Source organism: Phodopus roborovskii, unplaced genomic scaffold (genome assembly GCF_943737965.1).
Source record: "Phodopus roborovskii unplaced genomic scaffold, PHOROB, whole genome shotgun sequence".
In the NCBI taxonomy this organism is placed as follows: Eukaryota; Metazoa; Chordata; class Mammalia; order Rodentia; family Cricetidae; genus Phodopus; species Phodopus roborovskii.
In genome coordinates this window covers 1,354,614-1,498,792 of record NW_026126432.1, presented here as the reverse complement: position 1 = coordinate 1,498,792, position 144,179 = coordinate 1,354,614, and the positions used below count along the sequence as shown (strand labels likewise).

General features: G+C 36.6%; 1 protein-coding gene across 1 annotated transcript; it reads left to right on the top strand.

Annotated features, from left to right (window-relative positions):
- Positions 1–45,835: 45,835 nt before the first annotated feature.
- On the top strand, positions 45,836–98,947 carry LOC127223153 (40S ribosomal protein S2-like). Its single transcript, XM_051185659.1, has 2 exons — positions 45,836–46,192; positions 97,996–98,947. Exons 1-2 carry the CDS (start codon positions 45,836–45,838, stop codon positions 98,911–98,913), a joined length of 1,275 nt encoding a protein of 424 aa, XP_051041616.1. The 3' UTR covers positions 98,914–98,947.
- Positions 98,948–144,179: the final 45,232 nt, after the last annotated feature.

Below are 144,179 nucleotides of genomic sequence, written 5' to 3'. Positions count from 1 at the left end.
GGTGTAGTTTCCCATGATTCTGGTGGTGTCATGCTTGTCTTTCTGTTTTTAGGAGTTTTCTTGTATTGCCTTCTTTCCATAGCTTCTTCCAGTAGGTGTTGGTGGGGTCTCCCATTCTCTCTATGGTACTTCCCCGGTGGGCTTTTGTGTGTCAGAGATTCAATATCTATAGCTCTGTGTGGTCCAAGCTCTCTAGGAGGTCTCTCTGCAGACAGGAACCCAGAGATGGTGTCAAGGTTGAGGATCCAGAAGAAGATGCCAGCAAGAACTCACAGTGGTCTTGCAGAGATAGGCGGATCTCTGGGAGGGTCCCGGGACTCCAGCAGAGTACTGGAGGTCAGTTCAGAGACCAAGTAGGTAGAAATTATGGGTGGTCGTGTGAGGATAGGCAGGTCTCCTTTGTTCAGAGTTGCTCCTAGAAGTCTCCAAAGTAGGGTGGACTGTTGGTTCCACCCTCTGTCCCAATGCTCCACCAGAGCGGCAGGACTGTGTGTAGGATAGGGCACAGGGTAGGGGAGGCAGGCCCGAGGTGGGGATGGGTGGGAGTGTATCAGAGCTCCAAGGGTGCTCTCGATGGGGACAGGAGCAGCAGGATCAGGGCTCAAAGTTCTTATTGTACAGGTGTTTCACCTGTTTGGTTAGAGTTACTTCAAGATATTTTATGTTATTTTTGGTTATTATAATAGCCAATAGTTTCTCTGAATTCTTTCTTAGTCCATCTGTCCAGGAAACATGGGATACCCTGAAAAGACCAAACTTCTGAATAATAGGTATAGTTGAAATAAACCCACCTCAAAAGTGTAGAAAATATATTGTGAGTAATGTTATACACACATACCTTAGGAAGTATAATGTGCCAAATGTAAAGAAATTAATATAAATATGACATCCAAAGTCCTTGGTATCAATGTCAAAAAGACCTTTATTGTAGTTTACTTATATATAATAGCTGTGGTATTCAAAAACTATTCAAGCTGTAATCACATTGTCAAGAAGAATATTTATTGAATTACAATGTAGAATATAGTTGTGTCTTTAATGAAAATATATTATTTTAATTAGGTGGAAGTGAAAATTAAAAAGCCAATAATGAGGTCTTGTGACCCTTTTGCTAAAGATTCCTATTCTTCTGTGTATGATGTTTGGAAGATATTTAAGTTTATTTTATTTTCTTCAGTTTATTTTCTCAAATTTGTAACAAACACTATATGTAATATATAGGTAATCTGGAAATGTATTTGCTAATCAGTAAACAAATTCAGAAGCTAACATTTCATAAGTATTTACATTTTCTAAAATATTTACATTATTTACATGCAATGTAGAGTGATTTTTTTTTTTTTTTGGTTTTTTATGACACGGTTTCTCTGTGTGACTTTGGTACTTGTCCCCACATTCACTTTGTAGTAATTTACAATCAGAAATACATATTATGCTTATCTATCTCAGAATACGGGGGAAGCAGAAATTATTATAATTTTAAAATTTTTCTTACTTTATGGTAGTTTAAATAATTTTAAACTATCTAAGAAGAAGGTAGCTTCTCCATTTGGCCTGAACAAATGTAAGTTGGCTTATTATACAATGTTATATTGCTAAGCAAATTTATTGAAAATTATAGAGATATAATGTTTAATTTTTTAAATTATTGGTTTAGATTATAATATAATTACATCATTTCCCCTTCCATTTCCTACCTGTAACCCATAAACCCTCCTGTGTATGTGTGTGTGTGTATGTCTGTGAGTTTTAGGTGCATGCAGCAGTTGTCTAGTAGATACATCAGTTGTAACTGAGCTTCACAACTTTGAATTTTGATTGGTTGTGGTTTTCTGTAATGGTCTCCATCTGTGGTAATGAGAATTTTCTTTGATGAGGGGTAAGATCTATGCTATCTGTATGTACAATTTAAGTCCGTATTGCCAAAGACTCCATAGACTTAGGAAAAATAGCTCAGAAGTCTTTAGCTGGAACTGAAGTGATGTTTGGGTAGAGATTATATAGCATGTTCAAGCTACCACGCTGTTATTCCTACGAAATAAAGGAGTGATCAGCACAGCAAAATATCCAAAAAGCTGAAATTATTGCACCATGTCCTATTGGTAACAAAGAGCTATAATATTGGACTAAAGACCAAATAAACAGAAGGAGAACCAATGAGGTAACAGATCCCTGAGCAGATCTTATCACTGCACTTTCCTAAAGTAGTACAAACTCATTCTAAACACTTACTGGTATATGTGATCCTCATATATTGAACATAATCATTATTTGTTTAAGACAAAGAATTACAACAAAAAATGAAAGGCAAATTCTAATATCCCCAAAAAAATCATTCATGATACCTCAGGTGACAATGCTTTTCCTAATGCAAGTTGCTTAACTGATTTTAGACTTCAGATTGTTGCCAGCCTCAATGGGGCCCTTTGTATATCTCATTATTTGGTCAAGTTAAAATTTCCCCTACCATGTTTATGCTTCCCGTGTATACCCACTTGGTCATTGCCCTGTCTCCATTCTTCACTATTTGTGTTATGAAATGAGGATACTGCAAATGGCACCAAATATGTGGTTCTGTGATTGCAAGGCCTTTTCCTTTGCTTTCTGTGTAATTCTCCTCATCCACTGTGTCAAATTAACTTTAAAGTCTGATCCCCACTCCATTGTGAATGAGATAACTCACTTTTACTTCTGTTGAATTGATATGATGCTATTTATACTTTATTTTCCCTACAATTACCATCAAAACTCCTATTGAAGAAATGATATAATGCATTATACATAAAGGTATGCCTCTTTAAATGTGAAATACTCTGAACTTTGAAAGACAGCCACACCACATGGTTTCACAAAGTAGACCTGTACTTATTAGGTAGCATTATAGTTAGCCCTTTAGAAATAGTTTCACTTACTTAGCACACATGCTGGGTTCTCAAATGGGAATTGCATGCTGAATTCTGTTTCGCTCTTCCAAATCATATTGTATTGGTCATATGTATTATAGTCCATAGGTTTTAGGTTTGTTTTGGTTCATTATTGTTGGTCACAGAACAGGAAGGTATTATTTTAATAGCTTTCTGGGATATTCTCAGAACTGGTTTGCTGAAAGAGTTCTTTGAATAAAATATAGAGAATTTATTAGAAGGCAACAAGCCAATGTGGAGGTACTATTTAATATTTATAACAGTTGGTGAATCCAGGTGAAGGGCTAATTCTGCTTACATGTGAGACCTTCTCATTAGAAAACATTTCACTCCCTTTGTCCTACCCAAAAATAGATCAAATGCATCATCACATTACTTGTTTTCTTTCTGCATGCAATGAGAGTTTTTATCCATTGATCCAATATACAGTGTTTACATAAATGAATGTAGCAAAAAACCTAGAGCTTTCTATGAGATTTGAAATTAAATAAATATGTGAAATATTCCTAGACATAGTGTTCTACATTAAAGTAATGGTTTAAGTCTTCACTCTGTGCCTTCAAATGGCATGTTATTCTCCTTCCAAGAGATGTGAGAAACTGGATGGCAAGCTCTGTAATGACCTCAAATACAATTTTTTTTCGGTGTTTCTGAGATCTCCAGAGCCATATTTTCTTCACTCTCCTTACCCACACAGTAGTTTTGTCTCTCATTCGTTAGGAGAGACAGGAGTATTTCTTTCATCACCTATTGGAATTCTCATCTAAACAAGATGGGGATTTACACAACTACAAGTTAACTCTGGATGTTCATTAAAATACCAGGTTTGTCAGGAAAGTGAAAAGTGATCATATGCTCCCTAGTAGGCTCTGGGGAAGAATCCTTGCTTCAGAAAAGGTTGCAGTGCTCATTAACAGCATGCTTGTCTAAAACAAACAGCCAACAATGAACAAGAAGCAGTTGCTTTTCACTCACTTAAGTGTGTTTTTTTTTTTTTTCTAAGCTCTAGTTGAAAATTAAAGGTATTTGTGTTTAGTATTAGGAAATGTTGTTGTTCTCCTTTGTGCATTTACAAAGCAATTACATCAAGTTTCTTCCTGTTGGATTAATAGATTCAGGAACCCTGGAAGTCATTTGTTTTGTTTTGTTTGTTTTAAGGTAGCATCTCATTCCACAGCCCACACCATGCTGGACTCACTATGAAACACAAGCTACCAGGCTCAGCCTCTGAATGATATTCCTGTGTCAGCTCCTCTGGTCCTGGGATTGAGGCATAGCTATCATCCTTAGATCTACTGCTGATTCATGTATTTTCTAGAAGTGTGAAGTGCTATTGGTATAAACATTTTTTACATTTTTCTTCCTTGTTCAGATCTTCCATTGCAGAAACATCTAATGAAAAATCTGTAGCTATGGCAATAAAACATGAAAATAAAAGCTTGCATATCCCTACCCCTCCAACACAGTGGAATTTAGGACCATGTAGTTCAATGTGGTAATAGATGTCATGGTATACTGTATAAAAAATTGTGTCCTTAATTTTTTACCTCTAGATACCAGGATATCCATAATGGTTTGCTTGCTTGGATTTTTTTCTGTTGTTTTTCTGATTCTTGTTCTTTTTCTTTCATTCATAATTTTTATTTGTTTATTTATTTGTTTATTTATTTATTTTACCTGGGGTCTCTTATAGCCATTCTGGCTCAGTCACATGACATAGACTTACCTTATCAAACATATCTTGGCTTGCTTTTGTTGGCATGTTTGAATGAAGAACTGTTTCTTTTCTATCTACCACATCAACACAAAAAGAATAAACCCAGAGTTCTACTATAGACCAATAAGGATTTGGGTCTACTTCCAGTCTCACATATCTGCTTTTGTTCCCTTCTAGGAATTCACCATGAATGGCCATCAACATAGGTTTTTGTTGTTGTTGTTTGTTTGTTTGTTTTTGTTTTTTGTTTTTGTTTTTTGTATTGCTAATGTTGAAAGAGAAATCAACCTTGGGCAGATTAAAAGGATTGACAGACTGATCTTCCCATAAGAAGCTATGCTTATAATTCAACCTAAATAATGAAAGACATTTGCCTGACTTAGTAAACCCTTATAATCACAACCAATCCATCCAAATTACATGTGTTTCATTATGATTTCTCTGCTATATGGCACTCTGTAGTTATAAAAACATTTTGACTACCATTTCAGAGAATATTAGTTGTATCCTTTCATATTTTAACTGATATACAAATAATTGCATATTTTCTATATTTTTTGTTGTAATCCTAACACTCACATGACTCTTGAAACAGTCTTCATTATTCAGGATGGTTTTTATTATCCTGTTGTGTTTGTGTGTTTATGTGAGTGTGTATGTGTGTGTGCATTTGTGTGTGTGTGTGTGTGTGTGTGTGTGTGTGCGTATTTCTGTATAAAGTTGAAATTGTCCTTTCAAGTTCTATGCAGAACAATAAGGCATCATGGTTGAAGAAAACAACTATGTGACACACTGAACATGAGGAAGTTAAGTTTTGTCTACTTAGAACCTTCTTCCCTACAGGTAAGTGTTCTTAGTACCAGATTACTCTGTACATTACCAAAGGTGAAATGTAAACACCAACCTTACTATATACACTTAGATCTACAATGCACTAAAGCAACAATGGTAAAGCTTGTGGGAATAATGTAGCAATATCTGGTTGGATTTAAGGTCCATTCCATGAGATGGAAACCATTCCTAATATTCCTTGTATGACCAAGAAACTGAGACTAAATAGGCTGGGAACCTAGGGGAAAACATACAATGTTCTGCTAATGGAATGTCACAATAAAATTCCTCAATGACATTCTGATATTGTCATAGATCAGGGTCATTGTCAGGCATCACCAGAGAAGCTTTCTTCTTTAACAGGTGGGAACAAATAGAGACTCATAGTTGGACAATGTGAGCAACCAACAAAAGATCAAAGAATCAGATAGTTGTTCAGTCCATGTGGCTGGATCTCAATTGGTCTTGAATATGTGCTAGAATCTCAAATAAATGGGCTTTAATATCATTTAAGACACTCACTTGCAAAATAAAGAATAGAGCAAGCAGGCAAAGAATGAAGTCCTTCCTTCATCCATGTTCTTTATATAGGCTGATGCCAGAAGGTATGACACAGATTAAATATAAATCAGACCTCCTCAAGATATCTGGATTAAAGGTGTATATTACCACCTAAATCATCTGGATTGAAAGGGGCTTTCCCAAGTTCAAATGATTTAATTAAGAAACATTTTCTCACATGTGTATTCAGTCTCTTGGGTTTTATTTACTTACAGATATAGACAAGTTGACACACACACACACACAAATGCCCATCTCATGTGTCTAACATTATTTATGACATAACTACTCATTAACCAAAAAGTACTAATTATTTTGAAATAAAAAATGTGTTTATAAATTATTTTTAAAGAAATACCCACTATTCCTCTGCAAAAAAAATTGAGTTATATGCAAATATATATCTAGTTGGAATTAAAATCTGTACCTGGTATCTACCTTTGAGATCTCTGAATGCCCACAACAATTCAAAAATTCGTTCACTGTGAATCATTTTTATCCCAGCAGGAAATAACAATATAGAACACAAAATTAACCTAATGGATTTGAAGTGAATATTAGTTACTGAAATATAGGTAAGAGTTCCTTCCACAACACATGGAAATCACCGAAAAAGTGCAATTGAATTGCATGCTAGAAGACCTCATACACTCAAAACTAATGGGTAAGAAATACTTAATGTGATGTTTCTCCATATGTAGAATATTTTGCAAGGAAGTCATAATGAAGTGAGAGACTATGAGACTGTAGCTTTAAAAATCATAGATCCAACAGAATTATGCAAATTTGAAAGTTTACACTAACCTTCATAGAGCTTAAGAAATTGACCCCTGCTTCTTGAAAAGCAAGTGTAGAAATTGTGAATCTAGCTTGTATACATTTTCCTCATGTAAATTCCACACTTACCATAAGAAAAGCTAAGAAAATCAGCTCCACATATACTAATGTTTGAAAATAAACTCAGTTGATACATTGTCAGGCGTGCATAAAAATTATGTTGGTGTTACAGATTCTGTGTAAGCCTTTACATGACATAATGCACACACACAAACACACACATACGCACACACACACACACACACACACACACACACTATGTAATTCATTGTTTATTTGTAGTAAGTAAAGTCAACCATACCTAAAATGGTATTGTGTTTTAAAACTACTCAGTGATGTATTAGATTATTTGAATATTTAGTAGCATTGCATGCTTTTTTAGGTCATATTTTCAAAGTATATAAGAATATATGTGGAATGGAAAATAGGAAGTTAGGCATAAGAGCTAATATAGTAACAACATATATTCTTGTCAGAGTGCATCAAAGCCACACAAACAGACTCAGATTTTATTTCACCAAATATTAGTAATGTGGCCTTTGAAATGTCACTCTGTCCATTCAGATTTTCTTTTTCATTTACACATTCTGTTTTTGATAAAAAATATTTATTTAAATATGATACAAGCTTGGTTTACAAGTCAATCCAAGTTCCCACACACGTCCATCCTCCCATGTCCCTGTCACCCCACCAACCCATGCCTTTTTTTTTTTCTTTTTTTCGTTTTTCTTCAAATTGGAAACAAGGTTGTTTTACATGTCAATCCCTGTTCCCTCAACCTCCCATTCTCCCTTATCACCCCAACAAAACCCAACCCATCTCCTTTCTGCTCCTCATAGAGGCTGAGGCCTTCCATGGGGAGTCTTCAAAGTCTGTCATATCATATGGGGCAGAGCCTAGGCCATGCCCCATGTATCTAGGCTGAGAAAGTATCCCTCCACATGGGATGGACTACAGAAGTTCATTCCCATACTAGGGATAAAAACTGATCCATAACTAGAGGCCCCATACACTTCCCATCCTCCTAACTGAGACACACATTCAGGGAGTCTGGGTTAGTCCTATGCTGGTTTACCAGCTATAAGACTGGGATCCATGAGCTCCCCCTTGTTGAGGTAAGCTGATTCTGTGGGTTTCACTGGCCTGGTCTTGACCCTTTGCTCATCACTCCTCCCTCTCTGTAACTGGATTACTGGAGATTGGCTCAGTGTTTTGCTATGGGTGTTTGTCTGCTTCTACTTTTATCATCTAGTAGATGAAAGCTCTAGGATGGCATATAAGGTGGTCATCAATTTCATTATTGAGGAAGGGCATTAAAGGTAGCCTCTCCACTATTGCTTAGATTGTTAGTTGGAGTCATCCTTGTAGATCTCCGGGCATTTCATTAGTGCCAGATTTCTCCTTAAATCTATAATACTTCTCTCTATTATTGTATTTCTTTTCTGATTCTCTATTCTTTCCCTGTCTCAGTCTTCCTTTTCCCACCTCTCCCTTTCTCATCTCCCCTTCCCTTTTTCCTAACTCTCTCTCCCCTCCCTCCATGCTCCAAATTTGCTTTTCGCTTGGAAGATCTTTTCCCTTTCCCCTTCTCCAGAGGACCAAGTATGCCCCATCCCTTTTCTGCTTCCCAAGGATAGTGATGCCTTCCATGGGGGGTGGGTCTTCAATGTCTGTCATATCATTTGGAGAAGGGCCTAGGCCCTCCCCCATGTGTCTAGGCTGAGAGAGTATCCCCTATATGGAATGAGCTCCCAAAGTCCATTCATATACTTGGGATAAATACTGATCCAACACCAGAAGGCCCTGCTTAGTCCACCTAACTAACACCCACATTCAGGGGGGCTGGGTTGGTCCTATGCTGGCTTCCAGTTATTAGACTGGAGTCCATGAACTCTCCTTTCTTTGGGTCAGCAGTTTCTGTGGGTTGAAGGGTATATCTTTATAGAAAGTTGTGAAGGTTTCAATTTATTTCTTTAATGTGTTCTTTTTCTTTTTGAGATTTGCCATATTTATTGAATTTATCAGTTTTTCATTCATATAAATCATACTACATTGTCCAAATATACCAGTAGAAATGTAAGCATTCACATATCCCAATTGTCATAGTGATTTACTGCAGTGTGTTTGTTGATATCTTTCAGATGATGTTGGAATACTGATAAATTTTAAAGTTTTTTCACACTCAACAAATATTGTCAATGGGGACTACTAAATATATTTCATTTCTTCCCAATGTCCTAAGAGAGGTACATTGCCCCTATTTTCTAATTTCACATGGCTTGTATTTAGATAACATATATTTTTTTCTATGTTTTCTGATACAAAATAGTTCTGTGTTGATTGTCTAGCCTGGAACTCACTTTGTAGATCGGGCTCATCACAAACTTAAGGATCTACCTTGCTCTTCATCATGAATGCTGGCAATAAAGGCAACAGCAACAACTGCTGACTCAACATATGATATGCTTATTAAATTAAAGAAAAAATTAAAGGTTTCCACATAGCATTCACACACATTGACTTGCTTTTCCTCACAGACATGTGTTATAGGGATAAAAGTTTCTCCAGAACAACATTCTTGACACTCATAAACTGATCCTTTCAATATCCATAGCAAAGTCACAAATATATGACTGACTGATGCCTACTTAACTATAGACTTTTTTCTTTTTTTTCCTTTTTTTTATTATTTTATTTTATTTTATATAACAAAGTCCAATTAAATGAAAACAAACATTTATACACAATATTTGAGAATTTGGGCATTGTTCTTTCCAAACTACTTCCTGTTGATAAAGGGGCACTGTCATGGGGGATTCAAAGAAGATTCAGAAATCCTTGCTGTAGTCTGTAGGGCTGCTTTGTCCAGCTGTTTTGAATGTAGGATCACCTTGTACTCTGTTTCAGGCGGTCTGGCGTGAACAAACCACATTAGTCTGGAAGGAATCCACAACTTTTCATTTTCTGTGGAAACAAAAAAGAAATCCTTTTCCCCAGTAACTTGTCCTTGAACTTAAATTTTGGAGTCAAAGCATTTTTTTTAATTTAATTTATTATTTTACATGTCGATACCAGTTCCCTCTCCCTCCCTCCCTCCCTCCCTCCCTCCATCCCTTCCTCCCTCCTTCCCATCCTTTTACCCTCTCTGCCCTCTCACATGCACTATAACCAACCTCCCCTCCCATCCCCCCACCCCAATTCCATATGAAAATATTTCACCAATCCTATAACCAACAAAGGGCTGATCTCCAAAATATACAAAGAACTCAAGAAACTAGTCAACAAAACACTAAATAACCGTATTTAAAAATGGGGTACAGAACTGAAGAAAGAATTCTCAATGGAGGAAATCAAAAAGGCTGAAAGACACTTAAGAAAATGCTCCACATCCTTAGCTATCAGGGAAATGCAAATCAAAACAACATTGAGATACCATCTTACCCCTGCCAGAATGGCTAAAATTAAAAACACCAGTGATGACTTATGTTGGAGAGGATGTGGAGAAAGTGGAACACTCCTCCACTGCTGGTGGGAGTGCAAACTCATACAGCCATTTTGCAGATCAGTATGGCAGTTCCTCAGGAAAATGGGAATTAGTTTACCACAGGACCCGGCAATTCCCCTCTTAGGCATATACCCAAGGGATTCACGTCCATGCAACAAAGACATCTGTTCAACTATGTTCATAGCAGCACTATTTGTAATAGCAAGAACCTGGAAGCAACCTAGATGCCCCTCAATTGAAGAATGGTTAATGAAGATGTGGCACATCTACACAATGGAATACTACTCTGCAGAAAAAAATAATGGTATCTTGAAATTCGCAGGCAAGTGGATGGCACTTGAAGATACCAACCTGAATGAGGTAACTCAGTCACAAAAAGAGGAACACAGTATATACTCACTCATATATGGATTTTAGACCTAGAGCAAAGGATCACCAGCCTATAATTCAAATCACCAGAGGAACTAGGATACAAGGTGTCTTCTAAGAGATTCATATAAAGTCCCTCACAGAACTGGGAAGGGACAAGTCGCCCAGAGCTCAGGTGAAGTGGTGGGGGGCAGCGAATGGATAGAGAAGTAGGAGGAAATGAGGGAGAGGAAAGGAAAACATGTGCGACCAGGAAGATTGAGCCTGATTAGGAATAGAATATAGGAAAGAGAGAGACAGAGACAGAGACAGACAGAGAGAACATAAAAGAGGGAGCCAATATTGGTTTGAAATAAAATTGAACACAAAGAAAGGTCTAGAGAACTACAAGGTTGCTCCCAACTAACAATTTGAGCTTCCGTGGAAAGGCTATCATAAATGCCCTTCCCGGAGAGTGAGATCAACAACTAACTTCTCCATGGAGCCTTCAACTAATGCCTGTTGAAAACAGGATCAAACACCCATACATAAACACTGAGTTGAAGTAGAATTCAGATGCAGATGGAGAGGACAAGACCATGTGGCAGAAACACATCCAGACAGCTTACCTGAACAAGGAGTAGCTAATGGCTACTAGACTGATAGCTGGGAAGACAGCATGGGACTGACTCAGGCCCCCCTGAATATGGGTTTCAGACAGAAGGACTTTACTGTGTTCTTGACAAGAATATTTATTCTTTGTTTAGAAATTATACCCATAAAAATAAGGAAGTTAATGCCTACACTAATGTGCAAAACTATTTTTCACATTTTTCACTAATGGGAAATATTATAATTGAACATAAGGGTGTTTGAGGAAATATCATAACTTCAATTGTATCATAAGCAAAAGACTTGTGCTTGATATTTGTGTTTAGTATTTTCCCTGTGTTTAAAGCACACTACCAGGCTCACAAATGGTCATGGACTTTCAAGAAATTATACTGTGCCCAGTATACTACAGTGCTCTTTTCTATTCTCTGTTATGTAGTTAAGATGATTGGCCATTTTTATCCTTCTTACTGACACAAACACATTGGCCAGTATACCAGCATGTCTGTATCCTCATTGTGACAGATTCGATTTATTTCTCTTTTCATGCATAAATGTGATTAATGAACAGGGATATGTCTTTTATTTCATGATTTTATACATAAATGCATTTTTCAAAAAAATAATCACTGAGCAAAAATTTTAGAGTTAAAATTTTGATTAAAAAAAAAAATAAAATCATGGTCAAGCCTACATTCAGAACAAATGCGCCAAACACATGATCAAGTGATTTTCACATGGAGGATTTTTCTGCACACAGCTCCATCTCTCCATATGGAGTTTGTTCCTCAATGAACTACTTTCTCTTTCTACAAAGAAGGCATGTTAACACATTAGCTAATTCTTTGTCTGTCGTGCATGGTTATGTGGGCATGAATGTCATATTTTTCTTCCTAATATTTTATTCTTTACTTGTAATTTTGTTTTAATTAATTTTAGAAATATGTGGTAACATATGCTGAAAACATCATTCAGCTAATCATATTGCATCTGTTTATTTCAATAACACTAATCTTTGCTTTGTATATTAGTAATAACCAAGATACATACTCTTGAAGATATACTTTTTGTTCATTATGTTATATGTATCTGGCAGAGGAAAGCTATACATGCATGTTTGTGCATCTAGCAGTGGAGGACCTAAGAGCACATGGGTTTCACTGGATCTTGAGTTACAAGTTTGAGACCTAAGTTAAAAATAAAAAGCCAAAGAAAATCCCTCCATTTTTGAATATTTATTTTATAATATTTTTCTTTTTAACTTTTTAATTTTTTCTTTCACTTTATGTTTTTGTGTCTTGATCCCATTTATTTCCCTGCCACTTTGTATCCTTCTTTTGCTATTGCAAACTTTCTCCTGCAAATAAAATAAAATTTAAGATAAAAAAAGAAAACTATGTAAAAATGGTGTGTAACACAGTGAGTCATATGGTGAACACTTTTTTCATATAGATTTGCTTGCAAGTGTTAATTGCAAAACGTGATTGGTCTTGTTCCAGGCCTCTGTTTCTGTTATAATATTCACTCTGGCCCCTCACTGGAACTCCTCTTGTATATCCTGCTATGTCCTGTGTCATGGAGATCCTGCGATTTTGGGTCTGCAGGACTAACCCCTGCACATGCTTTAGCAGACCATAGATGGAGTCAATGTTTGGGAAAGCCAACACATAACCTTAGTAACCAGCCTGGATAGTTGCAGGGTTTGTCAGTTGGCCAATTCTTCCCCCATCCTCACTACCAGGGTTAACTCTTCACCATTTCCCTGGCCAGTTTACCCCTTACACCAACGTATAAGGGGCAGAGACAGTTATCTTGATTTTCATGTCCTCAGTGTTGGCTCTCCCACTTGTATACCATAGGAGCCAGCTCTACTGTATTGCCCAGGCAAGGAGCAGGAGCCACCATCTAGTGTGCTGCCACTGGTGAGGGGCACAAAAAGCCCTCCCACTCATAGGACCTCAGTGACAGCTTTCCCACGTGCCACACGTGACACAGGGCAGTGTGGTGAGGGCATCGCTCCTCTGCCCACAACACCATAGTGCAAATGATTGGCGGGACCAGATCTCCCAAGCTCATGTTCTCAGGGCAGGTTCACCAGCCCTGTCAGTAGGGTCAGCTCTACTGTATTGCCCAGGCAAGCTGCATGAACATCTTTCCCAAGTGGTGCCGGGCTTTGGGGGAGGATATTCCCCTCTTCCTCACCACAATACAAGGAGAGTGTGGTTAGCTATACCATTCTTACTACTTCCTCAGGTCAGCTCACCAGGAACTCCAAAAACAGGGGCAGCTCTATTGTGCTTTCCAGGGGAGAAGCATATCCTGCTTTCCAGAGTACTGCAGCTGGTAAGGGGGGGAGGGCAAGCTTCTTTGTCTGCTCCTTTGTGGGTTATTAGAGCAGGAAAGACCAGCAGGAAAGAAGTGAGGGGTTGGGGTAAAGAAATCTCTACATCATCCCTGTCATTGCCTGAAGGTGGATTAATGGAGGCAGCTGTACCATCCTCACAACTTTGAGCCTGGCTCACCATGTGCTGCAACTAGTGAGAGGCGGGGACAGCTTTCACCCTGCCATAGGCACAGAGAGACTTTGGGGAGGGCATCTCTACTGCCCACATAAGACAGGTGAGGGGCGGTTCTAAGTCTCCCACACTCACGTTGTTGGGGTCAGCTTACCTGGGCTGCATTCAACAGGGTCAGCTTTGCTGTGCTGCCTAGATGATGTGCAGGACCCACTTTGCTGTGTGTTGTAGCTAGTAAAAGGGAGGGTCAGTTCCATCATCAGCTGGAGGTGGTAGGATTGAAGGGAGAGGGCATAGCTACTTTCCTATGCCAGCAAACCACAGACAATACAGGCAGTACCAGCTATGCCCCTCTCAACTTATCAGGGCTGGCTTATCTGTGACCCTGTTATCATGGTCAGCTTTATTGTGCTGCCAAATATGGCCTAGGGTTCCTTCTCGCAGGTGCTGCAGCTGGGTGAGGGGTGGGGTCTGGTCCACCACATGGCTCAGGTGGCCAGGGGTTATAAGAACATAAAGTACCTTTCCTTCCCTTATGCCACCTCATAGCAAGTGAGAGGGTGTGACCTACTCTTCTAGTTTCTCTCACCCCCAGGGCCAGCTAACCCATGCCCCTGCAAATAGGGTCAGGTGTACTGTGCTATCCAGGTGAGGTGTCAGGCTCTCTCTCCTGAGTGCTTCAGCTTTTGAGGGGCAGGACTAGTTAGTTCTCCCTGGTGTTTCAGTCAGTGAGGGACAGAGCCAATTCTATATAGCCCTAACCTCTTGTTCTTTGGTGATAACAGGAGTCTCAGACATTAACACAGACTACAATTTCAACAGAGCAATGAACCCAGACATGGACTCCGGAAGTAGCCCTTGCCCAGACATCATCATATCCCTGGGTTGGAATCAAGCCACTCACCTCAGTTAATTCCTCATCACTTCCCCTCTTTAGATATGCCTCTGTGCACAGGACATGAACAACCCCACCCCCTCAATAGTCTGCTGAAAACCAAAGTCATGCAGGTCCATGCTTTCTCCTCAGAGCCTGAGGTGGTCCCACACTTATAATTCTTAAAGGGGTCCATGTACCAAATAAGAAGAATCCCATGATTTGATTCTCACCATTACATAAACCTGACTGTAACCCCAGGAATTTACATAGGTAGATCAAAAACTCTAGGTAATCACTGGCAATAAGAAGTCATAGGAAAACTCACTGCCAACATCTCTCTTCTGTGCTGCTCAACTATTCCCACTGGTAAGAATCACTTGTCTGAGTGGAGACCTAACACTTTGTGTATCTTTTATATGAATGAATGTTGATGCTTCAGGGACCAGAACCTGATGTTCAAAGTAAGCAGGAAATATGGGATGACATGGGAGGTGGAGGCTGGGCAACATAACATCTGGGGTTTCCTGACACTTCTCTGTGTCAAGGTGCAGATCTGCCTTTCTAGGGAATTTGAGTAGATTGGTCTGTTTAAATCTTTAGCTGTTGTGGGATTTGGCCCCTCAATGCTTAAAACACCCTCAGGTGTCATATCTTATGACTGTGTTTGGCATCAGCCTTTTGAGAAGCTGTGAAGCCAAGCGGGAACCCTCTTCTATGAATTTACACTGAGGCATGGTTTCATGGCATGGATTCCAAGTTCACTCAGCTCTGGTCACAGTTCCAGGCAGCAGATCACAGTCATATACCTATACCAAATTTTCAGTGACGCATAAGAACTGTGTTTATTTCAATTTTATATGATAGTAGGAGGAGAACATTTTCCAAAATAATTATAGAATATTCCCTAAGTTTGTATTAACTTGTTTGCTCTATGAACACTTTGTACTACAAATACATAGTACAAGCATACGAGTGTATGTACTAATGCTAATATTGTTCTATTTTCATCATAATCTAGAGATTTAACGTTACTGTTAATTTTTTTAAAGTTTTGTAATATAATTTTCAATGGCATTTTGAGATTTTCTTAAATCTAATAAAATAATGGTGGTCACTTGTCAAAATATACACACTGTGTCATTGCTTCCTTCTTATATGACAAGCTTATTTGTTGATTTTCATGTTACAATCAGAGATAGCAGATTATTAATAAATGTAATTGACCAACATGGCAATCAGATATAAATTTCTAGTACCACGCAGTCATTCCATTGATTTCTTTTTTCCAATTCATTAAAAGCTATTATTTAAAGTTTGCCTTTACCACAGCAGTGAACATTCTACAAAACCTAGTATTTTCCTTAGATAAAGGCTTATTCAACTCAGCAACAGAAATGACAACCTGTATGGTTTAGGAGTGTTTTGGAAACTTTTCTATGGATTAGTTTTCTCAATATTTTAGTATAGACAATAGGAACAAACCTCTCATCAACTTGTGTGGTAATACAGCTTTTTAAAAATTTATTCATTTGTTTTTTTACATATGTATTATGTAAATAACGTGTGTGTGTGTGTGCGTGTGTGTTTGCAAAGTCTCTCCCATGGCAAAGTAGGTGCCTGAATTTTACAGATCAATGCTCCTGGTAGTATTAAGTGATATTCAATTTATTTCCCATCCTGGTAGTATCCTATTTATTTTAAACTTCTCCTGTAAGACTGTACAAAATTTCATTTATATTCTAAGTCATGTATGACTTCAGTTTGAAACATCGAAGTATTGTTTCTGACATTGGTATGAGCAAAGTGTAACAGATAATAACATGCCTGATTACTAAAGTATAATATGTAAATTCTGCTACATTTCTATGCATTAGAAACCTTAGTACCTCTGAATTTTAATATAAAATACAATGAAGTATATCAAATAAGATTTACCTATCTCTCCTAGTAATAATGTAGTTAACTCATAACATGAACACTTTAAAAGGAAAATAAAAGTCTTAAAAAAAATCATATATGCCTTGCAAACTTTCAAGAATATCTCATTGTATCTCAAAATAGCATTAAACTTTCCTACACTTTCTTCCATGACTGACTTTACAATATCAGTGTCTTGGTTAAGCTTATAAAAGTACAAAACTAAAACCATCATTTGCCTCTGAGGGGAATTTAACATAAAACATTCTTCAGTTTCTCTAATAAATAGTGAAACTCAGACATGATTGTGCCTATGAGACCTAACTCAATTAAGACATATAATTTCATTGGATAGCTTTAAACAGTAAGGGAAGAAGGCTGTTCAGTATTATTTTTCTTTCAATGATTCAAGTCCATACCATCTATAATCCCAGTGCAGATGAAGTATAAAGAGGGTTTTATTTTATATGGCCATCGTCAAATAGCCCAGAGAAAACACAGCCCAGTGCTTCCTATCATATTCCTCAGAGAAAGGCTTCCATGTTTCAACTCACCAACAGAACTGATAACCTGTATGGTTTAGGAGTGTGTTTTGGAAACTTTTCTATGGATCAGTTTTCTCAATATTTAAGTATAGACAATAGCAACAAACCACTCATCAACTTGTTGTGGTAATTCAGCTTTATAAAAATTTATTTATTTATTTATTTACATTTCAATCCTAGTCCCTCTCTCTCATCTTTATCCCCACTTTTCCCCTTTTTACCTCTTATGTGCTCCTCAGAGAGGGTAAAGCCTCCCTTAGGAAGTCTACTAAATATGTGCCATCAACTTTTTTTTTGTAAAATTTATGAAAAACATGGGAAAATAACTGTATTGTGTAAAGCAGTGAGACCATCAAACTATTAATGAGGGGAAAGAGAAGTGTATGTTTTAAACATTGGTATTATTAATATATATGTTACATCATTGGGCTTGAAGAAAGTGTTTTCAGTAAAAGAAATGTCATAGCAAATAATCTATACTGGAAACCATATCATTTTGATTCAGGATATTGCCAGGGCATATAGGAGTTTATTCTATCAGGAGACAACCTAAACACTTTGTCAACAGTTTGGGAATCACACTGCCATTACATAGTTGAGATGACCCAGCATCATATGTGTTCTTCGATAACATCTGGATGCGCAAGGCTAAATTTGGATAATAAGGAAAACAACTTGAATAAGTAACAAATGATTAATATTATGAATTTTCGGATCTCAAATTCACTGAAATTATAAAGCACTAGAATGCCATTGTTTATTTGTTTGCTTATTGACTTTCATCTGGCTGATTATACACTCTAGCTTACCAGGATAACTAGAGATAGAAAAGATCCTGTTGGGAAATCCCACTTTAAACTATTTGGAAGTAATAACTTATCAAACAAATCTTAGCAGTTCAAAAGATATAAGTATGTATGTTCCAGTGAGAAGAGAAAGAACCTGGAGGTTTGTTGTAGGATATCCATCATACTCCCACTATTGTCCTCCATGCCCTGGTCTTGCTAGTAGCCCTTTGTGAATATAGGTTTTCAGGCCTCAATACCACTGGATATTTGAACTGGGATTTGAGTAAATAGTGAAAGAGAACACTCAAGTATTATCAGCCCTCTGGGGAGGTGAGTCTGGGAGCAGTTCAGGCCAAATCCGTCCCACTTCCTTCCATGGGAATTCTGTGGGTTAACTCACCTCTCTCTCCCCCCTATAAACTTTCCATGGATAGTAAGGTTCAGGTACACTGCTCCACACACCATGCAGAGCCTGCCTTCCCCTCATCCTTTGTCCTGTTGGGCCCACAACCTGGGGTGAGCACTGGGCCAGTATACAGGTTCACCAACCCCTCCACCTCTGAGAACTTTCTGGGTCTTCTCTGAACACACTGGTCCCACCTATCCACATAGGACCACTTTGAGGCTGCCCTTGCCTGATCTTTCGGTCCCATTGCCTGCTCTCTGCCAGAGATGGAGAGACCTCCAAAATAGCTTGGATCATCCAAAGTTACAGACTTCTAACTGTTGACACATCTACACCCACCAGGAGAGCAAGGTAGAGAAAGACTCCAACAGCACCCTCTGGAAGAAGTGATGGGAAGACAGCAATACAAGAAAACACCCAACAATAGGAAGACCAGTATGACACAACTAGGATCTAGGGACTCTACACCACTTAGACTTGAGCACACCAGAGCAGATGAATCAGAAGAGAATGACTTAAAAAATAACTACATAAAATTGATAGAGACCCTCAAAGATAATATGAGAAAAATCTCATAAAGAAATCCAAGAAAAAACAGACAAAACATTGGAAGAAACAGAAGAAAAGACCAAGAAAAAATATGCAAGAAATGAACAAATCTCTTAAAGAAAGTAAGGAAAGCCAAAAAGAAACAATCAAATAAATGAAGGAAAGAATTCAAACAGTTCAAGACCAGAAAACTAAAATAGACACAATAAACACAATAAACAAAAACACAAACTAAGAGATTGCAGGAAATAGAAAAACTGGGCAAAAAATTAGGAACTAAGGACACAAGCATAACCAACATAATACAAGAGATCAAAGACAGAATCTCAGGAGCTGAAGATAAACTAGAGGAAATAGATTTATCATGAAAAGAAAATCTTAAATTCAACAAATCCTTAGCACAAAACATCCTGAAAATATGGGATAATGTGAAAAGGCCGAACCTAAAAAAAACAAACAAGAAGGTGAAAAAGCCCAGCTCAAAGGTACAGAAGACATATTCAACAAGATCATTGAAGGAAACTTTCCCATTCTTAAATAGGATATGCCCTTGAAAGTACAAGAAGCATACTAAACATCAAATAGACTGTCCTCCCCAAAAAATAAATAAATAAAAAGAAAAAAGTGCCCTTGCCACATAATTATCAAAACACCTAACATACAGAATAAAGAAAGAATATTAACGGCAGTGAAGAAAGAGGGCCAGATAACATATAAAGGCTGACCTATCATAATTACACCTGACTTCTCCATGGAAAATCTCAAGGCCAGAATGTTGTGGATAGATGTTCTACAAACACTAAGGGTCCATGGATGCCAGCCCAGGCTACTATACCCAGTATAACTATAGATGGAGAAAACAAATTATTCAATGGCAAAGGCAGATTTCACAATACATATCCACAAATCCAGCCCTACACAAAGTTCTGGAAGGAAAACACCAATCCAAGGAGTTACAAAGACACAGGCAATAGATAATTCCACTTTACCAGAACCCAAAAGAAAAGCATGACAAATATTCTCACAATACAACCACCAACAATAAATATAAAACTAACAAGAATTAGCAATCAATGAACCTTACTTTCCCTAAATATTAATTGTCTTGACTTGCCTATAAAAGACACAGGCTAACAGAATAGATATGGATAAAGAAACAATCCTTCTGCTCCATACAAGAAACACATATAAGCTTCAAAGACAGACATTACCTCAGGATAAAGGATTGGGAAAATATCTTCCAAAAAATAAAAAATAAAAAATAAAAAAAAATAAGAGCAAGAACGGGTTGGTATTCTAATATCTAAAAGAATTAGACTTCAAAACAAAATCAATCAAAAGAGATGAAGAAGATCATTTCAGATTTATCACAGGAAATATCCATCAGTAAAATGTATCAATTCTGAACATCTATGCACCCAAATTTATAAAAGAAATGATACTAAAACTTGAAGTTTAATAAAACTTCACACACTCATAGTGGGAGATTTCAGCATCACTCTCAACACTAGACAAGTACACCAGACAGAAACTTAACAAAGAAACAAAAGAACTAACAAATTTATATCATAATTGTGTTTAACAGACATCTATAGAACATTCCATCTAAACAAAAAGAATATAAGTTCTGCTCAGGTCCACATGGAACATTCTCTAAAATCCACCATATAATAAGCAAAATAGCAAACATAAACAGGCACAAATATCTTACTTGTATCTTACCATGCCACCATGTTTTAATATTGGATTTCAATAACAATACAAATTGGAGAAACCCTACAAACTATTGGAAACTGAAAAAATGTACACTGCATCACTCCTGGGTAGAGGAAGAAATTAAAGTTTACTAGAATTCAATGAGAATAAAGTCACAACCTACTTTAACTTACAGGACACTTTGAAAGCAGTGCTAGGGGAAAATTTCATTGCTCAAAGTGCCCAAATGAAGAAAAGGGAGGATAGTCACATTAGAGAATTAACAGCACAACTGAAAGCCCTAGAACAAAAAGAAGGAAACTCACCATGGAGAAGGAGATGCCAGGAAATAATCAATTTAGGGGCTGAAAACAATTAAGTAGAAACTAGGAAAACAATAAAATAAGTCAATGTAACATAGAGTTGATTTTTTGAGAGAATCAACGAAGACAAATTTTTATTCAAACTTACCAAAAAGAAAAAATAGAATATGCAAATCAACAAAATCAGAAATTAAAACGGAGTCATAACAATGGACACTGAGAAAATCCAAAGAATTTTCAGGTCAGTCTTTGAAAACCTGTACTCAACAATATTCGAACATGCAAAGGAAATGGACAAATTTCTAGATAGCTATCACTTATCAAAATTAAATCAAGAATAGATAAGCAAGTTAAATAGATCTATAAGCCCTAATGGGAGAGAAGCAGTCATCAAAAGCCTCCCAACCAAAAAAAGCACAGGGCCAGATGGTTATAGTGCAGAATTCTACCAGAAAATCAAGGAAGATCTAATTCCAATACTCCCCAAATTGTTACACACTATACAAGCAGAATGTTCATTACCAAACTCTTTTTATGATTACCTTACTAACTAAGCCACAAAAAAAGAACTCCTATGGATGTTAATCACCTTCACCAAATTGGCAGGATACAAGATTACCTAAAATATATATATATATATATATATATGTATATATATATATATATATATGTATATATATATGTCAGTAGCCCTACTATATACAGATCATATAGGGGGTGAAATAAGTCAGAGAAATATCACATTTTATAATAGCCACAGACAACATAACATAAGTTGAGGTAACACTAAACAAGTAAAATTCTTATATAGCAAGCATTTTGTGTCTATAAGAAAGAAATTATATATAGAATGAAATAAATCATGTTGTATGTATAATTTATAAATAAATATATAGTAAATATGTTATATATTTATTGAGACAGGACACTACCATGTAGCCCTGGCTGGTCAGGAACTGACTATATATATAATAGGCTGGACTTAAACTCACTGAGATCATTCTGCCTCTGCCTCCTAGTGCTGAGATTAAAGGCATGTGCCTCCATACCCCAACTGACATGTTTTATTTTTAATCCCATGTATGTATGTGTGTCCAGAAGAGAGCATTAGAGTCCTTGGAGCTGAAGATGCAGTCAGATGTAAGCTGAGAAATGTTAGCTCTGGGAAGCAAACAAGGATCTATGCAAAAAGAGAATGCCCTCTGAAATGCTAACATATCTCTCTAGTCCCTGATGTCACACTTTTCAAGTAAGACTTATGTATTTATGCATTATTTTGTTTTTGTTTGTTTTGGGTAGCTGCTTGGTGAGATGGAGAACTTAGCATGACTTTTCTAACACTTTTGTTATCTTTTTGCTACTATAGATTGGCTGAGCCTTTGTAATTCTGCTACAATCTGCCAGAGAAAATCATGAATTGAAAGGAAAGATACAGGAGATCTGCCACATCCTGGCTGAAGTCACTCTTCCTGGGAACTCTGCAATGCATTGTTAATTCGTCATTCATCTTTTCACTTGTGTGATGTACATTCATGCATGCCTGTGATGGGATGAGTGCTGGTGACTGCCGCTGGCTGGGGACATGCTTTACATCACTTAGTCATCCCATTTTAACATCCCCCTCCAAAAAAGAAAGAAAGAAATTAAAGAAGATACCAGAAAATGCGAAGATCTCTCATGCTCTTAGATACATAGGATAAACAAAATAAAATGGTAATCTTCCCAAAAGCAATCTACAGATTCAATGCAATGCACATCAAAATCCGGGCACAATTCTTCACTGACATTGAAAAGATAATACTTAACTTTATATGTAAAAACAAAAAAACATAATAGCCAAAACAACCATGTACAAATAAGGAACTTCCAGAGGCATCACCATCCCAACTCCAAGCTCTATTATAGAACAATAGTCTTGAAAACAGCCTGGTACATGTACAAAAATAGACAGGTAGAACAATTGAATCCAATAGAAAATCCTGATATTAATCCACATACCTATGAATACCTGATTTTTGACAAAACAGCTAAAAGTATAAAATGGGAGGAGGAAAGCATCTTCAATAAATCGTACTGGCACAACTAGATGATGATGTGTAGAAGACTGCAGATAGACCCTTGTCTATTGATTGCCATGCACAAAATTTAAGTGCAAATGAATCAGAGACCTCAACATAAATCCAGCCACATTGAACCTCTTAAAAGATAAAGTGGGAGGTACCCTTGAACAAATTAGTACAGCAGACTGCTTCCTGAACATAACCCCAGTAGCACAGGCACTGAGTTCTACAATTAATAAATGGGACCTCATCAAATGGAGAAGCTTCTGTAAGGCAGAATACAGACTCAAAAAGAATGGGAAATGACCTGTACCAACCCCACGTGACAGAGGGCTGATCTCCAAAATTTACAAAGAACTTAAGAAAATAGTCACCAAACACCAAATAACCCTACTAAAAGTGGGGTACAGATCTGAGTAGAGAATTCTCAATAAAGGAATCCAAATTGGCTGAAAGACATTTAAAAAAGTGCTCAACATCCTTACCCATCATTGAAATACAAATAAAAAAACTCTAAAATACCATCTTACTCCTGTCAGATTGGCTAAAATTAGAAACTCTAATGACAGCTTATGCTGCAGATAATGTGGAGAAAGGGGGAAAATACTCTACTACTGATGTAAATCCAAACTTGTACAGCCATTTTGGAGATCGCTATGGTGGTTCCTCGGGAAAATGGGAATCAGTCTAACACAGGACCAGACAATTTCATTCTTAGACCTATACCCAAATGACCCACATCCATGCAACAAAGAAATGTTTTCAACTATGTTCATAGCAGGATTATTTGTAATAGCAAGAACCTGGAAGCACCCTAGATGTGCCTCAACTGAAGAATTGATAAAGAAAATGTGGCACATTACACAATGGAATACTAATATATGAAAAAACAAAAAACAAAAACAAACAATGATAGTTTGAAATCCACTGGCAAATGGATGGAACTTGAAAAAACCATCCTGAGTGAGGTAACCCAGTCACAAAAAGAGGAACATGGTATATATTCACCCATATATGGAATTTAAACATAGAACAAAGGATCACCAGCCTATACTTCACACTGCCAAAGAAACTAGGATACAAGGGGAACCTAAGAGTTTCATACAAGGTCTGTTGCAGAAGGGGGAAGGAATAAGATCTTCTGAGCATATTGGGAGTGGGGTGGGGCAGTGTGGGGTGAGGGAGTTATGAGAAAGAAGATGGGAAGAGAGGAGAACATGTGGGACCAGAAAGATTGAGTCTGGGGATAAAAGACAAGATCAAAAAGAGAGATACCATAATATAGGGAGCCAATATAGGTTTGAAAAGAAAATTGACTCTACATAAATGTCCAGAGACCTACAAGGATAACCCCAACTAACGATCTAACAGCTAAACACTGAGCTGAACTGGAATCCAAATGCAAAGAGGAAGGACAAGACACCAGACCTGCGGGGAAAAATAATCTTAACATATGGCTCCTCAACGTGGCTATTCAGAACTAACAGTTAAAACTAAGAAAAGCTTAAGAAATGGTTTTAGAAACAAAAGAACAAAGACAAGCAAAGTTTCTTGGTAACAGCATTTTTCTCAGTTGGACTCTGTTTTGGTAGAGACAAACAGAGATTTGCCTGGCTCCTTTAAGGTTAATTTCCTGACTCAGCATAAGCTGAAAAAAAAAAAAAAAAAAGCAAGGCATTTAAAGAGCTCTGCTAACAATTCATTGGTTTGTAAGAGAGCTGTCAATAGTACTGACCACATCTCCAAGCCAGCAACATGCTGCTGGATGGCATCATAGACTAAGGCAGTGAGCATACCTCTCAGTTCTAGCAGTAAAGTTACCTTGCACCATCTTTGATAGACTGCAACTGAAACAACTGTGGCTTTCATTTTAGCAATGTTGTTGTTTAGCAGATAAAAGACTTGTGGACAAAAAAGATAAAGATTTACAGTAAAGACAAATTCACATTAAGAAAAAGTGCTAAAGGTTTACACTATGTTCTAAAATATATGTAGGCTTTCGAGAAAAAAAGGAATAAAATGATTTTAAAAAGACAGAGAGGAGTTGGGTGTGGTGGCAAATGCCTTTAATTCCAGCACTTGGGAGACAGAGGCAAGCAGATGTCTGTGATTTCAAAGTAAACCTTGTGTGCAGAGTAGATTCCAGGACAGATAAAAGTTACACAGAGAAACTCTGTCTCAAATATGTAAAAATAGAAATAAAATGGAATAATAAAAAAGACATGTAAAGATGAAAAGCACAGAAAAACTTTGGATATTATATGCTGTTCTGTTATCTTTAAATCATTTGACTGCTGAGAAAACAGAAACAACTCTTAAAATAAATGCTGCTAAATTAACTAAATTTATATATTTTAAAAATGCTATGACTTCAAAATTTAAGTCTAAGGACAGGTTACTGGGGAAAAGGATTACTAATTTTGTTTCCACAGAAAAAAATACAGCTGTGGATTCCATCCAGACTAATGTGGATTAAGCAAGCCAGACCCCCTGAAACAGCATCCCAGGTGATACAACATTCAAAACAGTTGGGACAAGGCAGCCTTGCAGACTACAGCCAAGATTTCTTCATCTTATTTGGATCCCCCATGATAGTGTCCGCTACCAGCAGGAAGCAGTTTGGGAATTCCTAAGTATTGTATATTTGTTTTCATTTATGTGGGATTGGTTATAAATGGTTAATAACCACAACCAACTCTTTTTAAAGGTAAAAGGGGAATAATGGTATAAAAATGAATACTTTGTTTTGAAGTTGATTTTCATTTTTTGACACAAATTAAGGTCAATTTGTTATATGTATACTTCTACTCATGTTTAGTTATTATATTTATATATGTCATTTAGAAATGTAATGTATAATTTAGTACAGATTATAGATAATTAAGTATAATATACAAAACATAAAGTTTAGTTAGGTTTTCAGGAAGAAGTTGAAAAGCATAGGCATTCTTCAAACCTTTCAAAGACCTACAGAATATGACATTTAAAATGGTTTAGGGGTTTTCTTGAAAATGAGACACAATTGCTACTGGCAACACCACTTGCATCAGAAAGGAAGATGGCCATTAAATGAAACACATTATGGAGTTTACTTTCAAGATGGCAAGACTGGCCATTTGGACAAGATATTGCTCTTGTTTGGACTGTTTGACTTTATATGGTATAAACTGGACATGCAGGACCCACAGAAAAGTAACTGCTGATTCAAAATGGACATTGCTACAGAGTTCCTGCTTCATGAAAGACTGACAAATTCTACAGGACACAGAGAAAAGTGAGTAACAAACTGCCAATTTAGGCAGACAGATTAAAATTTCCTGCTTTGGTAAGAAGTCTGCCAGACACACTATGGCCTATAAGCTGAAGATGGAACATTGCAAAAAAACTTGGAGTGACTGACCAGGCAATGAGATGTCTTGTCATTTTTAGAGTTTATATACTATCCTTCTGTGGTATCCTTTGATGGAGATGAAGACAGATAGTTATGGTTATAGTTTCTTTTGTTATGATTAAAGTTACATATAGGACTTTAGACTCACAAAGATAGGATAGATGATGGAATATTTTCTTCAAATCTTGCTAAATGTTAATGGACTAAATATTGTTAACTGTGATTCTTCTTTGATAACTGTTGTGTGATATATTTTACTATGTTAAGGTTAAAACCCTTCTTTTTATTTAGACAGAAAAGAGGAGATGGTGGGAAATGTCATTCTGTAAATGTTTCTCATATTGGTTAATGAATAAAGCACTGATGGTCAATAGGAAAGCAAGATAGGCAGCACAAGGGAACAAGGAGGATTGGAAGAAGTAGTAGGGAAGAGTCAACATGGAGAGACTGCAAGAACCGAACGCTGGCCACTCTCTCTGGTAAGATGAGACAAAATGGAAATACTTAGATTAATAGAAATGAGTTAATATTTAAGACAGAGCTAGCCGATAAGAAACTATTAAATTGCCAACAGAATTATATCTAACAGAGTATAGCTATGTGTTATTTGGGGCTGGTGCAGTGGTGGTCCCAAACGAGGCCCGTGGAAAAAAAAGCTATTGATAACATAATGGTTGGTCCAGACCGGTGTGGGAAAAACATATTCTAAAAGAAACCCACAGAGACAACTGTCCTTAACAAGGAGGAGCTACTTGGCCACCAGACTGATAGCTGGGAAACTAGCATTGGACCTACTTAGACCTCCTGAATATGGGTCTCAGTTAGAAAACCTGGGCAGTCTAAGGAACACTGCTCTAAATGACTTGACAGATTTTGATGATCCCTTCTGGAAGGCTTCACCCTCCCTGTGCAGTGGGTGGGAGGATGAATGGAACATGAGGGGGTGTCAGGGGATATGGGAAGGAGGGAGGATGAGGGAACTTGGATCAGTATGTAAAATAATAATAATAATAATAATATTAATGAAACAAATAAAATAGAAGTAAGTGGGATATTATTACATTATAAAAAGAGACATCCATTTTCTGAAATGTGTAGACTGTGTGAATTTTTACTCTGTATAGCTAGTATTATTGAAATTTCTTTGTAGATATTTCTAGGGAATTTTGGTCTATATTAAAGCAAATAAAGGACAAGATCAATTGTTTATGAATACTTTAAAATCACCTTTTTTTACTAGGATATGTAGGATTAATGCACTTTTAGATCTAATGCAGAGGGTTGAATAACCAAGAGTAGTCAGTCATGAAAGACCTGTAAGAGGGACCCCTTAGGACATCAAGAAAACAACAACCAAAGCACAAATCTAATTGCTGGTTTTGACAACCACATTTTCTCCAATGTATAGGTCTCTGGGAGTGAATTTTACTAATACCCATTGCACTGACTCCTTAAACAAATAAGAAAAGCAAATAGATGGAATTAAATTATATATTAAGTATAGATACTTAAAGTATGAATATCTTCATAAATCCATCTCTCTCTTGTATGACTTAGTAAGAAGGAATTTCTATATTTATAAGAGGTTTCCTCATGAGTGCCTGAAGAAATGACCAGAACTGTAGTATGAGATGACAGAAAGTGTATTTTAAAGAAAGATTTTAAATGATCTTGCTCTTAGCTTGTTTGACTTTTGTTTATTTACCATTCCCCTCTAGGACACATATTGTACAGATTATTCCAGTGTTTTACTGATGCATACTCTAGGATAATAATCATTTCAATGAATGTCCACTTGTCAAATGTCAGAGTTATTGTAGGCTGTGAACCCATCTGTATCTGGAATGGTATACAATCCAGAAATGGAGGGCACACCTATAATATAGATCTTGAGGATGGAAGATAATCTTTTAATGTGGGCCACAATTTCTACTGGAAACATATAAGGACAATGAAAGAAGGACAGAGTCCTTTTTCTGTTTCCCCTTGCCTTGCTACCATATCTGTTCCTTCACTGGCACTGGAGCTAACTTCTATGTGATTCTAGCATATACAGATGGCAAACTGAGATACAGCATCATGGAAGCAAGCAATTACTAGATTCTTGGACGTTCCATTCACAGATAGTCACTGTTGGATTCATTGGACTATACCTTGTAAGTCATTTGAATAAATTACACACACACACAAGACACACACCGAAAATACACACACAACACACCACACACACACAAACACACACACACACACATACACACACACATTGTGTGGTGTGATATTTGTATTGTGTTCAAATAAATAAAACTTGATTCAAGTCAGAGGATAGAGCTAGCCATAGATATTTGAAGGACCGTGGAGAGGAATAGTAGGTAGTTGATGCAGGATGTCCTTATGTATATAGGTTTCTCTTATTGAATACAATACTGTGTGGCCAATGGATGCAGGAAGATAGGTGGGGAGAGGAAGGGAAAATTCGTGGAAAGGTAGACAAAGAGAGCTCATGAAAAGAGTCACCATGTAGTTGGCAAAGACGTATCAGATCCTGGCATTCTCCCTTAAGACAAGACCATGTGGAAATACATAGATTTATAAAAATGAGTTAATAATTGAGAGAGAGCTTGCCAATACAAAGCTTTAGCAATTGACCAACAGTTTTATAATTAATACAAGTTTTTATGTCTTTATTAGGGGAAGAGAATCATCACTGGGACCTTGTTGGACAAGAATAAATAACATCTACAGAAAGTGGTAAGGCAGGACTGAGACATGATCTTTTCCATTTTGGTTGGAAGAGCAAATGAGGTAGGAAGCTGAAAATGTCTTAGACAAAATTCAACACTCTTTCATGATAAAGATCTTGGAGAGATCAGGAATAACAGCAACATACATAAACATAATAAGAGCAATATACAGTAAGTAAACCAACAGCCAACATCAAACTGAATGGAGAAAAGTTTAAGGTGATTCCTCTAAAATCAGGAACAAGACAAGGCAACCTCTCTCTCCATATCTCTTTAATATTGTACTTGAAGTTCTAGCTAAAGCAATAAGACAACAATAGGAGATCAAGTGTAAAGAAACTGGAAGAGAAGAAATCAAATATTCACTATTTGCAGATGACTTAATAGTTTACACAAGCAACCCAAAAAACTATAACAGGAAACTCCTGGAGCTGATAAGCAATTTCAGCAAACTAGCAGGATACAAGATAAACTCAAAAAATTCAGTAGCCCTACTTTATTCAGACAACAATGATGCTGAGAAAGGAAACAGGAAACATCACCCTTTAAAATAGCCACAAACAACATAAAGTATCTTGAGGTAATGCTTACCAAACAAGTAAAAGAACTATATAAAAAGAACTGTGTGTCATTAAAAAAAGAAATTAAAGAAGATACCAGAAAATGGAAAGATCTCCCATGCTCTTGGATAGGTAGGATAAATATAGTAAAAAAAAATGCAATCTTGTCAATAGCAAAAGCAATCTACAGAGTCAAGGCAATCCCCGTCAAAATTCCAGCATAATTCTTCACTGACCTTGAAAGAATAATAATCAACTTTATATGGAAAAAGCAAACACCCATGATAGCCAAAACAAGCCTGTGTAATAAAAGAACTTCAGGAGGTATCACCGTCCCTAACTTAAAGCTCTTCAGTAGAGCTATACTCCTGTAAACAGCTTGGTATTGGCACAAAAATAGACAGGTAGACCAATGGAATCAAATTGAAAATCCTGATATTAACCCATGATACACCTATGAACACTTTATTTTTGACACAAAAGCTAAAAGTACACAATGGGAAGAGGAAAGTATCTTCAACAAATGGTACTTGCACAACTGGATGATGGTGTATAGTAGACTACATATAGAGCCATGTCTATTGCCATGCACAAAACTCAAGTCCAAAATAATCAAATACCTCAACATAAATCCAGCCACACTGAACCTCTTAGAAGAGAAAGTGGGAGGTACCCTTGAACAAATTGGTATAGGGGACTACTTCCTGAACATAACACCAGTAGTACAGACACTGAGATTGACAATTAATAAATGGGACCTCTTCACACTTAGAAGCTTCTCTAAGGCAAAGGGCACTGTTGACAAGACTGAAAGGCAGCCCACAGACTGGGTAAAGTCCTTCACCAATCCTACATCTGACAGATGGCTGATATCCAAAATATACAAATAACTCAAGAATCTACTCAACAAAACACAAAGCACCAAATAACCCTATTAAACAGTGGGATACAGAACTCTCAATAGAGAAAATCAAAAGGGCTGAAGGACACTTAAGAAAGTGCTCAACATCATTATTTATCAGGGAAATGCAAATCAAAACAACTATGAGATGCCACCTTACTCCTTCAGGAATGACTAAAATTAGAAACACCAATGAGAGGTTATGCTGGAGAGAATGTGGAGAAAGGGGAATGCTACTCCACTGCTGATGGGAGTGCTACTTGTACAGCCATTTTGGAGATCAGTATGGCAGTTCCTCAGGAAAATGGGAATCAGTCTACCACAGGACCTAGCAATCCCCTTCTTAGGCATATACCCAAATGATCCATATCCATGCAACAAAGACATGTGCTCATCTATGTTCATAGGAACATTATTTGTAATAGCAAGAACCTGGAAGGAACCTACATGCCCCACAACTGAAGAATGGATAAAGAAGATGTGGCACATTTACCCAATGGAATACTACTATGTGTGTGTGTGGGGGGGGAGCAATGGAATCTTGAAATTCACAGGTAAGTGGATAAAACTTGAAGAAACCATACTGCATGAGGTAATCCAGTCACAAAAGAGGAACATCATATGTACTCACTCACATATGGATTTCAGAAATTGCATAAAGGATTACCAGGGTGTAATTCCCACCCCCAGAGAAACTAGCATACAAGTAGGATTCTAGGAGATTCATATAAGGTCCCTCGTGGGAGGAAAAATGTAAAAGATTGCCTGAAAATACTGGGAGTGAGGAGATACAGTGAATGGAGTGGGAACTAGGAGAAAGAGAAGGGGAGGAGAGGAAAGCACGTGGGACAAGGCTTTCATAAATTCACTTCCTTGATAATGAGACCAATGACTAACTTATCCACCATCACAGAGCCCTCATCTAGTAGCTGATGAAAATCAAAGCAAAGACCTACAACTAAAGTCTGAAATAAACTGAAATCCAGATTCAGAGAGGGAGGAAAAGACCGGCTACATACAGACATCTGAGCTGAACAAGGAGGAGCTAATGGGCCTGCAGACTGATAGCTGGTAATCCAGCATGGGACTGAGTCAGACCCCCTCTACATGAGTCTCAGCTAAAAGGCCTATGCAGTCTATGGGACCTCTGACAGTGGAACCAGGATGTATCCCTGGTGCACAAAAGGACCTTGCAGACACATCTCCTATGGAGGGATACTGCCTTAATCTAGAGACAGAAGAAAAGATCTACTCCAAATGATTTGACAGATTTAGATGACCCCTCTTGGAAGGCAACACCCTACCTGTAGAGTGGGAGGGATAGGATGTGAGGCTGGATAGGGGGCATGAGTAGGTGGGAGAGAGGGAAAGAGGGAGAGAAGGTGGGAGGAAGAGGGAACTGGGATCAATATGTAAAAAAAAATAAAAAGGAAAAATAATAATGTAGATTTCTAAAAAAAAAAAAAGATACTGTTTATATTTGAATCACATGAAAACAATGCCTTTGTCCTTTTTGTTATTTTACCTAATTTTGCACATATCCATTAATGGCTATGAGGCTATTTGTCATGATGTAAGAAGATGTTTATTCTGTTTGTTTATACTTCGTAGTTGCTTAGTGTTAGGAAAGTGATAAAAATCAATAATCACTTTATCATTGAAATGCTCCATGAATTTCACCTTTAGATATATTTAATGTTTATTTTCTGAACATTTGTGGCCACTGGCACTGGGTTAAACACTCTTTCCTATGAAGTAACTTGTAAATGTTGTTGACCATAAAGAAGCACTTAGCTCAAAATTTGGGGTGGGTGCCATCATGATCCTTTGAATAGTGAAATTTCATTGTTGCAGACAATTTTACATCATACCTCTCCCTGGAAATATATTTACCTATCACCTAATACATACTACAGGCTTTCATACATTCTAACATGCCATGATGCTCACAATATGTTTTATTTTTTTAAAGTAGTATTGAAATTGGGCTATTCTGTCAATTAATAAAGATCATTATTACAAGATATTTTGTTTTAAATAACTAAATTAAAAGGATTGAATATTGTCACCAGAGGAGCTTCTATGTTCAGTTGATTGTGATTAACCAATAATTGACCACAATGAAGAGGATAAGAGACTATGGAGAACACAGCCCTAACTGAGACATCTGTATCAAGCCATCACTTCCCAAGAATCAGGGAGTGTTATGGAAGAGTACATAAAAGAGTGTAAAAGCCAGAGACAGAGGATGATTAGGTAAAAACTGTCTCTGGCTACAGTAGGTAAGTTGTACATTAGAACTCACAGCACATATGACAGTATATATAAGACCTGTGCAAGTCCAAACCAGCCCAAATTCCAGAATGGAGAGAGGATATTCAAGCAGTATTATATTCATAGGTATGGAGCTACTAAAGGGAAAATCAATTTTTTTCAAGGGTTTGGATTTCAGTAGATTGGCTACACTACAGTAGAAATTGTCAAAACAAAAAAATAAAAATAAAATAGGCAACAAAAACTGTTCTTGATGATTTAAAAAGTATGAAAAGATAGGTAGAGAATGGAGCCAGATCTGGTAAGCACTTTGGAAAAAGGTGAATATGATCAAAACCCATCATAGCAAATACTTTATTAATTCTTAAGTAAATGTAATTTAAATCCAACAGAGAAAAATATTGAAAGTATGGCTATGCTAATAAATGTATTTCTCTCATTTCTGATTTAGCAAGAAGGAATTTTTCTTTTTTTTAAAATAGTTTTTCTATTTTATTTTATATATCAATCCCAGGTCCCTCTTCCCCCTCCTTTCCTCACTCCCTCCCTGCCTCCCTTCCTCTTTCCCTCTCTCCCCCCCCTCACATGCACCCCGACCATTCTCCCCTTCCATCTCCCCACACTCCACATGTAGGGTGATACCTTCCAGGAGGGGTCATTAAATCTGTCAAGTCATTTGAAGTAGAGACTAGGACTTCTCTCCTGTCTCTAATTTGAGTATCCCTCCATTAGGGATGTGCCTGCAAGATCCTTTTGTGCACCAGGGATACATCCAGGTTCCACTGGCTGAGGTCCCTTAGACTGCTCAGACCTTCTAGCTGAGACGCATGTTCAGGTGGTCTGAGTCAGTCCCATGCTGGATTCCCACCTATCAGTCTGGGGTCCATTAGCTCCTACTTGTTTAGGTCAGCTGTCTCTATGTGTCTCTATGTCATCTCCCTCTGCATCTGGATTTTAGTTCGGCTCAGTGTTTAGTTTTGGGTGTTTGCTTCTGTTTCCAAGAGGTACTAGATGAGGGCTCCATGATGGTGGATAAGTTAGTCGTTGATCTAATTATTAAGGAAGGCCATTTACGGTAGCCTTTCCACTGTTGCTCAAATTGTTAGTTGGAGTCAATCTTGCAGGTTTCTAGACATTTCCTTAGGTTCAGTTTTCTCTTCAAACCTATAATGGCTCCCTCTTTTATGCTTTCTCTCTCTCTCTTTCTCTCTTCTATTCCTCCATTCTGTTAGGCTGTGTCTTTTTATATGCAAGTTAAGGCCATTAATGTTGAGGGAGATTAAGGACCATTGATTGTTAATGTTTGTTTGTGTTAGATTTGTTGTTGGCGGTGGTATTGTTAATATATTTGTCCTGTTTTACCCTTGGGTTCTGGTAAAGTGGGATTATCTTTTACCTATGTCTTTTTGAGTGAAATTCACTTCCTTGGGTTGTAGTTTTTCTTCCAGAATTTTCTGTAGGGCTGGATGGATTTGTAGATACATAATTTGAAAATCTGGCTTTGTCATTGAATATCTTGTTTTCTTACCCTATAGTGACTGAGATTTTTGCTGGTTATAGTAGCCTGGGCTGGCATCTGTGGACTCTTAGTATTTGGAGGACATCTGTCCAGGACCTTCTGGCCTTGAGAGTTTCTATGGAGAATTTAGGTGTAATTTTGATAGGTCTGCCTTTATATGTTACCTGTCATTTTTCCTTTGCTGCTCTTAATATTATTTCTTTATTCTGTATGTTGTTTCTATTATTATGTGTAGAGTGGCTTTTTTCTTTGGTCCAGTCTATTTGGTGTTTGCAAGGCTTCTTGTAATTTCATGGGTATGTCCTTCTTCAGATTGGGAAAGATTTCCTCAATAATTTTTTCGGCATTTTTGAGCTGGGCTTCTTCGTCTTCCTCCATGCCTATTATTCTTAGGTTCAGCCTTTTCATGGTGTCCCACATTTCCTGGATGTTTTGTATTAAGGATTTGTTGGATTTAGGATTTTCTTTGGTCAATGAATCTATTTCCTCTAATTTATCTTCAGCACCTGAGATTCACTCTTCTATCTCTTGTATTCTGTTGGTTATGCTTGTGTCTGTAGTTCTCAATCATTTGCCCAGTTTTTCTATTTCCAGCAGTCCTTTAGTTTGTGTTTTCTTTATTGTCTCTATTTCTGTTTTCAAGTCTTGAACTATTTCCTTCCCCTGTTTGTTTTTTCTTGGCTTTCTGTATTTTCTTTAAGAAATTTGTTCATTTCTTCCAATTTTTTGTTTGTTTGTTTGTTTGTTTTTCCATTTCTTTAAGGGATTTTCTCACATCATCTTTGAGGGCCTTTATCATTTTCATGATGATAATTTTTATGTCATTCTCTTCTGCTACATCTGCTTTGGGGTGTTCAGGTCTAGTTGGTGTAGAGTCCCTAGATTCTTGTGGTGTTATGCTTTCTATTGTTAGGTGTTTTGTTGTATTGCTATCTTCCCATCGCTTCTTCCAGTAGATACCTGTGGGGTCTCTCTCACTAGCTATGGTATTCCCCAGTTGTGCTTAGGTAGGTCATTAGTTTGATGTCTGTAGCTCTGGGTAGTCCAAGCATTCTAGGAGGTATCTCCTCAAGCAGGGGCCCGGAGATGTGGTCAATGATCCAGAAGGCTTGACTCAGGATATTCTGTGTGCCCATGGATGGATCTGTTCTGGGACTGGCACTTTCCAGTTGAGCAGATGCCTAGTGATGGGGGTCAAGGGTCCAGTCTGCAGGGACTCAGGATGGCTCGAAGGGTATAGGCAGATCTCTGGGAGGGACCTGGAACTTTAGTAGAGGACCAGTGTTGGGTGGTCAGAGACCAGGGATTTGGGGATTCCAGGTAGTCCTGCTTGTATAGAAAGGTTTAGTGTGCTCAGAACATCTCCAGGAATTTCCCTGAATGTGACAGGATTGTTGGCTCCATCCTCTGTCCCAGTGTTCAACCAGAGTGGTGGGACAGTGGGCAGGGTAGGGCACAGGGTAGGGGGAGGGGAGGCTCTTAGTGGGTGTTGCTGGGGGTGTATCAGAGCACCAGGAGTGCTCTCAATGGGGACAGGACACAAGGGGAGCCAGTTCTCACAGCCAATCCAGGGAGTTCCCAGGGAATTGTGTGTCAGGGAGCATTCAACCTGAATTGCTTGCAGACTCAACTCTTAACAGAGGTCTGGTGATGGGGGCAAAGACTACACCAGGACTCAGGATGTTTCCTTGCAGATAGGTGGATCTAGCCTGGGCCTGGCACTCTCCATCTGAGGCCTCTTTAGCAGAGGCCTGGAGATGGGGGCCAGGCATCTATCCTGCCAGAATTTTTCAATTAACCAAATTTCTAAAATGTTTTCCCATGAGTTCCTGAAGTAATTACCTGAGTTTTGAAATAAAATGTCAGAAATTGTAGTTTAGTGCAAAAGTATTTTGTTATCTTACAGATATTGATGCCTGAGGTTTGGAATACAGATAAAAATTGGTCCAGATTATTTTACTTCTCTATGTTTGGGGGCACATTGACTTTCCCTGATCATGTTCCCATATCTCTAATTTCTAATACTATGGATAAATCATATTGTTTTTATCAATCTCTGCCTCTCTCTAAGGATAACACTTATCTATAGATTTAGGTTCTATGAGTGTAATCTAGAAAAATATTCCCTTCTCAATTTGAATTCAACCATGAATCTTTCAGTATAAAGCAGTATACATAGATTCTATGAAGTAGGAAGTATACCTATTTTTCAGATAAACATAAAAATTCATTCTGAATTCATTATCTTTAAAGCAGATGCAATTTGATGAAATAAAAATTATTGATGAGGCTTGAAGAAGAATACTAGTTAATATAAATTCACTGTGAGACTAAGGAGTGGAAAGTTTTGAAAAGACTTGTCCAGAATCAAAATGAGGTAATTTATGAATCACTGTAAGTATGCTTATTAAAAAACAGGCTAAATTTTTATATTAGGATGACAAAAATGATGGCTATGACACATCACTGGGCCTCAAAGTCTTCTCTGTAATAGAAGAAAGGTGGAGAAATGCAAATGTCTTCTTCTTAGTATTGTATTATTATTATTTCTACCATTTTGAGGTTATACTATAATTATACCATTTCTCCTTTCACTTTCCTCCCTCCAATTCTCCCCCATGTATCTTACTTACTTTCTTTCATATTCATGGCATATTTTATTTTTCACTAATTCTTGTTACCCACATACCACCAGGTGGATATCCCTGTCAGAAACACCTAGGAGACCATTTTCCTGAATTTAATTTCAACATATTCAGCTGTTGACATATTCAGTGTGTATTATAAACCTTGTTTATGTGTATTTACACATGATTCATCCTGGTTCAGATGGTCCATGGTCCTCTGGCTAAGGGAAGAAAGCCAAAGCACCATGATGTCTCCAACTAGGATTTAAAATAACTGCTTGGAGGACTGAAGGTATGGACTACAGTTGGCAAGTTGGAGAGTTGGGATTTGTTCAGTGCTTGGTAGCAGTTGTACTCTAATATTCTCCAAATGCTTAGCATGAAAATGTGCACATTAGTATTTCCCTTGAAAGTTTGAGGCTGGATTTGGTCTGATCAGTCTTGGTGCCTATTTTATGCCTTTTGGAAGGATATATTTATATATTTTATTGATTTCTTAAATTTTTTATATAAATTCCTCATGAATTTTCAGAGTCTCAGTAAAGTATGAATCTTACACTTTTGAGCAATTTTGAGACAGTTTAAGTATTAGTTTTCTGAATGTGTGTGAAGGACACTTTGCTTTATAAAACAGATGGATTGCTCTAGGTTTTAACTCAAATTATTCTAAGTTCCATGTGCTAGCTTGGTTATCATAGAGGCATAGTGAATAGACTGCAGATGCTTTAAGAAGTAAGTCCTAATTTGATGTGTATCATTTGTATCTTTGAGGTATATATTTGTTGTACTTTAACCCAAACCAATAGATAAAGAGGTTTTTTTTTTTTGCACTACGTAGGACTAGATGGATGACCTACCTTGCTACACATATCAAAAACACGGGAACAATCAATAATGGACTAAAATCTATAAAACTGTGAGTATTTCCAAAATCCTTGATTTTATTGTATTATCATGTTGGAAATCTGATTTCATATGTCTTCATGTAAATATAAAATATAATTTAAGTATGAGTATTACTATAATATTACAGTAAGTTTGAAATTAATTATTATTCCAATTTGAAATATAAATGTAATTATTCATGAATGAAACCTAAACAGAACAAAATAATAAAATAAAAAATAGTCTTTTGAAGAATCAATACATAAGAAGTTGTTTCTGATTGTAGAGAGTCCACATTATCTGTATTTTCCTGATTATAACTGGAAGACAGTAAATGATGAGAAGACTCAAATTGAAAAACATTAAATATAAAGTGAAAAATATGGAAAGACTCAAAGTAATGGGATATATGGATGTTGTGGGATTTTTTTATATTGTGTGAAGATGTAATGTGATTGATTTAATAAAGAACTGAGTGACCAGTATCTAAGCAGTAGGTATATGCAGGACTTCTAGGCAGAGAGAGGAAGTAGACAGCAAGTGGGAGAGAGACTCAAGGAGACACAGAGAGGAAACCCAAGGTGCAAAGTGGAAGAGAGATAATGTCATGTGATAAATCATAGATTAATATAAATATGTTAATTTAAGTTATAAGAGCTACTTAGGAATAAACCTAACCTATAGGCCACATTTTCAAGATTAATAAAAAGTCCCCTTGTCACTATTTGGGAGCTGGCTGGCAGGGCAGGCAGAGAATTGTTACATATGAAGCATGAACCAAGCAGCCTCTGTAACCAGGCAGTGATTCCAGTAGTAGGGCTAGGACACAACATGACATAAACCTTCAACCTACAATTTGTCCTGACTGCAAGATACCCTGGAGAAATGATGACACAGACTTGTCTAACTTTGAGGTCTATGCCACACTAGGGGGCCCATTACTGACACTGCCTGGATGACCAGGAACCAGAAGCTGAATATCTCAGAGACCTAGGAATGAACTGAAATGACAAAAAAAAAAAAAAATTCAATGAAATGATTCATAATGTGATGATATTCTGCTATCATCCTAGATCAGAGCCTAGCCCAATCATCATCAGACAGGGAATGTCTCCCAGGGAACCCCACAGAAGAGGACAGGATCCAGGGGGTCAAGGAGAGGGTCAAGGATATCAGGATAACACAGCCTACAGAGTCAACTAAGTAGGACTATTAGGGAGTCACAGAGGATTTGTAGCTTTGTGCTTTGTGGGACTCCTAACAATGAGAGTGGGGGTATTTCTGATATTTTCACCTTCTCATAGGACCCTTTTCCTCCTAGTGAGCTACCAACCTTACATGAGGGTTCATGCCTAGATTCATTGTAACTTGTTATGTTCTGTTCAGGTGATATCCCTGACAGGCCTGTTCTTTTCTGAATATAGGTTAGAGAGGAGGTATGGGGGAGAGGGCACTTGGAGCAATGGTGGAAGGGGAAACTGCAGTCTGGATGTAATACATAAAAATAATAAATAACAATAAATAAAAATATAAAGAAATAGCTGATGTGAGTTAATATTTGCTATTATCAAGGACAGAATAAAACATTATCAGTGTCTTCTACATATAACAGGGATGTTGCACCCATTAATATCAGTAATGATATTATTTAGACTACCTAAAAATGATACCAATAACTGTCATGCTTATGTGGATGGGGATACCTCATAAGATCACATTTCTAAGTGAACAGCAATAAGTTGCTGAAATAGGGAGAATAGGTCTTCTTTGTATATGAGAACCTACTAGTAACAACCCAAATATATGGAGAAAGCTAAATAGATCCAAGCAGTTGTATGTTTCCTCTCTCCCCGTGTGTGTGTGTGTGTGTGTGTGTGTGTGTGTGTGTGTGTACACAAAACTACATGACTTTGAGAAGAAATGGGATTGGGGTGGGAAAGGAAGTAAAATGGGGTATCTAACAGAAATTCAATACTCAAATATGAAATTCTCAAATATAAGTAAAAAATGTGAAAATAAAAAGCTAATATACATATTGTGTGTTGAGTTTATCAAAATGCACTGTACAAGTGTATGTACAAAACCCATGTACAAAATTATTGAATAACACAACCACACATTTTGAAAAATGTATTTTATGGATAATATCTAATACCTAGTAGTTAAACCTGAAATTGTATACATACATTCAAGTGACATTTAAAAATGCATTATAGTAACCTTTGCTTCACACTTTTTTTTATTCTGCTGTCACCATGGTAGAATGAACTGAAGCTCAGAACATTGTAGATTCAGCTGCAAGTTCCAGAGCACAAAAGTGAAAGAGCCATGTGTTCAAGTCTGGTTTCACCAGCAGATCACTGACGTTCTATGCTGTCATTCAGAATTTCTACCAAATCTGAAGGGGATTTGTGTCCCATGGAGTCTATTTTTACAGTTACATCTCAGAGTAGAAACTAAGCAGAGAGTTTGCATAGCATGGATAGGGGTCCTCTAGTCATTCTAGCTCAGCATCTAAGTTTCAAATTTAACAGTGTGACAGAAGGACTAGGAGTTTAATGCAATTGTGAATAAATAAGAACCTTGCGTACTTGCAACAAAAGTTATATCATAGTATAGTCTGGACCCTGTAAGGGGTACGGTTTTTCTGGACCCTGTAAGGGGTACGGTTTTTCTGTCCGCCGCCTGTTATTGTCCTGCAGGCGCGCGCGCCAGCCCCAAATGATACACAGAGACTCTGTATTTGATACAATGCTGTTGGCCCGGTTACTTGTTTCTTATCAGCTAGCTCTGCCTTAATTATTAACCCATTTCTGCTGATCTATGTATTTCTCTTACCGGGGAGCTGGCAGCACACTGCTTTCTTCAGATTCTCCATCTTGACTCCCCTTCCTACTTCCTATTTCCTCCTTGTCTCCTAGTCCCTCCTATCTTCCTTTCCTATTGGCCAACAGTGCTTTATTATTAACCAGTATGAGAAACATATACAAAATGAAATCTCCCATCAGGACCCTCTATTGCTACACAAAAGGAGACATATACTGATTTCTATTGAGAATATTCAGAATGAGAGAGATGACTTTCAAGGAACTTGACAGCATTCGTTTAAATTATTGGATTAATCCAGGTCTTGATTCCAGTGTTTAATTTTGGTACAAAGTAGAATAGTATTTAGAAGTATCTTTAAGTAGTTTTGTATAACGGCAAAATTATAAAGTACAATACTTATAGTTATAAAAAGAACTTTTAAACTTTTAGTTAATAAATGGTATAAGACCAGATTATTATAGTGCTCTTATTAGATTTAAGAACATATTAGATCTCTATATCATCAAGGTAAAACCTCTCAAGTCTATATTCATAGGGATTATCATTTTGAAAATAAATTACAGAGATGTTCAAGCATGTGTTATTTAGGTATTTTTCTCTGTAGGGAAATCTGTACAAAATGGTTAGAACTCACTTACCCTTATCACATTCATGGAACCTAGGGCCTAAATCTGATAAATGTTGGTATTTTAAACATGTTTCTCATTTCATTTTCCATGAGAAATCAAATATTGATCAAACATATACAAAAGAAGCAGAATTGTATTCATAGCTAGGGTTTCCATTACTGCAGTGAAATATCATAGCCCAAAGGTAAGTTAGGTAGGGAAGGATTTATTTGGTTTATATTTCCACATCATAGTCCACCATTGGAGGAAGTCAAAATAAGAAGTCAAGAGGGCTGAAACACAGAGTATGCACTTGATGTATAGACCATGGATTACTGTTTACTGGCTTACCTTTCCTGACATGTTCAGGCTGTTTTCCTATAGAAACCATTACCACTGACCCATGGATGGCATTACCCACAGTGGGGTAGGCCATCCTGTTTTGATCACTAACTGAGAAAATGTCTTACATCTGGATGTCATGGAGGCGTCTCCTCAACTGAGGCACTTGCCTCTCTGAATACACTAGCTTGTGTAAAGTTGACATATAAAACCAGACACTACTGTGAGTTTTATAAATAATTTGTTTTTGTGACAGGTCAAAGATATGTGTTTACAGGAACTGTTTGGAAGACTTTATTACATATGATTACTTTTAGAAAGTTCTGGGTCTTGTTTGAATTCTATATGTTCATAGGGGTTTGAGAACATGGAGAGATTTAAAAACAAAACAAAGTGAGCTTAGTTAAAAAAAAAAAAAAAAAAAAACACCTGAGCTAACAGAATTCATGGCTATGTCCAAACTGCAGGGAACTTTCAAGAACATCCACAGGAGATAACAGAGAGAAAGTGTGTGAGTCTATTCAAGATTCACTATTATGAAAACATATATAGTAAATGGTATGTTAGCAGGGGAAGAAAGAGACTAAAGATGGTTGATGTGGATTAGAATCTTGCCAGGACCCAGAGTCACTCAAGATCAGGGAAAAGCAGAAGGAAAAAAAAAGATTTTTGTTTTTTGTTTTTTGTTTTTTTTTGTATTTTTTATTATTTGTATTTGAAGGATTGCTCCAGTTTGATATATCTAATCAAGTGAATTTTCTTAGTGAAAACAGAATTATTATAATTGTTATAATTTACTTTTATCTCACAATTCCACCAAGATGGAATATATATATATATATATATATATATATATATATATATATATATATATCGGATGTTACTTAAGCAGGAAATTGCCATATACAATGAAAATGAGAAATACTAAAGGATACTGTTGGTTTATCAATCATTTATTTATCTATCTTTGTACATCTCTATATATTATAATTTACTTATCTTTGTATAACTATCATTATCAACTATGTATGTATCATCTATCTGTTATCTAGCCATTTACATATCTATACCTATCAATGTATCATCTACTGCCATATATCTATCTATCTATCATCTTTCTATCCATCATAAAACATCTATATTATTTATGTATGTATGATTATAGCATCTATCTAGAATCTATTCATCTATCATTTTTCTATGAGCAATCATTTATCTACCATGTATCTACCTGAAAAGTCCCTAACATCCTGGTAAGCCTCCCATCAATGCAACAATTCAAATTAAGCCAAATCAAACCAAATTAGAAAAGCCCATGTTTAATGGATATAGTGCTCCCAAATGACCTTCCAGTCCCCAAGAGAGGAAGTGGGTAAGGGAGATCAGAAAAACCACAAGTCTGTTCTCTAGGAGACAGTTGAATATCTCTAGGGGAGGGGCCATTATTTGCCTAGCATTTTGAAATATAGCAGGGCTTGGAGGGAGATGAGGGAATGAGAATTGTGGAACCTCCACCATAATATTTGGGTATGTGCACAACACATCATGCCTGGCTTCTTACTGCTGACAAGAAATGATGTGTGAGAGGAGGAGAGTAGGGAGTTGGTAATTTCATCTTCAGCAGGTGAAGAAGCATTCCATTAGCTGCCATCCTGTAGATGTCAGTCACCTATTCCATGAGGAGACAACAAAGACATGTTGCTAGAAGAAAAATAAAATAGATTGTTATCATTGGCCCTATGAATAGGCTAGCCATGGGAAAAAAAAATGGAGAAATGTCCTGGTAGTACAGAAGAGGCAAGGGTGAATGAGTGAGACAGAAGAGCAGATGTGTCTTTAATTGGTACACCTTGGAACACCAGAGGGTCAAGGGTGCTAGCTATTGGATAGACCTGTCCTGAAGTATCCTGAAGACTGGATAGGTGATACTAATAGTGAAGTCCCAGGAACAGGTATAGGATTATCTGAAAGATCCTCTGTAAATTGGCCTTGGCCTGAGCAGGAGTAGACCTGAAAGATATGCGCAAAAATGGCTGGGATAAAAATAAGATCTAGAGACTGTTTTTTTTATCAGACCAGATTTCATGATATAGAAGAACTTCTTTCAGGAAATTACAGGTATCTGTAAGACAGCAGGAATATATTTACATCTTGGTGTTGTAGTAAAAGTCTATGCTTTCTGTTAAAGAGCATGAACATTTTTAGAAAACAACCAGAAGTAATTTAAAACTCTGAACCTCTGAAGTTACATCTCAAACCTGTTAGTCCCTGACTATGAAGCCTATAAAAGAGGTACACCTGTCTGTACTTTTAGTAGCAAACATAACGAATGAACTAATGAGCTACAGGTACCCCAATAATCAAACACCATCAGATCTGAGAGGGAGAAGTAGATGAGCATTAGTGAGACAGCTTTTTGAGCTAAAACAGTCCCAAGTTTTACAGAAATGGGAAGGAGGGTGTCCCATCCATCCCCATGACAGGAAATGAAGAGGGAACTGTGAGACCAAAACAGCTCCTGAGTCCAAAAGAAAAGTAATGGACTTACCTGCTATATGCAGTGTTGCCCTAAGCTGGCAGAGGGCACTGGGAGTCACCAAGTCTGGACTGCATCAGTCCTCCACCAGGCTGAGTCATGGGAAGTCTGTGACAATCTCAGCTGCTAGTGTTGGTGAGGCTAGACCTCCTTGGCTTGTCATAGAAGACAAGCTCTCATAGAGGTATTCTAATTTTCAGTATCCAGGCTGATGATAGACAGGGCAAAGTCTTGTAAATGGCTGAGAATCCAGGCAATATCTTGCCATATGACCATCTTGCCACATTTGTTGCAGACTCCTAGAGGAGTTGACTTGGGTTTGAAAGAGTTAAACTAGCAAAGAAATGAAATGAAACCCAAATAATTGGAATACCAGGCAGTCTGACCCAGAAAGATGACCAAGGCCATTGTGACTTAGTTCCTGGAATTTGCTAACCACTGGGCCTAAGATAGCAGGATACCAAGAATTTACACTGCCCCTCCTTTCAGTGTGTCAGCAAGGGTCCTTAAGAAACAAAGAGATAGCTGCAACTCCAGTTTGCCCAGACAAGATTAATTAGCACACCCGAAGGCCCTAAGGTCTGCTGATCCTAACAATGAGACCATCCCAGCCTCAAAGGGTCACATGTTCAATGGACAAAGAGTCATACCCACTCCCTAAGCTTGTGGGTTTTTCCTTTAAAAATGCCTATGCCTGGAGAATGATTCTTCTCTCCAGCCTGTGTGCTGATTGGGCCTGTTTGTGCAAACATTTCCTGTTCATTAAAGCCTCTTGCATGTTGCATCAACTGGACCAGCCATTGAGTTCTTGGGGGTACTGACCAAAACTAGGACACTCCTCCTTCTGAGGGTCTTACAGGTTGACCTCCAGGAGGATGGAACGTCATGGTGGTCAACCTCCCTTATGCCCCTTGTGGCCTCAATGCAGCTGCTAATGTTTAGTCTGGGTGTATGTCCTTGTCTTGGGAGAGGCTTATCTGGGTCTAGAAACTTTTCTGGTGAAGGTTCCACCAAGAGGGTCTGTTTATCCCCCCACTAGCCCAGGGCTACATAGTGGGAAATCACTCCTTCCCCACACCTGCTCTCCACTAGGGTTGGATCTGATTTTGAATGGGTAAATTATCCTTTCCAAGTCTTTGCCTAAGAGGCACAGGACCTGCTGTGATTTCCGGGGTGTCCTGCAAAAGACACAGCTATGCCAGTACCCTGGCCATTATTGGGATAAAGATGTACCTTGTCCATTGGGAACCCTTCTTCAGAAGACGTTCTGTTCTAGAGATTCTCTCATGCCACTTTTATTTTTTGACCCAAGGCCTATCACAGTGAACACATTGTGTTAAGCTTTAGGTTCTGACATAGACTTATGAAATGAGCACCTGCTATTTGAAACCAGATTCCCAAAAGCCCTTGAAGCCTTTTGCAAAATTTTTTAAATTGGCTATATCTGACACCATATGTCTTAAATGCCTGGCTTCTCTGTGTACTAAGGCATGGCCCCAATATGTTCTTGACAATGGGACATGATGGCCACTGGAGGGAACTTTTGATTTTACCATCCTCAGTGATCTTGAAATTTTTGCCAGCAAAATGTTGGAGGCTACAAGGGATACAATGGAAGTCGACCATCACAAGGCTTCCACCCCACTGGAGTTCAACCCAAGTCAACTCCAACAGGAGCCTGTTACAAATACAGACAAGATGGTCATTTGGCAAGATATTGTCTTGACCCTCAACCATGGAGGATGCTGGGGTCCATCTTCTGTTGTCAGCCTGAATACTGGGGATCAGAATGCCCCCATGTGGCTCATTCTCTATGCCAAGCCATGGAGGGGAGATCCAGCTTCACAAACACTGGTAGCTGAGATTGTGACAGCCTTTGAACTATGCAGTCTGCCAGAGTGTTGTGCCCAGGGCAAGAAGGTTCCCAAAGAGACCAGGGAGACAGACCCACCACAGCAAATTCACAAGGTTTATTGATTGCTATATCCTTCTGAGGGAAGGACTCTATCCACCAATCTGACACAGCAGCCTCCAGAGGAAGTGTCCTCTTTGTCTATTGCTATGATTTTAAAGGAAATACTTCAGAGTTACATCAGAGGGAGAAGGGAGAGATGGTGGGCTCCTGATTGGGGAGCAGACAAGAAATTATTCAAAGTCATATTTTTGGAAAGCAATACCTGTGTACCCATTAGTCTGTGCTGGAAAGGGACATGTAACTATGACATGTGGGCAGCCTATACCCACAATACTTTTCAGAGTTGAATTTCCTGGAGACTACATGGAAGTTTCTTTTGCAGCCAAATAGTCCTCAGGATCCAAGTATCTAGGAGGCTAGGGGGCTTGGAGTACCTTTCTGTTCAGTTTTGGCCCTGGGCCTGTTGCATCCAACATAATCTCTAAGAGCTAAACTGTGGGGCATGGGTTGAGGTGGAGTTTTCAGCCCTTCAAGAGGACTGACATGACCCTGACTTGGCGACTCCCATTGCCCTCTCTGTGCCTAGAGTAACACTGCAGGCAGCAGATTAATTTCCTTACTTTTCTTTTGGAAATGGGAGCTAGGTACTCTGTTTTGACCTCTTACTTGGTCTCACAGTTCACTCCAATTACTGTCATGGGGATAAATGGGGACCCCACCTTCCCATTTCAGTAAAACCTAGGACTACTTTAGCTCAAAAAGCTGTCTTCTTATCTACTTATCTGCTCATCTACTTATCCTTCTCAGATCTGGTGGCATTTGATGGCTGGGGTACCTGTAGTTCATTAGTTCATTAGTAAAGTTTTCTACTAAAAGTACAGACAGGTGTACCTCTTTTGCAGGCTTCATAGTCAGGGATTAACAGGTTTCAAATGTAACTTGAGAGGTTCAGAGATTTAAATTTCCTCTGATTATCTTCTATGTCCCAATGAAGGACACATTTTCTCTCCTGTCTCACTCATTCACCCTAGCTCCTTCTGTACTACCAGGATACTTCTCTATTCTCTTCCTTCTGACAATTCTTACTCTTTGAATTGCTAGCCATATTCATAGGGGCAATGATAACAATCTATTTTTTCTCTTATCGGCCTGCCTTCACCTCCTTAAGGAACAGGTGTCTGAGGTCTACAGGGTGGCATTTAATAGAATGCTTCTTCACTCATATTACCCACTGAATGTGAGCTCAACAACTCCTGACTCTCCCCCTCCCCTATATAGTTCTTTGTCAGCAGTAAGAAGTCCCACATGAACCAGCATGCATATACACAGAGTCGGGTATGTTGAGTTAGAAGCTTTACCCCAGCCCCTGTCATCCATATACTACTCAAAACGTCTTGGATGTTATGGTGAAGGTTGCACCCAAGCCCCCTCCACATCTCTCTTCAAACCCTAATGCATCTCAGATGCTGAGCAAGTGATGACCACGCCGAAAGAGTTAATAAAGACCACTGCCACAGGGTATATAAAATGTCCACAGGTGAAAAGACTGGTGGTTTTTCCAGTCTCCCTTTTCAGTGAACTCACTGGGGGGGGGCTGGAATGCTATCCAGGAGTGTTGTATCCATTAAATATGGGCTTTTTCTATTTCAGTTCAATTTGGACTGATTTTGATTGCTGCATTGGCAGAGAGGTATATTAGGATGTAGAAATATTTCACTATTATATATCTGTCTATCTATCTATCTATTTGTCATTTAACTACTCATTAGTCATTGATCTTCTTGTCTAGGTTTATCTTTTTCATGGCATATAGGAATTCTTATTGAGCTAGAGTCCGATTTTCAAATTTGCCAACTCTTGTAGCAGGACTGTTTAGACAAACTGATTGCAAATAGTCATGATATTTACTGAAAGTTTAGCTTTAGGAAATACTTATATATTTTTTATTTTATATAACCAAGTCCATTTAAATGAAAAAATTATTGACAATATTTGGAAATTTGGGCATCATTCTTTCCAAAATTAATTCCTGCTGGTAATTCCTCCTGTCATGGGAGATTCTAAGAAGATGCAAATCCTGGCTGTAGTCAGCAAGGATGCTTTGTCGAGCTGTTTTGAATGTAGGATCACCTGGTACTCTGTTTCAGCCTGTCTGGCTTGATCAAACCACATTAGTCTGGAAGGAATCCATAGCATTTCATTTTCTGTGGAAACAAAAATAGAAATCCTTTTCACCAGTAACTTGTCCTTGAACTTAAATTTTGGAGTTAAAGCATTTTTTTAAATTTAATTTAATATTTTACATGTCATTCCCAGTTCCCTCTCTCTCCCTCCCTCCCTCTCCCCTTCCTTCCCTCCTTCCCTCTCTTTTACCCTCTCTTCCCTCTCACATACATTCTAACCACTCTCCCCTCCCATCCCCCCACCGCAATACCATATATAGAGGAATGCCATCCAGTTGGGGTCATCTAAATCTGACAGGTCATGAGAAGTAGGGACTAGGGATTCTCTCCTGTTTCTAGGGTAAGGCAGTTATCCCTCCATGGGGGATGTGTTAGCAAGGTCCTTTTGTGCACCAGGGAAACATCCTAGCTCCACTATCTGAGGTCCCTTAGACTGCTCAGTCCTTCTGGCTGGGACCCATATTCAGGGGAGCCGGAGTTAGTCCCATGCTGGCTTCCCAGCTATCAGTCTGGTGGCCCCTCAGCTCCTCCTTGTTCAGCTGTCTCTATGTGTTTCTACTGCGTTGGGTTGTCCTCTCCATCTGCATCTGGATGCTAGTTTGACTCAGTAGTTATGTATGGGTATGTGCTCCTGTTTCCAACAGTCATTAGATGAGGGCTCCATGAATAAGTTAGTTGTTGATCTCACTATCCGGAAAGGGCATTTATGGTAGATTTTACACTGAAGCTCAAATTGTTAGCTGGCAGCAGTCTTGTAATTCTCTCGGCCTTTCTTTGTGTTCAATTTTATCTTCAAACCAATACTAGCTCCCTCTTTTATGCTCTCTCTCTCTCTCTCTCTCTCTCTCTCTCTCTCTCTCTCTCTCTCTCTCTCTCTCTCTGTCCCTCTCTGTCTCTCTTCTGTCTTCTATTCCTAATCAGCCTCAATCTTCCTGGTCGCATGTGTTTTCCTTTCCTCCTAATTTTCTCCTATTTCTCTCTCCATTCGCTGCCCCCACTTCCACTTTGCTCGGGGGGGGGGGGAGGGCTTGTCCCATCCCGATTCTGCGAGGGACTTTATATGAATCTCTTAGAAAACACCTTGTATCCTAGTATCTCTGGTGGTGTGAATTATAGGCTGGTGATCCTTTGATCTAGGTCTAAAATCCATATATGAGTGAGTACATACTGTGTTCCTCTTTTTGTGACTGGGTTACCTCATTCAGGATAGTTTATTCAAGTGCCATCCACTTGCCTGTGAATTTCAAGATACCATTATTTTTTCTGCAGAGTAGTATTCCATTGTGTAGATGTGCCACATCTTCATTAACCAGTCTTCAATTGAAGGGCATCTACGTTGTTTCCAGATCTTGCTATTAGAAATAGAGCTGCTATGAACATAGTTGAACACATGTCTTTGTTGCATGGATGTGAAACCTTTGGGTATATGCCTAAGAGAGGGATTGCCAGGCTGTGTGGTAAACTAATTCCCATTTTCCTGAGGAACCGCCATAATGATCTAAAAATGGGTGTATGAGTTTGCACTCCCACCAGCAGTGGAAGAGTGTTCCCCTTTCCCCACATCCTCTCCAACATGAGTCATCATTGGTGTTTCCAATTTTAGCCATTCTGGCAGGAGTAAGATGGTATCTCAAAGTTGTTTTGATTTGCATTTCCCTGATAGCTAAGGATGTGGGGCATATTCTTAAGTGTCTCTCAGCATTTTGATTTCCTCTATTGAGAATTCTTTCTTCAGTTCTGTACCCCATTTTCTAATAGGGTTATTTGGTGTTCTGTTGACTAGTGTCTTGAGTTCTGTGTATATTTTGGAGATCAGCCCTTTGACGGATATAGGATTGGTGAAAATCTTTTCCCAGTCTGTGGGCTGCTATTTGGTCTTGTCGACTCTGTCCTTTGCCTTACAGAAGCTTCTAAGTTTGAAGAGGTCCCATTTATTGTTTCTCTCAGTTCCTGTGCCCCTGGAGTTATGTTCAGGAAGCAGTCTCCTACACCAATTTGTGCAAGGATACCTCCTACTTTCTCTTCTAAGAGTTCAATGTGGCTGGATTGATGTTGAAGTCTTTGATCCATTTGGACTTGAGTTTTGTGCATGGGATTATCTGCAGTCTTCTACACACCCTCATCCAATTGTGCCAGCACCATTTGTTAAAGATGCTGTCATCGCCCCATTGTATAATTTTAGCTGTTTGTCGAAAATCATGTGTTCATAGGTGTGATATTTAACATGAGGATTTTCAATTTCATTCCATTAGTCTACCTGTCTATTTTTATGCCAATACCAGGCTGTTTTCAGAATTATAGCTCTGTAGTAGAGCTTAAAGTCAGGAATGGTGATGCCTCCTGAAGTTCTTTTATTGTATAGGTTTGTTTTGGCTATCCTGGGTCTTTTTTTTTTTCCATATAAAGTTTATTATTGTCCTTTCAAGGTCACTGAAGAATTTTGGTGGGATTTTAATGGGGATTGAATTGAGTTGAATCTGTAGATTGCTTTTGGCAAGATTGCCATTTTTACTATGTTTATCCTATCTATCCAAGATCATGGGAGATCGTTCCATTTCCTGGTATCTTCTTTAATTTCTTTCTTTAGAGCCAAAAAGTTCTTATTGTATAATTCTTTTACTTGTTTGGTAAGCATTACCCCAAGATACTTTATGTTGCTTGTGACTATTGTAAAGGGTGATATTTCTCTGATTTCTTTCTCTGTCTCTTTGTCGTCTGAAAAAAATTAGGGCTACTGATTTTTTTTGAGTTTATCTTGTATCCTGCTAGTTTGCTGAAGGTGTTTATGAGCTGTAGGAGTTCCCTGGTAGAGTTTATTGGGTCGCATCTGCAAATAGAGACAGTTTGACTTTTTCCTTTCCAATTTGGATCCACTTGATCTCCTTTTGTTGTCTTATTAGCTAGGACTTGCATTACAATATTGAAGAGATATATAGAGAGAGGCAGCCTTGTCTTGTTCCTGATTTTTAGAGGAATTGGTTTAGTTTCTCTCCATTCAGTTTGATGTTGGCAGTTGATTTGCTGTATATTACTCTTATTATGTTTAGGTATGTTCCTGTTATCCCTGATCTCTCCAAGACCTTTATGTTGAAAAGATGTTGAATTTTGTCAAAGGCTTTTTCAGCATCTAGGAAGATAATCATATGTTTTTTCTTTTTCAGTTTGTTTATATGGTGGATCACGTTGATAGAATTTCTTATGTTAAACCATCCCTGCATTCCAGGGATGAAGCCTACCTGGTCATGGTGGATAATTTCTCTGATGTATTCTTGAATTCGGTTTGCCAGTATTTTATTGAGTATTTTTGCATCAATGTTCATCAGGGATATTGGTCTGTAGTTTTCTTTCTTAGTAGTGTCCTTGTGAGGCTTGGGTACCAAGGTTATTGTGGCCTCATAAAAAGAGTTGGGTAATGAACCTTCTGTGGAACAGTTTGAGGAATAGTGGTATTAGTTCTTCCATGAATGTCAGGTAGAATTCTGCACTGATTCCATCTGTCGCTGGACTTTTTTTTGGTTGGAAGGCTATTGATGACTGCTTCTATTTCATTGCGGGTTATAGGTCTATTTAAGTTGTTTTCTGTTCTTGATTTAATTTTGGTAAGTGATAGTCATCCAGAAATTTGTCCATTTCCTTTGATTTTTCAATTTTTGTGGAATACAAATTTTCAAAGTATGACCTGAAAATTGTCTGGATTTCCTCTGTGTCTGTTGATATGTTCCCCTTTTTGTTTCTGATTTTGTTATTTTGCATGTTCTCTCTCTGCTTTTTTGTTAATTTGGATAAAGGTTTGTCTATCTTGTTGATTTTCTCAAAAAAACACAACTCTTTGTTGCATTGATTTTTTTGTAGAGAAGAATATATATTCTTTTATCTTTGGATGGAATGTTCTATAGATATCTGTTAATGCCATTTGAGACCTAAATTCTGTTAGTTCTTTCGTTTCTTTGTTGAGTTTCTGATTTGTGGTCCTGTCTCATGTTGAGAGTGGTGTATTGAAGTCTCCCATTATAAGTGTGTGAGGTTTGATATGAGCTTTGAATTTTAGTAGTGTTTCTTTTACAAATGTGGGAGCCTTTGTATTAGCGACATAGATGTTCAGAACTGAGACTTTGTGTTGATGGATTTCTCCTGGGATGAATACAAAATGACCATCTTCATCTGTTTTGAATAAATTTGGTTTGAAGTCTAACTTGTTGCATATTAGCATAGCCACACCTGTTTGCTTCTTGGTTCCATTTGATTGGAAAATCTTTTCACAACCCTTTACCCTGAAGTAATATCTGTCTTTGAAGCTTAGGTGTGTTTCTTGTATGCATCAGAAGGATGGATTCTGTCTTCTTATCCATTCTGTTAGTCTTTGTCTTTTTATAGGTGAGTTAAGACTCTTAATGTTCAGGGTGAGTAAGGACCACTGATTGTTGATGCTTGTTTATTTAGGTTTATTGTTGGCTGTGGTATTGTGAATATATTTGTTCTGCTTTACCCTTTATTTCTTGTGCAGTTGGATTATCTGTTGCCTACATTTTTTGGGCATAGTTACCTTCCTTGGGTTGGAGTTTTCCTTCCAATACTTTCTGTAGGCCTGGATTTGTAGATATGTATTGGGAAACCTGGGTTTGTCATTAAATTTCTTGTTTTACCCATCTATAGTGATTGAGAGTTTTGCTGGATATAGTAGCATAGGCTGGCATCCGTGTTCTCTTAATACTTGTAGAACATCTATCCAGGACCTTCTGGCCTTGAGGATTTCCATGGAGACGTCAGGTGTAATTTTAATAGATCTGCCTTTATATGTTACCTGTCCTATTTCCTTCACTGCTCTTAATATTCTTTCTTTATTATGTATGCTAGGTGTTTTGATTATTATATATCGAGGGGTCTTTTTTCTTTAGTCCAGCCTATTTGGGCTTCAGAATGCTTCTTGTACTTTCGTGGGCATGTCCTTCTTGAGATTGGGAAAGTTTTCCTTGAAGATTTTGTTGAATATGTTTTTGGCACCTTTGAGCTGGGCTTCCTCACCTTCCTCTATGCCTTTTATTCTTAGGTTTGACCTTTTCATGGTGTCCCACATTTCCTGGATGTTTTGTGTTAAGGATTTGTTGGATTTATGATTTTCTTTGGTCGATGAATCTATTTCTTCGAGTTTATCTTCTGTGCCTGAGATTTTCTCTTCCATCTCTTGAAATCTGTTGGTTATGCTTGCATCTGTAGTTCCAGATTTTTTGCCCATTTTTTTCTATTTCCAGTATTCGGTTTGTGTTGCCTTTATTTCCTCTATTTCAGTTTTCAAGTCTTGAACCATTTCCTTCACCTGCTTAATTGCTTTTTCTTGGCTTTCTGTACTTTCTTTACTTTCCTTAAGGAATTTGTTCATTTCTTCCACATTTTTGTTTTTTCATCCATTTCTTTAAGGGATTTTATCATTATCTTCTTTGAGGGCCTCTATCATTTTTATGATGGTAATTTTTAAGTCCTTCCATTCTTCTTCCTCTGCTTTGTTGTTGTGTTCTCTTCTAGTTGGTATAGATTCCCTAGATTCTGGTGGTGTCATGCTTGTCTTTCTGTTGTTAAGTGTTTTCTTGTATTGCAGTCTTCTCATAGCTTCTTCCAGTAGGTGTTGGTGGGGTCTCCCCCTCTCTACATGGTTTTTCCCTGGTGGGCTCTGAGTGGTTCAAGTACTGTAAGAGGTCTCTGTGCAGACAGGGATCCAGGGATTGTGTCAGGACTGAGGATCCAGTAGAAGATGCCACTAGCCAATGGCATTAGCCAATGGCTGGCAGAAGCAGACAAAGCCTGAGCTGAAACTTGGGAAGTTTCTGCTCAATAGTCTGATCTTACTGGAAACTGGCACTCTCCAGCTGAGGCCTCTTTTGTTAGCAGAGGCCCTGCTTTGGGGGTCAAGGATCTTGCCTACGGTGGGAACTCAGAGTGAACCTGTAGAGATAGTTGTATCTCCAGAAATACTTATTACCAGTTAAATAATTAAATTAACTTGATTTGGTTTAAATGTTAATTTAAAATTTATTGCAAGATAAATACATTAAAATTTAATCACCTTTTCTGAGAGCTAAGGATAATGAACTATTAGAGTTTACATATCGAACATTTGAGAGGCAATTGGATTGAAATAAAGTCAATAGAATGGCCATCAATGATGAAATTCTGGTGTCTTCTATATCAGAGAGAGGGGGGATATATAACTTAGTTGTACATATATTTTCAAACGGTAGCCATTAGATGACATATATACAATGTCAAGAATTTACCAGCAGACCAAAAACATGGACTTGAAATTTTGGTCATATAGAACCATGAGTCAAATTGGCCTTGCTTGCTTATAACTAAGGATAATAAAAATTAAAATAGTAAGACATTAGACAAGAATCTAACTAATTGGTCTTAATTCATATATATCCCATTTCTCTCAAACTACTTTTGTGAGAGAGTACAGTAAGAAGTGAACTATAAGTTTAAACTGTAAGCAGCTACAATTTGTAAGTTATTCATCTCTCTGAATTTTACATACTTTCCTATGCTCTTATGAAAAAATTCAACAACAATATGAACTGAGAAATTCATGTATACACATACAGTTTTGTTCCAGTTTTCCAAAAAGGAAATGTATTCACCACACCACTAAAAAGTCCAAGATGTTTAACTCCAGGCATAATCATTTTTCTTGCCTAATACTATGTAGTAGAATATCAAAAAATGCTTAAAGAATAATAAATAGCTTTAGATTTGGATTACAACAGTTTTATTGTTATTTTTGATTATTTACAAAGGGATCATATATAAATATGTGTGTGTGTGTGTGTGTGTGTGTATCACTTAAAAGGTGGTATAAGTAAAGATACCTTTACATATGTTAACTATGATAAAATCATGAGCTTATTGTTACATTGTAATGAATAAGATAGTGAAAACTTGACCACAGAAGAAGTAGAATAGGTATTATTATGTAATGTAGTAAATTTATATAGATACCATAGAGAAAGAACATAGGTGCAGGCTTTGTCCTGAGTTTAAATGAAATAAAGGGATTCAGGTTGAATATACCAGCTGAGCAGGACAGTGAAACATTTGCCAACTGAAACAGGCACCCCCATACTAACCCCAAATCCATGGCTGTCAGACAACTAGGTATGCTTCCTGAAGACCTTCTTGATGGGAGATGTCATTCTGTAAATATGTTTCTCATTCTGTTTAATGAATAATGCACTGTTGGCCAATAGGAATGCAAGATAGGTGGGACTAGTAGACAAGGAGGATTCCAGGAAGTAGTAGGGAGGAGGCAGCATGTAGACTCCAGAAAGAAGAATGCCAGACTCACTCTTCAGTAAAATGAGACCACGTGGAAATACTTAGGTTAATAGAAATGGGTTAATATTTAAGACAGAGCTAGCCAACAAGAAACTAATAACTGACCAATAGCATTATGTCAAATACAGAGTCTCATTGTGTTATTTGGTGCTGGCATGGCTGTGGGACCAGATTGGTGGGAAAAAATTACTTGTAACATATGGTGTCACAACATGGCTAATAAGAACTTCCACTTGAAATTTAACAAAATCTCAAAAAAGTGTTTTAGAAACAAAAGAAGAAAGACAAACAAGGCTTCTTGCTAAAAGCATTTTCCTGGGTTGGACACTGTTTTGTGAGAGACAGGCTGATGAGAATGGGTCTAGGGAAATTCTACAACCCACAGGAGAGAGGGAGATGGCTGTGTGAAAAACACACAAGAGGTTTCTCAGAAAAGCACATGTAGCATGAGCTGCCAGGAGGCAGAACCAGCCAACCTAGAGTGCATAAGTCCTGTAGCATTTGCAGCCCAGGTGCCTCTGAAGTTTAGGGCCTGTGTCATTTGTTTTAGAGAGACTGCAACAAAAACAAGAAATTCCAAACTCATTAGAGGCTCAGGTATAAAAGAGAAAAGTAGCTAGACTGATTGGTAATGACTCCTGCAAGAACTTTTCATGGAGCTCTGGCCTGTGCCATTGACTGAAAAGCCACAATGAAGTGACTTTTTCATGAATTCATGCCTTAAATGGGGGGGGGGGCAAATGTAGCATGAGTTTAAATGGTTCTTTTTTTCCTACCAGTTATTTTATTATTTTAAATATATGTTTTTTTGGTTTTTTTTAGTATGTCACATTTTCATTTTTAAATTTATTTTTATTATTTTACAAATAGACCCCAATTCCCTATCTGTCCCTCCCTCCCTCTCTTCCCCTCTCACATGCCCCCTGAAAATCCTCCCATCTCACCCTCCCCTATTCCACATGTAGGGTGATGCTTTCATGGAAGGGTCATCTAAATCTTTCAAGTCATTTGGACCAGGGACTATGCCCTCCATTCTGCCTCTAAATTAAAGGAGTATCCCTCCATGGGGAATGTGCTCTGAAAGTCCTTTTGTGCACCAGGGAAACACTCTGATACCACTGTTAGAGGTCCCTTAGACTGCCCAGTCTTTCTCACTGAGAACCACTTTCAGGGGTCTGCATGGGTCCAATGCTGATTTCCCAGCTATCAGTCTGGGTCTCCATTAACTCCCCCATGTTTGGATCAGATGTCTCTGTGTTTCTGTAGCCTGCTGTTATCCTCTATCTCTGCAACTGGGTTCCAGTTCAGCTCAGTGTTTAGATGTTAGTGCCTGCTTCTGTTTCTATCAGTTACTAAATGAGGGCTCTATTATGATGGATAAGTTAGTCATCAATCTCATTATCAGAGAAGGGCTCAAAGTTTTAGTTGAGGTCAGTCTTATAGGTCTCTGGATACTTTTTTAGAGTCAGTTTTCTCTTGAAACTTATAATGGCTTCCACTTTTTGCTCTCTCTTTCTCTGTGGGTTGTGTGTCTGTGTGTGTGTGTGTGTGTTTCTTTTGTTGATTCCTCCCCTAACTCTATCTTCCTAGTCCAACATGCTTTCCTATCCTCACATTCTCTTTCTCCTACCGCCCCTCTCCACTTAATGCCCCCCACTCCCAATATACTCAGGAGATCTTGTTCTTTAATCTTCTGAAAGGGAACTTGTGTGAATCTCTTAGAATCCTCCTTGTATCCTAGTTTCTCTGGTGGTGTGAATTATAGGCTCGTGACTCTTTGCTCTATGTCTAAAATCCACATATGAGTGATGAGTGAGTACATACCATGTTCCTCTATTTGTGACTAGGTTATATCATTCAGAGTAGTTTCTTGAAGTTCTATCCACTTGCCTGTGAATTTCAAGATTATCATTTTGTTGTTGTTGTTGTTGTTGTTGTTTTTCCAGAGTAGTATTCCACTGTGTACATGTGCCACATCTTCTCTAACAACTCTTCATGTGAGGGGCATCTAGGTTGCTTTCAGATTTTTCAGATTCTTGCTATTACAAGCAATGCTGCTATGAACATAGTTGTACAGATATCTTTGTTGCATGGATGTGGATCATTTGAGTATATGCCAAAGAGTAAGATTACTGGATTCTGTGGTAGACTGACTACCATTTTCCTGAGGAACTGCCATACTGATCTCCTAAATGGTTGTACAAATTGGCAGTCCCATCAGCAGTGTAGGAGTGTTCTTCTTTCTCCACATCCTCTCCAGCATATTCTGTCATTGGTGTTCCTAATATTAGCCATGTTATCTCAGAGATGTTTTGGTTTGCTTTTCCCTGACAGCTAAAGATATTGAGCAGTTTCTTAAGTGTCTCTCAGCCTTTTTGATTTCATCTATTGAGAGTTCTCTATTCAGTTCTGTACCCCATTTTTAAAATAAGTTATTTGGTGTTTTGGTGACTAGTTTCTTGACTTCTTTGTATATTTTGGAGATCAGCTCTCTGACAGATATATGATTGGTGAAGATCTTTTCCTAGTCTGTGGGCTGCCATTTGGTCTTGTCAACTGTTTAATTTGCCTGGCAGAAGCTTCTCAGTTTTAGAAGGTCCCATTTATTAAATTGTAGATCTCAGTGTCTTACACTGGGGTAATGTTCAGGAAGTGCTCTCCTGTACAATTTGTTCAAGAGTACCTCCTACTTTCTCTTCTAAGAGATTCAGGGTGGCTGGATTCATGTTGCAGTCTTTGATCCATTTGACTTGGGTTTTGTGCATAGACATGGGTCTATCTGCAGTCCTCTACACACTATCACCCAGTTGTGCCAGCACCATTTATTTAATATCCATTCTTTTTCCCATTGTATACATTCCGCTGTTTTGTCAAAATCAGGTGTTCTTAGGTATGTGGGTTTATATCAGGATTTTTGATCAGATTCCATTGGTCCACCTGTCTACTTTTGTGCAAACACCAGGCTGTTTTCAGGACTATTGCTCTCTAAAAGAGGTAAAAGTCAGGGATGGTGATGCCTTCTGAAGTTCCTTTTTTGGACAAGGTTGTTTTGGCTATCCTGAGTCTTTTGCTTTTCCATATAAAGTTGATTATTATCCTTTCAAGGTCAGTGAAGAATTTTGCTGGGATTTTGATTGGGATTGCAATGAATCTGTATATTGCTTTTGGAAAGATTGCCATTTTTACTATGTTTATCCTACCTATCCAATAGCATGGTAAATATTTCCATTTTCTGATATCTTTTTTAATTTCTTTCTCTAAAGACAAAAAAATTCTTGCGATATATGTCTTTCATGTGTTTGGTAAGCATTTCCCCAAGATATTTTCAGTTGTTTGTGATTATTTTAAAAGATGATGTTTCTCTGATTTCTTTATCAGCCACTTTGTCATCTGTATTTAGTAAGGCAATTTATTTATTTATTTATTTATTTGTTTGTTTGTTTGTTTGTTTGTTTTAGTTTATTTTGTATCTTGCTAGTTTCCTGAAGGTGTTTTTCAGCTGTAGGTGTTTCCTGGTAGAGTTTTTTGGGTCACTTATGTAAACTATCATATCGTCTGCAAAAAGTGACAGTTTGAGTTTTTCCTTTCCAATTTGTATCTCCTGATTTCCTCTTGTTGTCTTATTGCTTTAGCTAGAACTTCTAGTACAATATTGAAGAGATATATATAGAAAGGTCAGTTTTTCTTGTTATTGATTTTAGAGGAATTGCCTTAAGCTTCTTTCCATTCTGTTCAATGTTGGCTGTTGGTTTACTGTATATTGCTTTTATTATGTTTAGACATGTTCCTGTTATCCCTGATTGACCTCCCCCAAGACCTTTATCATGAAAGCTTTTTGGATATTTACAGCATCAAGTGAGATGATCATTTGGTTTTTCTTTTCAGTTTGTTTACATTGTGGATCACGTTGATAGATTTTCATATTTTGAACCATCCCTACAGCACAGGAGTGAAGCCTACTTGGTCATGGTGGATGTGTTCGTGGTTTCAGTTTGCAAGTATTTTATTAAGTATTTTTTGCATCAATATTCATGAGGGATATTGGTTTGCAGTTCTTTCTTAGTTCTGTCTTCGTGTGGCTTAGGTTTCAAAGTAAGTGTGGCTTCTTAAAAAGAGTTTGGTAATGGACCTTCTGCTTCTATTGTGTGGAACAATTTGAGGAGTATTGGTATTAGCCTTTCTTTGGTTTTCTGGTAGAGCCTTGGGCTTTTTTGGTTGGGAGGCTTTTGATGACTGCCTCTATTTCATTAGGAATTATATGTCTAATTAGGTTGCTTATTTGTTCTTGATTTAGTTTTGGTAAGTGATAGTTATCCAGAAATTTGTCCATTTCATTTGAATGTCCAAATTTTGTGGAGTATTGGTTTATAAAGTATGACTGAAAATTGTCTGGATTTCCTCAGTGTCTTTTGTTATGTTCCCCTTTTACTTTTGTTAATTTGCATGTTCTCTCTCTGCTTTTTAGTTAGTTTGCATAAAGTTTTGTCTATCTTCTTTATTTTCTCTAAAATCCAACTCTTTGTTGCATTGATTATTATTTTTTTTTTTTGGACTGTTTTCCTGGTTTCTACTTTATTGTTTTTAGCCCTCAAATTGATTGTTTTCTGATATCCACTTCTACAGGGTGAGTTTGCTTCTTTTTATTGTAAGGATGTCAAACTTGCTGTTCACTCTCTAATGTGACTATCCTCCATTTTTCTCATATGGGCACTTAGTGCAAAGAACTGCCCTCATAGCACTGCTTTCAAGGTGTCTAATAAGTAAGTTCAGGTATGTTGTGTCCTCATTCATGATAAATTCTAATAAGTCCTTAATTTGTTTCTTTATTTTGTTTCTTTGGCCCAGGTATTGTGAAATTGCACATTGTTCAGTTTCCATGCATTTGTAGGATTTCTGCAATTTGTGTAGTTGTTATTGAATTCCAACTTTGAGGTATGGTAGTCTGATAAGATACAGGGGGACTGTGCCAATTCTTTTTGTCATGTTGCGTAGTAGGTGGTCAATTTTAGGAACCATTACATGTGGAACAGAGAAGAAGGTTTTATTTTTTTGTGTGTATGTGTTTTGTTGGAATGTTCTATAGATGTCTGTGAAACCCAATTGAGACAAAACTTTTGTTAGTTCTTTTGTTTCTTTCTTAAGTTTCTGCCTGGTGGTCCTATCTAGTGGTGAAAGTGGGGTGTTGAAGTCTCCCACTATGAATGTGTGAGGTTTTATGTGAGCTTTGAGTTTTAGTAGCATTTCTTTTATGAATGTGTGTCCCTTTGTGTTTGGGGAAGAGATGTACAGAATTGAGACTGTGTGCGATGAGTATGAAATGACTGTCTTCATTTCTTTTGATTGATTTTAAGTTGTTCTCTTCTGCTTCATGTGCTTTTGGATGTCCACGTCTCATTGGTATAGAGTCGATAGATTCTGGTGGTGTCATGCTTGTGTTTCTATTATTAGGTGTTTTATTGTATTGCCATCTTTCCATTGCTTCTTTTAGTGGGTGCTGGTGGGGTCTCTCTCTCTCTACTCTACACCCCCTGGTAGCTTTAGGTAGGTCAGGAGTTAGATGTCTATAGCTCTGGATGGTCCAAACTATGTAAGTGGTCTCTCCTCAAGCAGGGGCCCAGCAATGGGAACCAAAGATCAGGCAGGCAGGGACTCATGGTGGTCTCACAGGGAGAGGTGGATCTCTGGCAAAGGCCTGGCCTGAAATTTATTAAGATTTTTTTTTTACATTGCAATTCCAGTTCCCTCCTCTCCTTCCTCTTTTCCTGTTACCCCTACCCCCGCCCCCCTTCTATCTGCTTCTTGGAAAGGTAAAGCCTCCCCTAGGATGTCTTCTAAGTCTGTCCCATTATTTCATGAAGGCAGGACCAAGGTACCCCCAACACCCCTCCCTTTGTCTAGCTCCATTAAGTGAGTTTTTGCATTAAGAGTTAGATCTTGGATCCATTGCCAGTGACTCCATATATTTTTCCAGCCCTACCATAATCACTGATATTTAGGAATCTAGTTTGGTTTTAGGCAGGTTCCCCATATGTCAGACCAGAGTCAGTGTTCTCTCACTAGTCAGATTAGCTTATTCTATGGGTGTCCCCATTATTGTCTTGATTCACTTGTTCATAAGTCTTAATAATAAAACCCTAAAGTTAGATATTGGGGTAAATCCTGAAAAATCAGAGAAGTAAAGGCACCAACCACAAGAATGACCTCTTATGTTGACAGAATCTTCAGAGGAAGGTGGAAATCCCATCTCTATGAAACCTCAGACTAAATGCCGGGTACTCTTGTCTCTTCCTGCCTTATATTTCCCTCTCCACCCAGACATGTCACTCTTGTCTCCACCACTCTAAAACTGGGATTAAAGGTATGTGAATACGAAATACTGGGTTCAAAAGTGTGAACCACCACTGTTTGGCTCTCTTTCTCTTTTAGACTGGATCAATCTCATGTATCCTGTGTAACCTTGAACTCATAGAGATCTTCCTTACTGTGCTTCCTGGGTGCTGGGATTAAAGATGTGTGCCACCACTGCCTTGTGTCTATGGCTAATTCTTGTGGTTAGTTCCATACTCTAATCATCATGAAAACTTTATCTGTCAGACCACAAACAAAATATCACTACAGGAGGACACTGCTTGCATAAATAACTGCCAGAGACTAGATACCCCAGGGACCTAAGACAAAACCAAACATTACTGGTCTACCAAAATAATAAAAATAAATAATAGTCTCAATAAAGTCATACCTAATGATATATTCCAATGCTCAGTGCCTTATTCAGTCATCATCTGAGAAGCTTCCCCAGGCCTCAGAGAGAAATAGATGTAGATGAAGAGACATGTAGCAGACTTTGTTTGTACCACCAGCTCCCAACTAATGACACAAATGCTTAGGCTTGTTTCCAACACTCTCTTATAACTTAAATTAACCAATTTATATTCACTTACATTTTGTCAAATGATTTGTTGCCTTTCCTAAGTACTTTGACTTCCTTCATGTCTCCTTGTTGAGTCTCACACCTCAGATTCTTCCCCAAAATTCCCCTCTCTAGCTGGAAGCCCTGCCTATCCCCTCTGCCTAGCTATTGGCCATTCATCTCTTTATTAACCAACCAAAAGATGCTCTAGGCTGGTGAGGTAAAACAGAGACACATCTTCATACAATGTGATCAAACATCTTAAACAAAAAACCATACCCAGACATCTTGCAGAAAAGGAATCTAATTGAGACATCTCCAATAAATCTCCCCTCTCATTGTTCAGGGAAACATGTGAAGGGAAAAGCTGAAAGAGTGTAAGAGCCAGAGGAGATGGTGGACTCTAGGAGAACAAGGCCTTCTGAATCAACTAAACAAGGAGCATATGAACTCACAGAGACTAAAGTAGCAGAAACAGAGCATTTAGGGACCTGCACAAGGTTTTGTTCATGTGTATTATTGCTGTCAGCTCCTGAGTGTAAAACCTAGTGTGTCTATAATTATTGTGCCTGCCCTTCGGTCTCTGTTTCTCTTATGAAGCTGGTTGCCTTGTCTGACTTTAATACGATAGCTTTTCATTAGCTTATTATATTTTAATTTCTCACATTTGGTTATGTCTTGAAAGCCTGTTCTTTGAGAATCCAGTTCTAATGAGAAAGAGAAAGAGCCAGAGAAGAGGAGCGGAGGTACAGGAAATGGAAAGGTGGACAGAAAGGAAACTAAAATCAAAATATATTGTATAAGAAAAAAAAGTCAGTTTTGAATTTAAAAGGGGAATAGAAAACACAGAATAAAGTTATCTTGTTTTGTATATTGGTGGACATTTCTAGATGCAGAAGAAGTTGCTGTAGTAATTCTTCAGATAGTAACATAAGTTAATGGAATTTTTCTGTTATGTTATACAACCACAATGTCACTATGCCACATTGGGGGATCTTGGGTCTCACTTGTTTAATTTAACTTCATATGCATTATTCATTTCTGAATTTTTTATTTCTTTTTTCCCCACTTAATTTTTTTTTTATTTCATTTTACATTCCAATCACAGTTCTGGCTCCCACTTCTCCTCCCACAACCCCTCAACTCTGCCCTAGGACACCATCAGTCCCCTGGTCCTCATCAGTAAAGGGCTCCCAGGATAACTCAATATAGTATGATACAACAGGTTTGAGAAGGGCCAGACCCTTCTCCAATGCGTAAAGACTGAGCATGACTTCCTGATAAGGGTTGTGGGCTCCAACAACCTAGCTCATGAGCAGGATAATACCATGGTCCTACTTCTATTGTGCATGCCATCCTTCCCTAACCAATGACCTACAATAAGTGAACTCATGTTTGTATCAAGATCCTACTGCCAGTGCTGTCAGGGGCCCCTCAGGTAGTCCAAGCTTCACAAATGTCTCCCATGTACAGAGAGCCTGGTTTGTTCCCCTGTAATTTCCACAGTTGCAGGTCTATAGTTCATTATTTTCCATGATCTTGGATCAGCTGTCTCTGTAGAGTTCTCCACAATTATCATGCTATCTTTAGCTCATATATTTCCACATAACATACCCCCCCTTTTATTTGCCTAAATTCCTGAAGCTAAGACTGGTTCTTGGGTATAGATTACTGCATCTTCTATTTTGATCTTCGGGGAGTCTAAACAAACAACAAACTGAGTTGCTTTACCAGTGTGACATACAAGCACAAGCAACTTCACCTAAATTTCCCTTAAGTTCTGGCATACCCTTACACTTAGATGGGCCAGTATCATATATTTCACACTTTTCTTGTTCAAATTTCCAATAAATTGAAAATGTGTTCACTTCATGTACGATATATTAAGACAATGTAACTTCTGGTTTCTGGAACTGAAAGGTAGAACAGAAATGCCCCTTAATTCTGGAAAACTTGAATTTCAGCTTTCTAGTCACAGCTCTCCGCAACTCTTATCAGAGAAGCTTCTTTTAATAGATGGAGATTAACACAGAGATGTTCAAATGGCTGAAATTCAGAGAAAAATAAACTAATTATTTTTTACCTCTCAATGGGATATCTATGTCAAATGCCCTCTTGCTCAGGCTCAGGGACCATCACAGAAGATAAATTATAAGGAGTCATAGTGGATGAGCCCAGCAAAACAGTATCTTTTTCCTTTTTTTATTTAAATTTGAAACAAGGTTGTTTTGTGTGTCAATCCCAGTTTTCTCACCCACCCATCCTCCCCTATCACCCCCACCAAACACCAGTATATCCCCTTTCTGCTTCCCAAGGAGGGTGAGGCTTCCATGGGAAGTCTTTAAAGTCCAAAACAGTATTTCTTGATGGACATGGACAGGTTTCATGACTTCCAGCAGACAAGCTGCACAAGCTCAAACCAGATAAAATCTCAGCATGGATAGGAAGAGGCAGAAATTCCTACCCTGAAATTATGAGCTCTTGACAAATGATAACTGCCCCAGTAGATTGCCTTACAGGTGGCAAATACTGGCAGCAGCTAACCATCCCTATCCTGAAAAGGAGAAAATAAAGGAAGGAGGGGGAGATTGAGGAAAAAATATCAGTAGGCCGTGAGGAGGAGGGGGTAGAAAAGAGAAAACCCATGAAATTGGGAAGGAATTTTTAGGGAAAGATGAGAAATTGGAGAGGAGGAATTGGTGGGCTAACTGGATCATAATATATTTTATGCATGCATGGCATTCTGCATCAATAAAAATAAAACAGAATAAGATTTTTATTGAACACTTACCTGCTGCTTCAGATGTGAGTTTCTTGTTCAAGTGTGCTTGCCCAGAGCCCCTTGTGCTCCTATTGCATGTTGCAACAGAGATGTCTGGAAATGACCCGTATTGAGTCAGAATCCATGTAGCCGAGGCATAGGGATCTGAAACCTAAACACAGAGGTATATTTTGTACATTGATATTAATTGTCCTGGTTATAGTAGTTTGAATGAAAGTAGCCCCATATTTTCATAGTACCTGCATTTATTGGGAGGTGTGGCCTTGTTGGAGTAGGTGGACATTGTGTGTCCCTGAGGGGTGGGCATGAGGTCTCAGAATCTCAAGCCATGTGGTGATTACTTCTCTTTCTGCTGCCTACAGATCCAGTTAAGTTCCTTTTGCCGCAGCATGTCTGCCTTGGTTCCCACCATGATGATAATTGACAGAACCTCTGAAACTGTAATTCAGACACAATTAGATGATTTCGTTTCTAAGAGTAGCCATGGTCAAGGTTTCCTCTTGATAACAATAGGAACAGAAGTCAAGCTCACCTTACTCTTATTTTATTTGAATGAAAATTAAAATTTAGGCTTGGCTCACAAAATTATTACATAATATGTACAAGGCTCTAGGTATAGTTCCTCACATGGCATAACCCAAGCTTGAAAATAAAAGTGCATTATCATCATTCAGGAGATGAAGACTTAAGGAACAGAAATTCATGCTCATCTATGACTACATGGCAAGTTTATGACAAGCCTAGGTTTAATGAGGTTTTGGTTTCGAACAACAACAAAAAGTATATACCAAATAGAAGATGGAGAACAGCAATCATTTTCCTGTCAAGTTTATAACAGAATCATTTTCAACATTTCTTTCCTCACAGTCAAAGTATCATACTTCATACTACATATTTTGCAATAAGAAAAAAGAAACGTGTAAAGTCCTGGAAAACAATTTTCCAACTCAGTTGCACTCGTTCTCTTCTTGCCAAGAAAAACATAAAATATTTTATTTTCTTCTACTGTGTGTGTGTGTGTGTGTGTGTGTGTGTGTGTGTGTGAGAGAGAGAGAGATGTGTGTTAGAGTTATAATGTTTTTCTGCATCTTGGTTCCAGTTTAATACCAATAAAAATGCAATATCTGAAAAAGAATAAGTATTCATTAGGAAGACTTACTTAATATATTCAAGGTCTGCAGTCAACATACTTTAAATGTCCATAACTTCTAAAACATAAATCTGTGATGCTCCCTTTGGAAAATTTCTACTGAATACAAGGAATTATGGTTAATGCTGTCAACTCAAGAAAAATCTGGAGTCACCTGGAAGGTCCTCTGAGCCTGCCTGTGAAGAACTCTCTTGACTGTTAATTGAGAAGGGAAGAACTACCCACTACTGATGGTGTGCTTACTTTCTGGTAAGCACTTAGATTGTATTAATTATTGAGGAGAAATGCACAATAGTCCCTCATTGTGTTTTTGCTTCCTGACTTTGGAGGTAATGTGACTATATGTCACAAACTCTTGGTAGTGTAACTTCTCTGAATCTGCCCCCTGAACCATAAGTCAAAGTAAACCATTTAATAAAAGCATTTTTCCACAGCAACCAAAATAGAATCTAAAACAAATATGCAATTTTCAGCTCAATGTGACATGCATGAAGGAAAAACCAGACATCTATTTTTATTCAGCATTATGTGTCCATACATGATGATTTCCTAAACAGGCTGTGTAGGATTTTGTTAAAGTTTAAGATTTCATTTTACATTATTAACAATTCCTACTAATTCTCTTCAATGCAGTAAGTAAACCATTCTAGTGCCTCAGCAAAGAAAGTTTACTCATAAATCTTTAAAATTGCTGCCATGCAGTGCTTTTAAATATGTATGGGATTCATAGACCTTGCTAGCAATAAACTCTTGCCATTAAAAGCAGTTAACAGTATAATTGCTTTGAATGTCATATATTTACTACACAAAGTATGTCTTTCTAAGGAACATCCAATTTTTAAGAATTTATTTTTCCAATGAAACGTTGCTTTCTCATGAACATCACCCCAGGATGACATCTGCATGGTCAATAGATGGCAGCATAGCTCTTCAGTAAACTTTACAGTGGTTCAGACTACCCTGAGATCACAGACATTAGCATGCAGAAAATGGTAATCTTTGTAAAGCTTTCTCATTGCATCTTCAGTTATACCTTGTTTCTTTACTGCTGCTTATTTCAAGGGAAACTGGTAAAGGTGTGTAAACCATGTATTGTTTCTTGGTTCTACTTTCTCATTTAAATTTTGGGTTATCAGGATGTATGACTTTGGTGTTTGCAGGTGTCAGGTAAAGGAAAGAAGAATACTGCACATGACAGTATAAATCTCACTTCACTGTGTGGTCTTAAAATTTTAGTTTACCATGTATTATTAGAACTTTTAAAAATGCTGGCAATTTCTCAAACAGGAAGGGTAATAGAAATTATATATATATATATATATATATATATATATATATATATATATGAAAAATGATTATTTGCCATTATTCAATCTCTCTTTATTTGGGAGTTGAAGACTGGACTTGCCCCTGTTGAATGTCTTCTTAAAACATTGCTGTAAATTTGCTTTATTGTTGAGGAGGTAAATTGACCTGCCAGTGTCTTCCATTACAACAGTCATAAGACAACCCAAATTGATAGCTGGGAATCCAGCATAGAACCAACTCAGAACCCCTGAACATGGGTCTCAGTTAGAAGGCCTGGGTAGTCTAAGGGACCTCTGACAGAAGAACCAGGATGTATCCCTGGTGCACTAAAAGACTTTGGGTGTACATTTCCCAATGAGGGATACTCCTTTAACCTAGAGGTAGGAAGGAGGGCCTAGTCCAAATGACTTGACAGATTTTGTTCACCCCTCCTAGAAGGCACCACCCTCCCTGTGGAGTGGTTGGGGAGAATGGGATGGGAGGGTAGTCGGGCAGCATGGGAGGGAGGTAGAAAGAGAGGGAGAGGGAACTTGGATTAATATGTAAAATAAAAATAAATAAATTAAAAAATATGAATAAACCAAATGCCCAAAGAATACTTGGGTTGAAATAAACAACATAAGTCATAAATTAATTAAATAGACTAGAGAAAAAAAAAAAACAAAACATGAATGCCTAAACAAAATTACAATAATTTAACACTGGTAGACATGATAAGGTGAAAGGCAATAATCTTAAAGGTCTCCCTTTATAGCCAATGAATTATACTTACTACTGACACCTGAGAGAGGCAGCCTTTCCTAGAAATGATCCTCCTAATTTGTTATCCAATACAAAAGGGAAAGGTCTCAACTGAAATAGACATAAGCAACATTAGAGGTGGTCAATAGGTTTCATTTACATAAATGTGTAGCAAAAATAAGAAAATTATTCTATTAATTTGAGAAACAAAGAAGGGGTCCATATGGGAGGTGTTGAAAGAAGGAAAAGGAAGGTCATGTAATAGTATATTTTACTTAAAATAAAAGTTATAGGGAAACACTAAAAAGGCAATGAAGAATTTTTTATTAAGTTCAGAAATAATCATATTCTACATATTAATCAAAGTTTCCTCTCCCACCCATCCTCTCATGCTCTCTGTAAACACCCCAGTTCCACCATCCCATCCATCCAATCCTCAAGGAGGGTGAGACCTTCTGTGGGGAATCACCAAAGTCTGTCACATCATTTGGGGGAAGGCCTAGGCCCATCTCTGTGTATCTGTGCTGAGAGAGTATCCCTTCTTGGGGAATGGGCTCCCAAAATCCATTTGTGTTCTAGCGATAACACTGGTTTCACTATCAGAGGTTCCACTGACCATCCAGGCATTAAAACTGGCACCCATATTCAGAGAGCATGGTTCATTCCAATGCTTCTGCTTCTGTCAGCTACTGAATGAAGGCTCTAAGATGGCATTTAAGGTAGTCAACAATCTCATTATTGGGGAAGGGCCTTTAAGGTAGCCTCCCCATTATTGCTTAGATTCCAAGTTGAGGTTATCCTTGTGGATCTCTGGACATTTCCCTAGTACCAGATACCTTTGTAAACCTGAAATGGCTCCCACTATTAAGGTATTTCTTTTCTTGCACTCCTTTATTCTTCCCCTGAATTAGTCTTCCTTATTCATCATGATCTTCTTCCCCTTCCTGTATTGTCTTCTTTTTCTTGCCCTGCCCCCCTTCTCCCCTCATGCTCTCAATTTGCTCAGGATCTTTTTTCCATTTTCACTTCTCTAGGGGACCATATTAGGTTCTTACTGTTACTTAGCTTCTCTGAAGGTGTGTATTGTAGCTTGGTAGTCCTTTACTCTATGGCTAATATTCATATGTAAGTGAGTACATGCCAGGATTGTCTTTCTGTGTTTCCTCACTCAGGATACTTTCTTCCAATTCCATCCATTTGCCTGGGAATTTCATGATTTTTCCCCTGCTGAGTAATAATCCATTGAGTAAATGAACCACATTTTCTCAATCAATTCTTCAGTTGAGGGATATCTATGTTGTTTCCAGTGTCTGGCTATTACAAATGATGCTGATATGAATATAATAGAACAGATCTCTTTAGTGTATGAATGTGGAATTGCTGAATCCTGAAGCAGATTGATTCCCATTTTCCTGAGGAACTGCCAGACTGATTTTCAAATTGGTTGCTTAAGTTTGCACTCCCACCAGCAATGGGGGAATGTTCCCCTTCCTCCACATGCTTTCCTGCATAGACTGTCATTGGTGTTTTAAATTTTGGCCATTCTGGCCAATGTACAGTGGTATCTCAAGAGTTGTTTTGAATTACATTTCCTGTATGACTGAGGATGTTGAGCAATTTCTTAAATGTCTTTCAGCCATTTTAGATTCCTCTATAGAGAATTCTCTATTTAGTTCTGTAGTGCACTTCTTAATTGGATTATTTTGTGTTTTGGTAGTTAGCTTCTATGATGTCTTAGTTTATTTTGGGTATCAGTCCTCTGTCAGATGTGGGGTTGGGGAAGATATTTTCCTATTCTGTGGGATGCCATTTTTTTCTTGTTCACTATGTCCTTTGCCTCACAGAAGCTCCCCAGTTTCATGAGGTCCCATTAATTGTATATCTTAGTATCTGTTCTACTAGAATTATGTTCATGAGGTGATCTACTGAAGAAATTTGGTCAAGGGTACCTCCTACTTTCTCTTTTATGAGGTTCAGTGTGCCTGGATATATACTGAGGTCTTTGATCCATTTGGATTTAAATTTTGTGCATAGTAATAGATACGGATCTATCTGCAATTTTATACATTCAGTTGTTTTAGCACCATTTGTTGAAGATTCTCTCTTTTTTCCCATTGTATAAGTTTAGCTTCTTTGAAAAAAAATCAGGTGTTTAAAGGTGTGTGGCTTAATATCAGGGGTTTCAATTCCATTCCATTGTTCTGCCTGTCTGTTTTCTTGCCAATACCAAGCTGTTTTCATTAATATTGCTCTGTAATAGATGTTGAAGTCAGGGATTGTGATGCCTTTGGAAGTTTCTTTATTGTAAGGGTTATTTTGGAAATCCTGGCATTCTTTTTCATATAAAGAAGAGTATTGTCTTTTAAAGGTCTGTGAGGAATTGTGCTGGTATTTTGATGGGGATTACATCGAATCTGTAGATAGTGCTTAGTAAGATTGCCATTTTTACTATGTTGATTCTCCATATTGAAGAACATGGAAGGTCTTTCCATTTTCTGGTATCTTCTTTGGTTTCTTTAAAGACTCATAGTTCTTGTCATACAAGTACTTCAAATGTTTGGTTAGAGTTACCAAAATATTTTACTTTTTTGAAGATGATATTATTGATTTCTTTCTCAGTCCATTTATCATCTATATATAGTAGGGCTACTGATTTTTTAAGTTAAACTTGTATCTTACAACTTTGCTGAAGGTGTTTATCAGCTGTACAAATTTCCTGGTAGAATTTTTGGGTCACTCATATCATCTGCAAATAGTGAAAGTTTGACATCTTCCTTTCCAATTTGTATCCCTTTGATTTCCTTTGGTTTTCGTATTGCTCTAGCTAGAACTTCAAATACTATATTTAAAAGATAAGGAGTGGGTGGAAAACCTTGTCTTGCTTCTAAATGTTGAGGTATTGGATTTAGTTTCTCTCCATTTAGTTTCATGTAGGCTGTTGGCTTACTATATATTGCCTTTATCATGTTTAGGTATGTTCCTGTTATCCCTCCTTTCTCTAATAACTTTATCATGAATCTCTAAAACATTTATCATGAAGGGGTGTTGGGTTTTGTCAAATAATTTTTCTGTATCTAGTAAGATGTTCATGTGTTTTTTTTTTCTTTTTCATTTTGTTTCCAAGGTAAATTACATTGATCGATTTTCAAGTGTTGACCATCCCTGCATCCCTGGGATGAAGCCTACTTGATTATGGTGGATAATTATTCTGATGTGATCTTAAATTTTATTTGCCAGTATTGTATTTGGGTCAATGTTCATGAGGGATTTTGATCTGTATTTTTCTTGCTTAGTTGTGCTTTTGTGTGGTTTTGGTAGCAAGATTTTGGTAATGACCCTTCTGCTTCTATTGTGTGGAACAATTTGAGGAGTGTAGGGATAACTGCTTCTATTCTATTTCATTAGGGGTTATCGGTCTATTTGAAATGCTTATGTGTTCTTGATTTAATTTTGGTAAGTGATAACTATCCAGAAAATAATCCACTTCATTTAAATTTTCCAATTTTGTATAATACAAATATTGAAAGTATGATGTGAGCTGCATGAGGGTGTCTCATGCCTTTAGTCCTAGCACTCAGGAGGCAGAATCAGCCAGATCTCTGTAAGTTTGAGACAAGCCTGGTCTACAAAGTGTGACCTGATAATTCTGTAGATTTTTTTAGTGTCTGTTGTTATGTCTCCATGTCTGTTTATGATTTTGCTAATTTGTATGTTCTTCCTCTGCCTTTTGTTCAGTTTGGTAAAGATTTGTCTATCTTGCTGATTCTCTCAAAGAAACAACTCTTTGAACATTGATTCTTTGTATTGCTTTCCTATTTCATACTTTATTGATTTCAGCCCTCAATTTGATTATTTTCTGGCATCTACTCCTCCTGGGTGAGTTGGCTTGTTTTTGTTCTAGAGCTTTCAGATGTTCTATTGAGGTGTGTCTATTTTCCTGTTTCTTCATCTGGGTACTTGGTGCTATGAACTTTCATTTTAGCACTGCTTTTCTTTAAGTTTCAATGTGTTGTATGCTCATTTTCATTGAAATCTTTCCTTAATTCGTACTTGACCCAGGAGTGATGCAATTGTGCATTGTTCATTTTCCATATAAGGGTTTCAGCAATTTGTGTTTTTGTTGAATTCTAACTTTAAAACATGGTGGTTTGATAAGATACAGGGGGTTATAACAATTTTTTGTACCTATTAAGGGTTGCTATATTGTTGAGTTTGTGGTCAATTTTAAAGAAGGTTCCATGTTGTGCTTGGCAGAAGGTATATTTGTTTGTGTTTAGGTGGAATGTTCCATAGATATCTGTTAGATTCTTTGTTTCTTTGTTATTTTTTTTTTTTTTTTTTTTTTGGTCTGGTAGTCCTACCCAATGAAGATAAAGAGATGCTGAAGTCTCCCACTGTTAATGTGTGGGGTTTTATATGTGATTTGAGTTTTAGTAATGTTTCTGTTATGAATGTGGGTGACTTTGAGTTTGGACACAGATCTTCAGAATTCAGACACCCTCCTGATAGATTTTTCCTGTGATTAATATGAAATGCCTTTCCATCTCTTTTGATTAATTTTAATTTGAAGTCTAATTTCTTAGATATTAGGATGGTTATCCCAGCTTGCTTTTTGGGTCCATTAAAAGGAAAATCTCTTCCTAACCCTTTATTCTGAGGTAACATCTGTCATTGAATTTGAGTTTTGTTTCTTTTATTCAGCAGAAGGATGGATTCTGTGTTCATATCTATTCTGTTAGCCTGTGCCTTTTTATAAGTGTGATAAGTCCATTAACATTGAGTGATGGGAGATGTCATTATGTATATATGTTTCTCATACTGGTTAATGAATAAAGCACTGTTGGCCAATAGGAAAGGAAGATAGGAGGGACTAGGAGACAAGGAGGAAAGAAGAAGTAGTAAGGAGAGTCAAGATGGAGAATCTGGAGAGATCAGAACTTCCATCCCTCTGCTTTCAGTAAGACCACGTGGAAATACATAGAAATGGGTAAATACTTAAGATAGAGCTAGCTGATAAAAAACTAGTATTGGGACAACAGAATTATATCAAATACAGAATCTCTGTGTGTTAATTGGGGCTGGCGAGGCCACAGGACCAGACCAGGCGGTGGGCAGAAAAACCTTACTCCTTACAATTGAGGGGTATTAGAGATCATGGATTGTTAATTCTTATTTATTTTGGATTTGTTGGTGGTGTTGGTATTGTGTGTGAGCTCCTCCCCCACTTATATTGTGGTTTTTGATAATGTGAGATTATGTATTGCCCATGTTTTTGTGAGTGTTGCTAACTTACTAGAGTTGTAGTTTACTTCCAATATTTTCTGTAGGGCTGGATTTGTGGATATGTATTGTTTAAATCTGGTTTTGTTGTAGAATATCTTGTTTTTTCCATCTGAAGTGTTGGTAGCTTTGCTGGGTATAATAGTCTGGGCTGACATCCATGATTATTTATCATTCTTAGAACATCTATCCAGTACCTCCTTGCATTCAGAGTTTCCATTGAGAATTAAAGTGTAATTCTGATAGGTCTGCCTTTATAAGTTACTTCGCCTTTTTCCTTTGATGCCCTTAATATTATTTCTTTATTCTGTATGTTTGGTATTTTGATTATTATGTGGCAAGGGGACTTTTTTTTGTGGTCCAATCTATTTGGTGTTGTGGAATCTTCTTGTACTTTCATAGGTACTTTCATATCCTTCCTTAGAGAATGTTTTGTTTTATGATTGTGTTCACTATGTGTTTTTTGTTCACCTTCCTTGATGCCTATGATTCTTATGTTTGGCCTCTTCACAGTGCTCCACATTTACTGGATATTTTGTGTTAGGGAATTGTTGGACTTAAGTTTTGTTTGTTTTTTTTTTTTTTATGCTTCTATTTCATCTAGTGAATCTTCAACACATCCAATTATCTTCTCCATCTCTATTATTCTGTTGGATTTACTTATACATATAGTTCCTGATCTTTTAACTCAGCTTTTTTTCTTCCCAGCATTCCTTCATTCTGTATTTTCTTTATTGTTTCTATTTCAGCTTTCAAGACTTGAAATTGTTGGAATTGTTTTCTTCATTTGTTTTTTTTTTTTTTTTTTTTTTTTTGTGGCTTACTTTTACTTTTTTTTCTTTTTTTCCCCAGTTTTGTGGGTATTTTTTATTATTTTTTATTTATTTTTTATTCTACATATCGATCCCAGTTCCCTCTCCCTCCCTTCTTATTACATTCTCTGCCCCCTCACATGTACCCTGACCACCCTCCCTCACATCCCCCCACCCAATATCCACATATATGGCAATGTCATCCAGGTGAGGTCATGTAAATATGTTAAGTCATTTGAAGTAGGGACTAGGACTATTCTCCTGTCTCTAGGTTATGAGGGTATCACTCCATGGGGGATGTGTCCACAAGGTCCTTTTGTGCACCAGAAATACATCCTGATTGCACTGTTTGAGGTCCCTTAGACTGCTCAGTTATTTTGGCGGAGACCCATATCTAGGGGGGACTAAGTGAGTCCCATCCTGGATTCCCAGCTATCAGTCTGTGGGGGCCGTCAGCTTTTCCTTGTTCAGGTCAGATGTATCTTGTGTTTGTGCAAACTAGGATTGTCCTCTCTCTCTCTCTCTGCATCTGGATTCCACCTCGACTCAGTGTTTACTTATGGGTGTTTGCATCTGTTTCCAACAGGTACTAGATGAGGACTCCATGATGGTGGATAAATTATTTGTTGATCTCACTATCTGGGAAGAGCATATATAGAAGCCTGTCCATGGTTGCTCAAATTGTTAGTTAGCATTAGGGTTGTAGGTCTCAAGACCTTTCTGTAGGTTCAGTTTTCATTTCAAACCAATAATGGCTCCCTCTTTTATGTTCTCTCTCTCTCTCTCTCTCTCTCTCTCTCTCTCTCTCTGTGTCTGTCTCTCATCTGTTTTCTATTCCTAACCTGACTCAATCTTCCTAGTCGCATGAGCTTCCTTCACGCCCTTTCTCTTTCTCCTACTTCTCTCTAAATTCACTGCCCCTCCACTTCCTATGAGTTCTGGGGGACTTGTCTCTTCCCCTTTCTGTGAGGGAATTTATACAAATCTCTTAGAATAGAACTTGTATCCTAGTTCCTCTAGTGGTGTGAATTATAGGCTGGTGGTCCTTTGCTCTAGTTCTAAAATCCATATATGAATGGGTACAAACCATGTTTCTCTTTTTGTGACTGGGTTACTTCATTCAGGATGGTTTCTTCAAATGCCATCCACTTGCCTGTGAATTTCAAGATTCAATTTTTTTTTTCTACAGAGTAGTACTCCATTGTGTAGATGTGCCACATCTTTTTTATCCATTCTTCAGTTAAGGGGCATCTAGGTTGATTCCAGGCTCTTGGTATTATAAATAATGCTGCTATGAACATAGTTGAACACATGTCTTTGTTGCATGGATGTATTTTCCTTTGGGTATATACCTAAGAGGGGGACTGCCGGATCATGTGGTAAACTAATTCCCATTTTCCTGAGGAATTGCCATACTGATCTCCTAAATGGCTGTACAAATTTTTACCCCCACTGGCAGTGGAGGAGTGTTCCCCTTTCTCCACATCCTCTCCAGCATAAGCTGTCATTGATGTTTCTAATTTTAGCTATTCTAATAGGAGTAATATGTTATCTAAAAGATGTTTTGATTTGCATTTCCCAGATAAATAAGGATGTTGAGCACTCACTTAAGTGTCTTTCAGTGTTTTGATTTCCTCTATTGAGAATTCTCTCTTCAGTTCTGTTCCCCATTTTTTAATAGGGTTATTTGGTGTTTTGTTGACTACTTTCTTGAGTTCTTTTTATATTCTGGAGATGAGCCCTTTGTCAGATGTAAGATTGGTGAAAATATTTTCCCAGTCTGTGGGCTGCCGTTTGGTCTTGTCTACTGTGTCCTTTGCCTTACAGAAACTTCTAGTTTGAAGAGGTCCCATATATTAATTGTTGATCTCAGTTTCTGTGCTCCTATACCAATTTGTGCAAGGGTACCTCCTACTTTCTCTTCTAAGAAATTCAATATGGCTGGATTGATGTTGAGTTCTTTGATCCATTTGGACTTGATTTGTGTGCATGGCGACAGACAAGGGTCTACCTACAGTCTTTCATTATCCAATTGTGCCAGCACCATTTGTTGAAGATGCTTTCCTTGCCAAATTGTATTATTTTAGCTGTTTTGTAAAAAATCCGGTGTTCATAGTTGTGTGGGTTTATATCAGGATTTTCAATTCGATTCCATTGGTCTACCTGTCTATTTTAGGGATAATACCAGGCTGTTCTCAGAACTATAGCTATGTAGTAGAACTTAAAGTTGGGGATGTTGATGCCTCCTGAAGTTCTTTTATTGTACAGGGTTGTTAGGGATACCCTGGGTCAATTGTTTTTCAATATAAAGTAGATTATTATCCTTTTAATGTCAGTGAAATTTTGTGCAGTGATTTTAATGGCGATTGCATGGAATCTTTAGGGTGCTTTTGGTGAGATTGCCATTTTTACTATGTTTATCCTACCTATCCAAGAACATGGGAGATCTTTCAATTTTTTGCTATCTTCTTTAATTTCTTTCTTTAGATCCATAAAGTTCTTATTATATAGTTCTTTCACTTGTTTGGTAAACTTTACCCCAAAATACTGTATGTTGTTTGTGGCTATTGTAAAGTGTGATGTTTCTCTGATTTCTTTCTCAGCCTCTTTGTTGTCTGAATAAAATGGGGCTACTGGTGTTTGTTTTTTTTTTTTTTTTTTTTTTTTTTTTTTGAGTTTATCTTATATGCTGCTAGTTTTCTGAAGGTGTTTATCAGCTGTAGGAGTTCCCTGGTATTATTTATTAGGTCGCTTATATAAACTATCATATCATCTGCAAATAGTGAATATTTGACTTCTTCCTTTCCAGTTTGGATCCCTGTGATCTCCTTCTTTTGTTGCCTTACAGCTTTAGCTAGGATTTCAAGTATGATATTGAAGAGATATGGAAAGAGAGGGCAGCCTTGTCTTGTTCCTGATTTTAAAAGAATTGCCTTAAGCTTCTCTCCATTCACTTTGATGTTGGCTGTGGGCTTGCTTTATATTGCTCTTATTATGTTTAGGTATGTTCCTGTTATCCCTGATCTCTTCAAGACCTATATCATGAAAAGGTTTTGAATTTTATCAAAGGCTATTTCAGCATCTACGAAGATGATCATAGGTTTTTCTTTTTCAGTTCGTTTATATGGTGGATCATGTTAATAGATTTTCATATGTTAATCCATCCCAGCAACGCAGGGATGAAACCTACTTGGTCATGGTGGATGATTTCTCTGATGTATTCTTGGATTCGGTTTGCCAATATTTTATTGAGTATTTTTGCATCAATGTACATCAGGGATATTGGTCAGTAATATTCTTTCTTAGTTGTGTCTTTGTGAGGCTTGGGTACCAAGGTTATTGTGGCCTCATAGAGTTTGGCAATGAATCTTCTGTTTCTATTTTTTGAAATAATTTGAGGAATATTGGTATTAGTTCTTCCTTGAATTTCTGGTAGAATTCTGTACTGAAGCCATCTGGCCCTGGGCTATTTTTAGTTGGAAGGCTTTCAATGACTGCTTCTATTTTGTTGAGGGTTATAGGTCTATTTAAGATGTTCATCTATTCTTGATTAAATTTTTGTAAGTGATAGTTATCTATCTAGTTATCTAGAAATTTGATCATTTCCTTTGAATTTTCAATATTTGTGGAATACAGGTTTTCAAAGTATGACCTGAAAATTGTCTGGATTTCCTCTGTGTCTGTTGTTATGTTCCCCTTTTCATTTCTGATTTTGTTAATTTGCGTGTTCTCTCTTTGCTTTATCATTAGTTTGGGGAAAGTTTTTTCTATCTTGTTGATTTTGTCAAAAAAAAAACTTTTTGTTGCATTGATTTTTTTTTATATTGTGTTCCAATTTTCTATTTTGTTGATTTCTGCCCTCTAATTGATTATTTCCTGGTGTCTACTCCTCCAGGGTGAGTTTTTGATATAATGCTTTCAGTTGTGCTTTTAATTCTCTCATGTGACTATCCTCTGTTTTCTTCATATGAGCAGTTAGTGCTCATATGAATTTCACTCATAACACTGCTTTTAATTTGTCCAATTAGTTTGGGTATATTGTGTCCTTATTCTCGTTGAATTTTAGAAAGTCCTTAATGTCTTTATTTCTTCTTTGACCCATGTGTGGTGTTTCTTGCATGTAGCAGAAGGATGGATTCTACCTTGGTAGCTACTCTGTGAACCTGTGTCTTTTTCTGGTTGATTTAAGACCATTGATGTTGAGGGTGAGTAAGGACCATTGATTGTTGATGCCTGTTTGTTTTCGATATGTTGTTGGCAGTGGTATTGTGAATATATTTGTCCTGCTTTACCCTTGGTTTCTGGTGTAGTGAGATTATCTGTTCCCTACATCTTTGTGGGTGTAGTTAACTTGCTTGGGTTGCAGTTTTTCTTACAATACTTTCTGTAGAATTGGATTTTTAGATAAGTATTGGGAAAATCTGGCTTTGTTATTAAATATTTTGTTTTCATCATCTATCGTGATTGACAGTTTTGCTGGTTATAGTAGCCTGGCCTGGCATCCATGGATTCTTAGTACTTGTAGAATAGCTATCCAGGAACTTCTGGCCTTGAGGGTTTTCAAGCAGAAGTCAGGTGTAATTTTGAGAGGTCTACCTTTGTATATTACCTGATCTTTTTCCTTTGCTACTCTTAATATTCTTTCTTTATTCTGTATGTTAGGTGTTTTGATTATTATGTTTCAAGGGCTCTCTTTTTTTTTTTTGGTCCAGCCTATTTGGTGTTCGGTATGCTTCTTGTACTTTCATGTCCTTCTTCAGATTGGGAAATTTTCCTCAATGATTTTGTTGAATATATTTTTGGCACCATTGAGCTGGGCTTCCTCACCTTCCTCTATGCCTTTTATTCTTAGGTTTGGCCTTTTCACGGTATCCTACATTTCCTGGATGATTTTGTTAAGGATATGTTGGATTTACAATATTCTTTGTTTGATGAATCTATATCCTCTAGTTTATCTTCCACACTTGAGAAACTTAATGGTGGGCTGTAATTTTTTTTCAGCATATTGGACTTTCATGTATTTCTTTATCAGTACTTGAAAAATCAATCTTTAAACAGTTAGGAGGTTTCCTGTCTCAGTATAAGCTGAAAAAAAAAAAAAAAAAAAAAAACAAATGTCAAGGCATGGCAGTGACCACATCTCCAAGCTGGCACCATGTTGCTGTTTGACATTGTAGACCAAGGCAGTGAATACAGCTCTCAGTTAAGGCAGTAAAATTACCAGCTTTCTTATTTGATAGACCATGGTTAAAACAACTATGACTTTCATTTTAGCAATGTTGTTTATCAGATAAAAGATTCGTGGCTACAAATGATAAAGATTTACTGTAAAGACAAATTTACATTAAGAAAAACGCTAATGTTTAAAATATAAATAGGCTTGGGAGAGAAAAAGAATAAAATGGTTTTAAAAGGACAGAGAGTAGCTGAGTGTGGTGACACATGCCTTTAATTCTAGCACAAGGAGACAGAGGCAAGCAGATCCCTGTGATCTCAGAGTAAACTTGGTATACAGAGTTAATTCCAGGACAGGTAAAAGTTACACAGAGAAATCCTGTCTCAAAAAATGAAAAAATAAAAATGAAAGAAATAGAGTAATTAAAAAAAAAGCCACATAAAAATGGAAAGCACAAAGAGAATCTGGATACTGTATGGTATTATGTTGTGTTTGTATAGTTTGACTACTGAGGAAATAACATCTGTTAAAAGAAATGCTGCTAGATTAATTCAATTTACATATTTTAAAAATGCTTTGACTCCAAAATTTAAGTCCAAGGCAAGGTTACTGGGGAAAAGGATTTCTATTTTTGTTTCCACAGAAATAGAAAATGTGTGGATTTTTATCAGACTAACATGGTTTGATCAGGCCAGACCCCCTTTAACAGCATCCCAGGTGATCCAACATTCAAAACATTTGGGACAAGGCAGTCTTACAGACTACAGTCAGGATTTCTGGATCTTCTTAGGATCCCCATGAGACTGGTCCCTACCATCACAAAGCAGTTTGGAAAGAACGGCACCCAAATTCCCAAATATCATTTATAAATGTGTGTTTTCTTTAATGGGGTTGGTTATAAATGGTTAATGACCACAACCAATCTCTTTATAAAGGTAAAAAGAGGATTATGATATATAAATGGATACTTTGCTTTGGAATGGATTTTCATTTATTGATACAAATTTCAGGTCAATTTTGTGATATGTATATTTCTTCTCTTGTTTATGGATTGTGTGCAGATGATGGGAGATGTACTTCTGTAAATATGTTTCTCATATTGGTTAATGAATAAATCACTGTTAGCCAATAGGAAAGCAAGATAGGTGGGACTATGAGACAAAGAGGAGAGAAGAAGTAGTAGGGAGGAAATTCAACATGGAGGAAAGAGACAGGATGCCAGCCCCTCCCGCTGGTAATAGAAATGGGTTAATATTCAAGACAGAGCTAGCTGATAAGAAACTAATATGCAACCTCCTGCTTTATATCTATTTCAGAGTCACTGTGTATTATTTGGGTCTGGTGCAGCTATGGGACCAGGCTGGCAGAAAATCCTTACACATAACAGCCACCCACTCCACAAATAGGGTAATGACTTCCAGAAGGGGTCATCTAAATCTGTCAAGTCATTTGGAGTACGAAAATGTTGGCTCTCCTGTCTCTAGATTAAGGGAGTATCCCATCATGGGGGATGTGCACTCAAAGTCATTTTGTGAACCAAGTATACATCCTGGTTCCACTACCAAGGTCCTTTAGACTGCTGAGGCCTAGCTGAGACCCATGTTCAGGAAATCTGAGTCACTCCCATGTTGGAACCCAGCTATTGGTCTGGGTGCCCATTAGCTGCCCCTTGTTCAGGTCAGCTATCTCTATGTGTTTCTACAGCCTGAACTTGTCCTACCGCTCTACATCTAGATTCCATTTCAGCTCAGTGTTAAGTTGTGTGTGTCTGCTTCTGTTTCCATCAGCTACTAGTTGAGGGCTCCATGATGGTGGATAAGTTAGTTGTCGATTTCATTATCAGGGAAGGGCATTTATGGTAGTCTTTCCACTGCTGCTCAAATTGTAGGTGGGGTCAGTCTTGTAGGTCTCTGGATATTTCTCTACGTTCAGTTTTCTCTTCAAACCTAAAATGTCTCCCTCTATCATGGTATCTCTCTCCCTCCCCCTCTCACTCTCTGCCTCCCTCTCTCTATCTTCCTATTCACATATGCTTTCCTCTTCTCACTTTCTCTTTCTCTAAGTTGTCTCAACACGTGCCCCCCATGTCCCCAAATGCTCAAGAGATCTTGTCCCTTTCCCCTTCTGTGAAGGACCTTATATGAATCACTTAGAATCCTCTGTGTATCCTAATTTCTCTAGTGGTACGAATTATGTGCTGGTAATCTTTTGCTCTATATCTAAAATCAATATATCAGTGAGTACGAACCATGTTATTCCATTTATTACTGTGTTACCTCATTCAGGATGGTTTCTCCAAGTTCCATCCACTTGCCTGCGAATTTCAAGCATCTTTTTTTTTTCTACAGAGTAGTATTCCATTATGTATATGTGGCACATCTTCTTTATCCATTCTTCAGTTGAGGGGCATGTAGGTTGTTTCAAGGTTCTTGATTTTACAAATAATTCTTCTATGAACATAGTTGAGCAGATGTATTTCTTGCATGGATATGGATCATTTGGGTATATGCCTAAGAGGGGTATTGATAGGTCATGTAGTTGATGGATTCCCATTTTCCTGAGCAACTGGATACTGATCTCCAAATGGATGTACAAGTTTGCACTCCCACTGGCAGTGTAAGAGTGTTCCCCTTTCTGCACATTCTCTCCAGCATAACCTTTCATTTGTGTTTCTAATTTTAGCAATTCTAGCCAGGGTAAGATGGTATCTCAGAGTTCTTTTGATTTGCATTTCCCTGATAACTAAGGATGTTGACCACTTTCATAAGTGCCTTTCAGCCTTTTTGATTTCATCTATTGATAGTTCTCTATTCAGTTTTGTACCCCTTTTTTTTAATAGGGTTATTTGGTGTTTTGTGACAAGTTTCTTAAGTTCTTTGTATATTTTGGAGATCAGGCATCTGTCAGATTAGGGATTGGTGAAGATCTTTCCCCAGTTTGTGTGTTGCTGTTTGGTCTTGTCCACTGTGTCCTTTGCCTTACAAAAGCTTCTCAGTTTGAGGAAGTCCCATTTATTAATTGTCCATCTCATTGTCTGTACTACTGGATTTATGTTCAGGAAGAGGTCTCCCGTATCAATTTGTTCAAGGGTACCTCCCACTTTCTCTTCTAAGAGGTTCAGTTTGGCTGGATTGATGTTGAGGTCTTTGATCTATTTGGATTTGATTTTTGTGCATGGCAATAGATATTGGTCTATATGCAGTCTTTTACACACCATCATCCAGTTGTGCCAGCACCATTTGTTGAAGCTGCTTTCCTCATACCATTGTATACTTTTAGCTGTTTTGTCAAAAATCAGATGTTCATAGGTGTGTGGATTAATATCAAGATTTTCTATCTGATTCCCTTGGTCCACTTGTCTATTTTTGTGCCAATACCAGACTGTTTTCAGGACTATAGCTTTGTAGTAGAGCTTAAAGGTGGGGACGGTGATGTCTCCCGAAGTTCCTTTACTGTACAGGGTTGTTTTGGCTACACTGGGTCTTTTGTTTTTCCATGTAAAGTTGAATGTTATCCTTTCACTGTCAGTGAAGAATTGTGCTGGGATTTTAATGGGCTGCCTTTTGCAAGATTGCCATTTTTACTATGTTTATCATTCCTATCCAATAGCATAGGAGATCTCTCCATTTTCTGATATCTTCTTTAATTTCCTTCTTTAAAGACACAACGTTCTTGATATATAGATTTTTCACTTGTTTGGTAAGCATTACCCAAAGATACTTTATGTTGTTTATTGCTATTGTAAATGGTGATGTTGCTCTTATTTCTTTCTCAGCCCCTTTGTCATCTGTATAATAAGGCTACTGATTTTTTACTTTTTTCCAATCCTGCTACTTTGCTGAAGGTGTTTTTTAGCTATAGGTGTTCCCTGGTTGAATTTTTTGGGTTGCTTGTGTAAACTATCATATCATCTGAAAATGTAGACAGTTTGACTTCTTCCTTTCCAATTTGTATCCTCTTGATCTCCTCTCAATCTCTTATTGCTTTAGCTAGAACTTCAAGTACAATATTGAAGAGATATGGAGAGAGAGGGAATCATTATTTTGTTCCTGATTTTAGAGTAATCCCCTTAAACTTCTCTCAATTCAGATTGATGTTGGTTGTTGGTTTACTGTATATTACTTTCATTATGTTTAGGAATATTCCTGTTATCCCTGATCTCTCCAATACCTTTATCATGAAAGGGAGTTCAATTATGTCTAAGGCTTTTTTTAGCATCTAGGAAGATGATGTTGTTTTTCATTTTCAGTTTGTTTATATGGTAAACCTTATTTTAGATTTTCATATCTTAATCCATTCTTTTAACACAGGGATGAGGCCTAATTGGTCATGGTGGATGATTTCTCTGAAGTATTCTTGGATTCAGTTTGTCAGTATTTTATTTAATATTTTTGCATGAATATTTATGAGGCATATTGGTTGGTAGTATTCTTTCTTATTTGTGTCTTTGTATGGCTTGGTACCAAAGGGATTGGTGTCTAGTAAAAAGAGGTTGATTATGAACCTCCTGTGTCTATTGTGTGGAACAATTTAAGGAGTATTGGTATTAGCTGTTCTTGAATTTCTGGTAGAATTCTGCACAGAAGCCATTTGGCCCTTGTCTTCTTTGGGTTGGGTTGGGTTTGTTTGTTCTTGATTTAATTTGGTAAGTGATAGTATCCAGAAATTTGTCCATTTCCTTTGAATTTTCAAATTTTGTGGAGTACAGGTTTTCAAAGTATGACCTGAAAATTGTCTGGATTTCCTCTGTGTCAATTGCTATGTCCCCCTTTCATTTCTGATTTTGTTAATTTGCATCTGCAATCTCTGTTTTTTCATTAGTTTGAATAAAGGTTTTTCTATCTTGTTGATGCTTTCGAAAAACATCTCTTTGTTGCTTTTTTTTTTTTTTTTTTGTATTGTTTGCCTGGTTTCTGTTTTGTTGATTTCAGCCCTCAAATGTATTATTTCCTGTTATCTACTCCACCAGGGTAATTTTGCTTCTTTTTGTTCTAATGCTTTCATTTGTGCTGTTAATTCTCTAATGTGATTATGCTTCGTTTTCTTCATATGGGCACTTAGTACAATGAACTTCCCTCGTAACACTGCTTTCATGGTGTCCCATAAGTTCAGGTATGTTGTGTCCTTGTTCTCATTGAATTTTAGGAAGTCCTTAATTTCTTTATTTCTTCTTTGACCCAGGTATGGTGCAACTATTCTTTGTTCAGTTTCCATGATATGTATGGTTTCTTTGATTTTTGTTTTTGTTGATTGCAATTTTAAAGCATGGTGGTCTTTTAAGATACAGGGGTCTATTACAATTATTTCTTGTGTTTTCAGTTTCGTTATGTCACCTTGTAGGTGGTCTGTTTTAGAGAAAGTTCCATGTGGAGCAGAGAAGAAGTTATATTCTTTTGTGTTTGGATGGAATATTCTATAGATGTCTGTTAAACCCAGTTGAGACATAACTTCTGTTTGTTCTTTTGTTTCACTGTAAATTTTCTGACTGGTGGTCCTGTCTAGTGGTGAGGTTGTAGTGTTGAATTCTCCCACTATAAGTGTATGAGTTTTTAAGTGAGATTTGAGTTTTAGTAGTGTTTCTTTAATGAATGTGGGTGCTCTTGTATTTGGGTCATAGATGTTCAGAATTTAGACTGTGTGATGATGGATTTTTCCTGTGATGAATATGCAATGATTGTCTTCAATCTCTTTTGAGTGATATTGGTTTTAAGTCTAACTTGTTAGATATTAAGATAATCATGCCTTCTTGCTTCTTGGGTTCATTTAATTGGAAGATTTTTTCCCAACTCTTTACCCTGAGGTAATTTCTATGTTTGAAGCTTAGATGTGTTTCTTGTATGCAGCAGAAGGATGAATTCTGTCTTGGTATCCACTCTGTTAGTCTTTGTCTTTTTACATGCGAGTTAAGTACATTAATGTTAGGGGAAAGTAAGGCACATTGATTGTTAATGCTTTGTTTTATTGATGTTGTTGGCAGTGGTATTGTGAATATATTTCCTCTGCTTTACCTTTGGGTTCTCGTGTAGTGGGATTATCTATTTCCTATATCATTGTGAGCATAGTTAACTTCCTTGTGTTGGAGTTTTCTTTCCACAACTTTCTGAAAGGCTGGATATGTGGATACATATTTTGAAAATATGGCTTTGTCATTAAATATCTTGATTTCTCTGTCTATAGTTATTGATAGTTTTACTGGGTATAGTAACCTGGGCTGGCATTCGTGGATGTTTAGTACTTGTAGAACATATATCCAGGAACTTCTCGCCTTGAGAGTTTCCAGGGAGAAGTCGGGAATATTTTGATAGATTTTCCTTTATATGTTACCTGGCCTTTTTCCTTCGCTGCTCTTAATATTCTTTCTTTACTTTGTATGTTCGGAGTTTTGATTAGTATGTGTGGAGGGGTCTTTTTTTCTTTGGTCCAGTCTATTTGGGGCTTCTTGTACTTTCACGGGCATGTCCTTCTTCATATATGGAAAGTTTTTCAGTAATTTGTTGAATATGTTTTCTGCACCTTTGAGCTGGGCTTTTTAGCCTTCTTCTATGCCATTACTCTCAGGCTTGGCCTTTTTACGATGTCCCACATGTCTTGGATGTGTTGTGTTATAGATATGTTGGATTTAAGATTTTCTTAGGTTGATGAATCTATTTCCTCTAGTTTATCTTAAGCACCTGAGATTCTCTCTCCCATCTCTTGCATGCTGTTGGTTATGTTTGTGTCTGTAGTTCCTGATCATTTGCCCAGTGTGGGTCCTTTTTTTTTCATTCTTTCAGTTTGTGTGTTCTTTATTTGTCTCTATTTCAGTTTTCAAGTCTTGAACTGTTTCCTTCATCTGTTTTTTTTTTTTTTTTTTTTTTTTTTGGCTTTCTATATTTTCTTTAAGAGATTTGTATATTTCTTCCAATTTTTTGTTTGTTTTTTTTTTTCATTTATTTAAGAGATTTTCTCACATCATCTTTGATGGCCTTTATCATTTTTGTAAATATATTTTTAAGTCGTTCTCTTCTGTTTCATCTGCTTTGGGGTATTCAGATCTAGTTTGAGTAGAGTACCTAGATTCTGGTGGTGTCATACTTATCTTTATATGATAGGTGTTTCCTCATTTTGTCATCTTTCCATTGTTTCTTCCATTGAGTGTAGGTTGGGTCTCTCTCTTTATATATGGTACTCCCCTGGTGGGCTTAGGTAGGTCAGATATTTGATGTCTATAGCTCTGGGGGGATCAAGCTCTCTAGGAGATCTCTCCTCAGGCAGGGGCCTGCCAATGGGGGTCAAAGATCCAGCAGGCAGGGACTTTAGAAAGTCCAGCAGGGAAAGGCAGCTCTCAGGTCAGGGCCTAGAAATCTGACAGAGGACCAGTTGTTGAAGTCGTAGATCAGGCAGGTGGGGATTCATGGTGGTCCGGCATGGATACGCAGGTCTAGTGTACCTACAATTTTTATTTTTCTCTCAGTCAAACCAGTCAACGGGAAATTTCTAAGACCTTGAGCAAAGCACACATGGATTATTTTATTGTTTAAAGTAGTAATAGTTGGAGTATTGTGGATAAACCATATAATAAGCAATGGTTTCTCTTGTTCCTTAGACTTACTGGTTAGAGTGTTCAAGAATTTTACTCAAATAAAAACAGTAAAATTCCAATGGAAATTACTTACAAATTTTATTGTGGATAATTAGAAGGAAGGTTATATATTTTGTTACATTTAACTACTAATTAGAATATAAGCATATGGATATTTATCACCCTCTTACATGCTACAATTATTAACTGTTTCTGCCTGCAGGTGTTTGTGTGTGTGTGTGTGTGTGTGTGTGTGTGTGTGTGTGTGTGTGTGTGTGTGAGTGTATGTGTCTGTGTACGTGTGTGTGTTTATGGGCATATAAATGTGTGCTCATGTGTTTATGAATAACACAAAATAAAAGAGACTGAAAAGGATACTGAGAGACAGATACTTTTAGATAAACAGATAAATAAAAAAAAATCTTTGTGGGCTGATCTCCAAAAATATATAAACAACTCAAGAAACTAGTCAACAAAACACCAAACAACCCTATTAAAAATGGGGTGCAGAATTGAAGAAAGAATTCTCAATAAATGAAATCAAAAAAGCTGAAATACACTTAAGAAAGTGCTCAACATCCTTACCTATCAGGGAAATGCAAATCAAAACAACTTTGAGATACCATCGTACTCCTGCCAGAATGGCTAAAATTAGAAACACCAATGACAACTCATGCTGGAGAGGATGTGGAAAAAGAGGAACACTCCTCCACTGCCAGTTTGAGTGCAAACTTGTACAGCCATTTTGGAGATCAGTATGGAGGTTCCTCAGGAAAATAGGAATTAGTTTACCACATGACCCGGCAATCCCCCTCTTAGGCATATACCCAAATGATCCACATCCATGCAACAAAGACATCTATCTGTTCAACTATGTTCATAGCAGCATTAGTTGTAATAGCAAGAACCTGGAAGCAACCTAGATGCCCCTCAATTGAAGAATGGATAAAGAAAATGTGGCACATCTACACAATGGAATATTACTCATCAGAAAAAAAAATAATGGAATCTTGAAATTCACAGGCAAGTTGATGGCACTTGAAGAAATCATCCTGAGTGAAGTAACCCCATCACAAAAAGAGGAACGTGGTATGTTCTCACTCATATATGGATTTTAGACCTAGAGCAAACGATTACCACCAGAGTAACTAGGATACAAGGTGTATTCTAGGTGATTCACATAAAGTCCCTCACAGAAGGGCAAAGGGACAAGTCTGCCAGGGCACAGGGGAAATGGGGGGGGGCAGTGAATGGAGAAATTAGTAGGAGAAAAAGAGGGGGAGGAGAGGAAAACGCATATGACTAGGAAGATTGAGTCAGGGTAGGAATAGAAGACAGGAGAGAGAGAGAGAGAGAGAGAGAGAGAGAGAGAGAGAGAGAGAGAGAAAGATAGACTATAATAGAGGGTAGACAGTACCCTCAGACAGTAGAACCAGGATGTATCCCTGGTGCACAAAGGGACCTTGCACACACATCCTCCATGGAGGGATACTGCCTTAACCTAGAGACAGGACAAAAGCCCTAGTCCCTACTTCAAATGACCTGTCAGATCTATGTGACCCCACTTGGATGGCATTGCCCTACATGTGGAATTGGTGCAGGGGGATGAGAGGGGATGGTGGTCAGGGTGCACCTGAGGAGGCAGAGAGTGTAAAAGGGAAGGAGGGAGAGGGAACTGAGATCTACATGGAAAACAATAAATTAAAAAAAAATCTTTGTTGTGCAAATATGAATTACCACAACAGAGTAGATGCAGTTCTTATATTTAAGATCTTTGAATAAATAAAAATTTGACATATAAAGAGGAAATCTTACTGCCATTAAACACAAAATATATCCCATAACATGTTTATGATCACCTTTTCGCAAGACACAAAGGTATACAAAGGATGTTCTTGCAACTTGAGGAACATGAAACTGAGAATTGATCCCAAAGTGAAAGGGAAGACAAGACTTCTTTGCTTTTGGTTTTGTTTCTAAACAAACTGAGTTGCCAATGCAGTCTAAGCACAACATTTCATTACATAATCATCCTGGAAGCTGGAGTCATCTGACATTTGAGGTGGCATTCCTTTTTTCATTGGAACATGTAATTTCACCATCTGAAGTATGACTATTTATAATTGTATCCTAGAACAATTAAAATGTAGTCAATAAATTGTGAATACTATTTAATTCTGGACTCTGTTCCATTACTGGTCTATAATATATAAGACAGATAGTGCACACACACACACACACTCTAACAGAGAAATCACAATCTTTTGTAGAAAAAAATGAAATGGACTTATGGACAGTAATCATATTCCCAGACTATATGAAACATAAGACATATAACACATAATTCCTATGACAATGTTTGCTTTTTTTGTTGTGATTTTTGTTGTTTGCTTGTTTGGTTTTTTTTTGGCTTTTCTACAATGTTTGATATGTGTAACAGAACTTTCAGTAAATATGGTATATTCAAAGATATCAGCATACATTGATAAAAATTCAATGACTAGCTATCTCAGCTGTCTTTCATTATGTCCTGGATTATTGGAAATCCTCCACTTTGGAATTCATAGTCCTGTGAATATAAGGACTCTCTCAATGGAAGCAGTTTCAAAACTGAAAGTCTTAGCATCTGTCAAGAAGGGAATATTCCCTGATACACATAGGTAAAGCTTAACTAGGAAATATATAGAAATTTAGAGCAATGTGTTTTATTAAATAAACCTGTTCACATAGGCTCCCTACTGCTTTGAGCTAAGAAGGACCATTATGTTTTGACAATGCATAGATCAAAAGTATGCTAATTTGTTCTTCTCTGTAGTCTCTTACCCTTGTTTATTTTTCTTCTTCTAGAAGGCTATTATTTCCTCAAGAAGATGTACAAATAGCATTCACTGGTCATGACAAACCTTCAATTAACTGGCTTTAGCACAGGGTGTATTATTATCTCATTATCAAGTTGTCTTTTTGTCCTTTCTTTCTGATTTTATTTTATATTTTTACTCTTTAAAGTTATTTATTTATTGCAATCGGCCCACAGAAAATTTTTGTAATTATTTTAAGTGACACTTTTGTTTGTCATGCACAGTTTTTCAAGAAGTTAACCTACAAAAGAAAATAATTCAAATTTGTTCATCAAAAGGAAAGACCCAATGAAATAACTTATGTTGTGAGGAACTGATGATTAAATTAGTTTTCTCCTACTCAAACGCACCTATTAAGCTTTGATTTCCTCGTTTGTAAAATGAAATTGTCACATTGGAATACTTTGCTTCTAATACAGTGGGTGTCTTTTGTCCATGCTGCTATAAAATGAAAATACTAAACAATTTGAAGTTGAAAGTTTAAAATATAACATTAATTTATATGAATTAATTTCAGGATTTTTTTCTGTTTTATTTTACATTTCAATCATAGTTCTCCCTCCCACCCACCTTGCTTCATCCCACAACTCCTTGCTTCCTCCCACCCTCACTTACCCCATCCCCCCGACTCCCAAGCCCACTGCCAGTCCATTTCTCCTCAAGGTAAGGGTTACCATGAGGAGTCAACATAGTATGGTACAATACATCGGGGCGGGGCCTGGCCTCTCTCCCATGCATAATGACTGAGCATGGCTTCTTACTAGAGAGAATGGGCTTCAATATTCTAGCTCCTGTACTGAAAGTATATTGTGGTCCTAGTATAAATGCACTACCATACATCACATTATGCATCTGTAAAATGTATTTTTGTACAATCTTAGTTTTCCTAGATAATGTTACACATCTGCGCAACTGTAAATTTTCAGAGGCTTTTCTGTAATATTTTTGTCATATATCAGATATTTCAACACCATATTCAATGATCTTCATTCATTGTTGAGTGACTGTATTGATGCATGGAAGCTATAAGCAGTTTTCCTTAGTGCCCTATCATAGGAATTACAGGATTAGTACAACTCAGAAACCTAGAAAATACTGCAATATATATTTTAAGGGAAGAAGGATTTTAAGACAATAAAGGAATTATACAGAGTAAAATTCGGTATGCAGTGAGAATTATGAGTGGTTATTATCACTATCATTATTATTTTGATATTATAACCTGGCTTTAAGAAAAGTGACAGAGAATGTATCAAGAAGCATAAGTCATTAACATGGGTTTGCTCTCTTTTGAGTTTTGATATAAGGTCTTGTTATTTATTCAAGGCTCATGAAGTTATTGCCTCAGCCTTCCAAATACTGAGTGAGATTACAGTTCTGAGTTGTTGTGCCATAAAAAAAAGTTAGTTTCATAGACATGAACATAATGGCAAGCATATGATCCCCCTTTGAAAAGAAGAAAATGGTATAAAATCTCAAAGATTTCAGTAAGTTCCTTTGTACTGCGAAAGTAAAGCACTGGGTGAAAAATAAGTGTGGGTGTGTTACCTATTGGAGTAATAGAAATGATTTAATATAACAGATTTTAGGCACTAAAAAAAGGACACAAAATTCAGATAGTCATTGTTAGATTCTGACATGAGGTATATTGGGTTAAATCAGGGTTATGATTATCTCCCTAGATGCGGAAAAAGCCTTTGACAAAATTCAACACCGTTTCATGATAAAGGTCTTGGAGAGGTCAGGGATAACAGGAACATACGTAAACATAATAAGAGCAATATACAGCAAACCAACTGCCAACATCAAACTGAATGCAGAGAAACTTAAGCCAATTCCTCTAAAATCAGGAAGAAGACAAGGCTGTCCTCTCTCTCCATATCTCTTCAATATCGCACTAGAAGTTCTAGCTAATGCTATAAGACAAGAAAAGGAGATCAAGGGGATCCAAATTGGAAAGGAAGAAGTCAAAATGTCTCTATTTGCAGATGATATGATAGTTTACATAAGCGACCCAATAAACTCTACCAGGGAACTGCTACAGCTGATAAACACCTTCAGCAAACTAGCAGGATACAAGATAAACACACACACAAAAAAATAAGTTAGCCCTACTTTTTTCAGACGAAAAAGAGACAGAGAAATAAATCAGAGAAACATCACCCTTTACAATAGCCACAAACAACATAAAAGTTTCTTGGTGTAATGCTTACCAAACAAGTAAAAGACCTATATAATAAGAACTTTGTGGCTCTAAAGAAAGAAATTAAAGGAGATAACAGAAAATGGAACAATCTCCCATGCTATTGGATAGGTAGGATAAACATAGTAAAAATGGCAATCTTGCCAAAAGTAATCTACAGATTCAATGCAATCCCCATTAAAATCCCATCACAATTATTCACCAACCTTAAAAGGATAATAATCAACTTTTTATGAAAAAATAAAAGACCCAGGATAGCCAACACAACCCTATACAAGAAAAGAACTTCAGGAGGCATCACCATTCCTGACTTTAAACTCTACTACAGAGCTATAGTTTGGAAAACAGCCTGGTATTGGTCTAAAAATAGACAGGTAAACCAATGGAATCAAATTGAAAATCCTGATATTAACCCACACACTTATGAACACCTGATTTTCGACAAAACAGCTAAAATTATACAATTGGGCAAGGAAAGCATCTTCAACAAATGGTGCTGGCACAATTGGATGAGGGTGTGTAGAAGACTGCAGATAGACTCATGTCTGTCACCATGGACAAAACTCAAGTCCAAATGAATCAAAGACCTCAACATCAATCCAGCCACATTGAACCTCTTAGAAGAGAAAGTAGGAGGTACCCTTGAACAAATTTGTATAGGAGACCACTTCCCGAATATAACTCCAGGGGCACAGACACTGAGAGAAACAATTAATAAATGGGACCTTTTCAAACTTATAAGCTTCTGTAAGGCAAAGGATACAGTGGACAAAACCAAACGGCAGCCCACAGACTGGGAAAAGATTTTCTGCAATCCTATATCCGACAAAGGGTTGATCTCCAAAAAATCCAGTTAACTCAAGAAACTAGTCAACAAAATACCAAACAACCCTATTAAAAATGGGGTACAGAATTGAAGAAAGAACTCTCAATAGAGGAAATCAAAAAGGCTGAAAGACACTTAAGAAAATGTTCCACATCCTTAGCTATCAGGGAAATGCAAATCAAAACAACTTTGAGATACCATCTTACTCCTTCCAGAATGGCTAAAATTAGAAACACCAATGATGACTCATGTTGGAGAGGATGTGGAGAAAGGGGAACACTCCTCCACTGCTGGTGGGAGTGCAAACTCATACAGCCATTTTGTAGATCAGTATGGCAGTTCCTCAGGAAAATGGGAACTAGTTTACCACAGGACCCAACAATCCCTCTCTTAGGCATAGACCCAAAGGATATACATCCATGCAACAAAGACATGTGTTCAACTATGTTCATAGCAGCACTATTTGTAATAGAAAGAACTTGGAAGCAACCTAGATGCCCCTCAATTGAAGAATGGTTAATGAAGATGTGGCACATCTACACAATGGAATACTACTCTATGGGGAAAAAAAAAATGAAATCTTGAAATTTTCAGTCAAGTGGATGGCACTTGACAAAACCATCCTTAATGAGGTAACCCAGTCACAAAAAGTAGAACACAGTATGTACTCACTCATAAATAGATTTTTCTCCTAGTTCAAAGGATTACCAGCCAATAATTCACACCACCAGAAGAATTAGGATACAAGGTGTATTTTATTCTAAGAGATTCATATAAAGTCCCTCACAGAACTGGGAAGGGACAAGTCCCCCTGAGCTCTGGGGAATTGTTGGGGGCAGCGAATTGAGAGCAAAGTAGGTGAAAACGAGGGGGAGGAATGGAAAACATGTGTGACTAGGAAGATTGAGCCTGGTTGGGAATAGAAGACAAGATAGAGAGAGAAAGACTGAGAGAGAGAGAACATAAAAGAGGGAGCCAATATTGGTTTGAAGATAAAATTGAACACAAAGGTGTAGAGAACTACAAGACTGCTGCCAACTAACAATTGGAACTTCCGTGGGAAGGCTACCATAAATGCCCTTCCCGGAGAGTGAGATCAATAACTAACTTATCCATGGAGCCCTCAACTAATGCCTGTTAGAAACAGGAGCAAACACCCATTTCCACAGAAAATGAAAAGATGTGGATTCCTTTCTTACCAAACTTAAATACTGGAAAGATTAAATTCATTTACATATTTTTTTAAAATTTTTATTTTATCATTGGGATTAAGAAGAGAAATAACAATTCCAACAGAAATTTGCATCGGAATTGAAATTTTTAATGGAAAAATTTACGTTGGTATTTTTAGTGTTTCTAAAACCAAAAGTTTTCATCTTGGTATGAACTTCCCTTGTTTATACTTGCATTTGAACACTCATTGTTGTTTGGAAAGGATGCAGAGGTGGAAGAGGTAGAAGCTGACCAGGGGAAATTTGTCACTGTGGGCCAATAATTCAGTGATATAACCTGGCCCAAATTTTTCACTACCTACATCCTTCTGGAATGCAATATGATAAAAAGGTTTTTATTCCTGCAGACTTTCCTTGCCATCCAAGATGGGCTGAGTCCTTCAAAAGTGTGAGCCAAAGAAAACCTTCCTCATTAAGTTGTTTCCTTTCACTTATTTTGTCACACCAAGGTGAAAAGAAGCTAATTCACAGTAAATATGCCACTGTGTAGTATTAGAATGATGACTTTAGGTAACCACATGTACTGTGTAGCCAGTGAAACAAATAAATGTAATTATAAAAGAATTAGATTACATAGACGCTGGAGGCATTAATTAGAAGTATAAAAGGCAAGCTGTCTCTGTGTGTTTCTGCAGCCAGGTCTTGTCCTCCATGTATGTATCAGGATTCCAGTTTGGCTCAGTGTTTAGTTGTGGGATTTTGCTTCTGTTTCCATCAGGTGGATAAGTTAGTCATTGATCTCATTATCAGCGAAGGGAATTTAAGGTAGACTTTCCACTGTTGCTCAAATTGTTACTTGGGGTCACTCTTGTAGGTCTCCAGATATTTCTTTAGGTTCAATTTTCTCTTCAATCATATAATGACTCCGTCTTTTATGGTCTCTCTCTCTCTCTCTCTCTCTCTCTCTCTCTCTCTCTCTCTCTTTCTCTCTTCTCTCTATTATTCTTTCCTGGACTCAACCTTCCTAGTCCCATGTGCTTTCCTCTCCTCCCCTTCTCTTTCACCTAGTTCCCTCTCCACTTACTGACCCCCACCCCCATTGTGCTCTGGAGAACTTGTTCCTTCCCCCTTCTGTGAGGGACCTTAAATGAATCTCTTAGAATTCTCCTTGTATCTTTTCTATGGCACACAGCAGGAGTCTTGCTAGACAACATCCTCCATTCACACATGGTATCAATGCCATGTCAATTCCTTCCAGTGGCTTTCCTCTGTATAGGGATCTGATTTCAAACCCCTTTTTAGAAGTTAGCTACACATTTTTCTTTGTGAGTTACTCTTTTTTTGGTTATGTCCTACTCATTTTTTCATTTCATTGTTTAGTATGTTTTAAGTATGCTTTAGTTGTAGATCTCCTTGGAAATCAAGCCTGATTTTTCAATATTTTTATACTATATGATCTGAGGTGTCTAATTACTGCTCTAAACCCAATAATAAATACATACTAATGATTATTAAATAGCACTCATCTGGTCTCAATTTACACTCTTGGTTTTTATATTTGTCTTTGGTATATTCCATTAATTTCCTCATATAAATTTCAAATTACCTGCTAAGTTAGGCACTATGATCTCTTTTAAAAGAAGAAAAACTTCAGCAATGGGAAATGATTTATCTGGCATAGAGCTTATTTAATATACTTGAAGTCTGAGGTTTGTTGTAGAGCATTAATATACTGGTTGTAGTATGCAAAATCTATACCCTAGCATTCAAGAGGTGGAGGAAAGATGATCAGATATTTAAGAGCATCCCTGAAGTATAGTGAATGTTTAAGAAGTGGAATAACTGAGTCATTAAAGCTCTTTGTTTCCAGGAATAGACTTTTACTGGTGAGAAGTTCTGTGTTTCATTGATGGCTCTGAATTGCAACATATCTGTCATTATCAAGTAGAATGATTTCCTTATGGACACTTTCTTAATTCTTAAGAGTGTTTTTCCACTTTAACACAGTTTTCTATACACATGGGATGCTTCGTATGTAAAATCATGTTTAACAAATGTATAGTTGATTAAGATAACTAAATGCATTTTGGTTTATTTGATAATGCTACATAATGTTTGAAATATGGACTTTGAAAAAAGAAATCAAAATTTATCTGTATTATAAAAGAACAATCTTCCCAAAAATAAATTTTACATCATCAATGCCATGAAAATATGAAACTGTAGGTATCTGAGGAGAACTCAACATTTTAGAAGAGAAGTATGAACATATAAGCAGGGCTTCTAGCAAATGGTAGAGGACTTGTCTAAGGAGGCAAGCATGAGAAAGAACAGAATCTGGAGGTGAGTGGATACCACCAAAATATATAAAATATTTTAATAAAAAATGTTGTTATAAAAATCATCATTTGTTAAAGAAAGTATATGGCATAGACAAAAAACAGAAGAATAAGAAAGAAGGAATGAAGGAATGAAACAGAGATCAAGATTCTTTACATATTATTATACACACAAAATGAAGTTGCAATCAGGATGGACAAGCAATGCTCTGCACTATTCTGTGTTTCATTCCTCTATGGTTAGAAATGTTAGTGGAGGTTCTCTATTTCCTCAAATGTGTATTCAGCATCCACTATCTCACTGATATTATTTTGAACTTTACTCAATATCATATATATATATATATATATATATATATATATATGTAAATTAAATTAGAAACATAGAAAACAATACAGAGAATCAATGAAACAAAGAATTGGTTCTATTGGTTCTTTGAGAAAAATAAATTAAGATCAGCAAAAACTTATTTAAATTAACTAATGGTAGAGAAATGAAAAGTGAGGCATAACAACAGACACTGAATGTCTAGAACAATACTCATTTTGATCAATTGTTGTCCATCAAACAAATTATTATTGTATGAAAATTATTTCCTCTTCTAAAAATAATTGGAAGTCAAGATTTCAATTAGTCTTGTTTTGTGAATTTATTTTACACTTCAAATGCTTGATTAATATTTTCAAATGGTAGGTTTGCTGAATCTCCCAGAATGTCTTCCAACTTCTGCGTGATGATTTTGTTTTATTTTATTTTGTTTTATTATATTTTGTTTCTATCTTCTAGAACCCTGGAATTTTCTAATAAGAGACAGAATGGGAGTGAATCTTTATTGGAGGCAAGGTGGGGTGGAACTGGGAGGACTAGAGAGATGGGAAACAAATAAAGATAGATTGTATAAGAAGAGCATCTATTTTCAACAAAAGAGAAAAACAGAAACAAATGTAACTTGCTTAGTTGTATATAAATCTGAAGTAAAATGAAAAGTCAAATCTGGAGAAAGACCTTACAGATTAACCCATCACTTTTGTCTGAAGAGTGCTTTCAACCAGTATCTCCCAACATTTAAAAATAAATAATTATTTTTTGGGTGACTTTATAAATACTTCCACAAAGTCGCAGCTAGTCTTACCTAAAATTTGGAAACTTTCACTATGCTATGACAAGAATTTTCTATGCTAGTTTATATTTGAATTTGTTTTATTATTTGATAATTACAGTATGAAAGTTGTATTGCACTTCTTCTACTTCGGGAAAACACCAAATTGCAGATGACGCCGGTGAAGCGGGAGGGCCCGGAGGACCCGGGGGCCCAGGATTAGGAGGCCCCAGCAGCTTCAGCGGAGGCTTCGGCAGCGGCCTCAGGGGCCTTGGTCGTGGTCGAGGCCGTGGCCATGGTCGAGGCCGTGGGGCTCGTGGAGGTAAAGCTGAAGACAAGGAGTGGGTCCCTGTCACCAAGCTGGGCCGCCTGGTTAAGGACATGAAGATCAAGTCCCTGGAGGAGATCTACCTTTTCTCTTTGCCCATTAAGGAATCCGAGATTATTGACTTTTTCTTGGGGGCATCTCTTAAGGATGAGGTTCTAAAGATCATGCCAGTACAGAAACAGACAAGGGCTGGCCAGCAGACCAGGTTCAAGGCTTTTGTCGCTACTGGGGACTACAACGGTCATGTTGGTCTTGGTGTTAAATGCTCCAAGGAGGTAGCCACAGCTATCGGAGGGGCCATCATCTTGGCCAAGCTTTCCATTGTCCCTGTGAGGAGAGGCTACTGGGGGAACAAGATTGGCAAGCCCCACACTGTTCCATGCAAAGTGACAGGCCGCTGTGGCTCTGTGTTGATGCGATTCATCCCTGCCCCCAGAGGCACTGGCATCGTCTCTGCTCCTGTGCCCAAGAAGCTACTGATGATGGCCGGTATTGATGACTGCTACACATCAGCCAGGGGCTGCACTGCCACCCTGGGCAACTTTGCCAAGGCCACCTTTGATGCCATCTCTAAGACCTACAGCTACCTGACCCCTGACCTCTGGAAAGAGACTGTGTTCACCAAGTCTCCTTATCAGGAATTCACTGACCATCTTGTGAAAGCCCATATCAGAGTCTCTGTTCAGAGGACCCAGGCTCCAGCTGTTGCCACCACATAAGGGGTTTTATACAAGAAAAATAAAGTGAATTAAGTCTGTTAAAAAAAAAAAAGGCATATACCCAAAGGATTCACATCAATGCAACAAAGCCATCTGTTCAACTATGTTCATAGCAGCACTATTTGTAATAGCAAGAACCTGGAAGCAACCTAGATGCCCCTCAATTGAAGAATGGTTAATGAAGATGTGGCACATCTACACAATGGAATACTACTCTGCAGAAAAAAATAATGGTATCTTGAAATTCGCAGGCAAGTGGATGGCACTTGAAGAAACCATCCTGAATGAGGTAACCCAGTCACAAAAAGAGGAACACAGTATGTACTCACTCATATATGGATTTTAGAACTAGATCAAATGATCACCAGCCTATAATTCACATCACCAGAGGAACTAGGATACAAGTTGTATTCTAAGAGATTCATATAAAGTCCCTCACAGTCCTGGGAAGGGACAAGTCCCCCAGACCTCAGGTAAAGTGGGGGAGGACAGCTAATGGAGAGAGAAGTAGGAGAAAATGAGAGGGAGGAGAGGAAGGCATGTGCGACCAGGAGGATTGAGCCTGGTTAGGAATGGAAAATAGGAAAGAGAGAGAGAGAGAGAGACAGAGACAGAGACAGAGAGAGAGAGAACATAAAAGAGGGAGCCAATATTGGTTTGAAGATAAAGTTGAACACAAAGAAAGGTCAAGGGAACTACAAGACTGCTCCCAACTAACAATCTCAGCTCCCGTGGAAAGGCTATCATAAATGCCCTTCCCGGAGAGTGAGATCAACAACTAACTTCTCCATGGAGTCCTCAACTAATGCCTGTTGAAAACAGGAGCAAACACCCATACATAAACACTGAGTCGAACTAGAACCCAGAAGCAGATGGAGAGGACAAGACCATGCGGTAGAAGTACATAGAGACAGCTTACCTGAACAAGGAGGAGCTAAGGGCCACTAGACTGATAGCTGGGAAGCCAACAGGGGACTGACTCGGACCCCCCCCTGAATATGCGTCTCAGCCAGAAGGTCTGAGCAGTCTAAGAGACCTCAGACAGTGGAGCCAGGATGTATCCCTGGTGCACAAAAGGACTTTGCAAACATATCCCCCATGGAGGGATAACTGCCTTATTCTAGAGATAGGAGAGAAGCCCTAGTCCCTACTTCATAGGACCTGTCAGATCTACATGACCCCAACTGGATGGCATTCCCCTACATATGGTATTGTGGTGGGGGGTTGGGAGGGGAGGGTGTTTAGAGTGCATGTGAGAGGGCAGAGAGGGCAAAAGGGAGGGAAGGAGGGAGGGAGGGCTGTAGGGGAGGGAGGGAGGGAGGGAGGGAGGGAGAGGGAACTGGGATTGACATGTAAAATAATAAATTAAAAGAAAAAAAAAAAAAAAAAACGCTTTGACTCCAAAATTTAAGTTGAAGAACAAGTTACTGGGGAAAAGTATTTCTATTTTTGTTTCCACAGAAAATGAAAAGATGTGGATTCCTTCCAGACTAATGTGGTTTGATCACGCCAGACGGCCTGAAACAGAGTACAAGCTGATCCTACATTCCAAACAGCTGGACAAAACAGCCCTGCAGACTACAGCTAGGATATCTGAATCTTCTTCGAATCCCCCAAGACAGCGCCCCTTACCAGCAGGAAGTAGTTTGGAAAGAACGATGCCCAAATTCCAAAATATTGTGTATAAATGTTTGTTTTCATTTAATTGGACTTTGTTATATAAAATTAAATAAAAAATGAATGTCTATACAATAATAGAACAATATTAAAAATGACACATTGCATTACTAAATAAAGAACAAAAATACTTGTGATCAAAAAAAAAAAAAAGAAAGAAAGAAAGTTGTATTGCAAGGCAATAATACTAGAAGGCAAAGTTTATGCCAAATGTTAGCTATACTCTTTAACATTTGTAAGATACTAACATAAAAGCAACAGTTCTGAATTTTTATTACATGTGAAACTGAGTTTAATTTGTGTTCTCTCAAAATTGCTATTATTTTGTTGATTAAAAATAGATGCTTGTACTCTGAAGTTCTTACGCATTGTATTAAATCTACAAAATGAAATAAAATATGTCTGTATCCCATTCTGCTTATCAAATGAGTGAGATAAGTGCTGGTGATGCCTAGTTCCTTAAAACATGCTTGACAAGAATATGAATGCAATGAAGGCAGAGCACCAAGCTTTCTGATTGCCTTTCATGACAGACAGGGCTCAGGACTGTTTTAAAACCCCAGGGGATCACTCTTCAACTGTAATAGAATTCACCTTTCAATTGACATAAAATCATGTAAGGAGAAATGAGATTTATTGGAGAGAGAAAATCCAAACTCCTCCCATTCTCTGTTCAGGTGTAAAAGGCTCATTATTAGTGTGAGTTCAGGTAATAAACAAAATTCTATTAAGTATTTCATACAGTCAGGTAATGTCTTTTCCCATTTTTCAAACACTTTTCAGGCTGTTTCTACCACATTGTCATACCTATGTACCTAGACATCTTGAATAGGAAGTGTTATTGCTGGATTCCCATTATGAAAATCAAGTAATTGATTAAATATTCATATTTTATACAAATGAGAAATTAATGTTTAAAATTGCTTAAAATTTGCAATCTGTTTTTTAAATGCTTTTGTAACTTCAGAAGTATACAATAATTCTAAAATACAAAAGCATTGCATTTTTACTTGCAAAGACAGAAGTTACATTTCTTAGTCCCCACATTCATTCCAGAACTTTATTAATGAGAACACACTCTCAGCTAATTAGGAATTATAACTTATAATTACTTTTATCTGAAGAGCAAATGATTAAAATGTTTTTGAAAAACATCTCAAAATAATTTCTTTCTGGTTCTCTCCCAGCCTTCCCTCACATCCTACTGCTTAGCATTCTTTATGCAACAATGCAGACTGGATTAGAGTTGCCTCGATTGTGATTTCCTCTTTGAAAGGTTATTTGTGCTCATTATGTAAAAATTTGTACCGTATTGAATATTTATGATTATCTCCAGTGGCTGGGCATACAAACCTCTTCAATAGCTATCAGAATAATATGAGTGTAATAAAAATTTAACTGTGTGTACAGTTCAAGGTAGTTACAAATTTTCTTCCTCTTTTCATTCTATCCATCTCTAGTATTAGTATTAAAATTGTTTATCTTATTTATTTCTCACAAATTAATTTCATATAAAGAATAAAAATAACTTTAGATTAAATTTTAGCAGCCATTGTTTTTTCTGTAATATTGTTTTAAAATTTATTCTCTAATAACAATACAGTTTGCTTATAAATTTACTGGGGTGCATGCTCCCACTATTCTTATACTTTCCTGCACTTTTCCTTTCCACACTTCCTATCTTCTTTGTTTATATAACCCATTGAGTCCAATTAGTACTGCTCCTATCTGCATGAGTGTATGCCTATCCAATTTAGCATGGCCAGTATACAGGCAGTTACCTTAGAAGCAAATTAGTTCTCCCTCCTCCAGTACCTATCAGCTGCCAAAACCCTTCTAAGAGAAAAGATAAGGGGCTTTCTTCAGTGAAAGAAAATATGTGAAAAATTGCAAATATTTTGGTTTTATTTGTGTGTTTGTGTGTGTATATGACAAGTGTGGGCAGGTACCCATGGTAGATCTCCTAAGGCTGAAGTTGAATTTCATGAGTTGCCAAATGAGGGTTTTTGAATCAGTGAGAATTGCCCTTGTAATTATACACTTTATGCATATGACTCTTCTTAACTCTCAGAGTATAAATTGTCTAATGCCTTGAATAAAGTCAGCCAGGGCATGGGACACTAATCTGCCTTATTTATAGGCTCCATTCTCCCAGGTTGCATTGCCATCTACAGTGGTTAAAAACAAATAAAAACAAAACAGATAAACAAACAAAAAACCCCACCTGTTTGTCTTGTTTGATGTCTCCTCTCCCTTCCAGTCTAAACTCTGTTCCTCCCAAACAGAACCTTGTTACCTTAATGTGATTTTCTGTGACCAGCTGGGCTGAGTTTCATAGACTACACCACTGAGGAAATTAACTTATCCAGTATAATACTGAGGTTCAACGTTGCTAAGCTGAGCATGCTAATAAATGTAATATTATCTGACACAAACAAGGTCCAAATTATTTTAGTTATTGCTCATGAGTTACTAACAAATTACACACTTATTTCATGTTTTGTGAAATTTCCTTACATATGTGTTTCTTTTCCCCATAATATCACTCAGTATCACTTTCGGTATTATTTTAAATTTATACACCCTCATATGTACTCATGTGAAATAAGTGCATAGCTTGCCAATTGTGTGCATTTTTTAACAATTTTCTTCAAATAAACTTGTTCTTATAGTTCTTATTATATATTTAATCATATATAGGTTATTCTGTATCAGTGTTTGTTTTATAATTTTATGCACCTATTATGGGTATATTACTATTTTTTAATTAATTGATAGTTTATCAAATTAGCTTTTCTTCGTGAGTGGGCTCCTCAATATAAACCTATCCTGGGTTCCTCAAAGTGATGTCATTATATACTTTTTCTACATCAAATATGAGAATATTTTGTATTTAAAATGGCCTAATTTCTGTTTTTGATATATAGTTGTCTCAATTTTGTGAGTGTCCATGAGATCTATAATATGCCACTAATAATGTCACATTTAAAAATGGTAGCATTTTATTACTTCAAAATAGTAAAAAATTAAAGTGTTCAAAATGAGTTTTGGGGGGCTAAAGTAATGGTCTCAAAGGGGTTATTTCTTATGGAGATTTCACATCTATCTTTGGTTGTCTCTTTTTCATTTTCAAGATAAGCCCTCATTTCCCTGTTAGTAGCTCTTATTATACTGTGAGCTTGTCCCTGGGTAGTCTCATCATGTGTCTTTTCCTTTCTGCCATCAGTCTTGGAAGGGGTTCCTAGAGCCTTGGCTAAGCCTTGGGCAGGTAACCAACACTGTTCACAGTGATAAAGTCACTATCCTTTGTCAGCAAAGCAGAACATTCATGTCACATAGTCTGGAGTATAGGGTCCTGAGGCAAGTTTGTGACTTAAGGTTTCAACAATTGTATATTTTGGTCTCAGATATGTTTGGTAACAGGACACTTCATTTCTGTTTCTATTTTTACTTTGGGTAATGGGAATATGTATACCAGAATTCCCTGACTATATATATATATATATATATATATATATATATATATGTGTGTGTGTGTGTGTGTGTGTGTGTGTGTGTGTGTGTGTGTGTGTGTGGCACATTTGGATAGTGTATTATTCCAGGAGGGTCCACTGACAGGCTTTGCCCAAAGCTAATTTTGATGGGAATTTCTTGTCATTTTAGCTTCAGTTTTTATGTGATGTAAATGTATGTAAACATATGATGTAATGTAAGAAGGATATAAATTCGAGGAAGTGGGAGATGCCATTGATTTAATACCTATGAGGACCTAAAATGCATAAATTGTCATCTTATTCAGAGTAGTGATGCTGCCCAAAAAAATGAAAAATGGGAAGAAATTACAATTAGAAGTTATAATTATGAGACCTCATGAATGAGATTGACACCATTTTCAAAGAAGTCAATAACTCACACTTCTAATTAGGCCATGTGAAGACATAGTAAGGCATAGTTGTCTGATAATGAGAAGGTGATACTCACTAAGCCTGCATCTGTCCTGCCTTAGTTTTTGTTTTCCAGAGTACAGGAAGAAACAAAGGTCCTGTTGTCTATAGGCAACCTAGTTTATGGTACTTTTCTATAGAACCACAAACAAAGTAATTTAACATATTATGTATATCTTTGAAAGATGACATACAGATGTGGTTTCAGAAATAACATGAGTAGGCTGTGTACATTAAAATTTCAGAAGTATTCAAAAACTCTTTTTAAGCTGTGCAACTTCAAAACATCTAATTCTAACTAAACAGAAATTCACTGAAATATAGAGATATTGAGTCTGATTGATATTGATTTGGTGTCATTTATTTCTCATTCTTCTACACTTTTCATTAAGTTACTATTGCTGTAATAGAACACCATGATCAAAAGCAGTTTTCCTCTTGTTTATTTTTAATTGTATAATTCCTTACATTCTATTATGAAGATAGCCACACAACCAGAGATTAACACTTGAAAAAAAATGAACTCTTGGGTAATTGTTTGTCTGTGCTCATGATTTTATGCCCTTTGCCAATATTACTCTGTCACCACTTTCATCCAAAGATACTCATAACATTTGTTTCATGCAGTCCTTACACCCAACATAAAAGGCTTGAGAGTTTATTTACCCCAAGAACCTTCATCTGTGGAGGCTCAAGAATTCCAAGGTTGATTTCCATAAATACTCTTTTTAACCAACTAGGAATATGTTTGGTGCCTGGTGGTCTCTTTGGCAAACCTTTGCCTTCAAGAATATTTTCATTATTATTTTTAACAGTCAAAAAAGTAGTTATAAAGTAACAACTAAAATAATTTATAGTTGGGTTCCAGACAACACAAGGAAGTATATTAAAGTGCCACTGCATTAGAGTTTCAGAAACAATGTGACTGACTTTTCTTTCCTCATTAATTAGAATCTTCTAATAGTGGGTTATATAGTCAGGTCAAACTTACTGTTCTTCATTTCCTAGCCAGTGAAAACTCATATTTGTCATGAACTCCTTTCTTCTGAAATAAAAATAAATAAAATCAACAAAATGTTGGTAGACACATAGCTCTTTTTTTTTTTCCTTCTCCTCAAATTATATAGTCTTGTTTCCATTCTAACTATTGTAGAGGTTTAAGGTAGAGTAGAAAGACCAATTACAGTTCTCAGCATTGGAAAATGATTATGAACATGTATAGGTAATGACTTAAAATGTTTACTGTCATATAGATTATATGTTATTGCCTGCAGATCTAACCAGTGTTCATATAACTTGCAGTTTCCTCATCCCTTTAAAATTATTTATAAATTTAAAATAAATTATTATGAAATAAAACCTCTCCCTTAACAGGGTCTGTCATTTTCACAATATTTAATTTCTTTTCTCTTTTTCTGTGAAATACATTTTCAAGTTATTAAAAGATTTTCAGATGCATTTATTTCAGGTTGATTTCTACATAATTTATTTTCTCCAGTGGGTAGAAAATGTGACAATACAGAAATTATCTAGAATCTTTGTACTATGATCATTAAAAAGCAGTGTATTAAACTTTACCTCAGCCTACACAAAATAAGCAAATTTATGTTGAGGAATAAGAGTTTGACTCCAACCTTGATAATACAAATGGTGTTTTTGTTTACTTTTTAAATGACAGCCTTACTTGTATTATGTCTTTTATTTTAATCAAAGAGTCATATTGTATAGGTATCAGACATTTAAAATAGGAATGCTGTAAGTTGCTTTCTTTAGAGAAACTGGAAATTTCCTAGTACTTTCCTGTGTGCTTCATGCCTCAAAGGGCACCCCAGAAAATATGTTTTGCATGTGCAGGCATGCCACACAGAAGATTAGAAGACAGAAGTGATAATGCATGCTGCTAGTTTCAGAGCTGATTTCCAGAGCTTTAGCAAACATTGAAGATGCAAAGAAAAATAATATCTTACCAATTCATTCTCATAGAAATATATTTACAGGATTTGCATATAACTAAAAATTGGCTGCTTGCTTTAACAAATTAATCACGCAATGTAAATTTTATTTTAAAATTAGTAGTCCTTGTTAGCTCCATGAATACACAAACAACCAGAAATGGGACCTCTCTCTCTCTGCTGAATGGAACCTATGAAAATACATAATATTGCCTGTGACCAAAGACTTACAATTCATATCTGTATTTGAGGTCTGTGAAACTACCCAATATTCCACCCGTGGCTCATAAGAAATTCTTTCAATTTTCATCGTTCATAGCTGCATGAATTTTGCAAACACCACCACATGTTAAACAGGTTACTGTCAAATTCCCAAGATATTTATGAAGTTGTGAGCTTTGTTGAAAATTTTACTCTTTGCCATTTAAACTGCTACTTACCTCCCTACCCAGACGAATAAACAAAATATGACAGTTCAACATTCAAATTAACAAAAAAGATTTGGGGAATGAGAGTATAAAGGTTACAAGAAAATATGTGGAAATTGATTGGATTTTATGAATGTTTGCAAATCAAAATGTTAATCAAAATACTGTTATAAAAACTGAATAATGACTTAGGTATCCCATGTAGAATTTGTAAACAGTACTAAATGTGTACTCAAATCACTAAAAACATTGTGAATTTGTAGTGGGATATTCACTTTGTCTCCTTCTGTGGCACTGACCACGCCCCTTGGGGAGTGGAGCCAGGGGCTGAAGAGACCTGTGGAACTAGGTCTGAGAAGGAGCTGGGGAATGCTTTCTTGATGGTGGGACACAGAGAGGAGAGCATCTGGTGGAACCTGCTGGAGTTCATCTGTCTAGGTTGTAAGTTATTTCTCCCTGAATAAACATCTATTCAACCTATCTGTTTATACTGATCCTTATTAAACCGTGATATCTGGTGTCAGTAGCAGGATCAGGATTTTCATGGGAACTGGGTTTCACCTAGGCAGCAGACACCATTCCCTTCCCTCACCATCCTTGAACAGGTGGTTGCCATGCCTAAACAGGCAGACACACCACAGCTTGTAAGACATTTGTGTCTTCTGCGCTATACCTCCTTTTATATCCACTGTGGCCCTGAGACCACTGCTCATATCCTGCCCATTCCCTCACATTGCATTCACAGAAAACCCTGTAGCACCATCCCTGTTCTTGTGTTGCTTTGCAAGGCCCAGACACTGGGCCTGCCCTGTTTGTGTGCTTGAGGCCCAGCAGTGCCAGTTGCAGGCAGCACCTGTTAGCCCTGTGGTCCCAACAATTTGTACAAGGCTCATTTCACTCCTTCATTTAACAAAATTTTGCTTGCCTTAGTTTGTTCAGAGGTATTATACAGGGACCAGGAACAGAAGGAGCCTCTGCTGCTGGATGCTACTTGGTAGTACACTCCAGGCACAACTACTTCAAGTTGAGATCTACAACTAAAAGCATCAGTGTTCCAGGACAGGAGAATTACACCTAAGGTAATTGTAACATCCTTTGTAATTTAAGCTGATATAATATCTAACATCAATTGTTGCATACTTTTGGCAGATAATTTTACAATTCAGGACTTTAGGAATTCTTTTACTGCATATATAGAAGGAATTTTAGCAGAGGAAAATTATGACTGGACCAATATATACATTTTGTTTTGTAATAGGAATGGGTTTCATCATTAACTTGATACTCTTAAAGAAATGGTTTGAGATAACAGCAAACAATAAGGAACTTGTACATACACCAAAAAATATAGGAAGTCTCCAGATATGGTGACAAAAAGAATGGGGTCTTGTTTCTTTAGATGCTATCAAGGGTCCAGATTATTATCATACTGATTTTGCGCCAGAGATATATTCTGTCACTTACTACTATAAATACATATCAGAACTAAATTATGCTATTTTAAACTTCTGAAATTGGGATAATATAATATAACACTATAGGAAGAAGAAAGAAAGGGGACTAGAGATAATTAGTAGAGAGCAGAAAGAGAGGAAGGGGAGGAGGGAGGAGGAAGTTAAAGAGAAGGGACAAAGTTGACTTTTAGATTAATCAAATAAACATGAATCAGCAACTTAACCAGGAGAGATAAGAACACAAAATTCTATGTGCATTTTAATGGAAAATAAATCATGCAAGATGTAGAGTAACAAAAATTATTCAAGGGAGTAAAAGCAACCATGGAACATAAGCCACATCTAGGAATTCCAGATGTACTTTTAATAGAGGAGCAACTACACAATAGTAATAAGCAATATGTTCAAGATAAGTTTATTAATGAACATTTCAACAGTACAAAAATATAGAACATACTATAGCAGAAAATACTAATAAAAAACTATTAGAACTTCATGGCCAATGCCTTCTATCAGTGCTATTTAGAAAGGACTTGTCTAAGAATCATTAACGTATGATATACTAAGTTAGTAAATACATCAATTGACATGAGGCATGAGCTGATGAACATAACTGAATGAAAGTTAAAAATGAGAAAACAATACCAGAATATGGTAACCCCAGATGAAGAAGATGGTGAGTAGACCTAAACAATCATCTATATGTATATCTATATCAATAACTATACCTAGAGAGAGAAATAGAAAGTTTCTTTAATATTTCTGTGTTATGATCTTCCCTTTCCTCTCTCTGATATGGAGTGTATCACTTGACAGGAAATAACTAGACATCATCATTAGAAATCAGGGTGGCCAGGTACAGTAGAAAACCATAGTAGACTTCCTGACTGTTGGTAAACAAGGAGTCAAACTTCACTAAGGAAGATAGAATTTGAAGACTAGACTTGTCCTAATGGTAACTAGACTAGAAAACCATGTCTAGTTACCAGGTAGGACAGTAGACTGGAAAGGTGAAAAAAAAATTGAATACATGAGAAACTATCATTGTGACTGAAGAAGAATTAAACAAGACAATCACGATGGAAGTATGTGCCTTTAGGGTTTGTAGATGTTTAAATCTCTCTAGAAACAGAGTTATAATGAGATCTAAGATATATCCAGCAGCAACCACAAGTATATTCAATCTTAAGTGTTCAGTTCATCTGATTATTTTTTAAAAATATTTTTAAATTCTATATAAACAAGCAGTCTAAAACATGACAGAATTATAACAAAGCATATCAAACATAAAATTCTTGCAAGATGAACAAAAATATGAACTTTTAGTTTTGTTTTAAAGAAAAAAAAATGTCATTTTCTATAAGTTTAGGCCTTGACAGCAATGTTTTGTGCTGCTAATAATTGAAGTTTGTTTGAAATGTTTTCTAAACTTTAATTCAGATATTGAATCATAAAAATCACCTCCCAAGCACATCATACTGAAATGGAAAAATAATATGGTTCTCTACTATTGCTCACTAAAACAAAGGGGCTAATTTATTCAACAATACTGAGACAAATTAACAGACTTAAAATTACAAAGACTAAATATGCAAACACTAAAAAGTGAATATTCCAGTTTCAACAGTAATAAGATTAAAGAACTATGCAAATGTCTGTTTGCTTAGAGTAGTTGATAAATCCCTGAGCTATAATGGGATTGCCAGAATATCTAAAAGACTTCATTACTACATAATAAAAGGACTAATTTTTAAAATTGGTCACTTTATTGATTTTAGTGGCAAGGGAGATGCATGTACATTCTTTCTTTGCTATTAATCTCTTACTTTTGAAAAAAATCTTGTACTGGCAATAGAGAATATAACATGTCAATGATGTTATAATAAAAAATAAAATTAGGAATGGATTCTTGAGGTATTTATGATAAATTACATAGAAGATGGCTTGTAAATTTCATGATGCTTTTGTATGAAAAGGTTTTCTTGAAATTAATGAATTTTAATCTTTTTCTAGTCTAACAACCTTCAACTAGTTAAGACTATATTATTTGTTAAAGTGTAAATCAACACATGTCAAGTCAGAAGGGGCATATCTCTTTGAAATTCTGTGTATTGTTTTTGTGAAACACAATGTCCTCACATTTATTGATTTAATGTTTTAGCTCTAGTCATCCCAAAGTTCTTCAGTGAAATTTTACCTTAGACACAATCTGTTCATACATGATTCTCCATTTATTTGCCCTTAATGTAATTCCCCATACCCTATTCTCCATTAGAATTTGCATTGAGATTTATTGACCAACCAAAGTCTTCATGCTAAACAATGTTGTAGAGTATTAAGAAAATCAACAGACAGAATCCAAAATTGACTAGTGTATAACAATTCCCCATTATGCTAGTCTTCATACTTATCATAGTCAACTGACCTGGAATTTAAGTCAGACTTTACTGTTATATTACTTCAGCTTGGGAAAGTTTTCTTCTATGATTTTGTTGAATATATTTTCAGCACCTTTGAGCTGGGCTTATTCACTTTCTTCTATGCCTATTATTCTTAGGTTTGGCCTTTTGACGGTGTCCTACATTTCCTGGATGTGGGTGTTAAAGATTTGTTAGGTTTTACATTTTCTTCGGTCATTGAATCTATGTCCTCTAGTTAATCTACACCACCTGAGATTCTCTATTTGATTTCTTTTATTCTGTTGGTTATGATTGTTTGCCAGTTTTTCTATTTCCAGCATTTCCTCAGTTTGAGTTTTCTTTATTGTCTCTATTTCAATTTTCAAGTCTTGGACTGTTTGAATTGTTTACTTCTTCTGTTTGATTGCTTTTTCTTGGCTTTCCTTGATTTAAGAGATTTGTTGATTTCTTGCATTTTGTGCTTGTTTTTCCCTATGTTTCTTCTTATTTTTTTTTTGTTTGTTTTTTCCTTTCATATCTTTAAGGGATTTTCTTATATCATCTTTTATGGCCTCTATCTTTTCATGGAGTTATTTTTTAATCCATTCTTTTCTAATTCATCTGTTTTTGTGTGTTCAGGTCTAGTTGGTGTAGAGTCCCTCGATTCTGGTGTTGTCCTAGTGGTCTTTCTATTGTTGAGTGTTTTCTTGTATTGCTGTCTTCCCTTCGCTTCCTCCACTGGGTGCAGATGAAGACTCTTTCTCTATCCTGCTCTCCCGTTGAGTGTTGGTGAGTCAAGAGTTGGATGTCAGTAACTCTAGATGATGTGAACTCTCTTGTTGATCTCTGAAGCTCAGACCACAGCAGGTCCAATGAGGTGGGGAAGGCAGATGCCTGATGATCTTAAGCACTCAGACAGAAGGCAGGCAAATGTTCCCAAAGGTCAGGTGAGGGGAGATTTCAGATGGTTCCTCGTGGAGGGGCAGATTCAGTAGGCTCAGAGCTGATCCCTGAGCATTGGGCCCCAGCATGTTCAAGGATGGAGAAAGCAGGCTCTGGATGGTGGTTGGCCTGGCATGCCATCACTCAGGTAGAAGGAAGGCAAAGCAACCCAAAGATCAAGTGAGGGCAGGATCCAGTTGGTCCCTTATGGAAGGACAAGTTCAGTATGCTCAGAGTGGACCCAGGAAGTTCCAAGGAGATGATGGGTTGTTGGACCCAGGCTGTAGCCAAGTGCTAACCACAAGCACTGGGCCTAGTAGGGCCAAGCTGAGTGCAAGGCTGGCTCTGGGTGGTGGATGGTCCAGAGTACCACTGAGGCCAAAGTTATAGGGGGGTCGAGATGCACAGCTAACCCAGGGAGTTCCCAGGAAAGGATGTTGGGGGAATTCAACCTGGGCTGGTCCCAGACTCACCTCAAGCAGAAGACAAGTTCAAGATGGTCCTGCTTGAACAGTGGATCCAGTATGCACAGAGCCAACCCAGGAAGTTCCAAGGAGATGGTAGGGGTATTGGACTCAAACTCTGGCCAAATGCTCTCCCCTATCAGTGGGCCCAGCAGGGCCAAAGATTGTGTTTTAGTTTCTTACCATGAGTAATAAAGCAAAATTTTTGTATTAAAAGAAACATCTGTTTTAGTAAAAGATATAATGTATTTGTAAAATAAATATTACCTACTTAAACACCCAAGATATCTGTGGACAACCTAAAAATTTGTTATTTATTTGCAATACAAGACACATGTATTTGCGTGTTGCAGGTAATTCTAATGGGATCTTATTGTGTCAGAGTTTTTAAAACTTTTCAGCTTTGTTTATAAAATATTACATTTTAAGCAATAAACTTGATGCATGACAGATGCCAGACAATAATTATTCTAATTATTTTGCCCTAAACTTAGAGAAACAGCTTAGTATCTGTGTATGTTTGAATATTTGCCTTAAGATTTTGATTTTAGTTTATATCAGTTGTAGATCATTGTTGTGAATATACTTGCATTTTCTGTGCATTCTCTACAAGTTTCCAGGGAATCAGATATTCTTAAAATACATTGATTTTATTTTGCTGTGCTCATTTACAATTGAAGTGAGTAAAGTATACGTTAATACAAAACAAATATGGTTTCACAAATAGACAGTAGCTTCAACTTAAACCATTTTACCTGACTCCATTAAGTGTCTAATACTGAATTCTATGCTTAAATTTATCTTGTGTAGTTTTAAAGACTTTGTCATTATAAAAAGCTATTTTACACAGGGTTTACAGATACCTCCTGGAGTTTCTATAGGCAATCATATTATTCTCCTCTTTTAAGTCTCTGCAAGTGTCACCAAATCAAATCAAATTTGCCATTTCACTGTTTTCTAATGTGCAATAAAATTATTTTCATAACTCAGTTCATATTAAAATACATTACATTTCTGGAATGTAGATTTCAACATCTTTCACAATAGTCTCAAAAATATAAAATATTTGGGGGTAATTCTAAAGAAGGATGTGAATGATTTGTATGATAAGAACTTTAAGATGTTGAAGAAAGAAATTAAAACTATCAGAACATGGAAAGATGTGAGCACTCATGGTTCAGTAGGATCAATATTTTAAAATGGTCACCCTATTGAAAGGGATCTAAAAATTCAATGTGGCCTCCATCAAAATTCTCACAGTTTACTTCACATATAATCAAAGTATACTTTCCAGTTTCACATGGAAACACAACACACACTCACATACATGCACATACACATATATGTACACATACAAATACTAAATACAACCTGTTGTAATTTTTAAAAGGCTATGCATGAGAAAAAGATGACATGGAACAGGGTGCAAACAGAGGAGTTTTAGGGAAAGGGATCATACAAAGGAGAAATGGGAGGTAGATCAGCCTCTGGGGACAGGAACAGCAGGAGAGGTGAGGCTGAGGGAGGGGGAGAGGAGAAAGAAAGAGAGAGAGGGAGAGAGAAAGGAGAGGAAAGAGGAAGGAGGAGGCAGAGCCCTTTTAAAAGGGAACATAGTGAAATATGCACAGGTGTCTGCAGCTGAGGGTATATCCTGTCAGAACACCAAAGACAGGCCAGTACAGATGCCTAAGTACTAAAACAACTAACACACAATTATGTATGGCGGTGCATACATAATTTCATGGCTGAAAATGCTGCACCTTTGATCTATTTGGAGTTGAGTTTCATTCATGATAATAGTTTGAGGTAAAATCGTTTCATCTATATCATGATGTAATTCTAGGTTCCTCAGACTCTGGTAACAAATATTCTGGTATAAATTTCTAAGAAGTCTACCTTTTCTGTTTACACATATTACTGTGAATGTGGGATATTTGTATTTCTGTGTTGATTTATCTCACTAAGGCTAAAATGTCAACTCTATAAGAAATAGGAGTTCTTTTTATTTAAAATAACATGTGCATTAAAACTTGCATACTATAAATAATATTTAAAAACCTGTATGTGTGTATGTATATATATATGTGTGTGTGTGTGTGTGTGTTTTAAATACATACATATGTATTTTATTATCTTTTAATGACTATGATTTTATAATTTTGTAAATATTTGAATTTAATTGAATATCTTATCAATAATGTAATAGCTTAAAATCATTAAATTATTCAAAACAAGGTAAGATTAAATGTATTAATTTTAACATTCCATTGTCCGGAATTAATTAAAAATCATTTTGTGATTTGTAAAGGATCATAGGCATGTTTTTGTTTAAAATACATAATGCAATGGCTACTGGTAATCTATAAACATATTTACATTAATAATGGTATATTTATTTGAATAGATTAAATTTGAGTTATTGGATTATACTTTTAGGCTCTATTTTAATTTGAATCTAAAGACCTTTATTTTGAAAAAGTTAAATTTTGTATGTCAAAATTGAGTAAATAATGGATTTGCTAACATCTTGACTGTATAGCTGAGATCACAGATGTCCCCAGTTCTAACTAAATTGCAAATGTACATTAAAAAATTCTTCAAATAAACTTTGTGAGGCTTTGGTTAAAATTGTAAGAAAATAGTAGCTCTTAAGATGAAGCTGTCTGTTAACTTTTATAGCTCTCTTTCCTTTATGATTGCTCTGTTCCCCACAGTGTGACTGTGAAGTGCAGAAAAAGTTCGCAGCAGATGATTATACTAAGACACCAAAGCCACTGGAGTGTGAGATAATCTTTGGAGCTGAGAATTAGTGTCTCAGGCAACCAAGCGGGGGACCAAAGAGAGCTATTCTTTCAAAAGTTTAACATCTACAGCACGCTGGAAGATTGGGAGCTTATTACTACTCACATCCATACTTCTGTGATTCCTCTCATTAGTTCAGGCTGTACTTTTGTCTGTAATGCTGGTGTCTTCTCACTTAGTCAACAATAAGTCCCAGAATTATATGCTTAATATTTAATGAAATTAACATAACTTACAACATTTGAAGCTTAAAACATAGATTAAACAAATAGGTTGTTCTTCATTAAGCCTCTGAAGTGATTTATACTTTCCAAGCACTTTTTTAAAATGTCAAATGCCAGTAAGGACAATTGTATATCACATGTGGAGAATGACCACATTTAGATGAAAATTCTAAGTGAACAAGTGGTTGTGCATCTAAAATGATCTTTGCTTTCATTTTCAACTTTATGTTGGAAAATATATGCAAACATTATCAAAATCTATGTTGCTGTACGTGTTAGAAGACAATTTTTTTAACTTTCAGATAATTTTTGTATATTTTCAGATGACTACTTTTAAAATGGATTCTATAATATTTACTTGTTTTTTTAATTTTATTTAACATTTTTGTTCATCTCTCCTACATTACATTTCAACCAAAGTTTCTGATCCCTCTGAAATAGTTTCAAAATGCAGTTTCTATACTTGTATGTATCAAGTAATCAATAATGAGCAAATTTGTGAATTATGCATCTTATCATCTTATATTTATGCTTATAAACTCAATGTAAGTTAGTCAGTTTTGTCTATATCAACTTTATTAAATATGATTTTGAGTCATAATAAGACCTGAGTCACAGAATAGACAAACTCTATTTTGCCTTTATAAGAATTCAGTGCATAATTAGTAGTAATCTAGCTATAGTTAGCCTAAAGTTAAAAGTAAAATAAGTATGTATTGTTACTAAATAATTATCTATACTAAGCAAACAGATTCTTACTTAATCTTCTGATTTATGTGTTTAAAATTTAGTATAATAAAAAAATCTTTATGATACTATAATTCCAAAGAGTTAATTCTCTCAATGTAATTGATATTATTTAGTCATTACCAAGAATTCAAATGAGATATACTAAAATAATAATAATGAATGAAAGAGGATGGGAAAGGTCTTGAATTTGAAGCTGCCATTGTTGCAGCTCAATTTCTAAGGACCTTGCTACCAAATCACCATAATTGTACAAGTGGAGTTTATAATTGTGAAATGGGACATCTTCTCTCACATTTAAAATTTGAAAATTAATGACACACTCACCTTTTAGTTTTACAAGGAAGTCCCTGTAACTTATAAGGTTGAACCTAGCAAAGATTCCTAGTAATGGGGTTATGTACCTTTCCCAACAAGGCTTCCAGTGGTACAATTGGAACATCAAACCAGTCACAACACCTATGACCTACCATTTCTTCTGCCTGCAAAATGTGCAGCCAACCAATGACCTGTCCAAAACCAGCAACAAATTAAACATCAGCACCAAGAGAGAGCTCTAGCCTGAAACTACCTGGATGGCGAAGAACCAGAGGCTGTATAGCCCAGAACTTATTCAGGAAAGCACCTCGCAGGTCTGACCTAAAAACAAAACAAAATGTCCATGAAATGATTGATGATATTCTGCTATACTCATATATCAGAGACTAGCCCAATAATCATCACAGAAGCTTCATCCAGCAACTAAAGGAAGAGATGCAGAGAGCTACAGTCAAATATTAAGCAGAGGTCAGAGAACCCCACAGAAAAGTGGGAGTAGGGAATGTATGAGCCAGAAAAATCAAGAATATTAGGAGAACAATGCTGATAGAATCAACTAAGCAAGGATCAAAAAGTCTCACAGAAACTAAAAAGAATATCATGGAACCTGTGCATATATGTTACTGTTTTACTATTGTATATCTCTGTGTTCTTTGAGGCTCCTAATGGTGGGACTGGGAAGTATCTTTGCCTCTTCTTGCTTGTTATTTGGACCCTTTTCCTCCGACTGTGTTGTCCCATTCATCCTTTGTGTGTCCCTAGTCTTATTGCATCTTGTTTGTTTGATGTCCCTCGGAGGCTTGTTCTTTTCTTAAGAGAAATGGAGGGAGAATGGATCAAAGTTAGATAGTAGGGGGGATACAAAGAAAGAAGAGAGGGAAATATAAGGTTAAGATGTAATTATATAGAAGAATAAGTTTAAAATAAGGATTTTAAAAAGAAAATAAAGTATTCATATATTTTCCATTTGCTCATCTTCTTAGAAAAATCATAATGAATGAAAATTATTACAAGAGATATATGATATGAGCTTGCTTACAGTTTTTCCATAGTCTCTATTATTTTTACAAAAACACCTAATGTCTGTGTGGTATTTTCACAGCAGGAATTTTGATTATAAGTGGCTCCAGGCATTTAAACACAAAGGCAAGAATGATTAGAGGTATTAGAAGATAGGAAATCTCCTGCCTTTCCAACCTGCATTTAGATTAAAAAAAAATCTGGATCTGTGCCTGCCATAGTTTGTAACTGACCAACTAATTATGTTATGGAAATTTCAAATGACATCCTGCCGTTTTCAGAACTTAGAACTCAATACTGATTGGCCTTGTGAGAGCTACCAAGATATAAGAAGAAATGATTGAACAGAATAGGAAAACAAATTTTTCATGCTTTATGTATCTTTATTTCATAATTCATGACTAGTATATCATAACAAAATAATTTACTATTAACTAATAAAATATACTATATTGAGTTTTGATTTATTAATTTCAGTCATTTTAAGTCATTTAAAATAAATAAAATGTAGTGAATTCAATCTCTATTTTTAATAAATGAAATTGAGAATGCCATCAGAAAATACAAATTGTGTGAATCTAGTTTAGCACTTAAAAAGACATACAATTTATCTTTTATTGTAGTTGGGTATGTGTTTTCTGTGTATGAGTTCAGGTATTCCCATTGCAACAGCATCTATTTGGAGGTAAGAGGATAACTTAAGTTGTTGGTCCTCACTAGCCTCATTGAATGTGGAAGTGTTTCTTTCTCATTCAGATTGTGGATCAAGGCTTGGAAGGTAGGAACTTTTATTTTATTCTGTTATTTGATTTTACTTTCTTCCCTGGAAGTCCATTTCAGCAATAGTCATTAAAAATACCTTATTTGTTGTTACTTTTGTTGGGACTAAGTTCCATATCTTTACTATTTGATTGGTTGTGCTTTCTTGTAACTGTCTTCATCAGTTGTAATTATCAGTTTCCTTGATGAGGGTCGAAGACTACAGTTATTCTGTGGGTATGAAGACAAATTAATTGAGTAGTATTATGGGTTATGCTTGTTTAGTAAATTAGTGATTTTAGATTATTCTCCAATAACTATGAATTTGCTGAGTACTTACCTAGATTTCCAGTACCTTGTAGGTGATCCCTCTTGTTGAGCAGGCCCAAAATCCAATTACAGAGCTGTTGGTTATCACCAAGTTGCATATGCCACTACTTAATTCTTAGGATTATGTTGCCATGTTAGTCATTGTTCTGTTACATAGGCACAATAGCAGGTAGATATAATAGCTAACTCCATCCTTTGGTTCTCATGAACCAAACTGCATTTTCCTTTAATTTATACATTGAAACAACAACCACAAATATCTTGAAATGTTAAGCATTTACCACAAAACATTTTGAAACATTTTAAGTTTTGATTGTCTTAATTAGTCTATTCTGGAAAGTATGACCATCTTGACTTCCCTTTTCAAGTGCTTATAAGAACGAGTTACTACATCTATCTGTAAGTACAAAACCCTAACCAAATCTCCCTGGGTCCACAATGGCCATTGTAACTATATAGAAGTTCACTGAGGTGAAAATTTGAGGAGGGGGCAAGTACTTGAGTGCCTTCTGCAAAGGAAATGTGCCAAGTCTCTATCTGTAGGTTCATTGCAATTGGTAATTAATGTTGGATGTTGCCCCACCACCAAATATTTTACTATAAATATTTAAGATTTTAATCTTGCTACATCTTCAATATTCAAACTTTTCCATATTCTGTCATAAAACTGTCTTAAACTCTTAAATGATTAATAAGAATTATATTTAATTATTGCTACTATTTTCACAGTGTCTCTGTATTGATTTGAAACTTTAAGGGATATAAATCAGAATTATTAAGATGAACTAGCCAATGTTGTTTGAATTTAGTAAGGGAAACCACTAAGCAATGTTACCAACCTCACAATGATTTATATAATTATGAAAGTTCCAAAAGGTCAAATAAGTTTCCCTTTATTTAAAACATATTTATTTATTAATAATTTTCAAAGACTTTACAAATCACTTTAATAAAGTTCATTAAAATTCAAATAATATTATGTTACTTTCTCCCTCCCTTTTGATCCCTCTAGTACCTCCCCCCAGGTGACCTTCAAATCTTCCAAATTACCTTCAGTTCTGGCTAGTTTTCTTGTCAACACCACACACACAAAAAAGAGTCATTTGGAAAAATGGGTAGTCAAATAAAAAAAAAATCTACCAATACATTGGCTTGTGGGACTTCTTGTGGTGTATTTTCTTTCTTTGCGTTTCTTTTTCTATTTTTTGTTCTTTTTAGTTTTTTTGAGACAGGATTTCTCTGTGTAATAGCCCTTGATGTCCTAGAATCTACTTTGTAGACCAGGATGTTCTCTAGTTCACAGAGATGATCCTGCCTCTGCCTCCTAGGAATGGGGAAATTTTCTGAAGTGACAATCTCTCTCTCTCTCTCTCTATATATATATATATATATATATATATATATATATATATATATATTATTGCTACATCTCTGTGTATGTTCCTGAATGTATTTTATAAGAAATAGCACTCTACATGAACTCTGCATCAGGTAATATATGCAGACACCTCCCTTTTTGCCCCCCTTCCTTTCCTGATATACTAAAAATGCCAGATGAAATAAACCCTTTCCACCTAATTTATTCTTGGACAATTTGTTTTACTGTAGCAATAGAAACTCTAAGTTGTCCCCTGCTTTCAACATCTATGAGGGAGGCTAAGTCTTCTCTCTCACTCTCTCACAGCAATAATTAGTTCATAGTCTAGGACTGTGACTCTGTGAAATCTTCCACATCCCTTTTAGCATGTCTATTGATACTGTAATTGTCAAACACTTATCCATACAGTCAATTTTAGGAGGGACTGTTTCATAACCAGCCTTCTGTTATTCTGGCTCTTACAGTGTCCTGTACCCTATTCCTTTAGTTATAGATGCAGGGATGGTGAACACACACACACACACACACACACACACACACACACGTACACACACCCCTCAACTGCACTTTCTATGACCTTTTGATTTCTGAATTGTATCATTTTGTGATGTTTTTTGATGGTCTCCATTTGCCACTAATAATGGCTTCTTTGATGATGAATGGTAAAGAAACTTATCTGTGGGTATAAGGATATATCTAGAATATAGTAAGGAATCATGCTGACTAGAAAAGTGGTAGAACTAGATTCTTTTCTAAGGTTCATTACTTCACTATCCCCAGGAAGAAGCCTGTGTTTCCAGCACCAGGTATGATTTCCCTCCTGCTTAGTGGACCATAAATCCAATTAGACAGCTGTTGGTTACAATCAAAATGCAAGTTCCACTTATTGCACATTCCTAGATACCTTGCCATGTTGGTAATTATGCTCATTCATATGTGACAACAATTGACTATGACTATTAATTTCTTACCTGCTCTAGCAGTTTCCACAGTACTTCTGGAACCATTGAAGGTGGACTGCAGGAAGAAGATATTTCCAGGTTAGATCCAGCTCAAATCATCTGAGTGTGTAAAAGTAAAGTGTTTCAATAAAAAAGGACTTGCACACATCCTCTGAAATTCAGCCAAGTGTTATATCCTTCGTCTATATTGTTTTGGGAGTCACTTGGATCACCATGACCAGCCATTTGAAGGGGAGTTTTACATGCCTGGGACTTGTGAGTTGGGTAGTTTGTCCTTCTGTGGAACATTGTCAACCCAAGTGTGTGTGTGTGTGTGTGTGTGTATATATATATATATATATATATATATATATATATATATATAGATATGTAACTATCTATCTAGGTTATCTCCCTATGTAGATGATATATAGGCAGATACAAATTGTGTATAATTTATAGTTTTATAATTTTTATGAAACAATCTTGGTGGTGTCTGTCCATTGAGTCTCTCTCTCATGGGGATTCTTTTTTTTTTTCATTTTTAAGGAGAAAGTGTGAGCTAAATTTTGGTTGAATCACATGAGAACACAGGTATCTCAACTTCTCTTTGTGAGTCATAAACTCATAGATGCTGATAGTTAGGAAGGATAGTCAAATTACTGACAGCTGAAAAAGAACAAATGAAGCCAAATTGCCACTTAATAGACAAACAAAAATCAAACCACAAATACAGGCATGCAGTGCTTTTCCTATTTCTCTGATGCAAGATCTGTGTTGTGCACCTGTGATCACTAACACACCTGAGCAAAGATAACAGGTCAGAAAACAATATTAAAATATGCCTTAGGAAAATGACTTACTTTTCCTCTTCAGGCATCTGAAATCACAGGCTTGTTAATTTTACCGCTGTTTTAATCCACTAAGTCTATCAAAGTCATTGCAAACTTTTGCCTACACTATACATGAAAACAAATGAAATACACAAAGTTATGTATATCACACACAAACAAAAGCTAGAATAAAGAGTTAAAATATGAGAAGAAAACACAAGCAAAAAATAGCCTGGAAAAAGAAGAGAAATATAATGATTATATAAGTATAAGCAATATTTAATGCAACAAAAATGAGAGTATAGTTTATGTATAAAACGTAATTCTAGATGGACAAAACATAAAGTTATATTTCTGAAAAACTGTCAGTTGGTCTACATAGAGAAAATGAATGTCTATATCACAGGTAATGCATGCCAAAAAAAAAAAATAGAGAGAGAATTCTGTAAAAGCATGTGATGGGAGATGCCATTATGTATATATGCTTCTCATACTGGTTAATGAATAAAACACTGTTGGCCAATAGGAAAGCAAGATAGGAGGGACTAGGAGACAAGGAGGAAAGAGGAAGTAGTGAGGAGGAGTCAGGATGGAGAGCCTGGAGAGAACGGAACCGCCATTCCTCTGCTCTCGGTAAGACCACGTGGAAATACATAGAAATGGGTTAATAATTAAGACAGAGCTACCGATAAGAAACTAGCACCTAACCAATAGCATCTTATCAAATACAGAGTCTCTGTGTGTTAATTGGGGCAGGCACGGCGACGGGACAAGAGTGGTGGCAGGAGGAAAAAAACCTGTACTCCTTATAAGCATGCTTTTGGGGAACATTCTAAACTACAAAATGAATATGTGTAATAACATAAAGTAATTTTGTGATTGTATGTGTGAGACAGAGGAGAGAGAGAGATTTCAGTGTGCATATGTGACTGTATGTTTGACTGTATGTATGAGTGCATACAGGTCCCAAAGTAATTACAGCTGTTTACAGTTAAAGGCTGCCACATTAAGCCCGGTGAGCCTTGTTCTATAAAAGTTGTACATAATTTGCTATTTAAAACAATTGTCTCTAAGCAAATTTGATGACTTGTGAAAAGAGTAACAATAATTGAAATAAATATAGTCATAATATATTGTAAAAAGTTTATTATAATTTCAAATTTGTGATTCTATTTCTTAAATGTTACAATGTTTAAGAATCTTGGTTAGAAGATAAATTTATTGTTATATTGAACAAAATGAAAGTTAGTGCTTGAACACCAATGTCTCATTGATTTTATTTTGGAAGATTTTTTCTATGTAGAAGACAACAATAAAGAATTTCTATTGGGCTCTTGAATAAAAATGTAAGCATATGTTTGGTACATGAAAATGTATGTGAGCCAACACTAGAGGTTGTAGCTGCCTGTCTCTTGAAAAAGGTGATCCCCATCATTGCAAGGCTTTGCTAGAGCAAAAGCAAAATATTATTGTCTGTTTTCAGGCCCATTGCTAACTACATGTTTAAAGTTTCATCAGTGTTTCATGATTGAGCCAGATGTAAATGTTGCATTTTTCACTCACCTGAGACAGAGTCTATTGGGGCAATGTGTGTTCTGGAACAAAAAGTAGAATACTTCATAATGGGACCACAAAAAAAAGTGACTTATGAAGATGAGAAGAAGCTATTGGGTAATTAAGCTAAAATAAAACAACAAAAAAAATCCATGATGATCTCAATAGAAACTTAAACATCCTTTGAAAATATCTCACACCCTTTCATAATAAAATTCTTGGAGAGACTAGAAATATAATAAAGTCAATATACTGCAAGCCAATAGCCAATATCACATTAAAAGGAGGGAAATTAAAGCAGTTTTACAAAAGTAAATTACAAAATATGGATGTGTACTCTTTCAATATCTATTGAATATAGTACTTCAAGTTTAGTTACAGCAATAAGAGATAAAATACATCAAGAGGATACACATTGGAAGTGAAGATGTCATAATATTGCTATTAGAAGGTGATACGTAGTATATGTAATAGGCCCCATAAATTCTATCAACGAACTCCTATATATGATAAATGCCTTCTGTGAAGTTACTGGATATAAGATAAAAATGTCCATCTTACCAAAGCAATCTACAGATCAGGGCAATCCCCATCAACCTCACAACATCATTCTTTACTGATCTTTAAAGAACGAAAATCAACTTCATATTTACCACCATCCCTAATATCAAGCTCTGGTACACAGCTACAATAATAAAAGTTACATGGTTTGGGGCATAAAACTAGATAGGTGGATCAATGGAATATAATAAATGACCAAAAACTAAATCTACACACTTATAGATGTCTGAATTTTGAGAAAGAAGGCAAAATCATAAAGTGGACAAAATCATATTCAATGAATGGTTTTGGCGTAACTCGATGCTACTATGTAAAACAGTGCAAACAGATCTATTGCCTTGTACAAAACTCAAATCCAGGTGGATGAATGGCCTCAACATAAATCTAGGTAATTTGAACATGATAGAAGAAACAGTGGGAAATAGCCTTGCACGCATTGGCATAGTAGACAACTTCCTGAATAGAACACCAGAACTAAGATAATTAATTAATAGGACCTCATGAAACTATAAAGCTTTTGTAAGAGAAAGGATATCATCAAGTGGACAAAATGGCAGCCTACAACTTGGAAAAGATCTTCACCAATCTCTCATGAGACATAGGGCTGATTTTCAAAACATATAAAGAACTAGAGAAACCAAATATCACAATATCAAAAAAACACTTTAAAAATGGGGTAAACTATCTACACAGATAATTATTCTCCACAGAAGACTCTCAAATAGACAAGAAACAATTAAAGTAATGTTCCCCATCCTTAGCTATCAAGGAAATTTAAATCAAACCTTTCAGAATTGCTAAGATCAAAAAACACAATGGCAGCTCATGCCTGAAAGGATGTGAATCCAGGGAAATACGTCTCCTTTCCTGGCAGGATTGAAATTTCTAAGAAAATTGAACTACCAATGGCCCACTTTTGGACATATACCTAAAGGCTATCCATTAGTATCACAAGAAGACTTGTCCAACTATGTGCATAGTACATCTATACAAATAACTACACCTGGAAATAACCTAGATCTTCCTTAACAAAGGGATGGATTAAAATATGTGGCACATTAATACAATGGTACTTTGTTGTTAAATAAATGAAGTCATATAATTTACAGACAAATAGAACTAGAAAAAGTCATCCCGAGGATGTAACCCAGAACCAGGACAAATATGTTATGTACTCACTCACAAGTGGATATTTGCTGTAAAATAAAGGATAATCATACTACAATCCAAAGATCCAGATGGGCTAGGTAACAAGAAAGGTTTGAGGGGGACACGGATTTCTATCAAAGAGGGAAATGGAAGAGAGTTCATTGTTGGACTTGGGTGGGTGTGGATAGTAACATAAAGTTTCAGGTAGAGGAGGTATAAAAGAGATGACTGTAAATCTGAGGGAATTTCAGATAAGACAGCAACCTGGTACAAGGAAAACTTCCAGGAATCTACAAGGATAATCTCAGTCAAGATTCCAATCAATAAACTGGCTATCTCTTGTTTTTAGACAAGACATACAGTGAAGGGATTGGCACACCAACCCAGCCACTTAACTTTCAAACTACATTTATTCCTGTCTATGTGATGTGTTGGGATAAAGGTGGCACAGAGACTGTGGGATGAGTCAATTGATGACTGTTCTCGACTCAGACTGATACCATGAGAGTGAGCCCAGCCCTGATACTACTGGGAGTGCCAGAATTCAGATGCTGGATGACCCAGAGTCCTAGGATAGAAACAAACAGGGCTAGAAAAAAAAGTGAAAATATCCCTGCCAACTGATATTCTGTGATACTAATAGATTGGTGCCTAGCTGAATTATCATCAATGATGCTTCACCCAGCAACTAATATAATAAATGCAGAGACACACAGTCAAACATTAGCCATGGTTTAAACAATCTTGCTGAAGAAATAGAAAGTATTCTAAGAGGTGTAGGGGACAACGATGCCACAAGAACAATCGTGGAATCAAATAACCAGGAATCATTGGAGCTCACAGAAAATGAACAGATAATTAACAAGTCTGAATAGGACTGAACTAAGCCCTCTCTATGTGTGCATCAGTTGAATAGTTTGGTTTTCTTGTGGGACTACTAATAGTGGCAACAGGAGTTGTCTTTGTCTCTTTTTCTGTTTTGGGGTATCCTGTTCTCTCTCCCTCTCATGCCCACAGACCCACCTCCCATCCCATCTAACCCCTACTCCACAGGGGGTGGTGATGCCTTCCAGGAAAGAGCATCAAAATATGTGAAGTCATTTGGAGTAGGGAATAGGCCCTCCCCCCCCCACCCCCGCCTCTAGGCTGAGGGAGTATACCTCCATGGGGAATGTGCTCCCAAAGTCCTTTCATGCACCAGGGATACATCCTGGTTCCACTGTCAGAGGTCCCTTAGACTTCCCAGGTCTTCTAACTGAGACCCAAGTTCAAGGGGTCTGTGTTGTTCCAATGATGGTTTCCCAGCTATCAGTCTGGGGTTCCATTAGCTCCCCTTGTTCAGGTCAGTCTTAAAACAAGTTAGGTGCTTAGTCTTGCTATACCTTGATATTTCAAGTTAATTTTGTTGATATCTATTAGATGTCTGCCTTTCTCTGAAGAGAAATGGAAGGGGAGAAAATGGGCATGGCAGAGAGGAGAAGGAGAAGAGTGATTTAGATAAAATGAGGGAATGGAAACTGAGGTCAGGATTAAATAAATTAATTTTTTAAAGAAAAAACTATATAGGATGTTAGAGATTTAAAAAATAAAAACAAAGCAAAAGAACATAAAAAAAAAAAAAAACAATGCCTATATGCCTATTACAAAACCTCCTTATCTCAGCCTCCCTCACTTCTTTTTCTAAGACTCCCTCTCTTTCCCTTTTCACCAGATCCTCTGCTCCATTGTTTCCCTTCAGGAAAGACCAGGCTTTACTTAGATCCATTTTATTTTTACAAATGCCCTTAGAATTCTGTTGTATACAAATGTGTTTATTAGTCAAAGATCAGTATAAACATTGAATCCTTAGAAAAGTGAAAACTCAGGATTAAATAATCTTTATGAAAAGATAAATGATTAATCAGACAAAGTCATGGAAATACATTATATATTTAATATAACATTAATATGGAAACTAATTAAGAGGTGAGTAATGAAAATGAGATTGACATAACAATTCATTGATGTGTCAATATACTATAATAACTAATAGATGTAGACTGCAATGTTAACAGTGATAGTGAATTAATAAAACATAAATTGTTTTAAGTGTTACACATATATAGCATAAAAGTTATTTTGCTGGTAATATTTGATCTTTTACTACATTTAAATATAAAAATCTACATAGATTAGTCATAATCAAGTTTCAAAAGTTTACATTTTATTTAAACTCCAGAGAATAAAAAAATACAGGCTTGGCATATATGAAAGATAGATTACATAACACAAATATTGTTATAATCTATAGATACTAGAGAGATAATGTTGAATATAAATACCTATCAGGACTGTTTATTAATAGCTCACTGAGGACAGATTCATATTCAAATATAATCACTGAGGACAGATATTTATTCAAATATAATATGCTAATATTTAAAAAAATATGAGATTATTTTGAAAACATATGTTTAGACAGAGCTATTGGTTTTACCATGTCAGTATGTCTGGCACACGTGAACAAACACAGGCATGAAAATATATAAAAACTATAATTAATAAATTATATTTTCATGGTATTAAGTATTTAATAATAATATTAAGCATAGAGCAGGCCTATACATTAGAAACATAACTAAAATAAAACACATTTAAAAGTGTAAACTCTTGTGGTAATGTGAGGCAATAGTGAATAGTGTCATCACCCTTCTCACTGAGATAGAAGCCAGCCAACACCATCAAGTATTCATGCTTGGATCACACTAATATTAAACAGTATGTATCAGTTAATCACCCTAAATCATCATAATAATTATCTGTTATCGACAAAGAATTCTTGAGAAATTTATTTTTATAAATACATTGGACTTTCAATATTATAAGGGCTCATGGATGACTATTGAATCTGACCCTTCCCATTAAGAAAAATGCATTGCCCTGTTTGTGACAATAAAAAAGCATATGAAAATATGACAGTGTTTTTGTTTTCTATGTTAATAAAATCTTTTACTTCAGTGTGAGTTAAATTGCAATGCCTTCCTTTGGAATCAAGTGCAATGGCTTCCTTTACTGGCAATCAAAGGAAAAAAATCTACTACGCTGATGTCAGTAGTTTTTTAAATAGACCAATTACTTTGGAAAGCTGATTGGCTTTCTTTATTCTTTTAAGAACAAAACTCTCTAAATTTGTAAGAATATGCTAAGTACCTTTTATTAATATCATTGATATAGTTAAAGTATAGAATGCCATTATTTTAACTGAATTACTGCCTGTGGCTAAATGACTAAAAGCATAATAACTTTTCATTTAATTAATTACTGAAAAAATCCTTAGCTTAGACAAAAAGTATCCATCATGACAATTAGCTTCCGGGTCTAATATATGAAATTAGAGTTTGTGGTCTTAGGAAATGAGTTTGTACATAAGAGTCATTCACACTCCTATAAATCTGTAAATTCTATCTCCAAGGTACTCCAGTTTTTCCAAGTAAAGATGTTTCTTTAAAAAGCAATTATACAAATAATGGTACATAATCCAAACACAGATCAGAGAAACACTGGTGCTTCCTGTACAGCTTCCTGTACAGAGATAAATGTTGGTGGAGGTATACTACACCATGGCTATAGTTATGGACCTTAAAATTTCCAAGTGGAAGATAAATTTGCCTTAATCATTTCAAGGATAATACCAATTAGGATAGAAATTGGGAAAAAAAGAAATACTTTCTCCAAGGGCATCATACATTAAAGCAGGAGGCTTGGAAATATATCAGTGTCACAAAAAATTGTACAAACTTATTTGCAAGCAGGTGTCTACAATGTAGTGACCCCCTGAATCAAACACAAGCTCACACTCCTTCATGCTGTGTATTGAGACAAGCTGTGCAATTAGTTACTGTGAGTTCTTGTAGGAGTTTCCTTTTAGACTTATGAACTTTCTTTTTGTGAATCACTACACTACAGATTCTTTATTACTAGGATATGTGTATTTATTACTAATGTACTATGTATTTAGCATAAAATCAGCATAAGCATGTAAAAATTTAAAAAATTAAATAAATACAGAATATTTTGTTTGCTGAAAAACTAAATAATTGAATAATTTGCTATTTTATGTAATGTTTTACTATTACATGAAACCATTTTGTAGTGACTGGTTATAAAATATTGCATTTGATATTTTAATTAAATGACAATAAGTTAAAAATTACACATCGTTCATATAAAGTAACAAAAGTCATATAATTATTTTCATATATAAACCACTTCTATTAAATATTCAATTATATGTAAAAATTAACGATTTTTATTATGGCATTTTCATGAACAGTTTTTAATTACTTTAAAGCATGATTTTTATTTTTCAATTACTTTAATTTGTAAAATTTTTTCTCTTTTAATTCAACATGGAAATTTTGTGTGTTTTCTGTACTTATATTAATTAAAAAGATGGCACCTGTACATAAGCATTTTGTGGGTATATACATGTTTAACTCTATTTTATTGATTGTATATATTTTCTTTTTAATATGCAGAGGCATGGTAGATGTTACAGTGACATCATAATTGGATCCTGTACAAAAATCACCTAACTATGACAATATTTCCAATTACTGATAATCAAAATGTGTCTTATGTGAAAATAGTTAATGAGAAAAACAATTTTTATTTTACTACTTGTAACCATGACATTTGCTTTTATGTTTTTCTCTGAAGTAATTATGAATGACATACAAATAACTGACATCTTTTAGAGGAATATTAAGAGGTTTGAATAGATAGTTTCATTCACAATGCATGTATAATTGAATAAGCCAAAATTTTACATTAAATTTTGCATTTCCTTTCTATTATGGAATCTGTGGGCCACACTGCAGAGTGCTTTCTAAGTATCTCTGAAATCATATATTATTCACCTCAATTCTTTTTCCATCCTTAGAACATATGACCCTTTAAGACCAGGAGTCATATTTGCATCTTTTCCTCAAAGAAGTTTTCCTCGTGCCCCTTTTTGTAATGTGATAGCTGTCATTAATGGTCCCAAATCCCTGGCTATCTGAGGCCCTCAGAATTTCCTGAGAGTTCTCTTCTCCAGACAGATTTTACAAGAGTGCATAAACCCTCTCATTGATATATAGCAGTCCACTTGACTTCCATGTTCACTGTTCTTCCTCCTGTATAACGGACCCTCTCCTGTAACATGAATGACTTACTCCCTCACTCTTTTGGAGTCTTTGGTTAATTATTGTATTTTCAAAATGAGTGTTAAATCCATTATTAATTCACAAAGATCATAAATATAATCTCATCTCTTTTTGTTCTCTGATGACTTGCTTTGTATTTTTCATGATGTATGTTAATATCATTTATTCGTACAAGATACTGTTTTTTACTTGCATGCCTTGGCTCCCCTCAAAAAACACATGGAGGTAGGTTTCTCTTTGTGTTTTAAACATAAATACACAAAAATGTAAAAGAATCAATTCATATTTTAAGAATCAATTAATTTATTTAACTGTTTTGCGGTGATCTTTAATTAGATAACAATGTTTAATGATTGGTAAAAATGATAGTCGTTCTAAAATGTATTCCATTATTTAATAAAAAGAATATGGATACTACTTTAATGACAAGGAGTTCTAGAATTTAACTTTCATATAATCAAGTTCAGAATATCCATCAGTATCTTCAACATGAACTTTTTTTTTTTTTAATTCTTCTTCACAGAACGTGGTGATAAAAAGCCTGAGTTGCTGAGTGCAACCTTAGCATTTGTCCTTATGCCAGGCACAATTTTGAACATTCTTGCTAATACTGGTAGCTAAAGACTTTGTGTTTCAAGGTTAACAGGGACTATGCAATATTCTGTTTTTAGGAAAATATCTGTTTTTTTATTTTATAATCCTAGAATTTTTATATAAATCTTGTTCTAGACTGCTATATAATATTGTCAATTCAATAAGGTGATATTTACTTTTGCTCTGTCTTACCATTATACATGTTTATAAGGAAAAACAAGCCAGCATCAAGTCTGCCAGTTTATCATGTATGAGTTTACTCAAAATATATATATATTTATTACTATCATGTAAAATATTTAAGCCTTTTATGAATAGTACCTTAGCTAAATATAAATAAGCAAAATAAAATAAAATTTAAGTTATGTAATCAACTACCAAAAGATACAATCCTACTGTAATTGAAAACAACAATGTACTTCTTTACATTCATTTACAAACCTATTATCAAAAACATTGAGCATATAAGGGTCTATCTGTATCTAAAAATAGAGATAGAGAGTTTAATATTCTACATATGCAACACAGAAGATAGTCTTGAAAGTTTCTTGGCAGAGAATATGTTCCACTTCATGGACCATTGATCTATGCTGGAGGCATCTGAGGAAAATACACAATAGCCCATTTCATGGATCAATAGAACATAACAGGGTAGCAGGTGTGAAATAGAAATATACAGCTAATAATTATTTATTGAAAAAATATGCTTTAACCTGATCATGCAATATCACTTCAAAAATGTTTGTATGAATAAACCATTTTAAATTAAGATTTATCACTGATAAAGTATAGAAACTAAAACCTAATAGCTTGTTCAAGGTCAAAAATTAGTTTACAAAGATATGCCTTGAGTCTAATTTCTTGTGATGTTGTATGTGCTTCTGTGTTTTATACTCTATTAAAAACTAAAACTCTGATTATTAAGTTAATTGTATAAAAAGAATAATACTTAAACTGTCAGAAGAAAATCAGTTAATTATAAATATTTACTAAACATTTAATTACTTTAAATGTTTTATTGGGATTTTTCAGATAAGGAAACTATATTTTATTCACTTTCAAGATCTCTCTTGTGAATTTATGTATTTTTCACAGAACATAATTAGGTTTTTACAAATTTGCAGCCACTTGAGACTCTTGAAAGATGCAGTCTTCCCTGGCAGTTGATGTCTTTTATTTATTGAACAGTGGGACAGGATGACATCAATGTTGTTTCCTGCCAATATACTTTCCAACAGATATTAAATCCAGAGTGTGCATGGATGGAAATGAACCCCAACATGGAGCCATCTTCATGATTTGCCAAGTTCCTCACAGGCCACTAATCACTACCTGACATTGACTCAATGAAAAGTGAAGTAAGAACACCAAATTGTTTCCCATGTCATAGCCTATTGACTGGATGCCAGACATTAATCACCAGATGTCTTTATTGACGTAGGCTGCAATGGGAACCCAAAATACATAGCACTGAATCTTTCATGGGAATTTCCATAAAATCATATATCTGAGATAACCATGAATTTATAAAACTGCTTGAATATAAGAATAATCACCACAACCTATATTTATATTTTTATTAAAATTCACATATTCATATACAGAGTATCCATATGAATACAAATTATCAAACTAAGTGAATCAGGACTACCTGTAAACTACATGAAGGTGGTTAACTAAAGATGAGGTGGTAGGGCTGGAAAGGCAACTGCTTAGTTTGAGCAGTGGTTCCCTCTTAAACTGAGGACCCAGATCTTTTCCTCTTACATGTAAAAGTTAGGTGTGATGATTGGCAATATCCAAACACATGAGCAAGCACATATACAAACATACATCCAGAGAGAAAAATAGAAAACAATAAAATATATAGCTTTTGTCTGTTTGGAAGAATGAAATTATGTATATTAGTTACTTCTCTGTTGCTGTGATGAAATACTATGACTCAAAGCAACTTATGGTTACAATAAAAGTTTACTTTGGCTCATTTTCTCAATGGGATAAATTTAACCTAGTAGCTGGAGGCCCAATGTAGCATCATAAGCAGGAAGCTGTCTGATCCTAGTTTAATCCATCCACAGGAAGCAGAAAGAGAAAAAAGAGTAAGAGCATTAGAGCATTGTTTTAACCTTCTAAAACATACTCAATGACTTACTTCCTCCAGCAAGATTGCATTTCCTAATGCTTTCATCTCAGACCTGAAAGAGTGCTACCAACAGGGGAATACATGGTCAAATACATGAACACATGTAGAATATTTATCATTGAAACTACCACTTGGGAGAGAGAGCATTAAAAAGATGTGTATGCATGCATGAATATACAGAAGAGATATCTTTATTAAGAAATGCAGCTATGATATGTAACTCTATACTGAATCTAAAATCTTCAAAATCAATAATTTGACAATACTTCTGATGTCTTTCACAAAATGAACTTCTATTTTCATATAGCATGGAGGTCTGTATCTGATCTATATATAATTTCATATGACATATATGAACATAGAAATGTATCAGAGCACAGAGTCCAGCTTATCTGCAATTGTGTCTGTCATTTCTTCACTTCATATTTTCTCAGGCATATCTGTCCCAGAGCTATACAGGCAATGGCAATTCTTCCAAGTATTACAATTATAGGACTGTGCAATTTTGCATGTTTTAAGTTTTATTTTAAATTGGTTTTATTTTAAATATAATAAATTTTCCTTGGATTAGATATGACAACAAATATTGAAAACAAACAAGTCTTGGGGGGAGTGGGATAGAAGGTGGGTCATTGGGCATGAGACAGAGGGAGGAAGAGGGAACTGGGATCAATATGTAAAATAAGAAAAAAATTAAAAATAATACACAGCAACACACACACAAAACAAAATAAAACAAAACAAGAAAAACAAAAACAAAAACAAACAAACAAAGAAAAAACAAGTCTTATAAAGATTGTTGTTTGGTTTATCAATGCAAAAAACTAGCATAGATTTTTCATGACCAGTCTAAAATTTGAACAAGAGCCTGAGCTTTCTTTCTTATCTTGGTACATTGACTTTGAATGCTAAGAATTTTTCCCACTTTTGTTTTTTTATATTTTGTTTTTATACTTGTTATTGTTGTGTTTGCGGCACAGTCTCACTGTGAGCCAGGAGGCTGTCATAGCATATATTATATACCCCGAGTCAGTTTTGAGCCAACAAAGCACCTCCTGCCTCATCCTTCTAAGTTACAGGTGTGAGCTATATACTTGACCAAATTGAGCATATGTTACTGTCATGAAAAAAAACCCAGAAAACAAACAAACAAACAAACAAACAAACAAAAAAACCCATAGCATCTGTAGATTACAAGGAGTGTAACAAAGTAAGGAAAATGGAGTGTCACATGTTGAATGGGACACCTATGTCTGTACACCTCTACCCCTGGATTCTGGATTATATCTTAGGACCATTCATACTGTGGTAGAATCATGGAAATAGTTTTACATCTGAATATTTCCATAGTCTAAAGATTTGTGGTTTAATGTACAGTGTACAGTATGCATCTGTACACTGGATTCACAAAAGAGCCCTCAGATTTGTGTTATTAACCTCATATTTACAATGTAGTAAAAAGATGTGGAAAAAAGCCAACACTTTAATTCTACATTCTATCAAAAAAACAATGTAAATGAGATATTTTATAGAAGAAGCATGCAATTCCATAAACTATTTCACTTCCAAATGAAAATTTTCCTTCACTAAAAAAGGTATACATACTTTCTGAGGGCTACTTTTAATCTCATGCCAAATATTGTCTCTGTTATGCGCGTGTGTGTGCATATGTGTGTGTGTGTGTGTATTAATAAAAATTTAGTAAGGCTGTTATAGAAGAATTTTCAGAATCATATTTCACACTGTAACAATCAAATCTGGGTATCAATCCCCCACCCCACCCCACTGTGGTCAGGACCTTCTGTTTACAGTTTTGCCACTGTATGCGAATGACTTAAAGTCCATGTGTTTGAATGTATTCTCTCTTCTTTTTTTTTCTAGCAATGCAAAGTTTTTTATTATATATATATATATATATATATATATATTTATTTTATATAACCAAGTCCATTTAAATGAAAACAAACATTTATAGACAATATTTGGGAATTTGGGCATCGTTCTTTCCAAACTACTTCCTGCTGGTAACGGGCGCTGTCATGGGGGATTATAAGAAGATGCAGAAATCCTGGCTGTAGTCTGGAAGACTGCTTTTCAAGCTGTTTTGAATGTAGAATCACCTAGTACTCTGTTTCAGGCAGTCTGTCTTGATCAAACCACATTAGTCTGGAATGAATCCACATCTTTTCATTTTCTGTGGAAACAAAAATAAAAATCCTTTTCCCCAGTAACTTGTCCTTGAACTTAAATTTTGGAGTCAAAGCATTTTTTTTATTTAATTTATTATTTTACATATCGATCCCAATTCCCTCTCCCTCTCTCCCTCCCTCCCTTCCTTTTTCCCTCCTTCCCACCCTTTTACCCTCTCTACCCTCTCACATGCACTCTAAACATCCTACTCTCCCATCCCCCCACCCCAATGCCATATGTAGGGGAATGCAATCCAGTTGGGGTCTTGTAGATATGATAGGTCATGTGAAGTAGGGACTAGGGCTACTCTCCTGTCTCTAGATTAAGGCAATTATCCCTCCATGGGGGATGTATTCACAAGGTCCTTTTGTGCACCAGGGATACATCCTGGCTCCATTGTCTGAGGTCCCTTAGACTGCTCAGTCCTTCTGGCTTAGAAACATATTCACGGGGGCCTGAATCAGTCCCATGCTGGCTTCCCAGCTATCAGTCTGGTGGTCTGTTAGCGCCTCCTTGTTCAGGTACGCTGTCTCTGTCTCTAAGTGTTTCTGCTGCCTGGACTTGTCCTCTCCATCTGCATCTGGGTTCTACTTCGAATCAGTGTTTATGTATGGGTGTTTGCTCCTGTTTCCAACAGGCATTAGTTGAGGGCTCCATGGATAAGTTAGTTGTTGATCTTACTCTCCAAGAAGGGCATTTATGGTAGCCCTTCCACGGAAGCTCAAATTGTTAGTTGGCAGCAGTCTTGTAGTTCTCTAGACCTTTCTTTGTGTTCAATTTTATCTTCAAACCAAAATTGGCTCCCTCTTTTATGCTGTCTCTCAATCTCTCTCTCTCTCTCTCTCTCTCTCTCTCTCTCTCTCTCTCTCTCTCTCTCTCTCTCTCTCTCCTGTGTTCTATTCCTAACCAGGCTCAATCTTCCTGGTCGTGCATGTTTTCCTTTCCTCCCCCTCGTTTTCTCCTACTTCTCTCTCCATTAGCTGGTCCCCTCCCCACTTCCTCTGTGCTCTGGAGAACTTGTCCCTTCCCGGTTCTATGAGGGACTTTATATGAATCTCTTAGTATACAACTATGGAATCGAATTGAAAATTCTGACATTCACCCACACACCTATGAACACCTGATTTTCAACAAAACAGCTAAAATTATACAATGGAGCAAGGGCAGCATCTTCAACAAATGCTGCTGGCACAATTGGATGAGGGTGTATAGAAGACTGCAGATAGACCCATGTTTATCGCCATTCACAAAATTCAAGTCCAAATGGATCAAATACCTCAACATCAATTCAGCTACATTGAACCTTTTAGAAGAAAAAGTAGGAGGTAGCCTTGAACACATTGGTATAAGAGACCACTTCCTGAACATAACTCCAGGGGCACAGACACTGAGAGAAACAATTAATAAATTGGACCTCTTCAAACTTAGAAGATTCTGTAAGGCAAAGGACACAGTCAACAAGACCAAATGGCAGCCCACAAACTGGGAAAAGATTTTTCACCAATCTTATATCTGTCAAAGGGCTGATCTCCAAAATATACAAAGAACTCAAGAAACTAGTAAACAAAACACCAAAGAACCCTATTAAAATGTAGGGTACAGAACTGAAGAAAGAATTCTCAATAGAGGAAATCAAAAAGGCTGAAAGACACTTAAGAAAGTGCTCCACATCCTTAGCTATCAGGGAAATGCAAGTCAAAACAACTTTGAGATTCCATCTTACTCCTGCCAGAATGGCTAAAATTAGAAACACCAATGATGACTCATGTTGGAGAGGATATGGAGAAAGGGGACTACTCCTCCACTGCTGGTGGGAGTGCATACTCATACACCCATTTTGGAGATCAGTATGGCGGTTACTCAGGAAAATGGGAATTAGTTTACCACACAACCTGGCAATCCCCCTCTTAGGCATATACCCAAATGATCCACATCCATGCAACAAAGACATCTGTTCAACTATGTTCATAGCAGCACTATTTGTAATAGCAAGAACCTGGAAGCAACCTAGATGCCCCTCAATTGAAGAATGGATAATAAAGATGTGGCACATCTACACAATGGAATACTACTCTGCAGAAAAAAATAATGGTATCTTGAAATTCTCAGGCAAGTGGATGGCACTTGAAAAAAACCATCCTGAATGAGGTAACCCAGTCACAAAAAGAGGAACACAGTATGTACTCACTCATATATGGATTTTAGACATAGAACAAAGGATCACCAGCCTATAACTCACACCCCCAGAGTAACTAGGATATAGGATATATTCCCTCTTCTTTCAATTCCTGTATTGATAAAGGACCACTGAGTCATGTAGGTTCTTGTGACTCAAACTCAGGTCATGGTGCTTGTGAAGTAAGTGACTTACCTACCATTCTATTCAGTCCATTAATAGTTATATCTTTAAAACTGCACTCATCAGGCCTCACACTAGTGGTGACATGACCTAGGATTTATGAGCCTGACAGCATTTTACTGTAGTATTTTCACAACCTTTTAACCAAAGTAGGTAGACTGTGGCTCTAAACTACACATCTTTGTGCCACATGCCATTAAATATCTTGTGTGTCTAAATAAGTCATATGCTTGTGTCTAACAGTGGTTCAAGGAATGCAATACAATCACATGGTGAAAAAAATATGAACAAAATTGTTGCATTTAGCTAAGTACCAATTTGAGAAATTATTTGGAAAATCACCTAGTTAAAAAGTAAGACAAATTTTTCTAAAAAGATTGAAGCAGTTTTGCTGGTTAGAGTTTATTGTCAAGGAAATATAACATATCACCAGGAAAGAGGGAACATCAATTGAGGAATTTCCTATATTAGACTGCACTATGGCCCTGATTGTTGGATACTGTCATATTGATGATTGATATGAGAGGTCCCAGTCAACCAATTTCCATCATCACTATGCAGGTTGCACTAGACTGTATAAAAAATCTAAATGATTATTTAAGAGTGAGTCAGTCAGTAAGTAGGAATCCACCATGCCTTCTGCTTGAGCTCCTGTTTGAATTCCTATGCTGACTTGTGACTTGAAAGTATATTCTGAAATAAAAATCTGTTTCATCTCTAAATTGATTTTGATATTGGTGTTTGTCACATAAATAGAATGCACATTAAACAGATTAACAGAGCAATTTTCTTTTGTGGCATTAACGCTAGGGAGTAATAATTATGAAAATCTACATTTGTATGATTCTTACTGTTAATATCAATAATAATAAATATTAGTAAAAAACTAATTATACACAGACTGTTTTGTATGAAAACATGGCAGTATCTTTCAAAAAATAGCTTACTTACAAATCCTTCTGTCTAGTGAAAGTAGGTCTGTGAATGAATGCATAAAACAACTTTAAAAACAAAGAAGTGAAATTATATATTTATCTGATATGTTATTTCTAAACCTGAAATTATGGTTATAGCATGCTTATGGAGAGGAGAACTATATAATGCCAAGAGCTGTAAACAACTTAAATAATGGATTTTTCTTTTTATTTATTGATGTATTTTTATTTAAATTATAAACAAGCTTGTTTTAAATATAATCCAGTTCATGAACCCTCCCATCCTCCCCTGTTTCCTCCACCCATTCCCTTTCTGCTTCCCATTCCCTTTCTGCTTCCTATTCCCTTTCTGCTTCCCTGGGAGTGTAAGGCTTTCCATGGGGAGTTTTCAAATCTGACCTATCATTTGGAGCAGGGCACAGGCCCACCCCCATGTGTCTAGGCTGATGGAGTATCCATCTATTTGGAATGGGCTCCCAAAGTCCATGTGTATACCAGGAATAAATACTGATCCACTACCAGAGTCACCATAGACTACTCAGTCCTCCTAACTAACAACACATTCAAGCAAACTAGGTCGGTCCTATGATTGTTGCTATCAGATTAGAGTTCATGAGCACCCCTCATAAACAATTTCTCTGGGTCTCCCTAACATGGTATTGACCCCTTTGCCCATTCCTCCTCCATGTCTGCAACTGGATTCCAAGAGCTCAGCTCAGTGTTTAGATGTTGGTGTCTGATTCTGCTTCCATCAGCTATTAGATGAAGGCTCTAGGATGGCATATAAAGTAGCCATCAATCTCATTATCAGGGAAGGGCACTTAAGGTAGCCTCTCCACTATTGCTTAGATTGTTAGTTGGGATCATTTTGTAGATCTCTGGACATTTCCCTAATGCCAGATTTCTCTTTAACCATATAGTGGCTCCCTCTATTACGGTATCTCTTTCCTTGTTCTTCTCTATTTTTTCCCCTGACTCAAACTCCCTGCTGCATAATGCCTACCTCTGCCCTCCTCTTTTCCATAACTTCCTCTCTCCCCTCATGTTCCCACTTTGTTTGGGAGATCTTTTCTATTTCTCCTTTCCCAGGGGACGATGTATGTTTCTCTGAGGATCCTCCTTGTTTCATAGCTTTTCTGGCGGTGTTTAATTGTAGGCTGGCGATCCTTTGCTCTATGTCTAAAAGTCATATATGAGTGAGTACATACCATGTTTCTATTTTTTTGTGACTAGGTTACCTCACTCAGGATGGTTTCTTCTAGTTCTACTCATTTCTCTGCGAATATCAAGATTCCACTTCTCTTTTTCCCCCCAAAGAGTGGTACTCCATTGTGTAAATGTACCACATTTTCTCCATCAATTCTATAGTTGAGGGACATTGAGGTTGCTTCCAGATTCTGGCCATTACAAATAATGCTTCTGTGAACAAAGTTGAACAGATATCTTTGTTGTATGGATGTGGAATGCCTGGATCTTGAGGAAGAATAATAACCATTTTCCTGAGGTAGCACCATACCGATTTCCAAAGTGGCTGTACATGTTTGCACTCCCAACCAACAGTGGAGGAGTGTATGCCTTTCTCCAAGTCCTCTCCCTCATAATTTGTTTTTGATTTTCCTGATTTTAACCTCTCTTACAGGAGTAAGATGGTATTCTTTACATGATGGTTAAGGATATTGAGCACTTTCTTAAGTGTCTTTCAGCCATTTATATTCCTCTATTGAGAATTCTCTATTTAGTTCCATACCCCAATTTTTAATTGGATTATTTGGTGTTTTGGTAACCAGCTTCTTATATTCTTTGTATATTTTGGAGATCAGTCCTCTGTCAGATATGGGGTTGGTAAAAATCTGTTCCCATTCTGTGGGCTGCCATTTTCTCTTGCTTACTGTGTCCATTGCCTGACAGAAGCTTTTCATTTTCTGGAGGTCCCATTTATTATTGCTTGATCTTAGTGTCTGTACTTCTGGTGTTATTTCAGGAAGGTATTTAATGTACCAATTGTTCAAGGTTTCCACCTGCTTTCTCTTCTAAGAGGTTCAGTGTGGCTGGATTTATGTTGAGGTCTTTGATCTATTTGTACTTCAGTGTTGTGCATGGCAATAGCCATGGATATATCTGAAGTCTTCTATTCACCACCATCCAGTTATGCCAGCATCATTTGTTGAACATTATTTCTTTTTTCCATTATATCAATTTAACTTGTTTGGCAAAACTCAGATGTTCATAGATATGCCTGTTAATATCAGTGTTTTCAATTAGATTCCATTGGTCTTCCTGTTAATTTTTGTACTGGTACCAAGCAGTTTTCAAGACTATAGCTCTGCAATAGAACTTAAAGTCAGGGATGGTGATACCTCTTGAAGTTCCTTTATTGTACAGGGTTGTTTTGGCTATCCTGTGTCTTTTTGTGTTTCCCCATGAACTTGAGTATTTTTCTTTTAAGGTCTGTGAAGAATTGTGCGCTTGGATTTTGATGTGTATGGCATGGAATCTTTCCATTTTCTGATATCTTTTTTAGTTGCTTCCTTTAAAGACTCAACATTCTTATTATAAAAGTCTTGCCCTTGTTTGGTTAGCCCAAAATATTTTGTATTTTTTTGTGGCTATTGTAACAGTTGATGTTTATCTGATTTCTTTTTCAGCCCATTTATTGTCTGCTACTGATTTTTTTTTTTTTTTTTTGAGTTAATATTGTATCCTTTCACTGTGCTGATGGTGTTTATGTAATGATCTAATCCAAGGAGAGTTAAGTATGATTGAAACAAAAGAAGAGTAAAAGAAAGCTAGAGAAGTTACAATGTACCTCCTACACTTCTCAAGCCTGTATCTAACACACTTGAGAGACAGAGGCAAGCAGATCTCTGTGATTTCAAAGTAAACCTGGTATGCAGAGTGAATTCCAGGACAGATAAGAGTTACACAGAAAAACCCTGTCTCAAAAAATAAAAAGTAAAAGAAACAGAGTAATAATAAAGCCAGGTAAAGATGAAAAGCTCAGAGAGAATCTGGTTTCTGTATGCTGTTGTGTTGTCTCTGCATTGTTTGACTGCTGAAACAACTGTTAAAACAAATGCTGCTGAATTAATTCAATTTATATATTTTAAAAATGCTTTGACTCCAAAATTTAAGTCTAAGGACAAGTTACTGGGGAAAAGGATTTCTATTTTTGTTTCCACAGAAAATGAAAAGCTGTGGATTCCTTGCAGACTGATGTGGTTTGATCAAGCCAGACCCCCTGAAACAGAGTCGCTGGTGATCCAACATTCAAAACAGCTTGAACAAGGCAGCCTTGCAGACACAGCCAGGATTTCTGCATCTTCTTAGAACCCCCCATGACAGCGCCCATTACCAGCAGGAAGTAGTTTGGAAAGAACGATACCCAAATTCCCAAATATTGTTTATAAATGTTTGTTTTAATTTAAATGGGCTTGGTTATAAATTGTTAATGATCACAACCACTATCTTTTTAAATGTAAAAAAGGGATTATGATATAGATATGAATACGTTGTTTTGGAATGGATTTTCATTTATTGATACAATTTAAGGTCAATTTTGTGATGTGTATATTCAGCTTTTGTTTAGGTATTGTGTTTATATAGCTCAGTTAGAAATGTAATATATAATTTAGTACAGATCTTAGATAGTTACCTATAATAGTCAAAACTTATAGCTAGGTGAGTTAGGTTTTCTAGATATATAGAGATGTATTTGAGATGGATAGGCATTCTTCAAAACTTTCAAAGATCTACAGAATATGGCATTTAAAATGGTTTAGGGTTTTTCTTGACAGTGAGACATGGATGTTCCTGGCAACACCACCTGAGTCAGAAAGGAAGATGAAGATGGACATCGAAGAAACACGTTATGAAGTTTGCTTTCAATATAGCAAGATGAGTCATTTGGACAAGATACTGCTCTTGTCTGGACTGTTTGACTTTATGCTGTATAAACTGGACATGCAGGGCCCACAGAAAAGTGACTGCTGATTCAAGATGGACATTGCTACAACAGTCCTGCTTCATGGAAGAGTCTGCCAGACAGTCTTCAGAACACAGAGAAAAGTAACTGACAAACTGCCAATAAAAGAAGACAGTTTAAAGTTTCCTGCTTTGCTGAAGAGTCTGCCAGACACACTATGGCCTATGGGCTGAAGATGGAAGATTACAAAAGAACTTCGGGTGACCAGGCAGTGAGATGTCTCTGTCATTTCTAAAGTTTATATACTATCCTTCTGTGGTCTTTGAAGGAGTTGAAAACAGATAGTTATGGTTATAATTTTCCTTAGGATTAAAGATAAGGTGCATATAGGACTTTAGACTCAATAAGATAGACTAGATGATGGAGTATGTTCTTAAATCTTACTAAATGTTAATGGACTAAATAGTGTTAACTTTGATTCTTACTTAATAATTGTTATGTGATATATTTTGCTATGTTAAGCTTAAACCCCTTCTTTTTATTTAGACAGAAAAGAGGAGATGATGGGACATGTCATTCTGTATATGTTTCTAATACTGGTTAATGAATAAAGCACTGTTGGCCAATAGGAAAGGAAGATAGGAGGGACTACTTAACAAGGAGGAAATAGGAAGTAGTAAGGAAGAGTCAAGATGGAGAGTTGGGGGAGAGTAGTACTCAGCAGCTGGCTCCGGGTAAGAAGACCACATGGAAATACATAGATTACCACAAATGGGTTAAGACTTAAGACAGAGCTAGCTGATAAGAAAGCAGTAACTGGCCAACAGTATAATATCAAAAACAGAGTCTCTGTGCATTATTTGGGGCTGGCGACGTGGTGGCAGGACAAGACCAGGCGGCAGGCAGAAAAACCGTACTGAGATGAGACAGTTACCTTTTAGACAGTAGCAAATTAACAACACCCAAACTGGCCAATGTCAAAATACCTGAAGTATTACTGATTTGCTTAAATACTGGAGGGTAGAGAAATGTGCAGGCATTGGAAACACAGACATCATCTTCATTAATACATGTTGCTTAAAAAAGAGATGTAGAAGATTCTTTATGAATTGCTTAAAAGCAAAAACAAATGTGGGTATATTTGCTTGATATTCTTAAGCATTAACCAGAACATATGTTTAACATTTTGTACAATATTAAAACCATGTAATATTACTAAAGTATATTTTCCTTGAGTAGTGTTGACATATGTATAGTAATCATCCAGTATCTTCCTTCCAGGCTTACTCTATGTGTTAAACTCATTCTTTCATAATATTATATGGTTGACAAGGGTATAATTTCAGAAAAGCCTGACTCATAATAGTTATTTGTGTAACTGCCAATCTCACAAAATATTTGAAACCAAAGGACATCTGATTAAATTTTCTCTCCTCTTCTCTGCTTTCCTGTCCCCTCCGCTCCTCCCTTCCTAAAGCTTTCTCCAATTTCCTTCACCTTTGGTCTATTTTCCTCCTTTACTTTCTTCTCCTCTCCTTTAAATATAATTCCAACAAATTGCACTCCCCACTAACAATACATGGGGCATGGATGTTTAGTATTCAGTACATGAGATTTAATTTTTAATTAAAATTACAATGGTTTTTTTGTTGTTGTTTTGTTTTACTTTCCATTCACTTTGGCACTTATTGTGCTTGCATAAAATGCAATAGCACTTGTTTCAAAACAATATAATGAAAATTACCAACAATAATCATTCATGTGTTAAAAATAATATCTAGAAGTATTTTAACACAGTTATCATTTTAGCTATTGTTCGCTACATTACAATGAACAGGGAGGAATTTTCTATTACTTTTAAGTTCATCTTTGAACACAGGGCTTCTTTGCTATATGTGTCATCAACTTTGGCAATTGTGCCATCTGTACTGGACTGAAAAGTTTGATGTGAGTTTTCATCTGGCTTACTTGATGCCAAATTTACCTTGATTCCTTCTTCTCAACTCAATTCGAAGTACTCTAGACCCAGTGTTTGATTGTACACAGACATTTTGATAGTGC

Bases quoted from the DNA above. Each gene is read 5' to 3' on its own strand.
- LOC127223153 (XM_051185659.1), top strand. From the start codon at position 45,836: ATGGAAGTCGACCATCACAAGGCTTCCACCCCACTGGAGTTCAACCCA. The intron at 46,193-97,995 runs GTTTATTGATTG...ACAGTATGAAAG, and splicing joins CACCACAGCAAATTCACAAG to TTGTATTGCACTTCTTCTAC.